Here is a 137,177-nt window from a genome sequence, read left to right as displayed (position 1 = left end):
GATTTGAAGTGTCCTGTCTCATTCTCAATAGTCAGTCCATGGGTTTGGGTGGGAGTTGCCTCCATTCCTCCTCCCAGCTGACAGCCCTGCTGCCTCCTTCTGCCTATTTCTCTGTCCATTCTCCACACGATGGAAAGCTGGAACGACTCCTGTACATGAAATCAGAGCATGCTCACCCTCCCTCCCTCCCACGCTTAAAATCTTTCAGTGGCTTACTTTGATCCTGAGGATAAAAGCCCATTCTGTTCCATGGCCTGCAAGTTTCTAAATGGCAGCTTCCCACTGGCAGCTGCCTCTTTCTGGGTCAGACCCAGGCTCATTCCGGTCTTGAGACCTTTTCACCTGCTGTTCTCTGCTGCCTGGAATGCATCTCCCCTAGATCTTCACGAGCCTGTGTCCTCAACAAACAGGCGTTTCCTGACCACCCCTCTGAGCAGCCTTGCCCTGTCCTCATTCACTCTCTCATACCATGTGCCTGGTACGATTCCAAGAACTTACATTTAATTCTCACCACAGCCCTGGGAGGTGGGTCCTATTCTCCCCATTTTACAGATGAAGATATGGAGGCACAGAGAGGTGTTGTAGGTTGCAAAGTGCATTGTAGAGCCGGGTTTCAAACTCCGGAAGCAGCCTGGTTCCTGTTTCTTCTGCATATCCCATTAGTGTTTTACCGGGTGACTAACACTTATCTCCATTAAAATGATCTTGTTTGTTTACTTATTTATTGTCCTCTCATTAGAATGTAAGCCTCGTGGGGGGTGGTCTCACATGTCTCTTTCACTGTTGTATCCCCAGGACCGAGAATGGGGCTTACCACATAGTCGGTGCTTGGGAAATGTTTGTTGGATGCATGAGTGACCTCTGAGGACAGGTTTCTCCTCCAGGTGTCCACAGCACCTAGCAGAGCCCCCCAGCGCTGCACTTACCACACCTCTGGTTCTGTTACCAGTGTCCCCACCGCTCCTCCCCCAGACTCTGGGTTCCTCCAGCATGGGGCTGCATTCCTGAAGTTTGATGGTGCAGCACAGGGCCTGGCCTACAGAGTGTGGCCGGGAAATAGTTAAGGAATCGAGGGCCTTCTCGTTCTGTTTTCAGAGACTGTAAAATAAACAACTTTCTTGCCAGCAAAGTGTAGGTTTGAGGGCAGGTGCCCTTTTCTCAAAAGGCAATGGAGCTTCCACAGTGTCTTTCCAGTCCGGAGAGACACAAACACTGTTTTGGGCAATCAGATGACTAACTTTTCATTATTGCGAGTCACAGTTAACAAATATTAGCACAGCAGTTTATAAGTGACGAGGTTCTTACTTTCGGTTGAGCCTCATGACTACAGTATTTTAATACCAATTTTAGGGTAAAACGAGGCTGAGAGAGGTGACCTCACTAGCACAAGGTCAGGCAACTAGTGAGAGGCAGAAGAAACCTGGATGTGGTTTTTTCACTCATTCAACAAACATTTATGGAGCACCTTCTGTGTGCCTGGTCTGGAGCTAGGTGTGGAGAGGTAACAGAGAGCAAAATGGGTGAAGGTCTTGCTCTCCAGGACGGTGCTTTGTAAGTGGGGGGAGGTAGACATGGGGCAAGTGTACAGAGATGTGAGAAGTGGGTGAAGATGCTGCCACAGGGCTGTGTGTTAGGGAGCGATTTGGGGTGCAGCGCTGCTAAGGTGGGAGTTCAGGAAGGCATCTGTGAGGATGTGACATTTGAGCGGAGACTGGAGGACAAGGGGAGCAGGTCGGGCGGATGGCGGGGGAGAGTTGTAGTTGCAGAGGGAAGGGGCCCGTTCTGTGCCCACGTGACCTTCCGAGGAGGGAAGGACAAGCCCTTGGATGCCGAGACTGGAAGGATCCTCTTAGTCATTCATCTGGTCCACGCTTCCCTCCAGGCAGGCATTTCCTTGTCACTGGCCGGCTGGTTGCTGTCCCCTCTGCTTACATGTGCCTAGTGCTGGGGAGCTCACCCCTCTCATGTTGCTACTTTGCCTTTCACGGACTTCCTTTTGGTAAACATTTCTAGTTCCTTTGTTTATTTCTTGGTGTCACCCCAAGTCCCACTCGGTCCCCATTTCCCCATGCCTTCCAGTTTGTCAATTCTAACAGAATGGCCACCTCCAGATTCACTCCTCTCTCCTCCAGGACGTGTCTGCTTCTTGCTTGGCTTCTACCATCTGTTTTGGGGCCCTTTTCAATCTCCTGCATGCCTCCCCTTCATACAAACAACGTCGCTCTCCTTAACCCTCTCTGACGCCCTTGTCCTCTCAGACGCTCTTCAACCAGGTTGACAAGCTACTTCTGAGCTGTTGGCCTGGGCGTCTTTCTTTAGCTGACTTGCCGACATTCTTTCCGACAATTTCCCCTGGATGTTGCCATTCCTTTCTCCTCAGGGTCTCCCAACCAGCTGTTTTCTGGGCTGTGAAGGTCCCTGTGTTCTTGGTCTAATGCCACTTCTAGGGTACGCCTTCCCTCCTGCCTGCACCGGGCTCCCTGTGCTTCCGCTCCCTAACACTCAGGACCGGTAATTAAATGATTGTTCGGGCCCCTATTTGATCCATGACTGTCTCCTTCATCACACAGAGTGCCTGAGGGGGTGCCCCACAAGTGTTTATCGACCAAGCCCACTACTAAAGGGATCACGATCGATATGAGATCACTCATTCTACCTGCACTACCCAGAGCCTCCTCTTCGCTGCAGGACCCTGTGTGTCTAATGACTGATGGTAAGATTCTGGTCTCCACAGGGCTTCCAGTCTAGCTGAGGGAGTGACTGCAAAAGCATTTTCTAAATCAGAAAAGGGAGACCCACAGGTGCCTGCCAAGCCCCAGGTACAGCCCTTCCTGTTGTGTCTAAAAGTGAGCGGCACCCGTATCGCTGTTCTCTAGTCAGGCTTCTGTGCTCTCGGGTCCTGTCTGCCCCTCCCAGACAAGACAAATGCATTTTCTAACAGGCGCCTCCAGTGCCTGAAAAAGGGAAGTGGCATCTATTGAGTGTTGACTGCGTGCCATACACTGTGCTGGTGCTTTCCGTAAACAATAGTCTCGGATTCTGTCTGAGTTCCCCGAGAGGGGCATCAGCCCTCCCGTCGAGGCCGCTGGGGAGAAGCAGGCTCACGTTATCTACCTATTGCTGTGCCACGCATCCCTTCCAAATGTGGCAGCTGAAAGCAACAACAATTCTTGTGTTATCTCTTGGTTCCCGTGAGTCAGGAATTTGGGAAGGGGCTTGGCTGGGTGGTTCTGGCCTGGGGTCTCGATGCCATTGTAGTTCGATGTGGCTGGCGCTGGAGCAGCTGGGGGCTGGCTATACCTTTCTCTCTGCATTTCGTCTTAGGGCCCGTCTCCTGGAGACTGGGCTTCCTCACAACATGGCGACCTCCGTGCAAACTGCTTCCATGGGAGCTGAAGCCTTCCAGGGCGTGTGTTGTGGCTAAGAAGAGGGAAGCTGCATGGCGTTCTACGATCTGGCCTCAGAAGGTACACAACATCACCCCGCCCCTTCTGTTGGTCACCAGTAGGTCACGGGCTTGCTCAGGGTCAAGGCCCAAGGCTCTAGAAGAGCATGTGGAGGGGGAGATGTGGTGTGGCCATCGTGGGACACCAAATCTGCCACAGATGTCAGCTGGCCTTTTCTAGGGGTCCCCCCCGTTGGTTGTCTGTGAATGTGTGACCCAGGGTTTAGGGCAATCGAATGCTAGACAGAATTTCTGAGGAAGTCTAATTGGGAGGAAGCCTAGAATATGACTGTGGTTTACTAAGGGAAACCTGATCAGAGGGAATGGAAATAGAGAAAGGGGCCAGTCACAGTGCCAGAGGCTGGCATTGTCCAGGGAGCGTGTTCTTGGCTGCACCGGCCAGAGCTTCAGCCCCATTTCTTGGGCAAGGCTGTCTCCTGAAGCTGCCTCTGCTGAGAAATGCTTTTTCCGGCTAATGCTGTCCCTTGTTCTGACTACCTCTCACCAAGCAGCATGCTCCCAGAGCTTTTACTGCAGGGAAGCATGTGCTGGTGAGGCTGAGAAGAAAGCCCCGTCCTGCTGGCGTTTGTGTCTTGTGCTCTCTGTTGATAGATGGATCTTCTGTTTATGCATCAGCCTAATAGGCTTGGTTAAAGGGAATGTGCCCCTGCCTTGTGTGCAGGTGTCTCTTGAACTGTGATGGAGTCCCCAAGGTCTCTACTCCTGGGCACCTGTCAGTGTGGCCAGCCCCTGTACCAGTGCAGCAACCTGCATCCCTTCATGCGCCTCCTAAGAACCACTAGGGGTCATCACCCCATTTTAGAGATGAGAAAACTGAGGCACAGAAAGGAGGAATGTCTTTCTCAAGGTCAGCCGGCTGGTAAAGGTGCAATTGGAATGGAAATCCAGCCTGGAACCAAAGCTGGCACTTCTCCACAATTCCAAGATCCCAAAAGGCTCTGAAAACTGAAAACTTTCTCATGAGCTTGGGGCAAGCACTTGATGGCAAACCTGATGTGATTTGAACGTGAGGTTACTTGGAGTCTTTATTTTATCCCCCACAGTATGACTGTTTATGTTTTGCTGTGGAAAAAGTAAAGGGTTTATGGAGTACTGCCCAGAGCTCTCTGGGCATACTGCGTTTCCCGGAAAAGAAGACCTAACCGGAAAATAAGCCCTAGCACGATTTTCCAGGATGACAGTCCCTGAACATAAGCCCTCATGCGACTTTTGGAGCACAACTTAATGTAAGACCTGGTCTTATTTTCGGGGAAACACGGTAATACATCCTATGTGGTAGGCCCACCGTAAAACCTTGTGAAACCCAAAGGCTTCAAAGTTACCAAACACACTCAGCCTCAAGGTTTCAGATAAGGAATTGTGGACCTGTACCAAACTTTTCTGTCTCGGCAATATGAAGCTCACTACCCCCATTTTACAGATGAGAAAGACTGAGAGTGAGGGACGGGGTGCCTCCGGCAGACACAGTGCTTTATCGTCTGGTTGGAGGTGTGCTGGTGGGAAGGGAAGGAGTTGAGTCACCAGCCCCCCCCTGCCCCCCCGAGCTCCCAAGAGCCTTGTCGCCCCAGTACATCTTTAAAAATAGAAAACCTGGAAGGATTAAAGCCCCAAAGGATGCTTCAAGTCCCACGGAAGAAAGGGAGCCTTGCTGTACAGTCCCCATGGTCGGCATTCAAATTTATTTTTTTTATCTCAGCTGGATGTACACTCACCCATCACAGGATCCGTTCTCAGAATAGAGAGGTACCTGTTGAATCATCCACCCCACTTCCTGCCTCCTGCGGGCATCTCTCCAAGTGCTGAGCCATCCGCTTCTCTCTGTGGCCTGAGATATATCAGGATTTGCAGCCCTGGTGACAGGAGACAAAATAGACTCCCATTTCCTTCGGAACCATTGAGCTAGTTTAGAGAGCGCTCGACTTTTCAATGGGATGAGCAGTAGCCAGGCCTCTCCTTGGCTTTTTCTTTCTGCGCTATTTAATTTATTCTGTTAGAAGCTGGGGTTTGGTGTCCTGAGGACAAAGGTAAACACTGATTTTGGCTTGCTCTGGCTGTGGAGTCATTGACTGGTCCACTTTCCTCAGCACATGTGTTTTTCTCTTCTCTGTGCCATGTGTCCTGGCTCCAGCATCCTTAGGACTGGAAACCATGCCTGGCAGGTGCCTGGAGAGCCTTGTTGGGGCCAAGTGACTGCAGGTGATATTTCAGGGGGGTTTCATGGGGCAGTATGGCACCATGGCAGGGCAAGCAGACATCCATGGAGACAGACATCCGTGGAGACATCCGTGAATCCTAGGTTACCCCTCGGACAGGTTGTGTGACTGTCTGAGCGTGGGCTTCCTCAACTGTAAAATGGACGAGATCATCTTATGGATGTAGTAAGAATTAAGTCAGGTAATATGTAAAGTGCTTAAAGCAATACACCCCTTAATCCATGCCCGTCAGAGTAGCATGGGCACCAGAAGCCTGTGGGGACCTTGACTGGGACGAGACCTTGCAACATTTCAGAAGCAATTGCTGATCACGTATGAAGATTCAGACCCTGAGCTGGCCATTCAGGGTACAGAGACAGACCCAGTCATGTTCTCAAGTAGCCTGAAGGTTAGTGGGAAAGGAGGTGTGGCTAATCCAGGGGCTGCAATACCTACAAAGTACTAAAATAAATATATATTAAATTTACATTTCAAAAGCAGATTTCACATAAAAATCCAGATTTTTGGCTTCTCTTAAGATCTAGCCACACTGCACTGGCTTTGTTGCTTGCTGATAAGAAGCTGGAGCTGAACAGGGGCTGCCCCCTAGGCCAGGGGCTCTCTACTTTGCCACAGTCCCCACTACTCCCAATTGTATCACATCTGACCTTCACGGTCATGTATGTTTGCAGCCAGGCCCTCTGGGAAATTGCAGATAAATTACGACGCAATGCTGTGAGTGCTGTGGGAGCACACGAGGGATAATAACTCAGCCTTGGGCGGTCAGGACAAGCTTCCCAAGGGAGGCAAAGTCACAGCTGCGTCACTATAAACCTGCGGATGCTGCCAAACACCCTTGTCTTTATGGCTCAAGGACTAGAGGACACGGAGTCAGAGCTGGCAGGGATCGCTTGACATAAAGCAACCAAGGCTCAGGGGCTTGACTGAGCTCACACAGCCAGCTGATGTGACAACTAGGGCCAGAACCAGGACTGTCAACCAGAAATAGGTGTGGGCCTCAGGAGTCAGGAGGATTTGTACTCTGGAATCTTGAACTTGAACATACTTGCGCGTGACCTTGGATAAGTTGTTTCGTATTTTTGAAACTCAGTTTCCTCATCTGTAGTGTAGGGCTAAGGATTCTGACCTCAGAGGAATGTTTTGAGGGCCAAATAACGAGAAAATGGATAGGGGGACACGCAGAAGCCCAAGAAGACTCTAGACACGTGAGGGTCATTACGATTGTTGATACTGGATATTGGCACCATCTGTTTGACAGAGACCCTGAAGGGGATCTGTCCCCCATCTGCCTCTGCCACTCACTGTGGGAGCATGCATGGCACTTTTCCAGGCTTGGACCCAGGAAGAAAATGTTTTGGGATTTTCTGACCTTGGCTGTGGTTGAGACACTGGGTGCAGAGCCCAAGGGCTTCCCTCCTCCAGGGGGCTCCAAGGTCAAAGGAGATACTGAGATAGAGATGGGAAGGAAGCAGAATTTCCTAGGAAAATGAGGAGAAATGTCAATAATGTTTTTGTTTTCTTCAAGACACCTCCACTGTGTATCAGGGACGAACTTTAAATCCTATTCAGTGACTGGAACTATTGAGATGATATAACACTGTGATCAATTACCCCCATTCGGAGGTCCCACTGTCCTGTGTTCAAATCTTGGCTTTCCTCCTTATTGACTGTGTCTTTGGGCAAAATTTCAAAATTCTTTAAACCTCAATGTTCTCATCTGCAAAATGGGCTTTTAAAAAATTTTTATTGGGGAATATTGGGAATGGTGTGTTTTTCCAGGGCCCATCAGCTCCAAGTCAAGTCATTGTCCTTCAATCTAGTTGTGGAGGGCGCAGCTCAGCTCCAAGTCCAGTTGCCATTTTCCATCTTAGTTGCAGGGGGCGCAGCCCACCATCCCATGTGGGAATCAAACTGGCAACCTTGTTATCAAGAGCTTGCGCTCCAACCAACTGGCTCCAACCAACTGAGCCATCCAGCCGCCCTCTGCAAAATGGGCTTCTTGAAAGTACAGTACCTATTTTATATAGTTTGCGGGAATTAAATGAGATTATATAGTAGATGGTTTAGCACAGTGAGAAGCTCAGTAAATGCCAGTTATTACTATTGGAAATACTGTATAATAATAACACCCGTCCATCACGTCTGTACAGCATTTTACCATTTATGAACTAGTTGTGCTTTTCTTATCCCATTTGATCTTCACTACAATTCTCCGAGGTGGCCAGCGCGAGGATTATGACTTCATTGCTCAGATGAGAAAACTCGAGCCCAGAGAGGGCAGCGGTCTGCTCAAGGTCACACAGCTTGTGAGTGGCCTAGTGAAGTTCAAGTCCTCTTAGAGGAAGGAGGAGCGGCTGTGTCCCGGGGGTCAGGCCAGACCACCTGAGTACCAGGTGGGGCTGCCCTTTGGGCAGTCTAGGTCTCCCAGAGACCCCTTTATAGAGAAATAATCTGGGGCGCTGCGTCAAACCCTCGTTGCACCTGTTTATACTCTGAGCTGGTACCATCCCTGGGAGCAAAGAAATTTCTCCTTGTCCTGTGGTGTCAGACTGACTTTCGCTGCATTTGTCCTAAAATGACCTCTAGGGGATTCTCAGCATCCCCACCGGGCCTGGTTCCTATTTACCAAAGGTCCATGTGTTCTGAGTTCTAGCCACAGGATGGCGCTGTTCCCCAAGGCATGAAAAGGCGCGACCGGCCCCGGGATCGTATTTCAATGCATCAAATATCAGTTTTACACCTACTACGTGCAAGTCAGTGTGGCTGTTGAGGAGAGGGCTTCAGTTAGTCATTACTGCTATATTAAGAGATATAAGTAATGGCAACAGCAATTACATTGGTACAGGTTTTCATAAGTGAGTAACTGAGTAATTCACATTGATTATCTAGTTCCATTTGCAAACAATCCTGATATATTAGATGAGGTGGGTCTTTCCACCCCTGTCTGAGGAGGAAACTGGGCCACAGAGAAGTGACAGGACTTATGTAAAGACACAGAACAGAGTCGCGCTTGGTAGGCCCTCAGTGAATCGGAGGTGGTGGGTTGGATGGTGTAGACCAGACATCTGTCTCCTCCATGCCGTTCTTTGTCTGTGAGGGCAGAGATTGTCTTACTTGTCTTCCCGGCCACACTCCTAGCACAGTGCCTGGTTGAGGGCTTCAGCAGACCTCTGCAGTAGGGAGAAGAGAGGCAGGGGGGCTCCCTGCAGGCCACTCAGCCTTCCCCGAAGCTGCAGTGCCGAGCGGCACGCCAGCTGCAGCTTCCAGGCCAGCCTGGAAGGCTCTCCGGGTGCACTCAGGCTGAGAGATGCAGCCTCTGGGTTGGAGCTGGTGGAAAGACTGCAAAGGCAGGTCACTGCTTTCACCATGAGGCATGGGCAGGGCAGGAGTGACTCACCATGATTTGGCTTCTGAGGGCTGCAGGTGGCTGAGTGGTCTGGAATGATTCATTTGTTCATTCATTCATTTATTCATCTCACAAATATTTCCTAAGTGCCTGCTACATACCAGATGCTAGGATAGCAGAGATGAAAAACACAGCCCCTGTCCTCCTGGAGCTTTCAGAGCAGTGGGAGAGACAGAGGGTAAATAGACAACAATATCAGGCTTGCTTGCTCAGAGGTCTGCACTAAGTGCTGGCGTGGGTGTGTGTGTGTGTGTGTGTGTGAGAGACAGTCTACCAGGGGTAGGGAGGTAGGTTACACAGAGGAAGGAACCTTTGCTCTTAAAGGATGAGACGAGTTTGCAGATTACCAGGCAAAGAAAGCAGTGTGAAGGCAGAGGAAAGGCGAGTCAGGGGCAGCGGTGTGTGCACAGAACAAGAGCTGTCACAGGTCCGCGTGCTTTGTGCATGGGTCAGACGTCCTGCAGAAAGACAGCGGGGCCGCCAGAGGGGGGCCTTGAAAGCTGTCCTGAGGACCAGGAATTGTGTCCCAGTCGTGAGGGAATTTCAGGACTTTGGATCAGCATTCCAGGAGCAGAGCTGAGCTCTGGGATCCAAAGGTGAACACAAGTTCCTGCCGTCAAGGAGAATGTGGACAGAGAAGCCCCGCCACTCACATTCATTGAGCCCTGACTATTTGCAGTGCGTGGTACTAAGTGCTTCCTGAGTTTTGGCTTCTTATCTAGTTTACAAGGCAGGGACTATATCACCCTCGTCTTAGAGCTGGGTAAACTGAGGCTTGGAGTGCTTAAGTAAGTTGTCCAAGTCGTAGAACTAGTAAGGTGGTGATGGGACTTCTTTGGGCTTTTTTTTTTTTTTTTTTTTTTTTTTGCGTTTGAATGGTCCCCTTTCCGAGAATAGATTCATTAATTTTCTATAGATTTTTGTCATGCTTATGATACAAAATTCAAAACGTGTCCAGTGAAGTTGCTCTTGCTTATATGCCTGCTTCTGGCCCTCCTCCTCAGAGGTGACCGCTCTTACTAGTTTCTTGTGTTTTCTTCTAAAGATCTTCGATCCAGACTCAAGCACAAAAGGTATGAAATGACAAGTGCATGTGAATCACAAGTGTGGGCTTCAGTGACAGCCTGCAGTGGACTGAATCCTGACGTGTGTGTGTGTGTGTGTGTGTGTGTGTGTGTGTGTGTGTGAGATGGTGTCAGGCTGGACTACTGTGGTGGCCGGATGGAGAAGAGGGACTGAGGACCAGTAGGGCCTGGAGAGAGACGGAGTGGGGGTGAGGAGGGGAGAGGCTGTGGCGGGTTTGCCACGACGGCAGGCATCTGGCGGGGCTGGTGGTGCACTGAGAGGGAGAGAGGCGGCCGTGGGGCTGGCCAGGCCCTGACGGAGGCCTCCTGCGGGTTCCTGGAGCCATTCCACGCCATCAGGCTGCATACGGGAACCGAGCTGCTAGCACTGGGCTGACGGGAGTCTGGGAGATGTGGCCCTAGTGGGGCATTGTGGGCAGGTCATGTCTGTCCAGCCTTAGTGCCAGGCAGCTGCACAGAAGTTCATGGCCCCAGGTGTTCTTCACTGTGGAGCGAAAGGCAGGGCGGTGGGGCTGGAAGGTTTGCGAGAGGCCTAGGCTGGAATGGGCTGGGGGCCCGGGGTCCTTCTCCGGAGGTTTCTAGGCTGCATCTGAACAAGGGTCCACCGTGTCAGAGCTCTCTTGGGCAAGGCGGGCCGCCTGTATGTAGACATACTATTATAACCTGTTGTACCTACTCTGTGTATAATACACATAATAATACGCAGTGTCTGTTACTTTGTTTGACGTTACCTCCCTGTTTCTGAAACCAGTTTCCAGGCTAATGGGTGGGTTTTCCGGCGTCCTCCCCGCCTTCCTGCTGCTCAGGTGGCCTCCTCCCCGTCCCTGGGAGCCCCTTCAGGTGGACTGAGCCTGGTGGCCTAGCTCGTAGGCTTTGCTCACTTCTGGCTTTTGGGAAGAACACAGTGTTCCACACTCACCTTGTACTTTCCCTTCCCAAGTCCTGGAAGCAGCCATTTCTCCAGGGAGCCCTGGTTCCCTTCCCTGAGAAACGCTGTTTGAAGTCCACGCTCCCTGGGTTGGGGAGATGGAGGGAAGCAGCCGGCTCCAGAGGAAGAACCTCCGACCCGGGCAGCCCCTTGGCTCTGGTCACCTTGAGCTCCTCCCTCCACCCCCCCAGGGGTTGAGAATTGCAGGGCTAGTGACGTCCCTTCCAGACTCGTCTGGGTTCAAGGACATGGCGTAGGAAATAGCCATGCTGTATGTCCAGGGCTGCAATGGCACAGTGGGAGCACACAGACCTGGAGTCAGGCCCAGCTCTGCCGCTGTGTGTCTGAGTGACTGGGCAGGGTCCTTAACCGCCCTGAGCCTCACGGTCCCCATCTGTGAGGTGGGGACAGCAGCACGCACCTCTCAGGATGTTCAGGCTACGTGAGACCATGGGTGGGTCTCTGACAACCTCACCCAGAGCAGCTGCTCAGTGGAGGTGAATTCCCTTCTCCGTCCTCAGTCATACGAGTTCAGGACCCCAAGAGCTGAGGACTGGATTAGTGGATGGTTTGGCGCGGGGAAGACAGATAGTTAAGAAAGAGGAAGACGTTGGAAAATGGAAGCTCGTGGACAAATAAAGGGGAGAGGAGATTAACTCAAAATAGGGAAGATGATTAAAACATTTTTAAAAAATTTATGTATATTTGGTAGTAATGTATTAATCTCAGGTGTACAATAGAATGACCTGACATTCATATACCTTATGATGTTATCAGCGCACTGTCTAGTGGTCAGCTGTCACCGAGCAAACTTATCACAATCTTACCGCGTATATTCCCCTTCACCTTTATCACCCGACTCTCCACCCCGTCCCCGCTGGCAACCATCAGTTTGATCTCTTTCTCTGAATCTGCTTTTGTTTTTGCTTTTTTTCAGATTTCACATATAAGTGAAACCAGACAGTATTTGTCTTTCTCTGTCTGACGTATTTCACTTAGCACGATGGGAAGACCATTTTCATTGGCACATCTGTCCAGTAAAGGAAGGCTCTGTTTGCTTGGGGGAGGTGGAGAGCCTCTTATTGCCGGGGGCACGCAAGTAGAGGCTGAGGACCATGTGCCATCGGGATATTTTGTGAGGATGCCCTAACTGGCCAGGAGGTTCACTCATTCACTCAGCAAACTTGGAGAGGGTTGTCCTTGCCTGGCCCTGTGATGGAACAGGGAATGCCAAGGTGACTGGGACGCCATCCCTGGCCCAGGGAGCTCCCGGTCCAGGGATTGACCTGATCTCAGAGGTGTCTTCTGCCCTGCGGTTCTGTGCCTCCACGCGCCCAAGCCTTGGAGCGAATTGGCTGAGGCTTTTCACTGTGTGCGCCTTGGTATTGATCCACTGGAGCTGAAGCTGGCCGGGGAACGGCAGCAGGAGGACGCCGCAGTGTTATTAGTACGGAGGACATGCTGTAATCTGTCAGTGTCACCCTGGTCACAGCTGGCCGAGGAGCCAGCCTACTGTTAACTCCTCCCTTCCCAGCAGCCGCCAAGCATGCAACTTGTCTAGCACCCTCCCCAGCACGTCCATCTGTCCCTATAGGAGGGGCGATGTGGCTCTTTCCTTTTTTCCTATTTCTCCCTGGTATGAACTCTCTGCCTCAGTCACACTGATATATTCAGTGTTTCCCAAGCACAACTTGGACATTCCTACCTCTGTACTTTGTTACCAGATTTTCCTACCAGCTATGGTCACCAAATCTACCCCCCTCCAGCCAGCCATCCATCCAGCATCGTGGCATCTAAAAATCCACTCATTTTCCCATTTTTTTCACCAACTATCCATCTGTCTATCCATCCAATCACCCACCCATCCATCCTGCCACCCTCCATCTAGTCAACCTTGCAATTCAGTGCCGTCCAACTCAGTTCAACTCAGCTCAGTTCATCTCTATTCAGCTCATGAGATTGCTGGGCTTTGCCACGTGCCAAGCAAATGACAACTGAGTTCTGTCTCTGTTGTCGAGGACCCCTGGGAAGAATCCCCCTCGTCCTGCCTGGCCAGGTCTGCCTCACACTCTGTGAACCCTTTGCCAGTCCCTCAGCAGAAGCATTGACTCCAAAGGGCTGTATTGTGGAAGAAAGTTTAGTGTGGTTTTTGCGAACGCTACAGGACAGAGCTAAGATAGGCAAAGCGTGGGAAGGAGGTGAGAGCAAGGGGAGCAAATGGGACAGGAATTTTGGCTCCGTGGCGGGAGGAGCTCCCCTTCCACTGTGAGCACTCTAGCAGACTGAGTGGGTGTATATTGGGGGATGAAAATAAAGAGAAAGGAACAAGGAGAACACCGGAGAAGTGGGTTATGTGGGGGTGAAGACGGGAACTCTGGAGCCAATAGAATGCCTAGAACGCTGCCCCAGCTCTACCATATTCTTGCTTGTGACCTTGAGCACGTCGTATCTCAATCTCTCTGAGTCTCATTGCTTCCTTTGTGTAATAGCAACATCGATCTCCTAATGTTGCTGTTAGCATTAAAATGTAAAGTGCTTAAATCGATGGCTGGCACAAAGGGAAAGCTCAGTAGATTCTGCTGTGATTATTCTTACTCTTCATTGAGCCCCAGCTACACCCAGGCACCGTGCTAGGAGCTTTCCCATTCTGTGTCTCCTCACACCATCCCAGCCCTAATCCTGCTGAACCCATTTTGCAGATGAGGAAGTGAAGGCTCAGGAGGGCTATCTGTTGCTCACGTTACACAGCTGGTGAAGGGTGAAACTGGGCTTCAGATACAGGCCTGTCTAATTTTACTGACCATTCTCTCCCGCCCGCCCTTTTCTGCTTCCTTTCAAGGCTGAGAGTGGTCTGGGGTGCAAGGATCCTACAACTTGCGTCTCCGTTTCTGTGTGGGGCGCCCTTTTGGCCTTCTCTCTATTTTTTAAAAAATTTTATTTGGGGAATATTGAGGAACAGTGTGTTTCTCCAGGGCCCGTCAGCTCCAAGTCGTTGTCCTTCAATCTAGTTGTGGAGGGCGCAGCTCAACTGCAAGTCCAGTTGCCGTTTTCAATGTAAGTTGCAGGGGGTGCAGCCCCTCACCCCATGCGGGAATTGAACGGGCAACCTTGTTGTTGAGAGCTCGCGCTCTACCAACTGAGCCATCGGCTGCCCTCGCCCCCCGCCCCAGCCTTCTCTACTTTTAGCTTTGAGTTGTTAATTATTGTTTCATGTATGTTTTCTCTCTTCTGAAGAGAGCGTAAGATCAAGAAAAAGTTTTTCTTTTCTGCAGCAACTGAAGTATTGGCTTTGACAATGAAAGCTACAGAATTTATGTTTCCCTTTTTGCTTTGCTTGCCAGGTAGCTTGCACTTTTAGTCATATTGCTTACTTCTCCTTTGCATGGCCTCGGTTTTCTACTTTTAATATTCTTTTTATTTATGTGTCCTTTACTGTAAGATGTTCCACACATAGAAGGAGCTGCACAAATAGAGGTTAATTACATAGAAAAGGGCAGATAGCAAATCACAGGTAAATCACATAAAACTATGAGCTTCAGGAAAGGGACTTGCCAACTTCTGTCTGTTTCCCACAGTGTCTAGCCCTGGCTCTGGCTTGGTGAATTTTGCATGGAAAGCTCAAGGGTGATTTTCCCCATCATGTCTGGGTGAGAGGCTCTCCTTGCACTTAGAATCAAATCCAAAGGGCTGCCTTGTGACGGCGGACCTCTGCCCACCTCTTTCACCTTATCCTGTGTCACGTGTCCCTTGCTCACCAGGGATAGCCATTTGAGTCATCTTTTAGATCTACTTACAGGCTGAATTCTTTCCTGACTCAGGAAAAGGGGCTTTGCATATGTCTAGAACCTTCCCTTCCCTTCCATTTCTTGTTTCTGTCGGGCTCACTCTCCTTATCCTTCAAATTTTACCTGAAAGTCAACATCACAGAGGGGCCGCCCCTACTGCTTTGTCTAAGGGAGTTGTGGTAGCAGGGCTTCACAGACGGCCCCTGGCATTGCCTCACCTCTCACATGCACGCTGCTACTCCCGTCAGGAGGTGGCCTTGATTTCTCCTCCCCCTGGAAGTGGCCTTGGGACTTGCTTTGACCAACAGAATATGACAGAGGTGACTCGCTGACACTCCCGAGGCTCAGCCTTCAGTTGACTGGCAGGTTCCAGTTTGGGCCACTTGGAACCCAGCTGCCATGGTGTTAGAGGCCCAAGATGCACCCAGAGGCCACGGGGGTTGACAGCCCCGGCCGAGCCCCCAGAAGACAGTCAGCATTGACTGCAGCCCAGTCAAGTCCCCGGATGGCTGCTGCCTCCGTCGTCAACGCATGTAGCAGAAGAACCGCCCAGCTGAGCCCACGGAATCGTGACGGACAGTAAAATGGTGCTTGTTGTTTTAAGCCGCTAAGTTTTAGATCCCCAAAACTTAGAGGTCTGTTATTTTTTTCAAAATCATCACCCCAATACATTTACTTCATAGCACTGATGACAATTTGTGATTATATAATTATTTGATTCTTCACTTGCTAATTTTCCCTCTTCCACTCTGAAACATGAGTTATAGGAGACTGATGCCATGTCTGTTTTGATTGGTGCTACCCCCATCACTGAGCACAGGGCACGAATGAATGAATGAATGAATGAATGGCATCAGAGTGGTCCTGCACCGTCCTGCTGTAGGCTGGGCAGCACCAGGAAGGAGCTGGATACAGCCCAGGCCTCTGCTCTCGAGGGCTTTCACCCTCAGAACTGTGAAGCCCCTGCTGGCACTGCCTTTGTACCCCATGCCCCCCGGCCCCTTCCCGTCTCCTTGCCCTCTGTGCCGCCTCCATTAGTGCACCTGTGACCCTGTGTATGTAGATGATGGAGGCAGGACAGAGGATAGTGGGTACGAATGAGGGCCCTGGATGCAGCTGTGCCGCACCCTAAATGTGTCTGGCGCCCTGGCCCATTTCTGGAATGTTCGCTCTTACAGGAAGTGCTATGTTCCTGTTACTCTGTGTCAGGTACGCTTCTGATGCTGTTACTTCATTTATGCCACACAGCAGCCTGATCAGGTACATGCTGTCGTTATCATCCCTCTTTTACAGGTGAGGAAACGGAGCCATTGGCACTTGCCCCAGGTTGTGCTGCTAGTAAGCACACCCAGAGCCGGGATCGAACCCTGGCAGTCCGACTCCAGAGCCCACGCTCTTACCCCCGTACCTTCCTGCCTCTCTGAGCCTCAGTTTCCATATCTGTAAAGGGAGGAATACGCCTTGCTTAGCAGGGCTGTGATAATATATGATTTGGCAGTGCCGGCATATTGTAGGCTCTCAGTAAATCCCGGTTTGCTGCGGTGAGACAGACAACCAGGGCTCCAAGGACGGCGACATTGTAGGGTTTACTGTGAGGGCCCCAGGGAGCCCCCGAGTGAGGGAGTGACATAAAGAAACAGTGGTATGGCTCACACCCTCCCTTCCCCTCCCCGGGCTCCCCCAAGCGTTGGTGGCTGTGCTTCACTTCCCTAGGTCTTATTTCCCTGTAAGATTTTGAATGGCTTATCCCAGACTTCCTGCCTTGAATGGAATGGGAAGGGATACGCTCCTTCTCCCGCTGGAGCCAAGCCGGATGCTCCCTCTGATGGCAGAGGGTTGTTTCAGAGAGCCCATCCGTGGCCTTCTTTCCCTCTCTGCCTCGAGCACTAGCAGATGAGAGAGGTGCCTGGGTTGGTCTCACCATTTACTTATTATTCCCCCGGGAATCCTTTGCACAGCTGTGTGGGTGAAGTGAGACCGAGACCGGTGGCTTGGTGGGAGAGGGAGAAGGGCGAGAAAACAAGGGAGAGCGTGGGGAAGGGAGCCAGAGCAAGAGAGAGAGGGAGGGGGGAGACTGAAAAGGCGAGACAGAGAGGTCATGACCGAGAGAGAGAGAGAGAGAGAGAGAGAGAGAGAGAGAGAGAGAGAGAGAGAGAGAGAGAGAGAGAGAGAGAGGGGCCTGGGCTCGTTGCTTCAGGGCTGGGTACGCCTGATGATAGAAACGGGCCGTCTGCCCTAGTTTTATGTTTCTTTGTTCCGACTGATGTGTTGGGACATATAGGTGCACACACATGCACATTTGGGACATGTGTCCACACAGAAGTGACACAGTGTTCACACCTCTGTGCTTACTTGTGCACGTAGCTCAGGTATGTAGAGAAATGTGTGCGGCGGGCGTGCACACATCTTGCTGAAACCGCCTCCTCTCCCTGCCTCTGTGCGGCTTTGTCATCTTTCCCAGCAGCCCCCTGTTTCCCTGGCCCTGTCTCTGCTGAGAGCTTCCTGCAGAAAGTCCATGTCCTTGTCATGTCTGCACACTGGGAACCAAGATCAAGGCCTGGTAGACGGGACGTGGTTATTAAATGCTGACAGATTGCATGAATCTGTTTGGATGAGTGGATCTAATTCCAGGGGTGTGTGTGTGTACGTGTATGCACGTGTGTGCACGTATATGTGTGCGTGGAAGGATATGTACATGGACATTCATACACCCATGCGCTGGGGACCTCTGGATGTGTCTCGTAGGTGTGCATAAGTGAACCTACATGCACACACCTACAGATGTATGCAGTAGTATGCTGGTAAATGTTTGACAATTCTTCATTAAAAAAAAATCCCTGATTCGTAGCCTTTGCCCATTCCTGTGGTGTAAACACCTCCAGCGTGGGCGATTTCATGGTGCCGGCGCGGCCTCACTGCACACGCAGTGGAGAAGAGATGCACGCAGTTGGCTTTGTGAGCCCGTGGGGGGCGGCCCCGCACACCGCCAGGTTTGTGTTTGTGACAGCCGTGGTGGGGAGGGCGGGCAGGGCCTGGGAGAAGTCTGCAAGCTGTCCCAGAGAGGTTCTTTGCAGAGCCTGGGCCCCAGGGAAGCAGGCGGCTGTTGGCTACCAGCCAGCTCTCTCAGCCATCAGCTTGGAAGCCAGTCCAAACTGATGCCCCTTGTTAGGCAGGTCTAGACACTCACTGAGACAGCCACCTTCCCTCACCTGCCGCAGACGCTCTCGGAGCTTCGGGGTTTGGTGAGGCAGTACTGCTGCGAGGGGCAACCTCTAAGCCTGGAACCTGAATGGAGGAGGCAGGAGGAGGAATGCTTCAAACCTCCATCAGAGAAAAAACAAAACAAAACAAAACAAAACAAAACAAAAACCTCCATCAGAAGGGGTGGCTGGGGACAGTGAGGGGTTGGCGGCTGGGGCCTGGAATCTGCGGGAGGCCAATTCACTGTGCAAGTCTGGACACATTGCTTGTCCTCTCTGGACTCCAGTCGTGCCTTTTCCCCATGAATGTGTAGGTCTTCTGAGCTCTATGGCCCCTTATCCAACCTTCTGGAAGTCAGAGCCCCTGGGTGTTGAACTCTGGAGTCAAAAGCCAGAGAGAGGCTGTCATGCTGTGCACATGTGCAAGAGGGGCCCCTGCCTCTGACCACACCCCTGCCCCTGGGGGGAGGCCGCATCCCTCTTCTAGACCTCTCTCTGATGTCTGCTACTTTAGAATGTCTGCCCAAAGCGTCCTGAGCCAGATTCCAGGGCTGGCTACCTCTGTCTTGAGGTTGGACTGGCCCAAGGGTGGCCAAGGAGTGGCTATTTCCAGCGACTGGCTGGAACCTGGATGGGCACCCCGTTTGTGGGAGGGACCCTGCACATGCTGAGTGAATCTGGAAGTGGGAGGAAAGAAGGGCTGGGCTGTGGGCTGGGAGCCAAGGTCAAGGGCCAGGGTGGGCGTGGCCCAGGCTGCCCTGTGGGGTGCAGAATTCAGAGGCAGTTAAGAATTCTAAATTCAAACCTACTCTTTCAGGTCATCGTGAAGATTTATCTGTCAGAATAGAAGGGCAGAGCATTATTGTAAAGTTCAGTAGTTTGATTTTTAGATGTGAAATATTTTGATTTATGGTCTGTGGGCCTCTACTTGTATTCTTGCCCGGGGACCTGTAAATGTTAGGGGTGAGGCAGGAGGAAGAGACGCTTGGGAACTTGGCCTGCACTGAGCAGAGTTCTGATTGTTGGCCAGTTCTAGAGCGGAGTTTTCTGGGGTCCCAGGATGCAGGGCTACCTCGTAGGTCCGTGTGGCTCAGGTCTCTGCATGCGTCTCCTTTCTCTTGAGCCCCAAGGAGAGCTGCACATGACAGAGCTTCCTCCCCTGAATGTTACACAGTCTCTTCCCTTCCAGAGACCCCACCTCCCTTCATGGAGCTCAAGAAGAAGCCCTGTCTGTGTCAGGACCAGGGTGTGACTTTTGGGTTTCTCCCTTATCCCCAGCGGTGTGTTTCTAAGGGGACTGCATGCGCCCCATAGATCACTCTTCTGGCTCTCCCAATGAAAATATTAAAATACCTCGGCCAGTGAATCCCAGTCACTATAATGAGTGGCACTTCCATGCTTTTCTCTGTCTGTGATGATAGATGTCAGAAGAACACGATGAAGCTTTCGCTTCTTCTAGAGCAATGTGTCATCATGTTTTCATTTCAAACAAGCATTGGTCCGCTTTCCTTTTTCCTGTTTGTCACGGCATCGGTTGTGAGTTTATACTGACCTTCTGAGTCAAGGATAATAAATTCAGTAAGGGGGTGACGGGACGGTGGGCACAGGAGAAGCAGCGTTTTACAGTTTACCAACAGATGAGTACTTTGCTGTTTGCTGTTGAAAGCTTGATTTGATTTTGAAATACTTCCCTTCCTCCCATCCTAGGCAGTATGACAGTTGTTTAAAGTTCAAATGGACTAAATGAAATGCACTTTAAATGCATTTTGGAAGGCACGTACAGCCCTCCTTCAAATAGCTGACCGTAGCAGTTTGACCCGACCAGCGCTGGACAATGAGGGGCTAGCTCGTTAGCGGCCTTCAAATGGGGCCTTTCTTCACTGTCAAGGGTCAGATCTTCCTGTTAGCGTCCTGTTAGGGGCTGAATGTTTGTGCCCTCCCCCCAGTATGTATGTTAAAGCCCTCACCCCCAATGTGATGGTATTTGGAGATGGGATCTTTGGGACGTAATTGAGTTAAATGAGGTCATGAGGGTGGGGCGCCCATGATGGGATTAGTGTCCTTGTAAGAAGAGAAAGAAAGACCAGGACTCTTTCTCTCTCTGCATTGTGAGGACCCAGACAGCAGGTGGGTATCTGCAAGCCAGGCAGAGAGTTGTCACCGGAAACCGAATCAGCTGGTACCTTGATTTTGGACTTCCCAGGTTCCAGAACTGTGAGATAAATGTCTGCTGTGTAAGCCCCCCAGTCTGTGGTATTTCGTGATAGCAGCCCAGGCAGACTAGAATACATCCCATCTTGCCTTTCCCATTTCTTCAAGTCAAGAGTCCCAGGGCCCTTTCCAGGACCATCCCCATTTGTTTCCCTGTCCACGGCCCCTCCCAAGGAGAACCCCTGACCAGGGAGTCCATTCCAGGCTGTGCACTTTCATGGGCTAACTTGAAACCCTGGCGTGTCATTGGGTTTTTGAGTAGGGCTGGTTTATTCTAAGACAGAAACCTCAAGGACAGCATTCTCATGGTCTTCAAATATCTAAGGGACTATTGTGCTGAAAAGGGAAGGGATCCATTCAGTGTTGCTGCTTCAAAGGAAGAGTGGATTGAAATTCATGGTAGAGGAGACTTTCACAACGAGCGCTGCCCAGCATGGGCTGGGGCTGCCCATGGAGGGGGTGAGCCCCCTGTCCCTGGAGGTGTGCAAGTATCAGGAATGTTTATAACAGGACTCACGACCTGAGGAGTGGGGCCACTCTAAAGGATGGCTTCTAAGCCTTCCCTCCCCCAACTCTGAGACTCTGTGGCTTTGCGATAGTTTAAAATGGGATGCCAGGAGTTGGGAAAGCAATTAAAGAAATCCACTGAAGTGAGGACCAAGCTATAAAAAAAAATCTTTATTTCATGTACCAGGATTTTTTTCTTTTTTTTTCTTTTTTTAGTTTTCTGCTTTTTAAAATTTTTTTCTGTTAACAGTCTGAAAAAAAAAAAAAGGACCCACCAAGAAAATAAAATGGAGTTTGGTTTCTTGAACTGGTTTGAGCTGGACATGAGCAATCATCCACCCTGGCAAGCAGTGCCCTTGCCGCCCTCATCCCAGCTCCTTCCCTCAGGGCCCCCAGCCCTTTCTCAGCCACTGCTTGGTTTTGCCCACACCCAGATGGGCTTCTTCAAGAGGCCCCGGCCCCAGGCCCCACGGCCTGGAAAGAAGCGCTGATTGCCATCCCAAACACTCTGCCAGAACTCAGACAATTGGCGTCAGTTCTCCTTCTCAGACAGCGCCTGCTTGTTTGCTGTTTTCTTGGGGCCTCCCCCTTCTCTCAGGTTTGGAATCTGGTGGGGTGACAGGCGAGGTTGGAGTCGGGGAGGGAGAGATGGTGCTTTTTGCCCAGACTGAGGAAGGTTGCCACTACCCCTGGCACTGGGCCCCCCTCTCCCACCCCGTGGCCTCCTGGGAATTTTTGGGCCCGCACAGATGTTCCACCTTGTGGCTCATGCTGACTTTGGGGTTCCAGCTGCTGCTGAGCTGAGTAAAGAGCTTCCCTTTTCCAGACAAAAGGTGGGAAGGGCAGCTGGGAGTGTGCAAACCCCCAAAGCTTTGCTGGCCACTTCCCCTACTCCCCAGAGCTCCAATGAAGAAACTTCAGGCCAGGCCAGTATCGAAAAGCGGCAAACCAAGACGTGCTGATGGGGGCAGGGGGCGGGGGGCCCACTTCAGTGGAGTGACTGGCAGGCTGGGCTAAAATTCAAGCTTCAGAAGGAAAGCTGTTGGGTCTCTCAGTCTGAACTGGCCCTTGTCCCTCTGAGGAGAAAGGGGAGCGAAGTGGATGTCCCAGACGTTAGTCTGGGGTGTAAGTTGAACTTTTGAGGCTGACCCTCACCCTGGGACCAAACTTTGTAAAGCTCTCCTCTCCATCCCCTCGGCCTTAACAGCCTTCAGCAAACCTTGGAGGGGCCTCTTGTTCTCTGACCTCCCCCAACAGCAGCCGGGAAACCTGGCGGCTGATATCTTCTCTCAAGGAAGCCACCTTCCCTCTCTGTACCTGGGTATGGCATTAAAGAAAGGGGACACAAAATGAAGAGTGGCTTTGGGGACCTCTGGTGCCTTTTCCCTCTCTGTCTGAATGGCAGGCTACGTTTGCTCACGTGTGTAATTTTTGCTTTGACATTGGATGTAGGGGCGGGGGGTTGGGAGCACAGTGAGGAGGCATATGGGCTGTGTGTGTGTGTGTCTGAACGGCTGACTGGCGATGATTTGGAAATGCTCTCAATGTCTGGGGGCTGGATGGCAGCTATTTTGGTCATCCCTGGCATCTTCGTCTGGGCAGGTGGCAGATCTTAAAAGTCATAGACGCCAAGAATAAGAATGGGCCTTTGGAGCTCATCGGGGTCAGTCCACATGCTTACACAGGGAGAAACTGAGGCCCACAGAGGCCACACAGTAAGGGATTCCAGAACTCAAAGCTGGATTCTAGACTGGTGCTCTTTCCATGCATGCAAGCATGGTGTGCGTGTGTGTGGAGGGAGGGCACGCGTGAGCAGAAAGGCCGATATGGAGCTGTTATTGTCCATGGCTTTGGAGGGCATGAGTCCGGCTTTTATGAACTCTGCCTCTGGCTGTGTATGGGGGTGGAAGGGCTTAGATGGCACGTGTATCCCTGTGAGTGACTGTGTGTGTGTGTGTGTGTGTGTGTGTGTGTGTGAGAGTGGGGTGTGCGATTTCCTTCGTGAAGACTGGATTCTCCACCCTGACTCTCTCTTCCACGGTAGCAGCACCTTCCCGGTATAAGGAAGAGATCTTTCGCCACAGAAACTCCCTGCAGCTCCCTAGGGCCTTTTCTTCTCTCCCTCCTGCTTTAAGCCCAGCTCTAATCTCTCACAACAGTATTTTTTTTTTTAATGGATTTGTATATTTGTGTTCTGTTTTCTCTTTACAAGTTCCCTGCTAAATTTTAAGTTCCCCACCCCACCCCATTTTTTGTTTTCACAGTTTAAAGCTGGAAAAGAATTAAAAGAAAAATACTATCTGATTTTCTTGCAAGTAAATCCGCTTATTATATATTTACATTTATTTATAGTCTGTGGTTTTTTTATTAAAAAAAAAAATCACCACTTGTTTTTCCTTTTTCTTTTGTAAAAAGAAACCTTTTTGCAATGTCATTGTTGGACCTGCTGAGCCCCAAGGGGGCTTCAGCAAGTCCAAGGACCCCCCCAAAGGGTCAGTGAGCCCCCTTCCCAGGGGGTTGGGGGCCTAAGAGTCTGGGGGTCCACCATCGCCCCAGGGTCACTGGGTGGCCCTGAGGTGAGGGGTGAGGAGGGAGAGCTGCTTTATATCCCCCGGGGGGTGGGATCTCCTGCCCCCAAGGACAGGAGCTTGGGGTGGTGTCCCCAAGAAGCTCACCCTGAGGATTCCGGGGTTTCTGGGCATCTCGGCAAGCCACCGGCAGCCATCCCCTCTCCTTCCTTTCCCTCAAGGCCTAGGAAGTCATCACAGTGGGTTAAGGACCATTAAGGACTGGGAACTGGGGGCTCGATGAGCCCCAAGTGCACCCCCTCCAGGCACCTTTCGGACAGGAGGGACCAAGAACTCTTGGGTCACCTGGAGGCCTACAGTAGCCCCATCGATACTGGGTGGAGCCGGCTCGCAAGCCAGGAGCTTGCCCAGCGTTCCTGGGGCACCTATCAGAGGCTCCAGGGACCTGGCAGTGACCGAGGCTCACCTGGCCCTGGGCCCTGAGTCTCCACCCCCCACTCAGCCAGGGAGGCAGAGCCCGCTTGGGGTGACAGGGAACAGAAAAGTAACTCTCCCGAGTTCAAAACAAAAGCAAGTAACATAAACCGCTGATCAATGCAAAGAACATCCCTCTTCCTTTCTGCTCCTTCTCATTTTTTTGCTTTAATGTTATCTTGGTTCCCTTTTATTTTTTCATTTAAATTGGTTTTTATTAAATGTTAAAATAATGGTACATGGGAAATCATGCATTTTCTTTTAGATTTATTTTCTATTTTTAATTTTTTATCCTCTCTTGCTTTTTTTAAAGTTTGTTTTTCCTTCCCTCGTTTATTTTTTTTTTTCCACATTTCCTGTTGTTTGGCTTCTTTGTTCCTCTTATATTTTGTTCTTTTTTTTTTTTTTTTTTTTTACTTATGTTTTTCTTTTTTTTTTTCTTTTTTTTTTTTTTTTTTTTGCTTTTGGAAGGATTTTCCCCCGTGGATGATTTGGTTTTCCCCACCCTCCCCCCACCCCCCGGCCCACCCCGCGCGCGGGCCGCACCCCCACTCCGGGCTCTGCCTGGGAGCCGGCAGGCGGCGCTGGCGAGGCCCCCACAGCTTCACACGGGGGTGGTCCGGCGGTTGGCTGTGTTGGAGTGGAGAGAGTCTTTGTTCTCCTTCTGGATACAGTTGTGAACTTGGAGAAAGCTGTTATCCCTGTCGGAGTTGTAGGTGGCGGTGGGCGTGGTGGCGGCCTTCAGGGGGTCCCTGCTGAGGGTGTACATGGAGATCTCCGTGGACGGCAGGGTGTTGAAGCCCTTGAGGCCCACGGGGGAGGCGTCCCTGGAGTGTGAGGGCTCAGTGGAGCGGGAGCTGGAACGGCTGCGGCGCTGGTAGCGGTAGCGGTAGCTGGGGATGCGGGTGATGGCGGAGGCCTGGAGGTAGTCCGTGGCGCGGGCCGTGGCCCGCAGCTGTTTGTGCCGGTCGATAAACATGTGCACGGCCAGCACCCCGACCATCTCGGCGATGATGAAGGACAGGGCCCCGAAGTAGAAGGACCAGCCGTACGAGTAACTATTCTTTTTGGAGTCGCTCTTGGAGGGGTCTCCGGCATTGGCAGATATATATACTATGATGCCAATGATGTTACTCAGACCTGCGGGGCACAGGGTGGGCACGGGGCAGAATCAGAGAGACGGGCGTTACTTCCCAAGCAGGATGCCGGGCACTGGGCAGGATTAAAGGACAGGGACAGCTGGACGGGACGTCCCTGGTCCAGTGGGTGCAGAGGGAAGTTGGCAAGCAGCACCTTATTATTTTATCACCCATTTGAAGAGAACCACAAAGGGAAGAGCTAATGGAAACATATGGAAGAGGGGAGAGAAGAGAGAGGCGTTCTACAACGTACTGAGTAATAATAATAATAATAATAATAATAATAATGATGGATATTGTTTATTGAGCATGTACCACCTGTCTTCACTGCTGAGTGCTTTTCAAGGGCTTTGCGATGGAGGAAGAAATGGATCACTGAGATCCCAATGGATCGCGCTGCTCAAGGCTGCATGGGGACTTGAAGCTGGGGGAGCAGGGGGTTAGGAGGGGCTCCTGGAGCCAGATTGCCCAGATTCAAAGCCTTTCTGGCAAGGTAACCTTAGTCTGAGTTTCCAGATCTGTGCAGTGGGATAATGATAGGACATGCTCCTGTAGGGCCATGGAAAGGCTTAACTGAGTTAATACCTGTGGAAACAGTTAGAGTCTGGGACGTGGTAAGTGCCACTTACACATCAGTCATTCTTATTAAATGGCCCTCGCTACAGCCCATGTTCTTTTCCTAGCATTGGAAGCAAGTGGGACTTGTCATATAACTGGGCTGAGAAATGTGGTTTTGGGTACCTGCCTGCTCCCACCTGAGAGCAGTGAGGATAGGCCCAGTACCCTGAGAGGGACCTGGGATTTGGGCCCTTTTCTATGAGGTGGGAGGAGGATGGGCCATTGAGCTAAGGAACGGGGTCTGGGATGTTTCTGGAGGACTCCGGGGGCCTCAGGTGGGAGCCCCAGGCCTCCCTGCAGCCTTCCCTGCAGTCCGTCCTGTCCCAAGGCCCGGAGATTCTTTTCCTCCCTCCCCTCCTCTCTCTGCCAGGTCCTCCCAGCCCCTGGGCACTCAAAACTCGGCCTTGTCCCCACTGGCAGGCCTGGGCTCTGGCCGGCACAGCGCTGTGGCCATTACCTGCGGACACGAAGAAGATGCCGGCACTCAGGATGATGTTGTGTCGAGTCTTGTAGAACTCGCTGGCTGCGATGCAGAGTCCACCCATGAAAAGCAGAATCACACTCAGGATCGGGAAGATGCTCGAGGCCCTCACGGCCCCTGCAGAACATGGAGGGTCAGGGAGAGAGAGAGAGAACAGGGCTGTGAGATGGCAGGATGCAGGAGGGAGGAAAAAGGGTAGCATCCAGGAGTGGGGGTTTTATGGACATAGGATCAGCGTCGAGGTTGCTTAGCAATACTAGGGCGGAGGGAGAGACAGTGAGCCACTGCCCAGCTCACAGCCCTTCAGGGGCTCATCTCAGCCTAAAGGACCAAATCCAGGGCCTCAGGAGGCCCACAGGGCCCTCCGTCCATCTCCAGCCTCAACGCCTGTGTTCCCTCTTGTCCAGCCACAGCCACCTTCCCATGTCATGTTATTGCACGCTTGTGCCTATGACATTCTGAGCTTTTTCACTACAATGTTTTTCCTGCTCTGTTTTACTCTGCAAACTTCTATTCATCCCTCAAAACCCAACTCAAAATCCCCTTGTCTGTGAAACCTTCAGTGACTTCCTTAGGCAAAGTTTTCAGCTTCTTCCTCTGCTCTTTGGGGTACTTGGGACACATTGAGAGGCAGTGTGTTATAGTGGTTAGAGACCCACTGGATTTGAATCTGGCTTTAGCATTTATTAGCTGTTTAAGTCTGGGTAAATTATCTCATCTCCCTGTGCCTCAATTTCCTCATCTGTAAAACGGGGATGGTACTGGTGCTTGCCTCCGAAGACTGTTGTAAGGATTAAGTAAATTGATTCTGATCGTGCACTTAGATATGTCTCTGAGCGCATGTGGCAAATATTTGATACATGACAGTATCCAGGGGAACATACGTGGGACAAACGCAAGCTGGGGTGAAAGGATGAAGGCATTGGTCGGAGACACCTGGGTTACTTGACATTCGTATCACCTTCTCCTCTGCAGGCAGGCACAGGCCTGCCTTCTCTCCACACCTGCGTGGATGTTCTCTCCCTGCCAGTCATTTCTAAGGTAAGGTGCTGTGTCCCAGGCTGACCCCCCAGGCCACACACACGCATACAGGCATGCCCAGACATGAACACTCAGAGCTACCTGAATTCTCATCTTCATAAGCACACAGGGATGGGGAGTTTATTGAAGATCTGGGAGAGAGATCATATTTGTTAAGCACCCACTCTGTGTCAGATCTTGAGTGGGTACTTAACATAAACATTACATAATTTAATCCTCAGAACAGCCCATTCAAGGTGTGTTTTAGCTCCAATTTACAGATGAGAAAACTGAAGTTCAGAGAGGTGAAGTAACTTGCCCAATGCCACCCAGCTTGTGAGTCAGAATGGGGATTTTGGAGTTAGTTCAAATCCTGGCTTTTTCACTTACTATCTGTGTGACCTTGGGCAAGAGGCTTTACTTCTCTGAGCCTCAGTTTCCCCACCCTATAAAGTGAGAAGAGCAGTAGTCATATCCAGCTTACAGGAATGTCGTAAGGCCCTGCTGCTGAAAGGGCAGTCTGAGCACAGGCATTACGTGTACCATGGGGGGAGCTTGACAGAAATGCAGATTCTCAGGCCCCACCCTGGATCTACCTACTGAATTGGAATGTGCATTTTAACGAGATCCTCATAATAAGATTTGTATGTGCACGAAAGTTTGAGAAGCGCTATTGTAAGGATTAGATAGTATAAAATCTGTATTGTTTCTGACGCTGGAAGGAATACAGTAAAAGATAGCAGTGTTTTAAAATTTCTGATGTCCCTTCCCCTTCTGTCCAGACACAACTTCCCCATGAATTGTCCTGACTTCCCACTGAGGCCGGTGTGGACTTATCACTAACATCTATCACAAGAAGCAGAAAATACCTGATTTATTCGATGGGCAGGTACTTACTGACCTATGAGTAAGCAGGTGGAACTGCACAATACCTACTAACTCACAGAGCTCTTCCTATGTGCTCGGCTCTGTGCTGACCGTTTTAAACCTCATACCAACCCCATGAAACCACAGGCCTCGGCTGTAAGGAGGTTACAAATACCTAAAGCAGGTGTTGGCAAACTTTTTCTGTAAAGGGACAGATAATAAGTATTTCTGGCTTTGCTGGCTACATGGTCTCTGTTGCAACTATTCAACTTTGCCATGGTAGCATGAAAACAGCCATAGACAATGTGTGAAGAAATGGGTATGGTTGTGTTTTAATAAAACTTTATTTATAGAAACAGTTGGTGGGCCGGATTTGGCCTGCTAGTGACATTTTGGCCACCCCTGGCTGAGAGCATAATACACTGCACTGGGAAAAGCCTGTCTGGTCTGGAGCATGGAGATACATTGTTCTTGACAACTGGGAGTCCTGTGAATAAATATAGACTGAGTGCCAATCACGGTGCCAGGTTCTAGGCTGGGCATGAAAGACAAGGAATGCACAAACAGTCCTGGCCCTTGACCTTATAGGGCCTCCTTTCTCATGAAGAAGGTATATGTCATGAGATAATAATGCAAATAAATGTATAATTATTAACCAGGATAGTGTGACGAAAGAAAGGTACCCATGGGACACTGTGAAGGTGTGTGACAGGCTGGTGTTCACTGAGTGCTTGGCGTGTGCTGGGACTATTCTAAGCACTGCGCAGATTAGTACTCGTTAGTTCCTACTACAACCCTATGAAGTAAGTACTTTCAGGACTCCCGTCATACACAGGTTAAAGCTGAGGCACAGAGAAGTGAAGCTATTTGTCTAAGGTCACCCAGCGAGGAAATGGAGGAGCTGGGTTTGTGAACCCATGTAGTCTGACTCTAGGCTCTGGGTGCCTAAGCAGTACACTCTTCTGCTTTCAGGGGGTATGCTCGTGGGGGTGGGGATGGTGGGAGGTTGACAGACCCAGGCCCAGTACCCACTCTCTGCCTGGCTTTCCATGGCACCCGAGCGTGTGCTTTCTCTTCTCTGAGTCCAGGTCTGCTCTCTGCTGGGGCTAGACTAGATGATCTCTAAGGTCCCGTCCGTCTCTGATGGTCCTGTGTCCCCCAAGCCCTCCCAGGGCCCACTCAGCCAGGCCAGGCCGCCGTCATCCATATTTCCTATGCCAGTGGTGGCCTTTAATCCAAATATTCGTCATAATCAGGTACAGGAGGGTGATTTGCTGGGCCTGGTGTTAAGCTCTTTATGCCTGTTATCCCATTTGGCATTTGATCCACTCTAACAGGATAGAATCACAGATGCGCTGGGGTGGGAGGGGCTTGTAAGCTCTTGGGCATCGCTTCCTCTCGCCTCCTTCCATGCTGTGCGGGATAGGGCAGCCGGCAACCGTGAAAGGGGATGAGCTGCAACAAATGCATGTGGAAGTGCACGTGTGTGGGAGAGTGTGCAAGAGTATGTGGGGAGAGAGGAGAGAGAAGGAAAGAGAGACAAAGAAGAGAGAAGGAGAGTAGCGGAGGGGGGCAAAGAAGGGAGGGAGAGAGAGAGTTATTGGAGAAGAAAGACCTCAGAGAGAAGAAGAGGGAAGAGAAGATGATGGATGAGGGGAAGGGAGAGAAGTCCAGAGTGGTGGCTGGGAGCATAGGCTCCAGAAGCGGACTGTCCGGGGTCCCATCCTGGCCCTCCCACCTCACCTTTCTCATCTGTGTAATGGGGACACCAACAGTACCTATCTTTTAGGGTTGTTGTGAAGATGGATGAAGATAATGTATAAGGCGTCAGACCTGACACAGACATGGTCAGGTGTCCAGCGCATGTCGGCTACATATAATGACACATGAAAGGAACTCGGAAGCCCAGTGAGCTTCCTTTGGGAGTGCCATTTGTGCAGGTGCCGGATGCTTTCCCAGTTCCTGTTGTCTCTGGGGTTGGTGATCAGCTGCAGAAGCTCAGGAGAGAGATGGCCTGAGCGTGTTCCACCTGCCGTGTTGCCCGCCCTCCCTGCCTCAGTTGCCTCCTCTGCTGCAGGGAGATGTTCAGACCCCAGCTCACAGGGCTGTGATGAGGAGTCACTAGTGAGCACATCTGAAGCAATCAGAACAGTGCCGGGTACCCGAGAAGCCCGGGAAATGTTAGTTCTCCCCATAGCAGCGTACGGTGTTGCTGTGTCTCCTGGGCCTGTGCTGATGTTTGTTAAGTGCAGGTTGTGACTCATGACTAGGTCGTGAAGTCAGCATGGCGGCTGCAACCGGCAGTTAAACAAACGAGCCAGGACAGAATAGAAACTGTCGGCATGTGCAGTGTGCGCGAAGGACAGGCACTGTTTTGTGAAATGTCCCAGGTCTCCTTCCCGGGAAGGACCTTCCTGACCACCCTACTGAAAACCATAGCCCTCTCTGCCTTCCCTGCTACGTCTCTCTCCTTTGCATTTTTCGCTGTGTGACATACGCAGCAATAATGGCTGATGCCAGCTGAATGCTTACTACGCGCAGCCTAATACTGAGTCACTTCAGCCTCATTACAACCCTGGGAAGGTACCAATGACCATTGTCCCCAGTGCGAGGAATCCGAGGCCCACGGAGTGGCAGAGCTGGATTTGAATCCAGGCAGCGTGTGCGAAAGCCTGCTGCTATGTTCTCCTGCCTCCTGTGGTGCCCACGTTCAGTGAATTGACCACCGAATAACCCTCATGCTGGTCCTCCCTGCCTTGGCTACTTTCCACCTCCCCTCCCTTCCAGGTGTCCAATCCTGATCTGTGGCTGCCCTGGGAACGTTCCTCCTGTTTGGGAGGCCAGTGACTCTCTGGGAAGGTGTCAACTCCTAGTTCAAGTGTGTCATGGTGGGGGTGGGGGGGTGGGGGACAGGTCCTACCTAGAGCCTCCCTCCCTCCCCTTTTGTTTACATCCGGCTTTGGAAAAGAGTGATTGACGTGCTAAGGCCGTGTCACTGCTGCTCTGGTGTGTGTGTGAACACACATACACCTGTGTATGTGCATGTGCACGTGTGACCTCTGGGCACCAGCCCTCCCCTCCCCCGGAATGGAGTGTGTCAGGGCAGGGCAGCAGCTGACCCTGGGCCCGTCACCCCCAGCCCATGCTCTGACTGTGGAGTGAGTGGGGAAGCCCCACCGCCCCCTGCAGCCTGGGACTACTGATGGCTGCAGTACCGTGGATTTTGGGGTCTAGCACACTGTAAGTGCTTGATAAATGACTGTGGAAGGGAATGAATTTCGTCTGATTTCCTTCCCCTGCTCTAAAGTGCATTGGGATACCTGGGAAATACCAGCTCCCATCTCCTGGACATCACACACACACACCCCCGCACACACAGAGACCCACATGCACACAAGCAGATGTGCAAACACACAGGCGAGTATAGATTCAGACAGACACTCAGATATATGGATATGCAGGCACTGAAAGACACAGAACACAGCACGGACTCGCCCTCGTACACAAAGACAGACACGCAGATACACTGACAGTCCCATGAAGTCACCCCAGGGTCACCACCGCCTTCGTTCTTTACCACGCTCCTCAAGCTTTGGTAAGGAGCAGAAAGGACAGGGAGGCACTGCAGCAGGTACATCCGATGGCCCCACAGAGCCGGGTGAGAAATACAGTTCCGGTCGTCAGTGGTTCCTGGGTAAGCCTGTGAAAGTGAGGGCCACACTAGCCACAGCTTCATGGGCCCAGATGTGGGGAGATCCAGGGTGATGACCAGGGCCTGTTAGACCTGCTCATCCCTGTCACTAGGGAGCTCCTGGACTCGTTCAGGAGAAGCTGTGGAAGTCCTTAAATATTCCTAGGGATTGGGGAGTAGGAGCATGTATCCATTCATCCATCCATCCATCCATCCACCCATCCATCCACTCATCCACCCATCCATTCATCCATCCATCCATCCATCCATCCATCCATCCATCCATCCATCCACCCACCCACCCACCCACCCACCCATCCATCCATCCATCCATCCATCCATCCACCCACCCATCCACCCATCCATCCATCCACTCCTCCATCCACCCATCCATCCCATCAGATGTTGACTGGGCACCTGCCCTCTGCCAGGCCCTCTAAGAGGTGCTGGACGGGCTGGAAGCTTGGCCTACTGACTTGAGAGCAAGTGAGCCCCACCTTTTTTGTCACCCCAGGACATGAGCTCTGCGCTTCTGTGCATCCAAGCCCATCAGGCATTCTCTGTCCTCTCTGTTCTAGATCCTCAGTCTAGCTGCTGTATCAAGGATGGCAGGAGTTAGCCAGGCCACCCCACTGCCCTCCCTCCGCAGCCTCCTTTCCTGGGGCCTCCTCATCTTCCTGGACTCTAAACCGTTAGTCCTTTCATTAGAGCAGAGATTTGGTCTGTTTTGTTCATGCTTCAATCTTCAGCCCCTAGAACAGTGCTTGGCACATAGTACAGGCCCTATAAATACATGTTGAAGGAATAAATACATGCATGTGGATTACCTGGGGTGGCGGTGGGTGGGAAGACATATATATATATATATATATATATATATATATATATATATATATATATATATATATATATATCTCCATATAGATATAGCCAAAAAATTTATACGCATTTTAAGAAAAAAAACTGTATTAAAATTGTAATACTCGATATATACTGATAACAAAAGATGACTACAAGTCACGTTTGACTTCTGCAGTTACAAGAGGTGCTCAGAGTGGTTCCCATCAGCGTCCAGACACTTCTGATTATGGCAAACTACTCCTTGAGCAATGCTGACCAAAGTGTCCACTTATATACATTTTTTTCTGGCACCCTGCACAAAAGTGGAGGAAGAGGGGAGGCCTGGGGCAGGAGCAAGGAAAAGTGGGTATTTCAGACCGTTGACTAACTAACTATATCTCCTTTGTTCTCACAATGCTACTATTTGGTAAGCGATTTTCATTCTTACAGAGGGGGAGACTCGGTTCTAAGAGGCGAAGGCACGAGGCAGATCGGGCGCTGAGCTGTCACTTGAACGCAGGTCTGCTGGATGCCAGAAAGGACCCACACTCCCTGGGCAGCTCAGATCTCTTCCTGCCTCCTGAGTACTAAGGGCCCCAAAGACCCAAGGAAAAGACACTCCAAGGGTTCCTTGGCAGCCGTGGCCCTGCCTGGCAAGGCCTGTGTGAACCTTTACACACGTTCAGGCCTCTGTCCATTCCAGAAGTGTGCCCTGGAAGTGTGGCCCTGTGCCAGGCTCTGTGCTGGGCACTGGGGAGTCAGAGTTGGTTCAGAATAGATCCTACCCTTATGGCGAGCAGAGTCTGGTGGACTGTTCTCCCTGACCGTGGTCTTTCTGGAGTCACGCCCCCTCTCACCAGCCGTCCCCCCTCCCGAGTCTGAGGCAGACTGAGTGTGAACAGTCAGAGCCAGAGATGCTTGGGCCGGGCACACAGGGTTCTGGTGTCTCCGTGCTGAACCCCTTTCTACCTTCCTGGCCCCCCGATCCCTGAGACCCTGCCCCTCCCCACCGTCTCTGGGGACCCAGCAGTCTCCTGTCCCACTGCCTCACTGCCCAGTCACCTGGCCACCCCTGGTCCTGTCAGCTTGGCCTCCAAGACAGCAGCGTGTCACCTTCACTTGCATAGGTACACCTGATCCCGCCACCGTCGCCTCTCCCTGGGACGACTGCAGCAGCCCCACCCGCCGCCCTGCCTTCAGTTATTATCCTTTTAGGATCCCCGCCTCCCCCACAGCAGTCAGAATTGACCTTCCAAATCAGTGTCCCTGCTCATGGTTCCCATCACACTTGGAATGAGTGCTGCTGTCTTCCCAGCAGGACAGGCTCCTCTGCTGTGTCTGCAGCCTCACGCTGGAGGACGCCCTCCATCTATGCGCTGGCATCTCACCCGCAAACATGCAGCCTGTTCCTGCCTTCATAAGGCCTTTGCTCTCGCCGTCCCCTCAGGTCCCTGCTTCCCCTAATTCCCTTTCTTCCTTTAGAGAAGCTGTCCTGACCACCTGTCTAGGGAACACCCCTCCCTGCCCTCTGCCCGCCCCCACCCTCTCCGCTCTTCACCCCTTCACAGCAGTCTGAAACCATCCAGGGAATGTTTGTGCGCTTGCTTGTTGCTTGCTTCCTCCACTGGAATGTAACCTTCACCAGGGCCCCAACTTTCTTTGGATCCCCCATACCGACAACAGTACGCTGCACATAGCGAGTGCTTAGTGAGTGTCTTATGAGTGAGTGAACGAATGAATGAATGAATGCTTCTAGAGTCCAAGTCGCAGCTTTGGTGCCACCTTCTAGAGAAGGTGGGGGGGCCACCTTCTGGAATGACCTCCTCCAGTCTGGGTTAGGGGCCAGGCTCCCTTGTACCTCACACTTCCTTCTATCCGTGCCTGTGTCATGGCATACACCTTCCGTTCAAAGGTCTCTCTCCAGACAGCCAGCCTCAGGGACAGGGGCTGCTTGCCTGCCTCTCGCAGCCTCCCCTGCGGCAGCAGCACCATGAGGCTGGAGAGACAGTTTAATAGACCTGAACTGGGAGCTGACACAGGCTCCACCCACTCCCCTGCAGCTCTGGCCAATCGTCTGGGCCCTAGTTTTGCCCGCCTGCAGGCAAGCCCCACCCACCTAACTAGGCAGAAGCCCCACTCACCTAACTGGGGCAGAAGGCCCTTCCAGAAGAATGATCCTTGTCTTCTAGCTTCTCTAGCTGACCAGCTTGAAGCTTAATAGAGAATGGTAGTAACTCACACCTTGCAGCTTTAAAAAATTGCTTTTATTGTCTAGCCCAAGATTAGCATATCGGGTCAGCAAACTATGCCGAATGTGGCCTGCTGCCTGTTTTTGTAAATAAGTTTCTTTGGAGCACAGCCACACTCATTTGCTTCCATACTGTCGATGCTGCTTTTGCGCTACAAGGTCAGAGCTGGGTGGTTGGGACAGACACTGTATGGCCTCAAGGCCTAAAACTTTTACTATCCGTCTCTTTACAGAAGTTTGCTGACGCCTATTATAGATGCTCAAAAAAATTGTTGGATTAAGTCAACTCAAATCAGCCCCTCGGATCCTGCACTGCTACTGTAATATATGTTCGAGTCTTTTGTCAGGGACACCAAAATGAACCTAACACTCTAAGCTCTTCTGTCTCTAAGAATAGGGAAGTGGAGGCCTAGAGTACATAGGAATAGCCACTGCCGAGTCCTGGATTCTTCCTTTGTTTGACAAACAGCATTGATTGAGCATTTACTATATCCCGGGAGCTCTTCTAAGCACAGTAAAGAATGAGAAAGTTCTTGTCCCTGGCGCTGGCGCGTAGCTGAGAAATGACGACACCCTCACTGTGCTCCAACGGCGTGGCTCTGGGTGTGGGGCTCAGCTTTGCTCCCCCACCCGCTCTCCATGTAGGCCGCGTCTCTGCCGTGCGGTGCCCCACGTCCAGCTGTTTCTGTGAGGGTCCTCCCCACTGGGCTGAGTGCCATGTGGTCTACCTGCGTCTCATTCATTCACCTGGACCTCCTCAGCTCTAAGCAGAGGCTCTAGCATACAGAAGCTGCTCGATTGCCTTTACGCCACTGCCAAGCTCCTTCGAGAGCCCCAGACAGGGTATCGGGGAACCAAACAGCCCTTTAGGAATTCCATTAAGAGCAGTGCCTTGCAGGAATTCAAAAAAGGAAATGATGAGCACTGTAAGATATTTTTTCCCCCTTTAAAAAGAAATCTATAAATTGCATCGAGTTGCCTTCCTTTCTCTTCCCAGCTGCCTGGCGGACTTCATGTTCCATGGGCTTTTCAATGAAACCCAGATTCTAGGCTGACCTAAGATGGGGTTTGATGTGGGGGGTAATTATCGAAAGAGGTGGGGGTGATCCATATAATAAGTACCTCCTACATTGTTTGTAAAAGTGATCGGAGGATAATGCTGAACCATTCTGCTGTGGGGGAGGGGTGGGGCAGAAGTGGGGGTGCTCCCGGGAGGAGAGCAGACCGCCTCAGGAAGAGCCAGCCGGAGGACCACTTCTGCGCAGGGCGGCTTTGCCGTCTCGGGTGTCAAGGACCCTTGGCCCTTCTCTCAGAAATCCCTTCCTCAGGGAACATTTTATCTTGTTAGTTTTTGCCGATTCTTGAGAAATTTTCTTTGGGACTCAAAATGCTTTCTCTTGATAATATGTCTCAGGTGGATTTAAGATTGCAGCTCTTACATCAGGATTTAACTTTGACTTGACTTGTGGGAGAAGGAAAATATGTCATGTATTGTTTCAGTAGACGTTCTAATCTGGCACTGCCTGACAAGTTTCTTCATTCAGTTATTCAGGAAATATTTACTGTTTGCATATTATGTGCAGGTCACTGGGCTGATTATAATGGTGAACAAGCTAGGAAGAGTCCCTGGCCTGGCAGCGTTGGTGGGACTGTGATGGAGATGGTTGCTTAAATGGACAAGGACCCCACAGCATAATAAAGGTGCTGTGCTCTGGGAATCTGTTCGGGGACATGGAGGACTTCCTGGAGGAGGTGATGTTTCAGCTGAGACCTGGAGGATGAGTAGGAGTTTGCCAGGCAAAGAAGGGAGGGAAAGGTGTTGCAGGCAGAGAAAAGAGCACGTATGAAGGTTTGGCCTCTGGACAGGAGTCCTGGAGGGAGACTCAGCTTTTTCCTGCCCTCTGCTGAGACAGGGATCTCTAGATAGCCCTGGTTCTTGGTGCTCTGAAAGTTGGAGGGCAGGACCCAGTACCAGGAAGGAGATAAGAAATTGCATGCATGCACTCACGGAGGAAATATTCTGCTGTGTCAGCTTCGTAATCTGCGTCCTCTGGGAAGTGATCGATTTGCTTGCAGAGACCTTTGAAGTTTCCTGGAAAACAGGGGAGAAAGGCCACATGAGACATCATTGTTCCCAGGGGCTCAGTGCTCACTGGTGGCTTCCTGACTTCTCCCTCTTCTGAAGCGGGCACGCCCTCTGCCTTGCCCCTGAAGGAAGGTTTCGCTTTGTCTGTTTGGACATCCCCGTGGTGAATCAACCGCCCACCCCCAGCCCCCAGCGTGGTATTGCGGAGAGGATCTAAGGCCTAAGACTTCAAAACCAGCCTTCTGTCCCAGCACTAAGGCTTCTGAGGATTAGCTGAAGCTTGGCAGGTAGTGGAGGTTTGATTTGGGGGCTGAGGAGGCCGATGAACCGTGTGGGTGCATCTGCCTCTGTGCCCCAGCTTGGCTGGGAGTCACCCCCCATTTTACATGAGAGAAAGCAGATGACTTTCCAAAGAAGGCAGGCCGCAGACTGGTGCTGACAGACATTCCGACAGCACTTGAGTTGAGCTTGCGAAGCACCTTCTGCAGTGGCATGGAATTCACCGCACCAGCCCCCAACAGCTCTGGGGGGTGAGCCCCCACTGCGGGTTGGGCCCTCTGCCAGGCTTTTGAACTAGGACCCATGTTGCCTCTACCACAGGTTTGTAAGGGGATATTATCATCCCCATTTTTCAGATGAAGATACGGAGGCTCAAGAGAGGTAAATGACTGACGAAGCACTGGCACCTAGGAAATGATGGACTCGGGGCTTTTGACTCTAAATACTTGCCTGGTGAGAAGGGGAGAGATGGCTCAGAGAATACCCCAGCCCAGGGCCACAGGTGGCCCTCACCAACGGCCAGTGAATGAGTGAACCATGCAATGCAATCTTCATAAAGACAGACAGATGTGCAGAAGAGAATTTACAATCATGTCCGCTGCAGGACAGCAGGGACTTTTGTCTGTGTCACCATCGTGTCCCCAGTGCCAGCACAGTTACGACAAACATTGGCTCACTGTCCCTGAGTGAATGAATAATTGGAGCTGTGCTGGGAGATACGGCGCAGGGGAGGAGGCAGGTTTGAGAGCTGACCTCTTGCGTCCAGCTCAGCCTCGCTGAGATGCCTCAGTTTCCTCATCTGGCAGTGTCCATCACGGGGATTCTGCCTTTGCTGAATGTCACGGGGGTTCAATGAGTTGACACATAGAAAGTGCTCAGAACAGTACCTGGCACAAGGGGGGGCGTGCTCGGGGGCGTTGCTGTGAGAGAATGGATTTTGACTCTGTTCCACCACTGACAGTGGGAATTTTCTGTGACAGTAGCTAATGTAACCTAATTCATACAGTCCTCAATACGTGTTAGCCATTTATTTTCCTATAGCGTCCTGAGCCTCCCTGTCCCGTAAAGCAGGTTTTAGTATGTACTCCAGATAAAATTCAGGAATTGTAAGGCATTATCATGTAGATATATTACATACACCTACATATGCAAGATACAAGTGCACTTACATAAAGATACGTATTTGAGGTGTTTCTAGCGATTGTTATATGCTACGTTACAGAGAAGATGGTTGACCACCCCCCGCCCCCCGTCCCCACTCAGTCTCTGTACCAAATTCACCTCCTCTCCTGATCTCTGCAAGATGATTCCCCAGAGCCTACTGGGACTTCTGGTAACCCCACGGAAGCTCTGTGGGGTCCCAAGAGCCCAGCGTTTCACCAAAATGTTCCCATGGGGCAGGTCTCTTCTGTGAGTGTTCCGGGCAATCCCTCTTCTTGCTCACCACCCCCCACCTGGTTGTCTCCCTGCTGCTCTGTCATCCCGAGCACATCTCCCCTCTGCCCTCATGTATCTTGGTCGAGTAAGAGGAGGCCTCAAACCTTCCCCTAATAGCTTATCCCCTTTCTGACCACACACCCCTCTCTCCTGAGAAGGGCCTTCATACCGGCTGCTAAGAGGATATAATACCCTCCCTATTGTCCAAGTTACAAATCAGTATGTTTGACAAACGCTTTGCAAAGCGCTTTCATTTTCTCTCAGTTCAATCGGACAAATATTCCATCAGCGCCAACTTGGTGCCAGGCATCTTTATAAGGAATCCTGCAGGAAGTGAGGTGTGGAGAGTGGTCCCCATGTGCCCCAGGGCTCCTCACAGGTCGGGGTCAGTGCTCAACCCCAACCAGGGCTCGCAGGTGGCGTCACCACACTGCCCTTCTAGGGGCCTCGCACCCTTGCAGCCTGGCCGCCCCTCTGCACAAGCCTTCGTCTCAGCTGTCCTTGGACTGACTGTTGGTTCCTAGCACAGTGTGTGGCACAGAGAGGCTGTGTGAAATAGTCAGCTGCCCAGACTCTCCTGTGAGGTCCAGACTTGGGTATTCAACATGCCTGGTGGATGTTTTCAAGGCACCGTACGTTCAGCAGGTCCAAACCTGAACTCATGATCTTGCCCTCAAGCCTGGTCTTCTGGACACACCAACTAGCTCAGCGAATGCCTCCCCACCACTCCCTGGGGCAAGTCTGAGCCCAGACCTCTTTGCCGACATCTCCTCACTGCAGCTTCCGTCCGTCATGACGTCCTGCTGTATTAGCGCCTCAGTCTCTCTCCAACGCATCGATTTCTCTCCACTGATAGCATCTCCCCCCGCCAAGCCCCCATCCTTGCTTCCCTGGAGGACTGCAGGAGCTCCCACGGGTCGTCTTCTACCCTCTCTTATCCCTGTCTATAGACTTATCATAGTGATCCTTGGAAAATGCAAATCTGATCAAGCCACCTCCAGCGTAAAACACTCCACAGCTTCTCTCTCAGTGCTTGGAGGGCAAAGTTCAGCACCTTTAACGTGGCCTGACCCTCTCCTCTGCCTGGTCTCACCTCCTACCCAGCCTCGCTGTGCACTTGCCATCTCGGCCTCCTGCATGCTCCTTCCTACCACGGGACCTTTGCACATGCTGGCCTGGCTGTCGGAGCCCCCACCACATCCTTTGTTGTCTCCTCCCTCTGCCTCCCTGCCCTGTGCCAGTGGGTGTCTACTACTGTGCCAGCTGTTCTGTGTAGGGGGAGATGGTAAGTCATGAGCTTTGCTGGTGGGAATGTTCCAGTAGACAGGGAAGAATTGATGACCCAGAGAGAGGAGGGAGCAAGGTAGGTGCATTGTGAGAGGGGAGGAGGTCCAGGACACAAATCCGAGGGCGGCCTTCGGTGGGGCGGATGGGGCATCCACTGCACCAGGAGGGAAGGAGACACCGATGGGTGCAGGTGCAGGGCCGAGTAGACATGGCGGGAGCCTGTGATACTTCTCTTCTGGTTGCTTCTGTTTTCTTGATGAAATGGGAGGTAGGATTATCACTGAGAATGAGGAAGGGGAGGCAGGGTTGGAGATTTGAGGAAGGAGGAAGGGAGTCAGATTTTTCTCCATGAGAGTCGGAGAGAGGATGGACCAGGTTCAAGACATGGAGTATGTGTGTCGGCCGCTTCAAGGACCCTCTTGAAATGTGGTGGTTTTCTCTGGCCGCCCAACCACGTGGGGTGTCGCTGCAGTTTACCTAGCTGGAAGGTGGCCTTGACCATGATGGGGTCTATGAGATGAGCGCCAGGAGAGAGGGTGGGAAGGGAGTGATAATGCAGATGGACCCGACTCTCAGCTGGGTGACGTGGGCAGTGGAAAGGTGGTACGTGAATGCACTGGAAGCCCAGGGTTGGAGTCAGGGAATTGTTGAAGCCAGGGGCTCACAGGAATGAGCTGGAAGGGTGGGGCATGGGAGTCAGAGAGTGGAGGCAAAAGACTGAGGTGGTGGAGTGTGGTTATTTGGTAATATCAGGGTCAAGGGTAAGCCCGTGCGCGGGGGGCACAGGCTGCAAGCAGGTAGGGATGACATTCAAAGTATTTGGCAACTGGAAAGCTCACGCCAATTAATACCTGGGCTGCCAAAAGCATGTATGCACGTGACTCGTGTTCATCTTTTGTTATCGGTATATATGGAGTATTACAATTTTAAAACAGTTTTTTCCTTTCTTAAAATGTGCATACATTTTTTTGGGCACTCTCTGTCTATAAGACAAAGCTAAACATTCACTTTTATTTTCTATATATATCAAGTATATATTATGAAACTGCTTACTAAGTTAAAAGTTGAAGTGAAAATGATTCATCAAATTATTCTAATAGGCCCAAATTATTGGTTGGTTTTTAGAAGTTCTTGTATGCTTTCGACGACGAGGCTCTTACAAGCTAAATGACGGCCCTTCTGGATCTCGATTTGACACAGAGAACCACACCAGATGCTTCCAGCCCTTCTCTGCTAGAGGAAGAGTCATTCCGTCTCCGTGAGTCCAGAATGTTCTCCTAAGCTTTCTGACACCCGTCTGTTGGAGGACTTCTCCACGAAAGTAGCCCTCCCTCCTCAGGCACCCAGGAGGTGGGGGTTGATGGTGCTCAGGGTGGTGGAGTGGGGTGGTGGCGGTGAGGGGGCGCGGAAACCTCAGAGACGGTGCTCTCACCGGCAGGGCTGTGAGCACAGCCTGGCCCGGCTGCTCGGGAAGGTTCTGTGCTTGGGCCCTTGCACGTCTCCCGCGGAGCCAGACTGTCTGGGCCGGGCCTCAGGGAGCCGGAGGGCCTGAGGCCCAGAGCTCACCCCTCCACCACCCTTGGGGAGGAGTCGGAGTCTCAGTCCCAGCACCCCTTCTCTGCCTGGCACGACCCAGGAGCCACCCCTGCCCAGCCCTCTTCTTCCTGTGTCACGGGGCTGATGGGTGCAGCAGGGTTTCAGTATTTAACAGCCAGCGGACGGGACTCGTATCTCCTGGCTGAGGCAGGGGCGAGGCCAGGTGCCAGAGGACTGTCTGTGTGACGGTGAAATCTCCAAGAGGACCTGCCTACAGGAGTAGCCTGGGAGGAGACTAACTGGTGGTGGGGGAGGGAAGGGCCGCCTAGGACTCAGGGAGAGAAGGCTGGGGACTTTCAGACAGGCAGGGAATTAAGTGGAGAGGCTGAGCCATGGTGGGGACACAACAGTGGGCAGCAGGGAGGGGCCTAGCACCTCCAGGCCCAGGGGTGTGGGGATGAAACACCCCCTGTGAGGGATTGCAGGGGAGAGCCAACGTTCCGTCCTGAGAACAGGGGGGATTTTGCTGACATGGGGACAAAATTCCAGAGAGCCCAGGGCAAGGATTGGGGGGGTTGGGGGAGTTAGAGATTGCGTCAGCTTAGGGGGTGATCAGAACCCTGAGGGGCAAATGATCAGTACTGAGCGATGACCAAGGTAAATTGGGTCCCAGGCCGTGACCGTCAGGGATTGGTCCTGACGGTCTCTGAAGCTCGTGGTGGCGATACAGCCGTGAAGGCTGGATGTGTGCGGGATCCCAGAGCACTTGGAGTTCTGCGCCCCTGGACTCAGTCTGCGCTGCGCTGAGGGAGCTCGGGTCCGGGAGGTGGTACCAGCAACATTCGATCTCCTCTGGGGGAATTTAAATTTGGTGGAACATCTGGGGCAGCAGACATCACTACAGTCAGTGAAGAATCGTGTGCTCTGGTTGTCTTGATGCCATTCTAGAGTTCTGCTCTATTTCTTTCTGGCTGGTGGTCATCAAGACTGGGGTTCTTATGCCTTCAGGCAAAGATGGATCCAGGTGCTCAACAATCCGGTGTCGGCTTTCATCTCAGTTGGCTTCGTTCTTAGGTAGGCTCTCTCCCCAAGGTAGAGATGAGGGCTGACTAAGTGCCTGGCCCTCGGGTGGTGGAGGGAAATCTAACCTGATCGCCGCCTTCCAGGGGCTCACAGTCTGGGTGGGGGGGGAGCCAGAAAGCACAGAATGCAATGTCTGATACACTATGTGTATATTGGAGGGATATACAAGCCCTATGGGAACAGAGTTGTTCAGCTCACATTTATGTAGCACCGACTGTATGCCGTGCTGCCTGTGCAACCTGCTGGAGACACAGGAGAACATGCACTTTGTGTCCCCACAGAACTTGCCGTCTATGGTGGGTGACAGAACACAATGCTGTGATGTAGCAGGATATGTGTTGTGACAGCAGAGCGTGTCTGGGTGCACTTAGTAGGTGCATGTGTGGGCGTGTGGGTGTGCGGGTATTCACATAGGCCTCCTGAGGAGGCGGCGGCTGAGCTGTGGTGTGTGTGTGTGTGTGTGTGTGTGTGTGATGAGGAAGCAGTGGAGGGTGAGAAGGGATTCTAGGAAGAGCAAAGTCAGGGACGGGCTGGGCACACAGGGGAACAAACGGTCCCAGGCAGTCAGAGAAAGTCCCCCAGGCAGAGCTGGGGTCGGACGAAGCCTGGAGGCCGTGGAGTGCTGGAGCCGCCTCGCGTGGCCCACGGCAGCCACTGCTGGTGTCTCTTCCTAATGCACACGAGAAGCTGAAATCAGCCACAGCAGGAGTCTTTGTTCCACAGCAATTGGCAAATAGTGCCACTCAAGGTCCCCTTCCCACCCAGAGAGCTGGTACCCCACGGGAAGAAGGGTCATCCCATGTGAGGGGTTGGCTGCTGCAAAGACATGACATCCTCGTGAGATTGGAGATTTCCAAACACGTTGTCCCGTTTAGAGGGTGGTATGGGTGAGAGTGAGGGCAGGAGATGGCTGGAGCGGGGCAGGGGGCAGACCCCACAGGGGTCTCAGCCCCACTGCCCCCATAGGCATTGGCTTTGAGCTTTTGGAGGATAAGGAGAAAGTGGAGGGGAGACTCGCCCACCAGAACTATAAGTGACTGTTCCACCAAGGGGCCCACCAACCAAAAAACTCTCTGCTGAGCCCCCCACCCCAAAGGGTAGCCGCGCCGTGCCAACCCCAGAGCTGAGTGACTTCAGGCCAAGCAAGACAGAAAGGCCAACGGCTGTGCCTAAGGCTGCCACAGCTCTGCCTCCAGGAATTCACTGTCTCCGACTAGAAATTTCAGCTCGCAGGTATTAAGTAGTTTAAAAGGAGGTTTCATCAGCTTTGTAAAAAGCACATTGATATCTCACAACACCAACTGCTGTCTCAGGTCTTTGAGATACAATAAGCTCTTCATAAACCTGGTCATTAGGGCTGCACAGACGCTGTTTTATTTTCCACATGCTCACGAGGAGCTGTGAGAGCGGCACGGGAGCCCGAGGGCGCACGGATGGCAAGGCTGAGACACGGGGAGGAGGCTGGCCAAGTCATTTTTTAAGTGAAGCAAATGAAGGGTTTGGTGGGAGCAGCTCTCTCTGTGTTTTAAACCTTTTTTGTTCCTGGCTCCTTGCTTTGCCAACAGTGCCCTCCCCGACGGCAGGGATTCAGGAGACCTCGGACAGGGGGGTGATGCCTGGGGTTCTCCTGGAACCCCAGCCCCCAGCGCAGCGTTGCCACCAGTCAGTGCTGGAGCCTGTGTGGTCTGCTCATTTGCGCGTTTGTTCATTTCGTGCACTCATTCATTCATTCATTCATCTGATGGTTTAGGACGCGTGCAGTGAGCTAGGTCCTGTGCCGTCACTGGGCGCGGTCGGAATGGAGTGAGAAATCTGCTGTGGCTGTCAGCCTTCCTGTCCCGAGTCTGCCTGCCCTTTCATTTGCCTGGACCGCTCCCCTCCCAGAAGTCCTGACCCCCAAATGAGCACCTGCTCACACAGTGTCCAGTAGTACTCTGTCCTCTTGCTTGCCATCCTTCTCTTCACAGCTACCTCTTTAGTTCCTCCCATGTGGTGTGGGGAAGAGATTGGATTCCAGGATCAGAACATTCCAGCATCTAAGCCTGGCCCTGCTAGCTATTAGCTGTGTGGCTGTGAACACATTATGTGACCTCTCTGTGCCTCAGTTTCCTTAGCTGTGAAAAAGGGATATTTATCCCTGCTCTGTGGGGGATTCTGAGGACCCAACAAGGTGGCGAAAGTGAAGGCCCCTAGTACAGTTACTGACCCAGAGCAGGCACTGCATAAATGTACTTCTTCCTTCTGTTTATTCTTCAAATGACACCTCTTTCTGGAGGCCTTTCTTGATTGCGCTCAGCTGGATTCACTCTTTCCCTCCCATGTCTCCATGCGGTGCTTCTAGATTTTAAAGCATACAAGAGTCCCCTGGGGGTCATGCTGTGCCAGATTCTGACTCAGTGAGGAATGGGTGGGGCCTGAGACTCTGCATTTCCCAGCGTGCCCAGGCAGTGCCGCCCTGCTGGGTGCCTGTGGAGTGTATTCTTGGCTGCACTTCGTATCTGCTTTGATCATATTCCGTGTGGTGGCATCATTGCTTGGGAACAAATAGCTGCAAGTCTAAGGTCCTTAGGGCAGAAGTTCTTCTAGAGAGTTCCCTGAATATACAGTGTTTCCCTTGGTTCTAAGACTCACACATGCACATTTCAGTATTTTTGAAATTGGGATGTGTCTTATAATTGACGGGTTCCTTTACTCTTTTCTCCTGAAAAATCATCATTACACTGACGGTGTGCCTTAAAATTAATGACGATGGCTAATTAATGTTTATTGAACAAATGAATGAGTCTGTGTGTACGTGTGTGTGTGTGTGTGTGTGTGTAGGGAATATACTACACATCCCATTCTCCTAAACAGATGAACATTATGTCGACTATTAAAATCCCCAAGACACCAGGATATTTTGTACCTCTCTTATTAAAAGTCTGTTTGACAGCATCAAAATATGTGTAAGCCCTACACCCCAGCCATTTCTCTTAGAAGTGTGCCTTGGAGGAACAATTACACGCACACACAAGAAGACGGGTATAAGATGATTGCAATAGCTCTGCTCGTCACAGCCCAACACTGGGACTACGCCACATTTCTGTTGTCAGAAGCATGGGAGTACCTTGGAGTATGTTAACACAGTGCAGTAGTATACAGCAGGGAATGCGAGTGGACGACAGCTACACCTGGCAGCACAGGTGAGCTCCACAAATGTAATACTGAACATAAAAATCAAGCCACAGGAAAATCCACATGATATGATTCCATTTTTAAAAAGTTACAAACTTGTACAAGTAGACTATAGATTGCTTAGGAATACCTATGTATGTGATGAAACTATAAAGTCAAGCAAGGTGATGATGATAAACACAAAATTCAAGATGGTGTTTGACCCGCCATGGAGGAAGGCAAGGGTGGTGGCAAGGAGGATACATGATGGCTTTAATGTCCTGGAAATTCTCCATTTCTTAATCTGATGGTGAGTTCATTTTATTATTATTTTATTGTGCTTGTTTTATTGTTATTCTCTATACCTTGCTATGGCAGAGCCTCTTGGCTGTTTTCTAGTATCCTGTTCTCTCCATCTTCCCATGTTTTGCCTGGACATACTGCTTCCCAGAATAGAGACTTTAGTTCCTAGCCTCTCTTGCAGCTAGAGGTGGCTATGTGACTAAGTTCTGACCAATGGGGTGGAAGTGGAAGTGGTGGTAGCAACTTCTGAGAAATGCCCTTCCTGGGATGTGCCTTTCTCAGCCCTTTCCTTTTGGCACATGGAGTGTGGAGCGCTGGTTGTCATCTTGGACCATGACACAACCTTGAGAACGGAGAGCTGCATGATGGTAGAATAAACTAAAGTCATCTGGGCCACGCCACCACGGGGTCCTACCAACACTGGACATCTTATCTCCAGAGTTGTGCAATGAGAGGGAAGTAAACAATCTGTTTTACGCACCACAGTGTGACTGAAAGCCTGTTCCTGCTGAGGTTAAGGGCCCTCGGCACAGGTAATAAGCCATCCGAAAACAATCCATGAAGTAGACCTGTAGTTTTGATAGTTATCATATACCATGAAGTAACCTTCCCAAAATACAGTTTAATGAATTCAACTCCTACTACTAGAGAGGCAGCAAAGGGTAGTGGTTAGCCTCAGAGTCTGGAGGCAGGCCATCTGGGTTCATATCCCAGTTATACCACAGAACTTCTCTGAACCTCAGGCTTCTTATCTGTAAAATGGGGAGACCGTAAGGCCCATCTCATAGGGTTTTGAGAATTGTACGAAGTACTGCATTGAGAGGGATTGGGATGGTTCTTGGCACCTGGTAGGGGCTTGATAAGTGGTAGGTGCTGTTTCCCATTGCTAGGCCCCATGCTGAGGGGTGCAGATGGGTCAGTCACACACAGATCCTGCCCTCAAGAAGCTCACAGACTAGCCAGAGAATGGCGATTACACTCTGATGTGTCAAGAGAGCTCCCTGGTGGAGACATGTCCAGGGAGTACAGGAACCCGATGCGCTCAGATCCTACGAAACAGGACTGTTCAAATGACTCTGTCAACCCCAGAGCCCCAGGAGTAGGCAGGTAATGAATAAATACTGTCGTCTGCCAACAGCTCTACATTCATCTTGAGAAGCCTTGTGGTAGAAGGGAAAGATGGCTGTGCCACTTAGTGAGACAGCTCCCTCGGAGCCCTCTTTCTGCAATTTATTAACCATGTGATCTTGAGCGAGTCATTCACTTTTCGACTCATTCAATATTTCAGCTAGTCCTCACACCGTTAGAGTGCCTACTGGGTATGGTGGTTGAACTAAGCACTGCTGTAGAGAGCAGATCAATGCCGCAGGGTTTCCGTCCCTAGGAACTATGAGTCTAGGAGACACCTGGACAAATAATTAAATTATATGACCCAGAATGAAAACAATGGCAAGGGTAGGGAGAGCGATGGCTGGCTCCTTGGAGGCTGCCACGAGCCAGGCATTGGGCTAGGCACTTTAGTTCAAACCTCATAAACCTTTAATTATTTTCTCCCCTTAAAGGTATAGAAATGGAGGCATAGAGAGGTGAAGAAATGCATCTAAGGATTCGCTGGCAGTGTGAGCAAAGGAGCTGGGATGTGACCCCAGGCAGGGTGGTCTGGGTGTCCCCTATGCTCTGGGATGACTGCAGGACACTGGAGAGCTGGCGGGAGGGTGCATGGCTCAGTCTGGTGGCGGAGGTTGGCCAGACGCCTTCCCAGAAGCCCCGTCTCAGATGAGCCACGAAGGATACGGAGAAATTGGCAGGTGAAGGGAGGCCAGGGAGGTGCTAGGGAGATGAGCAAGGGTTCATCAGGGAGGTAGGATGGGCCGAGAGTGTGGGTCTGTCTGCAGGACAGATGGTCGGTGTGGATGTGTGTGTGTATACGTGTGTGCGTGCGTGTGCATTGTGTATATGTATGTGTGTGTGCGCGTGTGCGTAGCCAGTCGGGAGAGACAGTAGCCACGCTCAGATTATTCAGGGCCTAATAAGCCCTTCACAGTATGAACTGAGGAGTCGTGGGGAGCCACCGAGGGCTTTTTAGCAGGAGGTAAACGTGACCGGACTTGTGCTTTAGGACGATGGCCCTGGTGGCTGAGTGAAGAGTGGACGGCAAGGGCAAGGCTGGAAGCCCATTCAGAGTGACCAGGGTCTCTTGCCTGGCCCACGGTGACAGGAGTCGTCCAGGCGAGAGATGGAGGTGGCATGGCAGGGTGGGGACAGTGAGGGTGGTGAGAAGTGGATGGATATGAAGTCAATTGAGATCATTTATCTGTAAAATGGGGCGATGGGCCCGCCCTGCTTCCCTGACGGTATAATTGAATAGACGAAACGAGAGGTAATAAACCCACTTGGTAAATTGTAAAACCCTGTGCAGAGGTGCAGGCTGATTAGTGCAGCCATCCTTTCGTTAATGAGACTGGGCCAGACGTACAACTCTCCCTCCACGTATGTACTTTCCACATCCTGGATAAATTGCTGCTCTGACACTTACTAGTGTGGGACCTGGGGCAGGTCGCTTTCCCTCTCTACACTTTGATCTTCTTAGTAAAATGGGAGTAAGGTTGTTGTAAAAATGAGCAAGATAGTGCACATGCCCAACACGTAATAAATGCTAGGGAAATAAACATGTCTACAGAGATAGCTTCTCTTCTGCTACTCCACGCACAAAGATCACGGGGCCTGGCTGCTAAGACGTGTCCTACAGACATTGTCACCCGAGGGACACTCATTCCTGCTAGCATGTCGTTAAGGTCTCCAATAGGGTGCCCAGATTCCACGATGGAATGAGAAAATGCCAGCAACCTTTCTGGCTTTGCAAAATCCACCTTAATTTTCTCCCCACTGATTTTCCCCTACCCCCTTTGGTTCATTTTCATCTGCTTAAGCACATTCCATTTCAGGGCAGAGATCCAGGCCAAAGTGGTCAAATGCCACCTACACCACGGACCCACAGGATGGAAACGTTTCAAGCGACGAGGACCCATCTAACCACACTCTTGTTTCCAAGCCAAACACATTCCCTTGCTCAGAAATCTTCAAGACTCTCATTGCCTGTAGCACAAAGAGCAGATGTCTCAAGAACTAGATATTTGCAGCTATGTCTGCTTGGGCCCAGAGCTTCCTACCTTATTTGCTCTGACTCTTCTCTCCCAGCTGCTCTGGTCCCCGAAAAGCATTTGCCCGTTGCCCATGCGTCATTTTTGCTTATACTTTCCCTCTTAGCCAAATCAAGCTCTCCCCTCTTTTCCACCGAAAACAATGCCCATTTTACTGTAGAGGGAGGGCTCAGAAGCACGGGTAGGAATCTACAGGCAGGGCCAGAGCGAGGGGGACGCTAGCATCCGGGGCCAAGGAGGCACGCACTCTCAGCGTTGCACAGGTGCGGGGAACTCCTCGCCCCCGGCCTGGCCCTCTGAAGGGGAGAGTGAGATGTCAGGTCGGTACCTGAGCGAGCATTGTGGTTTTCCAAGCTGCCGCTTAAGGTACTGAGCTCCCTGTTGCGGGAAGGGTTTGTGCAGATGGTGACCAGCTGCCTCTGAAGGATGCTGAAGAGGGAGTTTCTGTACTATTGGGAAGTGGACGAGGTGATGCTGAGGCACCTTTCATCCCTTAGAAGTCAGGATTGTAGGAGCCCTCCCCGATCCCTACAGCTCAGAGCAGCCTCTCCCTCCTTGCAACCCTGCTTTTACCTCCAAGACCATTCATCTGGCAGTTAACTACAGATTGCCTCCTGACAGCTCTTGTATTGCTGTCTTGTCCTATTATTTCAAATTTCACCAGCTTACGTGTCATTTTCTGAATAATATTCCACGTGCATCGAGGACAAGGGTTGAACTGTATACTTTCCATTCTCTCTCTCAGGGAATGTGGGAGACTCTAATATTTATTAGAAATCCTCTCTGTGCCAATACTCTCCATCACACCTGATTTACTTGTCACATCAACTCCTCGGGTGGGTTCTGTTAATGGCCCATTCTACAGATAAGGCACAAGAGGCTCATAGCGCTTGATAATATTAGCTACTCTTTTAACAGAAACTCAGGACTGATGCTATCAGAATACCTGGGTATAGCCTTGGGCAAATTGCTTAACCGCTCTGGGCCTCAGTTTCCTTACTGTAAAATGGGATAATAATATCACCTATTTTCCAGGTTCTTGGGAGGTTTAAATAAGTGTATAAAACTCTTATATGTGTATAAAGCTCTTATAACAGAGCGTGACATGAGCTCTCAGTAAATATTATCTATTATCTATTATTATTATTATTATTATTGTCATTGCTATCACCAGAGTGGCAGGCCTTGTCATATCTGGCAAAAAGGATGATCAGAATGAAAGTCTTAGTATTTCCAGGTGTTTAAAATGATCTGGACTGGTCATCTGTGTGGGAAGACAGGCCACTCACCGTCAGAGCTTGTGGTTTCCTCAGAATGGCCCCTCTCCCCAGGAAAGAGATTCCTCCTTCAGAAGCCTTTTGTAGAAATGGAAACGTGGGTCTCCAATGAATCTAATTGGCAGGAATCAGTCCCACCTTTCGGGAAAGTGCAGAGTTCTCAAAACCATAAAGCTGAGGGCAAGATTTGGTCTTTAATTATTGATTAATCAACTGATTAAAACACATTGGCAACCTTCTCTGTGCTAGGCATTCTTCTAGGGAAGCAGACGAAAAAGTCAGAATCTTTGCTGTGAAGTCTTCATATTCTGAGGGAGGTGGGGGGAGGATGGAGGAATGGACACAGTGAGCCCTGCCCCCCAAAAGCAGCCTGCACTCAGAGAGGAGCCGACAAGACAGCCAGGCTGCCTTCTGCCTCTCCACCACAATCCCCGGGAGGAAACGGGTTCTTGAGGGATGAGGAAAATTACTGAGAGAAGGTGCAACCAATCCAGACAGCTCAGAGAGGACAGAGACCAGGAGGGAGGTGCAGTTGGTTGCACCAGTCACAGGTGTGCATGGAAGAGATGGAGGCAAGCTCTCAGGGGCACTGAGCACCAGTGGGCGCTGGAGAGATCTGCCCCGCCAGAGCCTCGCCCACGGTTGGCTGCTAAGAGCAGCGCTTTGGTTACTTTTGGGAAATGCAAACACTGTTTGCATTTCTGTCACTTAAAACAATGTTGTGTTGTGACACTCTGGAATCTGAAGATAAATGTTTAATAAAAGGATTCAATTTGATATGATGTCAGAACTTAATTAGATCCACAATGCACAGAGGGCTTTGCAGGCCCTTCAATTAGGAGCTATTAGGGTCTTGTGTGTGAGTGTGTGTGTGTCTCCAGGGGAGGGGCTGCCTGGGCAGGGAGGGCACCTCCCAGCCTCGAGGCCTGCGGATTCTGACTCCCGGGCACTGCTCTGGGCAGCTCTAGTAGAGGTGATGGAGGGTCCCAGCCCACTCTGTGCTTGGAAACCTGCATTTTCTCAAACTAGGGCTTCAGCATGTGACTGTAAAACGGTGCAAGTGAACCTAACCTATCCGCGGCTCAAGGCCACGAGCCCAGGTCAAGTGAGAACTGCTCAGAGGAGGCCAGTCTTGGGTGGCAGAACTGCCTTTAAGCCCACGTGGCACGGCCCCCAGGGGTGTGGAAGGTCAGGGCTGCTGGAAACTGGGCTGACGTTCCACAGGTGTGTGCTGGTACAGCTACAGCAGTTGTCAAACATGGGTTGGTAAAATGACTGCTGTCCAAGTCCCCCTAAGTCCCTCTGCTCCCCGCTCCTCTGGCCTCTCTGGCCTCTCCCCTGGGATCTCCTTGCCCTCCATCCCAGCCACGAGAGGGTTGGAGCCTGACACTGGTGTCTGCAGGGTGCTGTTCCAGCACCATGGCCAGCGCCCACTCTGCCTGGTCAGGGTCTCGGCCTCAGCAGGAGTGAAAGGTGCTGTTGCCCCAATTCCAGTCTGTAAAAACAACGGCAGTCTGAGGGGCACAAGGTTATAGAACCAGAAGCATGTCAGATGCCCCTGAATTTAAGAGCCTCAGAGCTGCTTGTTACGAGCTGTTAATACTCTGAGCCTCCACTGCACACGGGGTTAGTGACACCCATGTCAGACGGCTGTTCTGAAGATCAAAGAACATGAAAAATGTGGGTGGTTCCAGGGCGTAATGGTTAGCACTTTAGATTCAGACTTCAGCAATCCAAGTTCAAGTATCAGTGGGACATTTTTAAAGGGGGTAGAATGGAGAGTTTAAGAGTATTATGTCTGGAGCAGACAGACTCTCTAGGCTCGAATCCCAGGGCCACCACCTAATAACCACAAGCAAGAAATGTCACCTCTCAGTATCTCAGTTTCCTTAGCTGGTGAATGAGATCATAACTAACTGCCGGGCTGTTGGAAGGACACATAAGCTAATAGACTTAGGAGAGAATTGGGTGCATAGCAGGAATTCGACCAAATTTAGCCGTTACTATATTATTATTACGTAAAGTATCTGGCATGTTAGACATGCTTCGTAAATGGTACAACTGCAGCCACTTTGAGAATGGTCCTCACCAGTATTCTTCATTACCCTTATCACCCAACATTTTCCATGCTGTTCTTAGTCCCCAAACCTCCTAATTGCTTGGTGGAGAGAAGGCGCATTTCATGATGTTTCATCTTCTCTGATTCCTCCCACTGGCCAGTATCTGCCTGGTTATTTGACTAGACATATCCTCCCTCAGGGGCATAAAACACACATCCAAACACTGTCTCCCCCCCTCCCCCCAGCCAGGTCTCCTTGATTCTCTTGTCCCAAATGTACCACGTCTGCCACCCTCCATTCTATGCCACCACTTGCTAGGCACCCAATACATTTTAAATCAATGAATAAATGAGGGCACCCAGACCAAGGAAGTCTTTTGTCTTGAGCTCGGGAGAGGGTGCCTTTACCAGTGTTTTGCCAGCTGCAGACATTTCATCAGTTAAACATCCCATTTCCATTAATACTGTGATTTCCACAGTGTGTTTTCCTGATGCCAGCTGGAGAGGTACTAGTAGGGGTACACCATCGTGGGGGTCCATTGCCAAATAAATTGGAGAAAATGCAGCGTTGAATGAGGTTAAACGGGTTTCCTTACTGTAGGGCTTTTCAGAGCCTTTACTGGGCTAATTGCATTGTGAAACTCTAATGTGGAAATGTAGTGCACGACCTTTCCAACAATTCATTTTACTACAGACTCTGTGTGTGTGTGTGTGTGTGTGTGTGTGTGTGTGTGTGTGTGTGTGTCTGTGATTCATCTCACTGGGCTACAGTCTTTGGATTATCCTTTGGGAAACACTGCAGTAAATGAATCTTGGATTTCACACCTGCATGTTTATGTAGAGCAGAGGGTAATGAAAAAGTAGGGTACAAAGGTTTCCAACACCTTTTTTTCCCCTGAGTGCTAGCAGGGGAGGCCTTTTTGCACATGTCGCTACTACATCTGCTGGCCTCTGCTGTGGCCCGTTGGCATGATGTGACCCAGCAGAGCACTCTGGTCTACTAAGGTGCTTGCCCTCTTCCCTGGGTGCCTGGGGCCCCTCCCATATCCCTGCGGCCTGGTTTCCGTCTTGCTCATGTTAAGACTCCTTTGAAAGCCCCTCCTCCTCTTATTGTCCTGTAAATTTGCTGTCCTGGGGGTTCTCCCCTTGGCCCTCTTTTCTTTTCACTCTATATAAATTCCTCCGAGAATCTTATCTCATATCTTTAATTTTCATCTACATACTGATGATCCATGAGTCTTTATCTCTAACCCAGACCTGTCTTTTTACACCCCATCCTGAATATCCCACAGATACCTGAAGCTCAATCTGAACTTATTGTCTATTTGCCCACATCTTCCCAGAGGCCCTCTCTTAATAAACCATGTCTTCCTCCAGCCACTTTCGCAAGCTGCAAACCTGGGTGTTAGCCTTGATTTTTTCCTCTCCGTCCCCACTCTTGTCTCATCGCCAGTGCTTTAACATATCTTGAACTACTCACGCCTTAGTCCAGACTACCACCGAATTTCCATGTGTTCCTAAAACACCATCCAACCTCCGACTGGCTTTCCTGTTTCCCTCTTACCACTTTAAATATACTGTCCACCTGCAGCCACTGTGATTCACAAAAGGTGAAACCTGGGTTGTCTCTTCTCGGCTTAAGGACCCTTGGTGCCTCCCATTGCGGAAGGATCCAGACTCTTTCGCAAGGTCTGCAGGATCCATCACATGTTGCTGCCTTGCTCCCCAGCCTCATGCTCTTGAGAAGGCACAGTCCAGCCATCCTGAGCGGCCCTGAATCCCACAATCCACCATGCTGGCTCCTCTCTCTCATTTTGTCATGTGCTTCCTGCCTGTACTTCCTCCCCCAATTCCCTGTAACCCCCCTGGCTGCCTCCCATTGGAGCTTCAGCTCTCAGTTTATGCATAATTTCCTCTAGGAAGGCTTCCTTGACGTCCGCTCCATCTCCCACATCACCCCAAAGAATGGGCTGGCCCCTCTTCTGTTTTCCACCACACTCCACGCTCACCCAGTTTGCAACACTTCCCTCACCCCATTGAGGTGGCCCATTGGCCTGTTTCCTTCACTGGAGTGTAAGCCTCCTGAAGAGCTGCTGTGTTTGCTGTCCTGTCCTTAGGTACAAGGTAGCCTGCCCACCTTCTCGCATCTCCAGACGTGCCCATGCACCATCTCAGCCCTTGCCAGAGAGTAGTGGGCAGGGTGCTGGGAACCGTCACACCACAGCTGTTTTTCTGGCTTAGTGTAGCTGGTGAAAGGCTTGTGGAGGACAGAGATTGCAGCTATTGCCTCAGATGAGGGTGGGGATTTGCTGTGGTTTGCAGTGATTCATTTGCCCACCACTGGCTGTGATGTGAGTTGGCAGTTCTGACATACGGCCTGGCCCTCCTGCACAGGAGGTGGTGAGCTTCGGAGCCTGGAGGCAGAACAGAGTTCTCTCCCGGCTTCTCTCATGCATTCGTTCACCTCCTGAGCAGTGACAGCCTGGCAGCAAGGGCCGTGGTCACCAGGCGCTGTGACTTTCTGTCTCGCTCACTAGAGGATTCTGGCCATTGGAGCAGGGGCTGGCTACGTGTGTTATTTGCAGTGTCCCCCCCACACCCGGCAAGGGCCTTGGCTTACCACCAGGTGTTCGGTGAATGTCCAGGGAATGAATGAATTGAATGAATACGTTCCCAGCCATAGCCCACTGCAGCACATAAGGAAGGCCCCATCGGATTGGTTAGAAGGGAAAGTGTGAGCACAAAGTTTGTGCTGATTGGCTGGGGTCCCACATAGAGAAGACCAGTTAGCAAACTGCATGAACTGCTGGCCACTGCACACCCTTCCTGTATCTCATAGTTACCACGCCGACAGGGCCCCAGCGGGTTTCGTCTGTAAAGACCACTACGCTTAGCTCCCCCTCTCTCCCATTTACTCTGCTCCAGCCGCACTAGTTTCCTAGCTTGTCCTTAGACACACCGAGAAGGCTTCCCCTTCAGCGCTCCCTGCCTGAAGTGCTCTTGCCGTTCATCCACACACTGCACCTCTCACTTCATTCAGGTCTCTGATCACAAATCACCTGACTGTCATGCTCTGTTCCCGTAGCTGGATTTATTTTTCTTGTTTCCTCGCTAGCAGATGTCCGATTATGTTTTTATTGGCTTATGTGTTTACTCGTCTTCTCCCTCGTTAGAAAGGTAGATCCACAGCAGAGCTTTGCTCTATTCCCTGTTGCAGCCTCTGTGTCTAAAACAGTGCCGGGCACATAGCAGGCACTCAGTAAATACTTGTGAGTTATGTTAATACAGCTTTGCGTGCTCTGATTTAGCCTTCTGCTTTCTAAAGAAATAATGTCACAATAGGTATCAGTTAAAAAAAAAAGCTTTCTGGCCTACTGCATTTAAAGGTCAGAATGTATATTTATGTTCACCCCCCATTTATTTCTTTCCACTACCAGGGTGGTGGGCAGAACTTTTTTTTCCCCATTTTTTTAAACCCAGAGCTCAGAAACATAAAGTTATTTGCCCCAAAGACCCCAAATCTGGTATTCCCTGAATGACAATGTCCTTGAGTTTCTTAACCTCTTGTTGCCTTGGTTTCCTCATCTGTAATACGAGATAAGAAAAGGATATGCCTCATAGAGTCGCTGTGAAGGAGTTAATTTGGTTAAGTGCTTAGAGAAGTGCCTGGCATATTGAAAACTCTAAATGCTAGTTATTATCGTTGAGTCATTTTAATATTGAATTTTTATTGAAATTCTCCCTTATTAGAATTCCATCCTTGAAGTTCTGATGTATTTTTCATGCTGTTGCATTGTAGGTAAGATTTATATTACATAATATCTTTCACTATTGAGCTTTATCCTGGTAGAGCTGCATCATGTAGAGTACAGCCTTATGAGTCACTGGATTTTATTGTCTCCGATGGTTCATGCCGCTCTGTGCTTCCAATGAGAATGAAAGTCCCTGAAGATTAGAGAGTACAATGAGGTGTGATCAAAAAATACGGTGAATCTTTAAAAAATTTATTATAGTAAAAGACACATTGCCATTAATCCCTCTCAAAATACGCCCCCTCACTTCGAACACACTTATCCCATCGTTCCTGCCACTTTCTGAAGCAGTTCTGGAAGTCCTCTTTTGTGAGTATTTTTAGTTGCGCTGTTGTGGCTGCCTCGATGTCCCGAATCATGTTGACTTTGGGGAAGAGCCAGAAGTCTCATGGTGCCAGATCTGGTGAATAAGGTGGATGAGGACACACCGTAATGTTTTTATTTGGTAGAAATTGCTGTACCAGTAGCAATGTGCGACACGGAGTGTTGTCATGATGGAGAATGACTTACAGCACACTTTAAAACACACCTCTCAACCGTAGCTCACACCCGATTGACTGCACCGAAAAAGTTGAAACTTGTCACACACTGTTACTAAGGTTCCACATGCCACTTCCCGTATTGAATATCCCTGTCTTTCCATTGGACGGCACTGGGCAGCAGCGTTCACCATATTTTTTTATCACAACAGAAAGGCTCCGTGTCACACATCTCTTCTGGCATACGGCAATTTCTGTCAAATAAAAACATCACGGTGTGTCCTCATCCACCTTATTCACCTGATCTGGCACTGTGCAACTTCTGGCTCTTCCCCAAAGTCAAAATGACCATGAAAAGTAAACATTTTGAATCAATTCAGGACGTCAAGGCAGCCACAACAGGGCAACTAAAGACACTCACAAAACAGCACTTCCAGAACTGCTTCAGAAAGTGACAAGAACGTTGGGATAAATGTGTTTGAAGCGAGGGGGAGTGTTTGAGGGGGATTAATGGCAATATGTCTTTTACTCTAATGCATTTTTTAAAAATTTAAACATTTACCATATTGTTTGATCACACCTCGCGTTGATAGTAGCGGTCTGGACAAAGCTTTGTGTTTTTCCCCTTTCTCATTTAGATGTGCAGTCCATCAGGAATTGATTTTTTTCTGTATGGTGTGAAATAGGGGTTAAGATACATTTGTCCCCATGTGGATATCCAATTGGCACAGCTCTGTTTTGTCCCACTTGTTTGGCTCATAAGGACTCCCTGCTTGGACTGTCATCTCCCCATTCATGACCTTTGTGAGTCTTCCATTTTCTTCAAGGCATAGCTACAATCCCTCATCCTTTGTGATATCGCTCCTGACTAATTTATTCATTGATCGCATCATGATTTATGGATTTTCTACTCTGCGTGTGGTGTTGTGTGAAGCATTGGGATGCTAGGCCCTGGGGAGAGAGTGAGTGAATCAGGGACCATCAAGACACGTACAGGCTAGTGGGGCCGACGGACATTGACTAAGTATGGCGCATGTGGAGGGCCTTGGGAGGAGAAGTTCTGAGGATGCTGGAGACCTAACTAGGATATAACCCAGCCTGCGTGTTCAGTGACGTCCTCCCTGCGGAAACTGTGTTGAGCAGAGACCTGAAGGGTGACTACGGACTAGCTAGGCAGAGGGCGAGGAAGTGGGGAGATAGTTCCTATCGTCCATTCTTTTAGAGCACTGGTATATTTAGTAGTCCATGTTTCGTGTCTTAGCTACCTATCTGGATGCATGTTCCTTGGGGACTAGGAGCAGAAATTATTAAAAAAATTTATTACGGAGCCTAGCATAGGGCTGAAAGCAAAGTAGGTACTCAGTGTAAGTGAGCTGGTGTTAGGTAGAATGATTATGTCTAGTCATGTTGAAAAGGCTGTAGTCTGGACGGTTGCTCAGAGGTGAGACCCGAGGGAGGGGATGTGCGTGGACTTTTAGAAGCAGACAGACCTGGTACGAACCTTGGCTTTGTCACTTACCAGCCAGTTCATGTTGAGCCACTTACCCAATCCATTTGAGTTTATTTCCTCATTCAAAAAGGGTGCGTAATCATATCTACCTCATAGGCTTCTTATGAAGATAAAAGGGTGAAATCTATGAATATCCCTACCCCTGGCACCTAGTAGGTGTTCAATAAAACATCAATCTCTTTTCTCCTCTTAAATTCAAAAGGCAGCATGGTGTGGTGGGATGCATGTGGGCTTGGGAATCCGTCCAAGGATGGAATTCTGTCTCCATCAGTGCTCTTTTGAACATCTCCGAGCTGTTTATTTACCTGTAGAATGGGACAATAGATCCTGCTTTTGATGATTTCTGAGATTAGTTGAGATAATTGACGTCTGCCCCATTCTGGGGTCTGGTCACTCTGTTAGCCATCAAACTAAGACTGAGAAGCCCTACATGTTTCAGCGCTTGCCGAGAGTATAAGCATGTCTACCTGGCCAGAGTGGCTGGTCAATAAACATATGCTGAATGACCGCCTCTGCTTCTAAACGCCACCCTCGGCGGAGGTTGAGGGCAGAAGGGCAGGGGTAGCTAGTGAATTCTGAGTTGTGTGCTGGTACTACCTGGAGGCTTTTGGATGGTTCCAAGACTCTGGGTCTGGGACACTGCCAGCCTCTCCTCTGTAACTTTGCTCCCTTGGGTCTTGGAAGGACCTACCTCCCCTTTCTTCCCAAAGAGGATCCTGCTGCCATATGGCTGTATCTTCAGCTGGGCTGGAACCTGGGTGGAACCCAGAGGAAAGCAGCCAAGTGTGCCTGCAGGGGCCCCTTGGAGGCAGCTGCTCTTCTGTCACATCCCAGGTTGCAGAGGCTGCCCCAATTTGCTGCCAGGTCTGCTCACTGCTCTCCCACGAGGGACTGGCTCTCCCCTTCCTGGGGAGACAGGTGGCAGCTAGATGTGCGCGGTCCCCTTCCACTTCTCTGCCTTCCCACTGCCCACCAGGATTTGCCTGCCCCTGGTTCCAACCAACCAGACACGATTAAGCAAGAGTTGTCCCTGACGGTGAATGTGGCTGCTATCCCTGCCTATCCTCCGTTTGTGAGAGAACGAGGGAAACAACCGAATAGTATGCACATGGGGACAAAACATAGAGAAAAGGGCAAGAAATTCACTTCTAGTGAGTGCCTACTACATGCCTGGCACTTTCCACAAAAGTTCTTTGAACATTCTCACAGCCAGTTTGTGAGGCCAACGTTGTTGTTCCCATTCAGATGAGGAAACTGAGGCCCAGAAAGGTTCAGAAGAGATCACCCAAGGTCGTGCAGTGGCGATGTGGCAGAGCCAGGATTTACAGTGAGTTCTGTCAGGCCCTGGATTCTAGAGTTTCTCCAACTTGAGAAGTGAGGGGGTGTATTGAAAGTAGGTAATTCAATGCAGCCCTGCAGGGTGACAGATTAAAAAGGACTCTGATGTTTAAAAGGCAAAGACATATCACCATGTACAGATTTCTTATGCTCACAGAATCAGAGCATATAGCTCTTCTATGACTGTAAAATATAAACAAAATCACCAAGGAAATAGCGAGTTGCCATCCTAATCGAATTCAAATGATCGGCATTGATTCCCTGCGATGGCTGTTTTTCTGCTGGAACTCTCTCTGGAGTTCATTGTGCCTTGGCCAGCATGTGTGTGCCGGGGGATTACTCTGTTTGTCTACGCGTACTTTCACTTTGAATTATCTCAAGACCTTCAGATACATGAAGACCGCCACCATGTCATTTGACCTCAGTTCACAGGAGCCTGTCATCCATGTTTGCTTCTGTTCTTCTCTTTAGTCTGTGACAAAATTAAGGCAGTAAATTTCCTGCCCAATGATATTATGTTTATGGTGTCAAATCAAAGTCTCAATTTATCAATGAGTTTACGAAGTGAAAGTAATATTCTGTGAGTCTGACTTTCCATTGCCGCAGACTGCGAGACGGAAATTTCGTCTTTCTAATGTGAAAGATTTCAAACCGAGGGCTGATCATTGTCACTTGAAAGTTGGAGAGACCAAAAAAAAAAAAAAAAAAAGTTGGACACACCTGCCACTCTAGTGGCAGCTGGATACGTTTGTCAACCTGTTAAAAGTTCAGTGCTGTCACTTGGGGTCATTGCTTTGTATAAACACAAAGGCAAGTTCCTAGGGGTCTCTACAGATCTGCAGAAGCCAGTTATGCGTAAGTGGATTTAAAAAGGCAATCATCAACCAGAAAACACATGTAAGTGTGTGCACACACTCACAGTGTCGGACTGTCAGGCTAGGAAGGACCCACTCTGGGAATCCTCCCGCCTTCCGTGACTTCGCTCAGAGCAGACCAGCGAAGACGTCATTGCCACTCACCTCTCAGCACAAATCTTCCCAATCTGTTTGCAGAGGGCAAGAGGCTCAGAGAAGTGTTTCCTTACTGGCATGAGAACTTAAGGCAGCTGGTCCTCTGGGAGGTAATTGAATGACTCTCAGCCAAGTGATAGCAAAACCCGCACTCCAGAGTGAAGCTTTCAGTGTGGGGGGAGAAACGTAACCACCCAGATGCACTTGGAGAAAAAGGATCCTGCAAGTGGTCCTCCAAATGGTTTTCTCCCCCTTTCCTTCAAATAAACAGTCACCACCTAGAAAATCTCCTCTGGTCCCTTCTGCCAGTTCATCTGTTCTATGATATGGTGGAATGTTTACGAGCATAAACTTAAGAGTGAAACTCCCCAGATTTCAATGCCAGCAAGACCAATTACTGGCTGTGTGACCTTGGGCAGGTTATTTACCTCTCTGTGCCTCTTTCTGTTCACCTGTAAAATGGTGCTGGTGGTAGTGTGTGGCCACCTACTGGGTTTGTTAAGGAGCTCTCAGGAGGCGTGGGGTCTTGCATCATTGAGTCCAAGAAGCAATACAAGGTTACATGTGCAGTGTTCACTAGCTTCTCGGTTACATCTGGCCAGAGGCCAGTAGGAGCTCCACAGGAAGGAATATTTACGATTCAAGTCTTTTTCTTTCAAGAAGGCCTACTTGGGTTACACCTCCTCTGGAAAGCCTCCCCCATTTCCGGAAGCCCACAGTGAGAGCTGCCTGAATTCACCAAGCCTCCTGGACTTGCCACTTCATCCAAGCCTGTCTCTTCCAGTCACACATTTTTGTCTTTAAGAATCTTATGTCTTATGCGATAGGAGCAATCTGAGGGCAAAGATGACTCTAGTTTGTGGATTAAGCTTCGTGCCTGGATGAGTGACTAATAATAATATCGTGTAGATATTGAGCTCGTTCTTGAACCTGATAAAAGAGAAGTCAGGAGAACAGAACGAATTCCATTCCTAATGCCCATAGGTGCATTTATTTAAAAAAATCAAAGATTAAGTAGTCTGTGTGTGTGCGTGTGTGTGTGTGTGTGCACGTACACACACACACTCCGGGAGCCTTCCCTTTCTACCCCCTGCACCCACGGGCACTGTGACACATGCCTGCTCTTCTCTCCCTGCAGTGCAGTTGCATTTGTCTCATGGGACAGTGTCTTATTCATTCTGGCATCACAGAATTGAAAAGGCACTGGCAAATAATAGATGCTTAGTAACTACTTCTTGAATAGAGCTGAATTAAAAAGACCACTGGAACCTCAGCCATTTAAGACAAACTTGAATGTTTGCAAGGCAAGCCACACTGTTTTCCATCACGTTAAGTATGCACGGTGGTTCACATATTTGCCAGTGACAACAACCGTTAAACAGCAGGTGACATTTACCGAGTACTTGCTATCTGCTGCTCATCCTACTCGATGCTTTAGATCTTTGATCTCATTTAACCCCCTAAACATGATGACGAAGCAGGCACTGCTATCACTCCCTGTTTACAGATAGAGTTTAGGTAACTTGTGCAAGGTTGCTTAGCTGGTTGGTGGAGGAGCAGGATTCAGACCCTGCCAGTTGGCTCAACCGACATTTCCTGAGTTCCCACTATGCACTGGGCACAGATCAGGTGTGACACAAATCACTACATCAGTAGTTTGCAATTGTCAGTGTGCCCCTAGAATGTCCTGGAGGGCTTGTTGAAACACAGACAGCTGGCCCCCAGCCCCAGAGTTTCTGATTGAGTTTGGGGTGAAGCCAGAGACTCTCTCTTTCTAATAAGTCCCCCTGACAGACTGAGGATGCGCTCTGAGAGCCATTGCTCTAAATCTTAGACCAGGACAAGCGAGTCCTGCAATGTGTGTAGACACAAACAACCTATGGGTGTGGCGGAGGGCCAAACAATGCCCAGTGAAAGCAGAAATTCAGCTCTGGAACTCCAGGGGGAAGAATGAACAATTTTTAGGCCCCTGCTATATGCCATCCTGCTCTGACACTAAATTACTTAAAAGACAAACTAAGACATCTTTCTCACTCATCTTCAGGATTTGGGAAGTAACAGAGGCATAACTTGGGAGGTTTGAAGTGTTAAGAATATGCATTCCTATGCTGGGGCCAGACGACCTGAGTAAAAATCGCAGCTCTGCCCCTTCCTGGTGTGTCATCTCAGGTATGTGACTTAATTGTTTCGTGCTCAGTTTCCCTATCTGCGAAATGGGGTAATGGGAGTACCTATCTTATAATGTTCACTGTGAGTGTCAAGTGAGTTAGAACAGCAGTGCCTGGCCCAGAGTTTGTCAAGGACTTTGTTCTCTGTTAGTTAACACAGAAAGACTAAGCCTAAGAGAATGAGGTTTAAGCCGCTGAAAGGGAGCTGGACTGAGAGTCTGGGGAATTACTTAAAAGCTGATGGTACTGATAATATTGACGACGATGATGTAGTAATAACAATTTGAATTGCTGTTAGTGTCATTCATTGAGACGTGTGTGGGCCAAGCATTGTGCCGAGTGCGCTACGGCAAAGTTCCACTGAGTCCTCTCCAATCCCAGTTATTACCTCTGCTGTTGGGAGGAATAGACTGACGCTCTACCTGGTTGGCCCCGTGAACACTCCATGACCCTGAGCAAGTTGCCTGACCTCTCTGGACCTCCGGGATGGGATTGGCCTCAGTGCTCTCAAAGGGCTGTGCTGCGTCTGCCTGGCGACTCCTGATGAAGACACGTCGTCATGAAGACATGCCAGTTCTTAAAGCCGTGGCGGTCACCAGAGTGGGAAGCTCCCTCCCCTCAAGCTTTAGGTGTGTGAGGACCAGGCTCCCTGGAATTCGTGATTTGGAATTCTAGACACCTCCTGGATCATTCCCAAACTATGCAGCACCTTTGAACTCTGGGCGTCGGTGTGGGAGGCAGTGAGGATGGCCCGAGGTGAAGCCGGGAAGCAGGCAGAGGTTTTCTGGCACCTTCTCAGCCCACCCTGGTGATGGGAGCAGCAGCTCTCCTTTATGTAGCACTGACTGCATTCCGGGTACCACCTACCATCCTCTGAGCTCCCTGAACCCCTGTAGCAAGCCTTTGAGGTAGGGAGACAAAAGTTTCCTTTGTACAGAGGAGGAAACAGGCCCAGGTAGGCCAGCTGCTCACTCAAAACCACGCAGCTTGAGGGTCACAGCCAGGATTTGAACCCAGGCCCGTCTGCCTCCCAAACCCATGCCAGTGCCCACCAGCCTAAACTGTTTCCCTGTGTCTCTTTCCTCCTCTTTCCTCTGATTCCCGGTCGTCTCTCCTCCTATGACCCTGCTCCTATTGTCCTGGGAAGGTCTGATTGGTGTTTTCAAGGTACTAAGGAGTGGTGAAGACACTGACCTCTAGACTCTGATTTGGTAGCTCTGGGGTGATGTGTCCTCTTGACTATGAACCCCAGAGCCCCTCTGGATCTAACATTCTTTGAGGCGAGGGTCCTCAAATGTGTTAAAAAGGGATCTCTGCAGCTCCACTAACCTGTGCACAATCCCAGATGTAGGACTGCAGCACCTGTTAAAAGTTACACTAAAATCTATTTTTTATACAGAGGAAAGTACACTGGATATGGAGTCTGAAAACTCCCTCTGGCTCTCCCAATAACTTGCTGTGTGACCTTGGGCAAGTCCCTTCCCCTCCTCTGTGCCTCATTGTCATCCATCCATCCATCCATCCATTCATTCTCTGTGGCTCATTTTAAATGAGGGTTGGATGAGACGATCCTTCTTGGCTATACAATTTGGAGATCATATTCTGCCTTCAAATTGCTTGTGTACCTTCCCACCCCCTTGCTGAAGGGAAGGGCCCTGGTACCCCTCATTTGCCTTGGTTGGTGTCCCTGGGGTCTAGACAGCACCTCTCACAAACTCTGTGCTGAGTAAACATAGTAGAAGGAATGAACAATGCTTCAAAATATCTAGTAGGCTGCTCTATTCTGCAAACTGTAACATATTACATTTAGATAATCACCAATGATAGTAGCTAATCTGAGTCCTTAAAAAGAAACTGTATTATGCTTTGTCTGATTTGATAAAATAGCACAGCTTTGGAGAAATCGGTGTTTATCTTTAACTACAGTGTAAAAGAATAATTTTTAGTAAAACCTTCTGAAAGTAATTTGACTATATGGGTTTTTCTACCTCTAGTCATTTTCTTGGAGAAAAGCAAAAAAAAAAAAAAAAAAAAAAAAAGGCTAAAAGCAAAAAAGAAAACAATTGCTATTCAGTCACAGGCAATGCTGCTTTGGAATTTAAAGGCACAGACCTGAAAAATTTAGCAGAATGAGTTAGCTGCCTGAAAACCTGGTTATAAATTTGCATTGACGTCTTTAAAATTAGTGTCAGTTGCAGACCAACTAAGAGCTCCAAATTCTAATCCTATTTCTGATCCTGACTTGTTTTAGCCTCTGAACGAGTCACTTCAATGCTTGGCCCGAGCTTGCTCCTCTGGCAAAGGATGACAGCGTCGACCTACTTCAGTCTTGCCTGTTGTTTCTTTCTTTTCATGTCTTTTTAAAGAATCTAATCTGTATCACTCTTTCCCATTTTTATCCTCTTCTTCCTTCCTCCTTCTGCACCTCCCCTTTCTTCTTATTTTTTAATTGGGTGAAATGTGGGATAAGAGAATAGAAACTATCAGGGTTTTGTGGGTCTGTTTCCTTCTTTATCAACGAAGACAATACTGACGGAAGATTTTTGTGCATTTCACTGCAAAGGCAACCTGAGAACCTCAGCTCACCAGGAAGAGAGCTTTCTAAGAGTTGAGTAATATTTTGGTTCTCGTCTCCTCATTGTTTTGGTTTTGAAACCAGATTCTCAGCTCTCAGTGAGGGTTCCTGGCTCCAACATTAAAAGATATCCCTTTATTCAAGCAGAAAAGTCCTGGTTGATTATAAGAGACTGTAGCTCGAGCTGAGGAGTTCGTGGCCTCAGCCGTGGCCAGAGGAAGGACGGACAGCTTTAGAGTAAAACTTAGGCCGCAGAGATGCTCAGTGAGCATATGGTGAAGGCATTTGTTTGGTGCCAGCTTTTGTTACAGATTATTTCATTTAATCATGGTACAATCCTGCAAGCTGGTGTCCTTAGCCTCACTTTACAGATGAAACTGAGGTTCAGAGAGGTGAAGTGACTTGGCCAGGGTCATGCATTTAGGAAGTGACAGAGCCCTTCTGATATCAGAAGCCTGTTTCCATCAAAATTGGTCTCCTTTCTGCTGAGCAAGGCTGCTTCCTGGCACCGGCTTTGAGATGGGTGGATTGGAGCCAGACAGGAAGAGACTCAGGAATCAGGTAAAACCCCCTACTCCCACCCTGCCTGCCCAGGACCAGGGGTGGAGGCTGGGCACCTGGAAAAATGGGAGGTGGGAATGGGACTGCTGAGTGTGTGTGTGTGTGTGTGTGTGTGTGTGTGTGTGCATACGGAGAGAATGGGGATGAGAGAACCAGGGTAAATATGTAATTAGGTGTTGTTTGCTTCCAAATGAAAATAGCATTATGGTTTATTTCCAATTTTAAAAGCAAGGCATGCCCGTGGCAACAAATTTAGTCTCTACAGAAAGGGATAATAAAGGAAGTGAAAACAGCCCATAATCCCACAATCTAGAGTTAATGGTAACCCCTGGCTGGTCTCTGAGCTTTACCTTCTCAGGTTTGCTACCTCAAATTCACCTTGGTCTGGCCTGTTGGTGAGTTGCCATGGAGACCACCAGGAAGCAATTGACATGAATAACTCTCATTTTTGAATTTTGGACTCACTTGTCGCTTTGGGGTAGCTGGGTAGCTGATGACTTCTTTGGGTTTATTTGATCTAAGATGGATGTTAAAGCTAGCAAAATACTGGGGGTGCCAAAAAACGTACACATTTTAAGAGATGTTCTCTATGTATTACTTTTTGAAGTTGAATTGAATTACAGTAGCAATGTGTAGTATGACGTTCGCTCAAACGATGCCATTAATCAAATGAATGCTAGCGTCATTCATTGTATTACAATTTTAGTACAGTTTTTTTCCTTTCTTAAAATGTGTATACATTTTTTTGAGCCCCCTCTGTATGATTAGCTCCTTCAAAGTCATGTTTTCAAAGACTGGGAATATGGGGAAAAATTTAATACGATGTTTAGACAAAAGAGAACATAAAATTGTGTATCCAGTATGATCTGAGTCTTGATTAAGATATATATCTACACAGGAAAAAAAGACAAAGAACTTCCAGTATTTCTCCTAAAATGCTTTTTTCTGGGTGAATTACTTTGTCTTCTTTATATTTTTCTGTATTTCCTAAACTTTTTATAATGAGCATGTTTTGCTTATACAGTCAAAGGATAATATATGCTATTTTAAAAAAAGGATAGATCTTTGGGGATGAGATGGTTTGGAACTACTCCGTGCTGAGCTAGTCTACGCAGAGCCAAAGTGAAGCAGAGTACTAAGCGATTTCCCATGGACCTTCATCAACACTGTAGCCTGGATGGGGGTGGGAGTGCCTGGCTGGCTGAGGGGATGCTCCTTTGAGTTCCTGAAATGCTCATTTCCTGCAAATGCCTCAACGTGGCACCATCTCTCAGGAGCAGAAACACCGGTTAAAATGAGCAAGAGAAAGTTTGTCTCTGAAGGAGCCCCAGAAGTCCTCATTTATAGTTAGGCCTTTGCTTTCCCAGTGGAAATGGGTGGTTTTTTTACCCATGGACATCTGCCAGAAATCAAACAGAAGAGACAGGTAGGAGGAAATGGCCTGTAATTTCAGCGCGATGGCTGTGTTTCGTATAGTCAATGTCCTTGGCTTGGTGGGTGTTACGGGTATGAAACTGTCAAGAACTCCCTTGAAAGCTCCCACTGTGTGGGTTCATGGGCAGGAGAGTGCGAGCCCAGTGGTCCCTCTTGGGTGGAGCTAATAAGCCTTTCCAGCCTCCTACTGCTCTGTGGGAAAGACAACAATAAAACCCGAGAATTCTTAAATCTCAGGGGAGACTGGAGAGGTGAAAGAAGGTCTGTTTTATGGTGCATCTTCAATAAAAGAGATTTACAGGTAAATCATTTTCTCTTCTTTCTAGGTGTTAGATTGAGAGGATCCAGTAAACTAAACCCCAGAGAGAGACCTTGGTATAAATAAAAAAATGTGACAACTGTTGAAACGAATAGCAACCAGTCAGAAATACAATGTTGAGGGAGGCTCCAGTTCCTAAATAATTCAGAGAATTGTTAGCTGGTTACAGCAAGAGTGAAGGCTTAACGGGATATGGGGAGGGTATTTAGGATGCCCCCCAAATCTCAAACTTGGAGGCTGATTGAGAAAAATGGGTAATGTAGGTCCAATTTTATCTCTTAAAGAACAGCGAAAGCCCTACGATCCGGGAAGAATACATTCCTTCCTTTATTCAATAGGTAGTCACTGAGTGCCTTCTCTGGGCAGGCAGTGAGCTGGGTGATGGAGATGCAGTGTGGAAGGACCAAGACCCATCCCCGGGGAGCCTGGGTCAGGGTGCGAGGAGCCATAGCTATAATGCAGGAGGTTATATGCAGGGATAAAGGTAAATGCTGGTGGTTATTGTGTGAGATAGAGGAGAGGCAACTGTGTGTGTGTGTGTGTGCACTGATGATTGACAGAGCTGAGTTGGAAGAACACAAAAGCGTTAGGCAGATAAAGGGGGCCAGGTGATGAGAAGCATATAAACCAGACAGGTAAAATAGTCATTTGTTCATTAATTCATACAACATGTATACTGAACTCCTACTGCGTTCCAGGCACTGTCCCAAGGACTGAGAGAACAAGATAGACCATGTCCCTGCCTTCAGAGCTTCTATTCTAGGGGAACAGACAAGGAACAAGTAAGGAAACAAACCAACAAAGCACCGGCTTTCAAACAGTGATGTGTTATAGAGAGTATAAGACGGCATAATGTGCTCTGAGGCTGTGGTGGGCATGAAGGTGCCAGGGAGGCCATCTGAGAGAGAGGATCGTCCATGCCATGCCCTGAGTCGGCAATGCAGAGGCCTGGGGAAGAACATTCCAGGTGGCGGGAACAGCAAGCGGAAGGGCTTTTAGATGGGACCAAGCTTGGTATCTTCCAGGGTCAAAAGGCAGGGCAGCGAAGGGGGAACAGTGGGAGGCAGTGGGGGGTCAGAGGGGTGAGCAGGGGCCAGATCACGTACGCCTGTGGGCCCTGGAGAGGACTCTAAGAATTGTCTGTAAGGGGCAAGAGTGGTAGGTAGACCAGTTGGCCGGCCATTGTGCTAGACCTGGTGGGAAGCCGGTGGCCTGGGTTGAGGTGATAGTTGTGGACCTGGATAGAAGATGATGGTTGGGGATTATGTTCTGGAGGTAGAATCAACATTATCCATGGAAGGATTAGATGTGAGAGTAGAAAGAAAGAGGAACGAGGATAACTCCTGGGATACTTTGCCTGAGAAGTAGGTAGATGGTGGCCATTTATAGAGGTGAGGAAGAGGAGTTTCGCTTTGTTTTGTTTGAGGTGGGGGATAGCAAGCACTGGGGTCCTATGGATGGTTCCGTATGGGATAAACCCACGTTTATGGAAAGGGGTGAGAGGTGGTAGCAGGAGGTAGGCGGAAGTCTTGAAGCATCTTGTTGGCCCCTTGAGAGAGCCAGACACACGTGGAAGCCTCAGGTACCCAACGCAGGCCTTTGCAAAGGGGAGCAACACTGTCAGTTTCCATCTTCTGAGAGAGGAGCTTCCAGTGTTGATGTTTGTGTGCAAGGACGTGGCAGGAAGCAGGGCCAATTCGGATGCTGTTGTGATCGTCCAGACAGAGTTGGTTACAACCTGAAGGTGGAATGGACAGAAGTGGGCAGATGTGTGGGCTATTTAGTGGGTAGAAGGTGCAGGACATGGTGACTCATTACGAATGTGAGATGAGGGAGATGGTGAATTCTTATTTTCTGGGTTCCATTCGCTAAAATGCAGTAGAGAGCATCGGGAGGACCGAGGAGGAGAGAAGGTCGGTTATGGCCTCCGGTGTGGTGGCACAGTGTGTGGCTCTTCCTCCTTCCTCACTGAACACTGATTTGTTCCTTTTTGCCTCCCTCCCCGTTTCTCCATGCTATCCATGTTCTTCAGGGGAAGCTAACCCATCCCCTACTCCAGAGGTGGTCCTCTCGTCTAGTCAGGTAACCCACTCCTGGCCAATGATGAGTATGAGAAAAGTCTTGTGACCAATTTGGGCCAACGTGACAGGAGGAGTGGTTTTCTGGGGGCTTCTGGGAAAGCAACTTCCTTGCTTTGACCCGAGAGCACATGGAGATGGCACTTTCTGGGCATCTGGGTGTTGTCTTTTGAGGATGTGTCGCCCTAAGTCACTGTAGCTGTCTCGCTACCACCCCGAGGGTGATGAGGAGCCCAGCAAACAGGCTGGAGCTGCTCAGTTATGTGAGCACCCCTTTCCATATTGTGGAGCCAGTTGGATTGAATTTTCTCCTACTTGCAGTTCAACACATGTAAACAGAGACAAGGGCCAGTGGGACATCCGGGTGGAGATTTCCAGCAGGCACATGGGCTTTCTATCTAGGCTTGGAGCCCATGCTAGGGTCTGAGATGGAGAAAAACAAACAAACAAACAAACAAACAAACAAACAACTCTAACGCTTACAGTCTTCTGAGAGTTGTTATTAATAGGATTGTTTTCCTACTCAAATAAGACTTTTTTTTTTTAATGAAGAAGGAAGTGGGGTAATAAAAGGAAGAACTTCCTTGAGTAACACACTCTGTATATGGGATGGATTACGGAACCTCTTTAATTAAGAATCTAAAAGAGATAGGCATCGTTAGAATGACTCAGGCACTGTTCGAAGAGAAGCTGAATGACCTATTTTCTGAGATTTTTTAAAAGTGGAAACTCATTTTGTGTTTGTTGCCCCGGACGACCTCTAAGAGACACGGACCAGCCCAGAGGAAAGAAGATGAGAGCTTTGGGCTCTGGCACAGAGGAAGGCCAAGTCCAGCTTTCACACTGAGGAGCTGCGTTATCTCCCTGAGTCTCATTTGTAACATGGAGAAAACAACTGCCGCCCTTCCCCCCGCCAAGGTGGTCTTGTTAATTAAGTTGGGAAACTCATATAAAGAGCGAGGAGGGGGAGAGAAGAAGGGGGGGAGAGAGAGAGAGAGAGAGAGAGAGAGAGAGAGAGAGAGAGAGACAGACAGAAAAAGAGAGCGAGGCGTTCATGTCTGGCATCCTCTGCTTGTAATATGGTGATCAGTGACCTCTGCTTGTCAGATCTGATAGTTAGTTCTCTGTCCTCATCTCGCTTGACCAATCAGTGGTGCTCGATCTGGTCAATCCCTCTTCGCTTGCCCGCAGGCACCCTCTCTTGGTTCTCTTCCTACCTCTCTGGCTTCAGCTTCTCAGTCTCTTTGCTGGCTCTTCCATGTCTGCCCGACCCCTGAATGGTGCAATGCCCCAGCACTCGATCCTCAAACCTCCTTCCTCCTTTCTCTAGCTGTCCTCACCCTTCAAGGCTCCTTTGCTCAGTCCAAGTGAAAAGCCCAATATCCTTATCATGGGCTACAAGCCTCTACCCAAATCTGTCCCCCTTCCCAACCTTCTCTGCCACCCCTCCTACCGCTCTCCCCGGGCTCAACTGATCTCCTTGCTGTTTCTGGAAAATGCCAAGCATACTGTCCCTTCAAGCCTCTTCACTTACTGTTCCCTCTATCTAGAGGCTCACTGCCTCACTTCTTTCAGGTCTTTGTTCAAATGTCACCATTTCCGAGCAACCCTCCCTGGCACCCTGCATAACCTAGCAACCTCACACCTCATCTATCTGCATCCTCTGCTCTGCATCTGTCTTCATAGCGCTCGCACCACTCAATACGTTGTGTATTTATCTGTGCATTAGCTCTTTCTCCCTTTAGAATGTCAGCCCCATGAGGTCAGGGATCTAATTTTATGCACCGTTTGATCGCCAGCTTTCATAACAGTGTGTGGCAAAAAGTGAGCGCCCAATCTCCATACGTATTTTGATGAATGCATTCATCGAGGCTTACTGCTATTGTTATTACTAATATCGTTATTTTTTCCAACTTTGAGATTCCATGGTTTATGCTCGCAAAGAAGGAGGCAGAGCCAATGACCTCCCCAGATGCCTCTCAGTTTTGCAAGCCCCGGATCCATAGCACAGCGCTCTGTAAATTGCTTACATGGGAACAGATCCAAACAGAATTCAGATCACCACGCTCCTGGACGTCCTCGACTTCCTAAAAAGCTGTCCGGAGCGATATGGTTTGCCATCTAGACATGTCTGTTTGGGAGGCAGTTTGACCTATGGTGAGAATGTCAAATGCAACAAAAATATTCTGACATTTTAAAAGCTTTAATTGACTCGCGATAAAAGCCATAGCATCTGAATATGTCAAGTTTATACGGCAGAGACTTTAGAACAGGAATATGTGCCTACCTAACGTGAGGGCATGTCAGCAAGTTGATTGCCTTGTTGAAGGAGGACACCGGTCACATGTTTAGAAGAAATGTGTCTGCGAAAAACATCTGAACCTTGGTTTGAGGGTGAATCTGTCACTTGCACTGCAGTTTGAAGTTGGGGTATTGTGAAATTAAACAGTTGCCAAGGCAATTCAAACAGATGCATGTCAGAGGCCCCAGAAGGACAGCACTCCAGTGACTGCTGGTGATCAGTAGGGTATGGTGCAGAAAGGATGGACTTTGGGGTTACGCAGTCTGGGGTGTCAATTCTAGCTCTGCTGTGCATAGCCGGAATATCCTCAGGAAAGTGACTTAACGTCTCTGGGTTTTGGTGTCTGCTGTCACCTGGCAGAGACATCTGTGACTCACACAGACCTGTTTTCCCTGTTGTCTAGCACTCAGCCCGACTGCATTTCCCAGCCCACCTTGCAGTTGGGTGTGATAATATGACTGCGTTCTGGCCAGTGGAATGCGATGGACATGATATATGCCACTTCTGAGCGTAGCCCTAAGACCCTTTTGCGGGCCGTTGGTCATGATCTTCCCCTTCTGGTTTGAGGTGGAGGAGACTGGTGTCTTCAGAAGCTGTGTGCTGAAGATGGTGGAGCCACGAGATCAAAAGGCATATATCTTTTGAGCCAGTGGCTGCAGTAGAGCTGCCTGTTTTGAACTTCCAGTGAGTGAGAAACAAATGTGAGTGAGAAACAAACTTCCGTGTGTTAAGCCCCTGGGATTTGGGGGTTTAGTTGTTATATCAGATACTGTCACCCTAATATCTTGGTAAAATGGGGATAAAACTTTTTTTGGAGGGTTGAAAGATATGTGTTGAGTTTAAAGCTCCCAGAACAGGTCTTGCTATATGGTAGGGGTTTAATAGATATAGTTCTTATCATCCTCTTGCCTGGTTAGTTTATCTACAGTAGTTATTACACATCGACCTGTGTAGGGTTTTGCTAGGCCCTGAGGGAATATCAAGGCATATAAAACATGGTCCCAGCTCTAGTTCTAGGTACTTACAATGGGGAAGACAATTATCCTTTATGTGTACACAGACCCTAAACTATCTAGCCTCTGGACAAGATAGAGTAAGTGTCTCTGGGATTAGCCATTAGAGTTCAGAGGGAGAAGGCTCCTTTGGTCAGGCCAGTGAGGGAAGACAACAAATCACCAGCTATCGGAAGACAGCAGTTACACAGGCCACCACAAACAACGGTCAATCAAAAAAGCATTTCTGTTTTATTTTGGACACATGATATCTTCATTCTCTTAGCAGTTAAGCATTGCTAACCATGTCAGAAAGATAGGGTATTTAGAAAATTAAACTAGAATATGGGTCAAGCTCTAATTTTGGACCAAGATATTTATTAGTGAAACATTGATAATGTCAGAAGGTCAGAAACAACTGGAACATCTAATAGCAGGAGAATGCTTACGTAAGTATGGCACATCCCTTTGGGTAATCTGTCCCTAGGAAATTCCATCGATGTCCACAGCTTAAAATGCCCCCGGACATCAGTGACTCCTACATTTATGTCTCGGGCCTTGACTTCTCCAAACTGTACTCCCGTATCTCCAACTGTCAACAGCATGTCTCCATTTGGGTGTCTCAAAGACATCTCAAACTCAGAGTTCCCCACCTGCACTTATGATTCACACCCCTTCCTTATCCCTCTAACACATCCCTCTTTCAGCATCTCCTGCCTCACCAGCTCCAGTTGTGAGTCAGGATTCTGGGCATCCCCCTTGATATCCACCTCTCTCTCATCCCCATGCCCAGTCCATTAGGTCCTCAATCTCTTTTAAAATCCACCCCCTTCTCTTCATCTCTGCTGCTCCCTCCTTGCTCGAGGCTGCCATCTTCTTTCACCTGGACTGTGGCTTAGCTTCCCACCAGGCCTTCCTGCATGGCACCTTGGCTCCTCTCCAATCTAAGGTCACGTCTGATCACTTCACTCCTGCGTTTCCCAGAACTCTTCAATGACTTCCCACTGCTTTTAGCATAAAGACCAAAGTTCTTAACATGGCCATTGAGTACCGCACAGTCTGAACCTTGTTTCTCTCTCTCCACCTCATCTCCTTCTATTCTTTTCTACCTCCTTCTCTGCAATCCAGCCACAGGACATTGCACAGCTCTTCTCTCTGCTCACAATACACTTTCCAACCCCTCCTTCCCGTTCTAAATGTACCATTGCCAGGTTCCCACCTACATGTGGCCCAGATCTGAGACTCAATCGCCCCAAGGAGCCCCTGCGTGGTCCTGCATCTGGTAGGTTCCTCTGGGACCTGCTTTCAGGGCTTACGCACAGACTGGACAAAGGAAAAGGTGGCTCAGGGGCATTCTGGAGGGTAAGGAGCCAGGTATTAAAAAAAACAAAACAAAACCCAAAACATTTGTCATTGCTAATGCAGAGTGGGTAGTCTACCTTTATACCACCAAGTGTCAAACCATAGAGCTCAGTTCTGATGCTGGCTTTCAATCAGGGCTAGTCACTCATGCCAAAAATATTTACTCTGTGCCAGACACTGTGCTATGTCCTCTCCTGTCATGGAGAGGACCGTTCATTTGACACATTTCGAAGAGCTGGGTATCAGGAAAGCAAATTTGTATTCAGGGAGCTCCCGCGAATGTGTTTTATTTCCTTGAGTAAGACATTTAATTTTCTGGGTCTCAGTTGTAATAACAACCCTTGCTGACTGGCCTGTGGTGACGAGCTGGCATTCACGCTACTGAAATACTTGGAAATCTTCAGTCCTTGAATGCGATGCAGAGGAGATGTCGGGCTTTGACTCTGAGCAGTTGAAAGAAGTGTGGCTTTCCCAAGCCCCTTCCTGGATCCCCCAGAGGACTTGTGTTATTAAACCAGAGAGCAGAGCAGATCTGGGCTGGCAAGGACCCAGGGATTAATGTCCAGGCGTTAACATCATAATTGGGCCGGCACTGAAGGCAGCGTCACCCGCCTGGAGGCGCTAATGCTGAGAGCCCACGTTGCCCCTCCCGGCTGCTGGCCAGGACCACGGTCTTGGGAGGCAGCCTGGGCGGCCGTAAGGCTGTACTTAGCACATGCTCAACAGCTACTGTCAGGTGTTGAAAAGCTCTTATGAGGGCCAAGAAATTGACTTGTGTCCTGGGTTCCTCAGGAAAACAATGGGGACCCATGAAGAAGCTTTGTGCCTGAAGGTGCCCAGGGACTGGGCATTGAGTTACGGCGAAAGCAATGAGAGACTGTGGTCTATGACAAGTAGTAGTGGCATGAGGTTGGCAGGCTATTGTAAGGCCACTCGGCATTTTCTTTTTAGCCTGAAGTAGATGGGGATGAATTCTTTCTTAAGAAAATGTTTACTGGGGCATAGAGCCCAGTGATCAGGAGGACAGTCCACCAGTGAGACGTGTGGTGTCCGGAGGTGGCAAAGGGATGTTCCCTCGTCAGGGGAAGGTCACTGTGCGCCAGTGACACACGCATTGTCTCACTCAATGACAAGATTCCCGGGAAGCTGGTTCTCTCATCCTCATTTTCCAGATGAGGAAACTGAGGCTCCAATAGACTTGAAGACCTGCCTAAAGACACATGGTCATAAATGATGGATTGTGGGTTAGACTCTTGTCTGTTTCCTTTAGCACATTGTGAGTCCACTTGTGGACGTGGCCGAGTTACATCAACACTGTCTTCTGTGCTCAGTATCCAGCTCCTAGAAACGATCTCAGATCCATCCGTTTCTCTTCACCGCCCCTGGCCCGAGAGGCTCTTATCTGCGTGACAGGAGCCTCCTAACCAGTCTCTCTGCTTCCTTCTCTGCATCCCTTTGCCCACATAGCAGCTGTAAGGATGGCATTTCCTTGCTTCACACCCCCCACAGGGTTCCCATCGCCATTAGGCTAGAATCCAAAATATTTAACGAGGCCCGTGAAGCCCTGCTTGTGTCTTTTGCTCTCTCTCCTTCCATCTCCCCGACTCTTGGCTCTGTCCACACTCGTCTTCCTGTACTTTCTGGAAGGCTGTAAGCTCTCGTCCTGCCTTGGGGCCTTCACATATGCCATTCCTTCTGCCTGAAACACTTTCTCCCCATTTTTTTTCTGAATGACTTCTAATCAACCTTAAATACACGTATTTCTCACTCTCCTTAGTATCCTGCACTCTCTCCCCTCATTGCTCTTTAATAATTTGCAAATAGTTTTTCCTTTGTGACCTTGCTGGTTGTTTGCTTGGTTTTCATCTTTCTCCCCCTCTATTCTATGAGCTCCTAAATTTTTAGGGACCAGGACAGTTCTGTTCCCTGCAATTTCCCCAGAATCCAACACACTGTCCAGTACGCAGTAGATTTCCAATAAGTACTTTAAAAAAATTTGTCAAATGAATAAACAATTCTCAAAAACAGCTGGTATCAGCTCTGACCATGTGAGTACATGGGAGTATATTTATAGAAGCCAGTTCATTATAACTCCATTTTCATTCATTTATTCGTCCGTGTGTCATCTCCATCAATATTTACTAAGTACCAACTGGGTGCTGGGGATGCAACAGTGAATGAAAAAAAAGGGCCAACCCTCCAGTAACTGAGTGGGAGGTGGGGGTGGGACGATGTGGGGACATGTAGGGGCAAAGGTCTGCGTTTCCGAGCTGGGTTGCTTCAGGTTTGAATCACTGATCCTCCAGTTACCCAACTGTGTGACTTTGGGCAAGTCACTGCACTTCTCTGAGCTCTGGGTGCCTCCTCTGTAAAATGGAAATAACCATGTGCATCTTATAGGGCTGTTTTGATGCTAAATTGAACAAGATACAGTACGTAAAAGCAAAGCTCAATACAGAGAAGATGTGTGTTGTTGTTGTTATTATTGTTGTTTATTTTTATTACTATATGAGTGGGGCATAAAGTGGAGTTAAGTGAGTTCTGCCTAAGAGCGGGAGATTCGGGAAGGTCTTGTAAATTAGCAAGTGCCTTTGAAGTGGGTGGATAGAGAGGGGAGGGCTCTTTGGATGAGAGCAAAGAGGGACTTCTGGGAAGATCTGGGCTTACGGTATTTCGAGAACCAGCATTCCCCCATTTCTCTCTGTCCCCGAGGGGCACATAGCACGCTCTTCTTCCCAGAATAGTTCAGCCTGTGTTTTGGGAATCTGCACCCACCCTGTGCACTCCTCCCCTGCTCTTATCCCTGAGCCCATCCTTGGTCCTACCCGTATAAGCCTGTACCTCTAGTTCCCCCTTTCCTCTTAAAAGTAGGAAGAAGGAAGGATTGGAAACATCTCTGTCATCCATCAAATACAATTGGGAGTTGGCAGGCATGGTTTTCTTAATGACTACTCTACTCTGCTCTCCCAACATCTGGAAGACTTGTGCCTCAGGATGGACAAGCCAGTGATCACAGGGAGAGACTTGTCAACAACTTGGAGATGGATGGGGACCCTGAGGCCATCTCGTCTGGCTTCTGTCCTGGGCAGGCAGCCCCTGGCAGCACCCTTGAGGATGGGCCGTTCAGCCCCTGCCTGGCCACTCTCAATGGGAGTCAGTTTTAATACATGTTAGTAGTGTTCATTTCAGGCTCCAAACCCAAATTTCAGCACAAAAGTACTGAAAAGGAAATATCTCTTCAAGGAAGGAATAGTATCAGGTTCAAGAGTCGGGGCTCTGGGAACCAGACTGCCAGAGTTCACATCCCAGTTCTGTAGCCTTGGACCAGTGAATGTAGCTAAGCTTCAGTTTCCTCATCTGTAAAATGGGAATGATAATTGGAGTTCCTTCATGGTAGTTGTGAGGAATAGTTGCGATAACGAGTGAGAAACACTAAGATTGCTGCGTCCATAGGAATAGCTTGTAAAGTGTTGACTATTATTGATTCTTGGTGGAACGTTTTCAAAGCAAGGGCTGGAGTGAGACTACAAGGGCTCAGAAAAATCTCCAGGCTCTCCAAATCCTTTTCTTCGTGCTCTCTGAGGAGTAAAATTCCTTCACCAGGCAGCAGTACCTTTCACTGTGTGATAACAGAGAAGCTTGTGGCAGAGTAGAGAGAGCCAGGCCTCTGCAGGTGGGCAGCCGTATGTAGCACTTGGTTTGGCTGCTTACTAACCCGCTGACCTTAGGTAGTTACCTCTGTTTCCTCGCCTGCAGAATGGGGACTGTAACCCCCACATCAGACTGTTCAGCGTCACCTCCCCTGGTCCACTCCTTTTCCAAGCCACCTTCATTCCTTGCCTTGCTTATTGCATTTGACTCCAATGGGCCTCTTTGTTTCCACACTCCATTTCCACCAACAGCCAGAACAAGCTTCCGACACCCAGGTCAGCGCAGGGTGCCCTTTGCTTACACCCTCCAGCGGCTTCTGACAGCCCTCAGAGAAAGTTCCTCATCCTAACCAATAAGCACTCCTACGTCTGGCCCCACTTTCCTCTCTGTTCGTCCTGCCACTGTTTCTCCCCCTCATTCACTCTGCGCTCTCCCACTGGCCTCCTTCTCGAACCACTGAGCACTCTCAGGGCCTTTGCACTGGCTGTTCCCTCAGATACCAACACGGCCTGTCCATTCTGTTCAGCTGTCACTTCCTCTGAGAAGCTTTCCATGGCCACCCTCTCTTACACAGCACTCCCTTTCTGTTACTCCCTATCCCCTTGCCCTGCTTTTTTTCCTTGTTTCCCTGCATAGCACTTATCGGTGCCTGACAGATGTTTAAACATTTGTTAGTTTATTGCTTCTTTCTTCCCATTAGGCTGTCGAGCCTAGGACGGGAGGATCTGACTGATCTCTGCTGGCTCTCTAGTACCCAGCCAGTGCCTGGCTCCGTGTAGATAGTCAATAAATATTTTTTGAATGAACAAGTGTACGGTACGCAACAAAGATGAACATTTGTGAAGATGTGCCTGGTCCATTGTAGGTGTTTGATAAATGTGAGTTTTTAATCCCCTCATTATCAAACTAGAAAGAACATTTAAAAAGCAAATACCCTTGGGAGGGGCAGCATGTTGATTGAAATTCACACGGGATTCCTGTAAAAGGGAAGAGGGAGCTGCGCGGGCAAAGGAAGCCAGGGGCCCTGTAGACAAACTTCACTCGCTAAGCAGTTTGCCTCTGGCCAGCTCTGCTTGTGTCTGTGTACGACGATTCTCCAGGCGATTGAATTGCATTACCCTTTTCATGCTGGTAATATGAACACGAGTCAGATGTGGTATTTGATGGTGTCTTATCTATTGAATGCCTTCAGGACTGCCTGGCACACTGTAGCAAATGACTGTCAACTTGAGGGCTGCCATGCCTCCACCACGGTGCCAACAGTTCCGTGGAAAATCCCAGGTATTTACAGTGTATGTCTCAAAACTGAATTTGTATTTCCTTGGTTTCATCTTTAGAGTTATCAGAAACATGTGTTTATTCCCAGGGAGACTTCAAATGCAAGATTCTTATAACAAGACCAGAGCTGGAAGATTTCCTGAAGGGAGAGAAAGAAAAGTGTTCCCTGCCTGGTTGGAATTGCTGTGTGTGTGCTACCTGCTGAGAGAGAGAAGAGGGTAGACTGGATTCCTTCCAAAAATCAGAAGGAAAGCTGATTCTGACTTGGGAGGGTGTGAGACTCTTAAGACCAAGGCCAACCGAGTGACTGAAAGAAGTGTTGTCTTAAAACCAAATACCTGGAAATCTGCAGCATCCAGCAGTTCCCTGGCTGTGGCACATAGTAAGCACTCAAGAAACATAAGTTGAATTGGAATTGAATTTAGCCGGTGCGGGTTTGGAGGCTGTGTTAGCCGCTGTGATCTGGATGGGGATTCGACTGCGCCTCCCCCCTCCCCGCCCCCCAGGGCATTCCTATTGCCTGATAATCTGTCACAAGTAGCAGCAGTGTGGCTGTGTCCCCGGATCCAGCCCTTCCCGGGGAATCTCCCCGTCGCAGACACGGCACAGCTTCACCCACACACTGGTCTCTGAGTCACACGGGCATGTCGATGCTGCACCTAACTTTACTACTGTGTTTTCTATACGACTGGAAAAAACCCATTCGCTTTTTAGGGAAGGGGCCTGCACCACGTGAGATCTCGAGATTAGTTATCTTGATAAAGAAGAATTTTCCTAACCAGCCTCCTACCCGGCTTCCTCGTTTTCTGTCCTTTGACAACAGAGGAAAGACAGACCAGGGTCGTCACGGAAACTTCTGCAGCTCGTCTGCCTGGCAAGGGCTGGTGGAATCATGGGTAATTCGTGAAGTCGTAGCAGCCAGCTAACGCAGCACCAGTGCAAAGCGATTGGGTTAGTGACCGTATTCAATCCTAGCGAAGGGATTATTCTGAACATCGTTATGGGAAGATGGTGTTGCCGTCGACCGGCCCGGGCTTTTGGGGGTGTTGCAACCCACAAAACCAGCAAAACTCTCTTCACTTGGAGCTTCTATTTTAACGATCCCCAGGTACCTAGGCATCTTATACAGTGACCGGAAATGACACAGACAGACACATCACAAAAAGAATCAGCCTCAAAGAATATGTCAATAAGAAGGGAAGCTGAGCACCAGAGAAGCAAAGAAATAACCAGTGAGCTGATCGTAGGGCCCTACGGCGTTGACAGGGCTCCGTGGGAGCTTTGGCTCAACGATCCGTGACAGCCAAAGGCAGAGAGGGAGAGTATGTCAGTCACAAGAATCTCCAATAGGACCTTATTACTCTCCCTGTGTCTTCTCACAACCAAATCTGTTATTTAATCGCATTACCTTACCTAAGCCTTCGAACAATCTCACCATCCTGCTGTTCATTATCTTGTGATCCCTATTAGCCCCATTTTACAGACGGTAAAATGGGCTTAAAAAAAAGTGAAGTACCTTGCCCAAGGTCACATCTGGGAAGTGGCAGAGCTGAGAGGAATCCTCAGGCAGTCTGAAGTCAAAGCCCATGCTCTTAAACATAAACCCCACTGCCTCTCCCGCAGGGCAAACTGAAAAAGTACACCCATGGTCCTTGGGCAAAAAGCCTAATTGCCAGGGATCGGGGAGGAAAAAAAAAAAGAGAGGCACATATCTATGTAATGAGGAAAATGGATATTAAATATGACACTCATCAGCTTTTAGGCCCAAGACGTCCCAATAGCCCGAGAATGGGAAAACCAGAGCTGTTAGATCCCACGTTTGAGATGACCTGCATAAAACTGACCTGACAATTTACACCCATTTTTCTATTGTCATAAAAGTATGACCTTAGTATGACCTTAGTAAGAGTAAGGAGTGAAGAAAATTCCCTTTAACATGGCTCTGCCTGTCCCCAGGCTCGGCCCGTTATCATGGAACCTCATTAGGGCTCCGAGAGCGGATGTATTGCCAGGAGAAGCGGTTGGAAGGCGCTCTCCAAGGTGCTGAAGCAAGAGGCGCTTCCTTTTCTTCTTTTCAGATTGTCTTCTTACCTCTGAGCCACTACTCCTGGTAACTACAGGCATGAAAAGGAAACAAAACGCTCCTTGAAAAAGGAGACAACGAGGACCAAGTTGAGAAAATATGCCAATTTGTAAGAGTTCAAGTTTATTTACAGTTGATGCCAACCCTGAAAACGTAGCATAGGGTAAGGGATATAGCATGGACTCTGAAACTAGGCTACTCACTAACTGAGAGACCTTGGGCAAATTTCTTAAACCTTCTATGCTTTCAGCTTCCTCACCTATAAAGCACTGGTAGTAATAACAATAATACTAATAGTAGTAGTACTGACCCCCAAAAAGAGTTGCTGTGAGGATCAAATGAGTTACAAGTTACTAAATGCTTAAAACAATACCCGGCAAATAGTAAGTCCTATATATGTGTTTGTCAAGAAAGTTAGTTACATTCCTTAAGGCAAAATTGCTTGGTAATGGGGTCATCTCTGGAATGATGAATCTGGCAGAGTCACATCATGCCATGGGGTGGATCTAGCCTCAGGGGATGCAGTGATGGCAGATGACACAGAAAACGGTCTCTCACTGCCATCCCTCTCTCTCACATTTACACAACAAGACAAAAGGCCTGCACCAAATCCAATTTTCGGTTGCATCTTGGAATACTAAGTCCAATCATTTTCTAAAATGTGGAATTCTGTATGCTATACAGTTTTTAAACAACAGCTGTTCACTCACCCCAGAGGTGAGAGCGAGACAGTGTTGGAGGTTATTCAGCGCGTACCCGCGTCTCCTGGTTCCCACACGGGATGTTAAGGGCTCTCATTAATTACTGTTTGCAAAGCACTGAGAAATCCTCCAGTGAAAGTTACGATAGACATGCAAGTTGCTGTATAATTTTTACATGCGCCTGTCATTGTTTTCAAAGTTTACTTATTGGACAGGGAAAAAGGGAGAATATTTGTTTTTCTTGATGGCCATGGATAATGCCTTGTAAATTGCATTTATAGATGTTAAATCACTTTATGGAGACATTGTATCTCCAGAGCTATAGGAATCTCATATGAGAAATGTACATAAAGCATTTCTTCTTTTCCTTTTGCATGCTCCCCCCTCCTTCAACTCTTATTTCCACAGTGAAACAAATGTGAAAAGAAACATTATAAGAAGCAAATGTGTATATCCAAACTTTCAAAGCTCAAATACATATTTCTACTCGTATATAAAATTTCCTTCATGGAGTCAGTTTTCTTCCACAGAACACTCCTCCCATTAATTTATGCTAAAGTTTGAGCATCATGAAATAAAATTTTGAAGTAGAAACAAAGGAAGTTAGGGATAAACATAAATCCCCCAAATTAAAATCATGTGTTGGGCTCCTTCACCTAAAAAGCTATCAAAAATCTTGGCTTGGCTTGATTTTACAGTAAAAAAATTGTGTGAAATGACCAATAGCAAGCTCAAATCTCAGAAATTTCTTCCCATGGTAATATATGCATTTCTTTTTTCTTCTCTATTTCCCCCTTTTTATAAGGAAATACCTGTTTTACAGGTATAAATGACCAATATTAGATGAAGTTTCCACACTTCTCTTTAATATATCTGTTTTCTAACTCAAATTTAAGATAATGACATCAACCCTGGCATACTGAGAAGAAAAACCAAGTTCACTGCAATTAAAATTTAGCACAACACAGAGGAAGAACACAGGACCTTGGCTGCAAGCTGTTCACGTGGTGATGAAATCTGAATCAGATAAGGAAGCCACATTTGCTGCTATTAGCTGCTCCTCAGCCAGGTTTCATTACGGCCTCACTAAAATTGATTTGAAATCAGTCATGTTGGTTTTTGAAAAAAATCTCATAAAATCTAAGAAGTCTATTTTAGTCTGTAAACAAGAGCACACAATTTCCTCTTTTCTATGAATAAAACGTAACACCCATCCTGAAATAATGGTCATTTTCTTACTCCTCAAACGGCATTCTGAGCTCCAGTCACATCACACACCTCCTAGATTTTCTAGTGTTGTGCTATTATATTCAGTTTGGGATTCTCATCGGCTCTCCCTGCCTTTTGCTTCCCCAGGCCCCACACTGCCCGGCTGCAGGCGTTGATCTCCTTTGGGCTCCCGTAGCTTGTATGTTGTGACAGTTCTCACGTAGTAATCAGAAAAGGAAAGAATGAATGACTGAGCTGGGTCTTACTTTACAAGGGTAAGGACCCTTATTTTATATCTTCTTGTAGCCTTTGCTGTGTATGGTGGTCTGCTCACAGGGCAGGCAATGATACCGTTTATTCAAACCATCCCGTCCCTGTCAGCTCACAGCAGTTCTGGATGGTTTTTGATCCTGGTGGATTAACTATATTGCAAGTGATCAATAAGTCAAATGATGCGAGCATATCTTGATTTTAAATTCTTAGGGATGCTGTCTCTTACTTAATTACATGCAGTCCTATTGATTTACCTATCAAGTCCTTCCACTTTTCTCCCTCTCCACTCCCGTCCTGTTCCAGGCCACCATCGCCTTTCATTTGGACAGCTGAGTGGTCTCCTCACAGGTCTGCCCTCAGTCACTCTTGCTCATTCTTATCTCTTCATCTGCACTGTAGCCAAAGGGGTAATTTAAAATGCAAATCTTACCACATCAATTCTTCCTTTCTTAAGACCTGTCAGTGGCTCCCATTGCTTTAAGGAGAAAAATAAACATCTGCCTTGGTTTCACCTCCCAAAAGTCTAGCTGCACTTTCTTTGCTCTATAGCTCTGTCTTCCTTCCTGGTGCCTAATCATCTCAATTTGCTCTCCTGCCTCAGGACCTTTGCACATGCCGTTACTGCTGCCTGGAACACTCCTTTCTTCCTCACCTTCCACCTAATTACCATGTCACCCCTTAAAGCCCAGCATCCCCCAGGCTAGCTAAACCTGTGGTGACACACTCTCTTAACTGCGCTTCAAACACTTGGCACTGTTTGTAAGTGTGCATGTGGGGTGTGTGTCTAAGCTCCATGACAGCAGGAACTGGGTCTGTTGTTTGCTCCCCACTTGATCCCCAAAGCTTAGGCTCCCCTGGAACAAAGTAAGGATTTGAAAAATTTTGTTGAATAAATGAATGAATAACTCTGGGATAAATTTAAGATCTTTGTCTAACAAATCAGGAGCCAGAGGAGACATCTATATGCTCAATCCATTTTCCAAATCCAGAGAGGGTCTGCATCAGCCAGCGAACAACACTGCTCCGCTCTACACTCAGCAAGTCCTTGGTGTCGACCTGGGGAATGATGCAATTTTTTCCCCAGTGGAAGTTCAGCCCTTTATGAAATGATTCCATCAAGTCATGGCAAGGGGCCAAGAGGCCCATAATGCAATGCAAAGGGAAAATGTCAAAAGAGCACAGGATTTCCCGATCAAGTACCATACAACTGTAAAATGAAATAAATGAGTAACCCAGAATCCATTGATGTGGAATATTCTAGACACTCATCGCTCTTGGTAACATGAAATAAATGACCCTCCCTGCTGGCATTTCTGTATGTCTTGTCATTCACTGTTGGTATCGCATATTCCAGCACAACCTTAGGCAGAGTGCCCCAAACAAGTCCACACTGGGAACATGTGCTTCTCTTTGTCTCAAACCGTCTACCCTTTACCCACCTCCCTCTTCAGCTTTTCATTTCCAGGACCCCTGGGTCAACATCCATTAGCATTTCCCTGCCCTTATTCAACAGCATTTCCTAAAACAATTGTAGTTTTAATTTTCCGTTTTGCCATCTCAGTAAATGTCCCCCCACCCCCCCCACAAAGCCTCCATTTCCTTAAGACAGAATTCTGGGAATCCTCTCTGCTTCTGTCTTCTCTCTCCTATACCAGTCATATCCCACTCATCGGCAAGTCTTGTCCCAAATTGGAGACTGTTCTCCAACTCCATCATCCTGATCTTCACCACCGTCCTCCCTGCAAATGTTTCCCTGTGGGTCTTCTCCCCTCCCCACCCCTCCATTCTTCCCTCGGTGGTCAGCATAATCTTCTGAAAGTTAATTAGATCATATTTAAATCGCTTCTATGATTTCCCTTTTTATCAGAAAAATACTCAGGCTCCCTTCCGTGACCTACAAAGCCCTATGAGAGTTGGTTCTTGCCTTTCTCGTTTTCATGCTGAACCCACCTTGCTGTCTCCCCCACTCGACATCTTCACTTTGACCTCTCAAACTTGACATGTCTTCAGCTGAGCTCCTGACCTCCTTCCGCCCCTGCTCTGTTCCTCCCCCCGCCTCTGCCTCGCAGGACACTCCATCTTTCTCAGGGGTCAAAACTCAGAGTCACCCTTGACGCCTCTCTAACTCACACCCTGTTTCCAGTCGGTCAGCACATCTTGTCAGCTCTACTTTCCGAATGTGCCCCAAATAGGGCCACTTCTCACAACTTCTATGACCCCCCCTGGTCCAAGCCATCATCATCTCCTGCCTGGACCATCGCAAGAACCTCCTAACTTGTCATTCTGTGTCTCTCCTCTCCCCCATTGCCTCCCATCTCCCTTCATTAAATTCTCAACTCAGCATCTGGAGTCATGATGCGAAAACACACGAGTAGGTCAGCTTAAACCCTCCACTGGCACCCGCCTCACTCAGAGTCAAAGCTGACATCTTCACAGCGGCCTGTAAGGCCCCATGTGATCCGCCCCCATTCACCCCGGTACCCCTTTCGTCTCATCATCTACTCCTTTCTGCTTTGCCTGCTTCCTTCCAGCCACACAGATCTTGCTGTTCCTCAACAGCAGGCACACGCCTGCCTCAGGGCCTTTGCACTGGCTGTTTCCTCTACTGAGGACACCTTTCCTTAGATATCCATTATTTCCTAGGTGTTATTTGATCCCTTATCTCCTTCAGGTATTTTTTAAGCCTTATCTTCTCACTAAGGCCTTCCCTGTCCACTCTATATAGAATTACAACTTCTTTTGCCCAGAACCATACTAGCCCACTTCCTTGATTTAATTTTCTCCTTAACGCTTGTTTCTATGCAGTATTGAGGGCTGGCTTCACGGGTGTACAATCTGCGCAATCACACAGACCCTGCCCTAGAAGGAGCTTGGTTTAATGCTCTGTGTTGCTGTCTTGAATTCTTAATATATATTTTTGACAAGGGACTCTGCACGTTCATGTTTGCTCTTGGTCCCGCCAATTATGTAGCTGGTCCTAGATGTAGATTATGTAGACAGTCTATATTTGACTTATTTTGATACGTGTGTGTCTCTCCCTGTTAGAAAGTGAGCTCCATGAGAGAAAGGATATTCATCTTTCTGTCCATCACTGTAACGCCAGTGCCTAGAACAGAGCCTGGGATATTGTAGACACTCAAGAAGTATTTGTGAATAAATGAGTCCTCCAAATATCTGAGTGTCATCCTTGACACTTATCAACTTCTCTGGCCCCCCGATTCAAGTTCCATCCATTTCGTTTCTTAAATATATTTTGAATCTGTCCACACCTGTCCATTTTCTCTGCACCACTGTTGGCCACGCTTCCTGGATGCCTCCTTGTAAGGCACTTCCGACTGACCTCCAGCATCCCTGTGTGTCCCCAACCCCTTCCACAGAGCCCAGGATGAAGGTCAAGGTCCCGAACATGACCCCAGGCCCGGCCTGAGCTGGCCTGCCCACCTCTTCTGCCCCATCCTGCCCTCCCTCTCTGCAGTGCAGCCCCCCTGGTCTTCTTTGGACCCTGCAAGCATGTTTTCGTTTCTTATGTGCAAACCCATCTGTTCCTTGCTTCCAGAACACTCTTCACTCCCTCGAACTCTCGCTCACCCTCAGCCCTCAGCCCTTTTCCTGAACCCCTGAACTAAATCTCCCCATTATTCATCCATGGCACCCTCCATGTGCCTCTTCTCTGTGAAACTTATCACAGCAGCGACTGGACAGTAATCAGTGCTTTCTGATGGATGTCTCTTTTTGCCCACGGGGCTATAAGGTCAGAAGTGAGGGGACCAACCTCTCAGATCTTTGTATCCCATCGCCCTGCCTGCTGCCAGAAAGCCTATAGCGGGTGCTCAGTAATGTTGCTGTTGGGTGAACATGGGGCAGGATACCCTGCTGAATAATTAAGGTAGGTTGGGTCCTCACTAGGTAGTTAGTTTTCACACCACATCCCAAGGACGCAGACAAGCCTCTGGGGGCATAGTCATGGCATTGGGCTATAGGGACAAGATGCAATGTGCCCCCATGCTGGAAGGCCTGCGCTGTGTACGGAGATTCTTTGGCAAGCACAGTTGGCTCACATGATTTTTTTTGTTTTAATTTGGATGAGTTGCTAACATTGAAAACTTTGGAGGTTTCACATAAAAATTTAAATATTTGGCTTCTTTTGAAAAATTGCAAGGTCCAGCACCTTGGGCCTGCAGTGTGTCAGTTGGCTGGAGCTGACCTGGGCTGCCTTGGTGTGTTGCAGTTGCCCACGGTCCCTCCTGGAATGCTTCCTCCCTTAGGCGACCTGCCTGGCTTCTGTGTGCCCTGGAAGCGATGGCGTTCGCCTTGGCTCGCGGAGACAACAGAGCTGGATTATCTAAAATGAGAAAGGCTCCAAGGATTGTGAGAGGTCAAGGAGAGCCCACCTGGAGAGGCCAGAGGTGTCTGCAGACTCTAAAGGCTTTGGGCTCTCTGGGGGACCCTGGCACGAAGCTCCCAGCCTAGTGTCCAAGCTTGTGGAGGCAATGGAGCTGCGCCCTGCAGGACTAGGGCGGCCTGAAGGCTACAGGCCCTTTCTTAGAGATTCCTAATGGTTGGTATAAGGCTCCAAGGATCCTTGTGTTATCATGGGCAGAGAAAGAGACCTCTCAAAACCGTGATAGACGTCACATGTATATTCATTTCTTGGCTACTCCGAGAACAGTGTGTGTGTGTGTGTGTGTGTGTGTGTGTGTGTGTGTGTGTTGGGAAGTACTTTTAGAGTTCGATTTGTTTTAAAACAAATAAAGTAATACAGCTTTTTTTTTACCTGCAGCAGCTATAGATCAAACTCATATCTGCCTCATATAAATGATGTTTCCTATATTTTCAACGGAGAGTTAACCTTTCTCTTTGAGAAACTTTATTCCTTCTTCAATCTTGTACTATAAGTGAATTTGAGCACGCTTGCCTCCACATGTGCCCCTTTTTTCCTGTAGTTTTAAAACCCTTACTTATAAGAAGCCCGTTATGACACTGCTCGTTGATATATCTCCATCGCTCTCTCTATTTCTGTCTGTCTGTCTATCTATCTATCTATCTATCTATCATCTATCTATCATCTATCATCTATCTACATTTGGAGATACTGTGGAAAAAGCCCTGATCTTCAAAAATCAAAAGCCAAAAACCAGACATATGAATCCATTAAGAAGTGCTGTCTTAACTTGAGCCTTACAAAACTGTTCCGGTGTAATTCAGACGTGGTTATGGTGTCAGAGTGACCTTCATCCACAAGGACTGCAGAAGGATCTCTTAGCACTTCAGAGGCTTGAGGTTTTTTCTCCATGTCGGCAATCTAGTTCTCCAGAGCAGGAGCTCGCATTTCTTACACCACACGTGGGACATTCTCCTGCAGTTCATCCCAACTTAGCTTTTGCCTCCTGTCCAGTGTCTGGACCTTCTTCGTGTCCATAACCACGTCTGAATTACACCGGAACAGTTTCGTAAGGCTCGGGTTAAGACAGCACTTCTTAATGGAGTCTGTCTGGTTTTTGGCTTTTGATTTTTGAAGATCAGGGCTTTTTCCACAGTATCTCCAAATATAGATAGATGATAGATGATAGATAGATAGATAGATAGATAGATAGATAGATAGATAGATAGATAGACAGATAGACAGAGAGAGATAGAGCAATGGAGATATAACAACGAGCAGTGTCATAGCAGGCTTCTTATAAGTAAGGGTTTTAAAACTACAGGAAAAAAGGGGCACATGTGGAGGCAAGCGTGCTCAAATTCACTTATAGTACAAGATTGAAGAAGGAATAAAAAGTGTTTCTCAAAGAGAAAGGTTAACTCTCCGTTGAAAATATAGGAAATATCATTTATATGAGGCAGGTATGAGTTTGATCTATAGCTGTTGCAGGTAAAAAAAAGTGCAGAAGCAGGAAAAGTGTTGTGAGCAGCAGAGAGGCAGACAGAAAGGGGACAGGATTAGTGAGGAAACCCAATTCATCCTGACGAAAGGCGGCTGGGATCGGGGAGGGGCGAGGACAGAACAGAAGTCTTCGGCCCTGGAGAATTTTAGCATTGGCGTAGGAGGCTCTAGAAGTGAGAGATGTGTCTGTGGGTTATGAGTTGAGTTCTCTCTAATGTTCTTTAGGGATCATGAGCAGCGATTGGAGTGGAACTCCTTTTTAATTACTCTGTGACCAGCTTCTTCATATGTGACTCTTTGCAGAGCTGAGCCATTTGGAGCTCTATTATTTGTTAGGGTCACACAAGTTTAGGCTACTGGACTTACAGAAAAATTGTTCCTATAAGGAAAATATTAGCTCTTCTACCTGAGGAATTGGTTAAGTCATTAAAGTCTGGATCCAGTGAGCCTTTCTCTTCTCCTCCACCAAGCAGCTGGCTTCTTGACGTCCCCACACCCGTCTGTTCGTGGTTCTATTCCAGTACTCACCCCCCTGTATGGCAGTTTGTCAGTTTATCTGTTTGTCTCCCTTCCTTGGTCATAGGCTCTGGAGAATAGGGACCAACTATGTTTTATTGGTCTTTATAGATTCAGCCCATAGCGAAGACCACCATTGCTGGCACATACTAGGTGCTCAGTAAATGTTTTGTTGAACAAATGAGTGAGGGTGCAATTTACTTGAGTCTTTCAAATCTCTTTAGTAGTTTCACACCAAGGGCTACTAAAGACATTTAGGCAGTATAAGACGGAGAGTTCTAATAAATAGACTCTATTACTTCTGGGAGCTGATTTAAGTCAGGGAATGAATGTTGCCAAGAAATGGTGTGGGGCCCTTGTAGTTATCTTTCTTATAAATGATTCAGGGAATGGAAAGACTATGCATTGGAGAGTTTGCAGATGATATCACGCTGGCCCCCAAACTTAGACTCGTCCTTGACTCCTTTCTTTTCCTTGTCACCCACGTTCAGGCCAAGCAAATCCAGCTGGCCTTCCCTTCAACACACAGCCCGAATCCAACCACTTCTCATCCCCTCCTCCACTCCCCGCTGGCCCAGCCACTTTGTCCCCCACTGGGACTGTTGTCATGGCTTGCTGACTGCTCTCCCTCCTTCCACTCTGGACGCTGTGTTCTGTTCCCCACTCCCCACCAGATCCCGACCCTCCTCCACTCCAAGCCCGCCATTGGCTTCCATCACATTCAGAGCAAAAGCCAAGGAAAGCCCTCTCCATGGGCCCCTGCTGCCTTCCTGAGCTCCCCTAGCTCCAGGGCCCCCGGCCACATGCATGGGGCACATTCCTATTTCTCCTGCCGCCAGGCTCTGCCCCAGATGTCCTTGTGGGTCTTTTCCTCACTTCCTTTCGGGTCTTCCCTCTGCAGCCTTCCTTCCCCGGCCTGCCCAGGTCACACTGCCGCTCCTCTGCCTGCCCCTTCTTGGTCCCCTCCCCTGTTGAAGACTTTTCCATAGCGCTTACCTCCATCTGACCCCACACTTTCCTTATTTACTTATTTATTACCTGTCTAACTTCAGTAGAACATGGGCCCTTCATGGGGTGAGGACTTTTGTTTGCTCTGTCTACTGTGGCATCCCCCTGCCTGGCATGGCAGCTGGCACACAGAAGTGCTCCACAGTGAGAGTGGGATACGTATGGAGAGCTCTAACGGGCGGTGGGTGGGGCGTTTCCATGTGACACGTGCTGTGCGTCGGTTTCTGACGCTTACTGCAATGATGCTGAGATGGTTGCGTATATGTGTGAAATATCTGTGGCTTCAGTCGTGAAGGATGAATGGTGAATTCTTGCCTTCTTTAAGAGAGATCAAGCGGGCATGGGAGGCCAACTGAGCAGAAGAAAACCTAGGTGTCCGTCCGTGCCTTCAGGGCAGCAGTGGATGGAAACCAGGGGAGATGATGTTTTGTGGTTGGATTTGGGGGTGTACAGGGCCCAGCCTCAAAGGAAAAGGGCCACTGGGCCCGGAAGACTCATGTAGCTCAATGTTGAGGACAGAGGAGCTTGGCCTGGGCTCAGGAGGCTGTGCCCGGGAGGAGAAGGGGTGTGAAGTCTGCTCTGGAGGCCGCTGGGGGCCACTGGGCTGGGATTGCTTCATGTGGATGGATGTTCCCTGGATCAAGGAGCGCATCTTCCTAAGACGTTGATTCCTAAATGAGATGGGGCTGCACGCTGAGTCTATGCTCTGCGCCTACGATTTTCATTTACCTGTACAGAGTTTTCATTTCTATACAGCGTAAAACTTTTTTTTTTTGACTGGACACAATCCGATTGGCCTGTGAAAGGGCAGTGCTGTGACGAGAGGACATCCTGAGGTTTGTGTGTTTCCTCTGCCACGACCCAGGGAGGGGAAGCTTCTCGTTCCAGAATACTGAGCAGGCATAGAGGGCTCTGGGCCCTAGTGACCAGGCAGGTAGTAAAATACTGGGTTCTGGAGCCCCGAGGGCACAAAGCAAGTCTCAAGTGCTCGTCCACTTTCAACTGCTCTGAGTACCAAGGCCCTGAGTACCACCTGCTCTGAGTACCAAGGCCCTGAGTACCAACTGCTCTGAGTACCAAGGCCCTGAGTACCGACTGCTCTGAGTACCAAGGCCCTGAGTACCGACTGCTCTGAGTACCAAGGCCCTGAGTACCGACTGCTCTGAGTACCAAGGCCCTAGAGAGGCTGAGTGACCGTGGGCTGGCAGGGACTTTGTGTTTTGGGGGCTGAGCCTATAGACTTGTCCTTTCTAGGGGCCCGCCCAGCACATCCCACTGGGTTGCCATATCTAAGTGTATTATAACAGAGCATTACAGCACATACGGGTTTGTAGTAGGGAGGGCTGCCAGCAAGGTCCGGGGGAATCCTTACGGAACCAATACAGGGGCAATAAATATGAGCAAAGACCTCACAAAGCCACACGAATGAACGAAAACATGGCCCATGAACTTGAGTTCGGGCAGGTATAAAGGGAAAAGACTCTCATCTCCATTGGGAGGAAGATGGGCCCTGGACGGTGACTCTCAAAGCAGGACAAGCACCAAGGTCAGGGCAGATTCCTCCCTTTACATGAGGGAATGTGCTGCCCTCGCCAAAATGGGCAAGGGAGTGGCAGGCAGCCCTGGACAGACTGCTGGAGCCCGTATGGGATGTGGGGGAGGGCAGAGCAGCAGAAAGGAACTGTCACTGCATACTGGGCATTTCACATGTGACAGCCCCTTAACACATCCTGCAATTGTTACTGTGATTCCCACTTCACATATGAGGACAGTGGAGTTCGGAATCTAGAGAATTTCTTAGCTCATGGCTTCTAAGTGTTGGGCTGGGATTCAGCCGTACGCCCGCTGTCCTCTTTCATCTCCTCTTTTGTTCCTTCCTTCCTTCAACACATTCTTACCCGTGCCCCCCGCATGCCAGGCTCTGCCCAAGGACTGGGTGTCCGCAGTGACCAAAGCAGGAATGGTCCTGCCTTCTTGGAGTTTCCAACCCACAGGTCGAGCTGGGCAGTGAATAAAATGACAAACCAGCAAAACAAGCACAGATCGCGATGGTTCCGAGAAGGAAATAACTAGGCTGAAGAGCTGGGGAAACAATGTGAGTGGCACCTCCTCAGGCTGGTGTCTTCCAACAGACTTAAAGGGCGAGGAGGAGGACTGCGTCTGCACTGGGGGAGCAGCCGGGGAGGGAAGGGGTTTGTGTGTCACAGGGGCTGAATGAAGACCTGCCAGGCTGCAGAGGAGCGAGCAGAGGGGAGCATGAGTCTAGGTGTTTCTCCAAAGGGTACCCCCGTTTCTCTCTGGCATATGGCTTCGCAAGAGGCATTCCAGTCAGAAGCAGAAACACCACTTTACACAGTGGGGAGGAAACTTACAGCCTTTGGAAGTCTAAGAGACAGTGGGGGTGGAACGTACCCACTCCTTCCCAGAAGTGTAGACAGTCCCGCTGCGAGGTTCCTAGCGCATTGTTAAGGCAAAGCGGAAGGCGGGGCTCCATCCCTTTGAGGACCAAGTCCTGGCCGGCAGCACGAGCTCTGAGCCCAAACCAGAAAGGAGGCTAGGTTGGAGCCATGTGGGAGTGGGTAGTGGCGTGGGGGCCGCGTGTGCGTGGAAGCTGCTCCACCGTGGAGCTCCTGATGGTGTTTCCCATCGAGAAAAGGAGCGGAGGAAGGGAGTTCACATGGTCAGATACCTGTTCTGTTGTAAGCCCTGTGTTAACTGTTTCACATGCTTCACTTCCTAGAGGCCAACCTGTCTCCGTCTTATAAATGGGGAAACTGAGGCTCAGGGAGGTGAAGCCACTTGCCTATGGTCATTCAGCTAGTAAGGCTGTGCTGTGTCTTCGTGATTCCAAAACCTGTGTTCTTTCCTATGAATCAGACTGAATGGCAGTAGATCAACTGGGAGAGAGCAAAGCAGCAGGAGTTGGGGGTGATTCTGGGGGACGGGGTGACCGCAGGAGTGGGTGGGTGAGGGGACATAGGGGTACAGGTGGAACTCTAGTATACTGGGGTGAGTTTTGCTTTCGGGAGGAGACAGACCTGGATTCAAATCCCAGCTGTGCCAACTACTGGAACCTGGCAGGTAGAGGGAACATCTGGAACGTCCCAGCTCCCCATGCAACCCCTCCCCCAGCCTGCCGCCTGCCCGAGAGGAGGCCCTCACAGCTCCTCTTGCCTCTGGCTGCCTGAGTAAGCAGTCCCCCAGAAGAGCCTGACTCATTCGCCTTGGCTCCCTGCCACCGAAGCTGCAGGGAGGACAGTGGCCCAATGGCCCCGTCCCTCCCAGCTTGGTCTGACTGCTTGGCCTTCTCTGGGGGAAGAGACTGGGACATTCCCTCACTACTCTGCTGGTCCCTGCAGAAGCCTCCGCCTCCCAGATCAGCTGAGCACAGACCTGTGTGTGCTGCCTTACTGATGTCGTCGTAATGTGTCACTGTCCCTCTCTAGTCTGTGAGCTCTTGCAGAGCAGGGATGCGCCTGAGTCATCTCTGGTGCCCAGTGCCCTCCACAGGCCCTGGCACAGCAGTGGGGCTGCTCAGCAAATATTTGTCGAATTCCCTTCGGAATCAAACAGGACATCCCCCCACCCTTTCCTAGGGACGAGCTCCCATGGAGACAGAGCCCTGACCCAGGCTTCCATGAGCCGCGCTCTCCCCACTGCAGGCACACACAGGCATCTGCCACGTTTCCACATTGTTTTCCTTCTGATGCTTTCGATTGCTGGTTTTATTCCAGCCCATTCTCACTTTCTGTCTTGGAAAATCACAAGGAAACTCCACGCTGCTCTTGGAATTCTTGCCAACGTGATTCCAGCAGAATTGAGCACATGGCACTGAGTTTCCACACAAACAAAGACATTGCCACTTTCAGTGCCGTGGCCTCCTTCCTTCTGCCAGCCTGGGCTCCCCACCTTGCCCAGGTGAGAGGGGGCAGTGTGCGTGCCTGGCTGGCCACGCACGAGAGCCCAGGACTGGCTGGCTCCCCCAGTTCTCACCCACAAGGGGCGCCGGGGTGGCGTGGCACGGTTTGTGAAATAAGCATGGAGGTGAGGTTGCCCAGTGGGAATAACCCAGATACTCACTCACCGCATTGTAATCTTACTCACCCAGAGTTTTTCACGTCTGCCCTCGTTTCCGTGTCTTACTAGCTGTGTGACTTGGGGTAAGTTACTTGCTCTCTTTGTGCCTCAGTTTCCTCCTCTGGGAAATGGAGATGGTCACAGGGCGAGATGGCGATGAGGATTAAACGAGATACAGTGAAAGCCTGCGCAGCGTGTGGTGTGTGGCGCACGTTCAGTTTCCGCCGGCGGTGACGCTGGCGTTTGTGCAGTGTTAGTGCACGGTCCTACCTCAGGCCTGCACAGGGCAGTGTGTCCTGGGCCACAAGCCCGTGACCGTGAAGTCACCTTTGTGCTCAGGCCCTCCCAGCTGCGCTGTTCCAGAGCAGACCTGGATTCAGTGTCCAGAGTCAAGCAGTGGTGCGAGGAGCTGGGCCGCCGTGTCAGCTGGACACACTACGGGCCTAAGTGTGGTTCTGTCCAGTCCCTCCGTGCAGGGCGGTGAGCACAAGTTAAATGCCGGGTCCCTGAGAACACAGTTTGGACTGAAACGTGTTGCCTCGAGCTGGAGGTTACATGATGAAGAGGGAAAAGGGTCACATTGGCACCTGCTTCTGCCCCTTTGAGCAGAGGGACCTGGGACCGGTCACTCAGCTCTTCTCGTGCCTGTGTCCTCGTCTGCGGATGGCGTTGGTAATTGTGTCTCCTCAGAGGGGTGTCAGGGCAATTCTGTGGGGTCTTGAGTTTAAGGGGCTTAGCATGGGGGCCTGGGGTGTGAAATTTAAACCCGTTCTGTCCCTAAGAGGAGCTCCCTTAACCAGGGACGCTGTCATCCTGAAGTCTCTGACATTTAGTAGGAGTGCCCCTTTGGGGAGGGCTGTGGCACCCCTGGGGAAGGCAGATTTAGTTTTGGAACTAGCTTCACTGCATGTCAGCAAATGACAGGGACACCAAATCTGATGTTCCCGTAGGTAAGGGGACCTGGCCCAGAACTGCTCACAGGATGAAACCTCAGGGCCCAAATGGCCCAATGGGCTTGGGACTCAAACTGACTGGATTTGAACAGTGTTTCCACCCTTACTCCTTGTGGGAACTTTCGCAAGTTTCTTAACTGTTCTGAGCCTCAGTTTCTTTACCTGGAAAATGGGGACAACAGTGTCCCTCTTGCAGGTGCCTTTGTGAGACGAGAGCATTACGAGAGCTTCCACGTCCTGTGGACCAGGCACTATTCTAAGCCACCCCGTGTCATAATTACAACTATTATATCTTCACTTGACAGGTGGGAAAACTGAGGCATAGAGCGGTCAGTAACTTGCCAGGGTCACTCATTCATCCCATTTCCTGAGGTGGTCCCTGCCCCCGTCTCTGCTCTCATCACCCACCCACCTGCAGGTTGGAATCATGACTGAATTGTGTGACACCCATTTCCGCAAACTCCAGGCTAATCCACACCTCCCTGCCTTGATGTTCCCTCTGCCTGGAACGTGCCTCCTCATTGCCTGACTCAGCTGTGTGTGCCTTTCAAGGCTCAGCTCAGGTGTGTCCTCCTCCAGGAAGCCTTCCTTGCTGCCTAGGCACTCACGGTAGGTGCCCCTTTAGCCTAGGCATGCACCCCTGCACAGTGATAGTGGATTCAGTTTACTCAGCATTGCCATCTCTGGTACGTGTGTCAGGCCCTTTACAAACACGCTCTCTAGTGCCCTTGTGTCCAATTCAAGGTTGAAGAGCCAGGATTTGAACTCAGGTTAGTTCGCCAAGAGGCACCTGGTTATTCATTCCTTTTTACTTGTCTCTTTTACTGGACCTTGGCTTATTCATCTCTGTATCTCAGGCCTTATGCCACTTATGAATTCAATCAGTAGTTGTTGAATGAATCCTAAGCACTCATAATGTGTTTCTAGAACAATAATTTTAAAAAGGGGAGACCTCCCTCAAGCATCCCGGGTTCCCATCCTCCTCCCTAGTTTAGGACAGATTCTCATGAGGAGTGTAAGCCCTGTGACAGCAGACCCTTCCTGAATCTCTTCTGGTGCCTGGCACAGAGCAAGGGCTCAGAAATTACGGAGTTGACAGGTAGTTGCCTTTCCCCCTCGTGTGTGAAATCTTAGACAGCTCTGCTCTCTGTGAACTGTCTACTCTGGGGCCCCTGAGTCCAGTCTTCGGTTAATGCCAACGGTACTTAGAGGAAAGAGCCGTGCCTCCTGCCCCCCCCAAATCAGGGAAATCAGATGTCTGATGACTGCTACACCCATAAGCAAGAAATGCAGTGACAAAGCGACATGGAAGTTACAGCTCGCAGAATATCCGTCATCTGCAGGCATCCTGAGATTTTCTTTTTAGAGCAAAACCCTATAATATTAATAAATGACAGAGAGGAAGATGGAAACATGACTCCTTCCCTTTGACATGGCGAAGATCACAGAGACGAGAGAGACCTTTGATCTTGATTAATGCATCGTGAGGGGGCCTCTCCCGCCAGCTGTGGGAAGCAGACATCCAAAGAGTTTGCATGGCTTGCAGTCCTCAGAATCCCTGGGCGCCTCAGATGACTGCCTGATACTGTTCAGAGTCTATCAGAGCCACGTCATGGGGACCCGCTGTGTCCTGGGCAAGAACAAGGCAGCCCTAACCCAGCTCCTATCTGTAGGGGGCGGGCAGACAAGGAAAATTCAGGACACAGGCCTCGGTCACATGGGCCCACTTCTAACCAAGGGCACCGGTGCCCTGAAGAGGCTCAGAAGGAACCAGGCTGTCGGTTGCAGGGACCGGCACACATCATGCCTCGAAGGGGTCACACCTGAGATCGTTGGGGAGCACATCCAATGAGTAGCACCCTCGTTTCCATGCATCGCAGCTCTCCCCGCCACTGCGTGGCTAACGGCTTCTCCCACTCCTTCCTTATGGTGGGGCGTTGCATGAGGGTGGCCAAAAGAATCTGTCACTTGGTATCATGCAGACCTAATTCCTCTGGGTTAGCGCGTCAGGAATTGCAAGGTAGGTTCAGGAGAGTGCAACAGAATTGACAAGTTTTATAGTAAGGATTTAAGAGCCTAGAAAGTTCCAGGGTCAGACACACACACACACACACGCACATAGAAACGGAGAGGCATATTTTGACATTCATTCATTCATTCAAAAATACTTATCGGACACCCACTCGGTACTAAGCACTGTTCTACGTGCTGGGGGTCCAGTAGACCACCAAGGTTCTTATTCCCCTAGAGCTTACACATTCCAGTGTTCTTGTTGGGAGAGTTCCTCCAGGAGCCAGGATGTCACAGAGTTTTTCTCACTAACGCCACTTTATAATGCAAAGGGGGTGGGCACCCCCCGCACCCTCACTCTCGGGGAACTCAGCCTGTCCAAGGCCGCACACCAGATCGTGGTCCTGGGACCTGATCCTGGATTCTGGACCCCTTCTCTTTCTACTCATTGCTCAAAGCTGGCTCAGAAACCTGGGCTGACAGGCGTGGTGCAACCCAGGGAAGAATGAGCTGAAGTGTGCTGAAATAATGCATCACCTAATTCGATTATGTCTGCTAGACTGCGATGTAATAAAACGGAGTTCTCTCCTCAGCATCATCTCTAATGTTTATAGAACAAGAAAGCAAAATTCAGATAGGAACTTCCAGAGAGAAAAGCATATGTTTTAGGCTGACGTGTAAAGAGAATAGACATAGAAGAATTCGATTCCTGATTTTACGACTCAGCTCCGATGAGGGGAAAGCCTGGTGTGGGGAGCCCAGCACCCCCTGAAAGGCCAGGCTGGTGCCCGGAGGGAGCTGCTGGTGTGGGAGGTCCCCCTAGAAGGACACCAGGATGGGGCAGGGAGGCCGATGGGAAGAGACTTGTTAGAAGGAAGCAGAGTAGTGAAGGCAAGAGAGAGTGACCTGTTAGCCTTACTTCAAACACCTCCTCGCTTTTTTCCAAGCCTCTGGCTTGTCCTCCCAAAGTCCACCCTCACGTACAGTGATTTGTCTAGTCATGGCCAAGCCTGGTGACCAGTGTGTGGGGCCTGGAGCCGAGCTGCCTAGGTTCGAAGCCTGGTGTGCCCCTCCCTATGTTGCGTGACCCAGGGCAGATCACTTGCCCAATTCTGGATGACCATTTTCTCATCTCTAAGTGAGGGTTGACTCAGAGCCAGACTCATGGTTGTCCTGAAGATCGAATGAGCCAATGTGCATGAAGCACTCAAACAGTGCCTGGCACATAGTAAATTCTCAATTAACGCGAGATTTCATCACTATTTTAAACCCTCGTCTACCACAACCTGTTTGTAAAACCCACGAGTGGAAGTTCTCTGTTGCCCTCAGAAGAAAGCCAGACCTCCTAGCTGGCATTCGTGGCTTTTACAATCCAGCCTTTGCTACTTCTACTAGTTTTCTGGATCACGGCTCCCTCTGTCCCTGCCTGCATTCCCGCTGGACCCAATGACCAGCAGCCCCTGCCGGCACCTTGCTCTTTCATCCCTCTGAGCCGTGCCGGTCCTTCTTCCTCTTCAGGACCCCCACCCCGCCCATATGCAAGATGGAATCGGCTTCAAGACTCAGCTCCCACCTTGGATGGAACTTTCTGACCCCTTTCCCACCCTGGAATTCACCACTCCCTCTTCTGTGCCTCTACATTTGGCCCCGTCCCCTCATGATTTCATTGTTCTGAGCTGTTCACGTGACGGTTCCCCCTATTTGACAGTCCGGGCCTATGCCCTATCATTTCCGAAGCCCGGGTCCTGCCCAGTGCTTAGCTCCATGCCTCAGTAGTGGCTGCTGAATGGATCTGGCCATTAAGAAAGGAGAAAGTGCAGGCCAGAAGGGGCATTCGTGACCTGGTATTATGATACAGTAAGCACACGCCTAGCGATGGGGAAATGTTAAGAACTTTGAAAGGCTGCGTAGTTTATTTCTTTGGTTAAAAACCCTTCGAGACAGCGAGCTGGGAGGGAGTGCTGCATTTTGCCATCATATCGCCTCTGGAACGGGGAGGAATAAAGTGAGGGTTCGTGTCTCTTCTTTGAGAAATTAGGTCACTGGGTGTTGTTAAGTGTGCCTTACAGAGCTATGCTGGCCTAAATATCTGGTAATTATCTTGGTTTTCTGCTTTGCCAGACTTGGCTTCCTAAAACAGTTCATCCACGCCATTACTTCTCAAAGCTACAAGCATAACGGTAACCGCAGCCACCTAACGGCAAGCAGCCCCAGCTCCTGCCCTGTGCCAGGCGCTGTGCTAAGCGTTTTAGGCACAGAGTCCTCAGGTCTTTGCACCGTCTAGGAGGCAGGTGGCAATATTATCCCCAGTTTACAGGGGAGGGGACCGAGGCTCACTGTTTCGGGGCCACTGCCACTGCTGCTGGGCTCTCGGCTCCCGTCTTCCTCCTAACCCTTGTTCCCCACTCCCCACTCTCACTCCTCATCCAGGTCAGGCAGAGCACGTGGCTTCCCAGGCACAAGTCAGAGCTCCAGGGTGATCCAGGCTCACGCCCCCCTTGCCCCCTCACCCAGGATGCCCGCCTGCCTCCGGTCTGTATCCCTCATGCATCCTCCAAGGCATGACGTGGTCTAGACTCTTCCAGAAAGTTCTCTCTGAACGCCTGTTGCAAGCGGAGTCCAAACCACCTGCTTTAATGTTTGGCGGTCCAGTTGTTGTATGTGCATGTATGAGCACACGAGTGTGCATGTATGTGTGTGCATGAGTGTGTGAGTGTGTGCTTGTGTGATTGCTTCCTTTCCATATTTAGATTATAACTATTTGAATGAAGCCATCAAGTCTCTTTCTCTGTCTCTCAGCTTCCACAGAACACTGATCAAACTATAAGATTCTCCTTACAAACTTCATTCAAAAAAACAACAGCAAATGCTTATTAAACACCTACTGTATACCAGCTACGGTGACCAAGCACTGGGCTGCTGGACTAGAGCCTGACTGACTGTTGTGGGAGGGCAAAGGTGAAAAGAGAATTCAGGAAAAAACCAATAGACGAGGGCCAGTTCGTCTTTGAACGCCAAAGCTCCACAATCCCACCTTGTGACCTAACACACCACATTATGCTGTCAATCAACAATAAAACTCAATATAAAATATAAATGGAGAAGACATAGCTTAGCATCTTCTGACTAGTTGGCTTGTTTGGAGGGATCTATTTTTAAATTTGTATCTTTATACCCTGACAATCTTGCTGGGCTCTTATGAAAAGAATGATTCTCATCACAGCCAAGGCACTGAGTTTTTGTACGAGGCTTTACTTATAATGTGTTTAGTGTCCAGACCACCCTCTCAGAGAAAGCCTCCTCATACCTGTTTCTCCGAGGGGGAGACAGGCTCAGCGAATAGAAGTCATTTGCCCAAAAGGGCAGATGGAACTGACGGCCAGGTCAAGGTCTATATTCTTTGCTTTACTGTGTATATCTCTCTGCTTCTGAAGTTCTAAAATCATTGAGAAACAGGGAGATGTTTCGACCTTGTGGGAATACATTTTCTATAAGGTCAGAAATAAATAAGTGGAAATTAATCTGACAAACTCCAAGCAGGCTGCAAAATACCACACTGCGTTCCCCTTGGATTTGACCCTCCAAGTGTTCCGCTCATTGACAGCTGATTGGCTTAAATAATTCATACCCTTTCCTGAGGCCTATGGCTCGGAATTGGCATTTGCTTGATGAGGGTTGTGACTGATGGGCGATTACAAGCTGACATGTTTCAGGGAGAGGCTCAAAACTGTCCCCTCCCCCAGCGTGTTAAGGTGAACTGTGTGTTAGGATCTCAGTCTTCTGTAAAGCGCTGAATGGTCAACACACAACTTTTTGGATATTCTGAACATGGGTGTGTTCCCAGCCTTCCTGTGGCCCCACGGGTGAGGGTTGACGGTGCTTCCTGGGACACCTGAGGCCCCTGTGCTCTGAGCCACAGGCCTGGCTGGAGTTGCGTGCTCCACGCATCTGCATGGGGACCCTGCCTTCTCATCCTCCACGGCGGAACTTCCGTCATGTTTCTAGGCCCATCGGGGACCCAGATCTCCTGCAATTAAGGGGGAACTCCAGTTTCTCCCGGCCCCTTGCCCAGGAAAGAAACTTCCACTAGCTGAAGAGGAGAGAAAAGGGTTATATTCTTGGGGATAAGAGGCTAGGGATGGGGAAAGGGGTTAGGAGCGAGTGAGACAGAGGTAACCTCAACAAAAGGCAATAAAGAAAGGCGGTAAGGAGCGAGGGCAAGAAAGAAACAGATCTACTTCTCAGAAAGGATGAAAACATCTCCTCAGACCCGGGTAAGGGAGAGAAGGCGAGCACAGACCTCGAAGCTACATCTGTGGGGAAAGTGGGAAGGTACACGAGGAAGGGCCCAGGGTGGGGCTACCTTCTGATTAGGAGGTGGGTGGGCAGGCGGGGGTGGGGGCTGGAGGAGATGGAGGAACCACAAGCCACAAGGTGTCCTCCACCAGGCTGGCTTGGGTGGAGCGGCAGCTACTCTAACTAGCCGGGTCTTAGGCTGTCAGATTCCCCCCGCTTGTTGGGGTGACCTTGAACGTGGAAGCAGTTTCAGTTCCCTTTTGGTTCTCAGTTCACGTGTTCCATCCTCCCTCATGCTCCCTGCGAACGCTTTACTTCCCACGTCATCACTGTCATACTTCGCTGGACTCCTTCTCAGACATGGCTTCTCCACAGCAGTGCCCCACCCCAGACCTCCAGAATCTGACTCTGTGTGCTGACCAGGTTTGTACGTGCTGCAGGCTGAACAGCCAACCCAAGGATGGCGGGCTTCGTGGGCTAAGGATGGCGCCTGCCCTGCTGAGTGCTTTGATCCCTAAGCACCGGGCTGGACACACACGGGACATTAATAGATACGTGTTGAAGGAGTAAACGGATGACTCTACAGAAGCACAGACAGTGGGGTCCAGTGAGAGGAAGGAAGGGGGTCAATCAATCTGAGGTGGCAGCAGAGACGAGGAGAAGCTAGAAAAGCCCAGAAGTCGAATTCTCTGAAGTCAAATAATGTCAGAATTAGTGGTGGAAGTCACGTGGGCAGTAGCCTGCCTGAAACACCCTGCAGAACACACACTGATGTACGAATTCTTAAATGCTGTGAAAGAGGCTTCCCCAGAGAGGGACCATTCCAGGGGAAGAAATTTCCTGAGACATGCAGGCAGATGGAGAGGCAGGAGAAGAGAAGAGAGGGAGGGGCAGGCTTGGGCCCTGTGAGCTGGGAGAACGCAGGGCGCTGCTGGCAACTCTTCTGCCCGCCTTTGTGAAATAGCTGAGTCAGGGGGTGCAGGGCAGGAAGAAGGGCTCCGGACTCTGCAGGGTTCCCGCCTCCTACGGAGCCCTCATAGGAGCAGCACCCCTTACAGTTTACAAAGCACTGGAGTTTTCACATAGATCGTCTCTACTCGTCATTTCACTGCTCTTACTGGAAGTGAAAACCCTCAGCAGGGCAGAGGAGGTGGTGGCCGCGTGCATCTGGAGGGGCAAGTGCCCATCCGCGAGGGGACAGCGAGACCTGATAATGAGGCTGCATGTGATTCTCTCGCAATGGCACTTGGTTGCTGATGGGCTCTGGGGCTTGGGCCAGCTGGTGGCCATCCCTCCTTCATGACCAAGTAAGAAAGAGGCCTGGTGGTGCCACGTTTGTCCAAGTCACCCTGAGAGATTGCCTGGTTGGGCCCCCGGCCTATGGCTGACACCTTCAGGCTGATGCGGGTCCTGGCTGGTGACGCCATATGGTAGGCTCCAACCAGGATGCCATCTTGGCTCGACTCTCAGGGGCGCAATGGACCATGGGAAAACGACTTCACCTCTTCCTCGGCATGGACCCATTTCATTCAGGATAAACTCATTTCATTCTCATTTGACCTTGAAGCACACCTGTGATAGGGACCCTTTTCATCCCCATTTTGCAGATGAGGAAACCAAGGCCTAGTGCAAGCCATGAGAGAGCTGGATTGAACACAGGCAGTTCTGGTCCTGGACCGTGGGGTGCTGCAGGGGGGAGGGGCAGAGAGGCTCAAAGTGGCACCCCGGAGCCAGACTTGGATCCTGACCCTCTGCTAACTGGCTGTGTGCCCTTGAGCAAGTCACTCAGTCTCCTTGAGACTCAGTTTTCTCATTTGTAGGACAAGTTTGATTATAATAATGGTCTCAAAGAGTTGTGAGGATTAAAATGAGATACTATAAGTAAATCCTTTACAACAGTGCCTGGCATGTAGTAAGCGCGCAATAACCTCTCACTCTTATTCATAGGGTTGGTGGGAGGATTAAATAAGGAAATTTACGAGATGAGTGATCAAACAATATTAGTTCTTTCCCCCATATCCCTCTCGAACGCAACAGGTTAGCTCTGATGGTTTCTAAAGGCAGATGGGAGTGAATTCTATCTTTCGACACACACACTCCACTTTTTTATGTTGACCTTTTCCAAAGAGTTGGGAGTACTTCCAAGATGGCAAGCCTTGTTGTATGGATAGTGGTCCTAGGAATTATGTCCCATGGGCCCTGCGGAGGATGTTAAACTCCTGGTGTCACCTCGCCATTTGAAGGCATGGCTGTCGTAGTAGAGCTGGGCTGTGTAGTGCCCAGCTCACAGCTCCCTCACTGCCATGCCTGTCTCCTGCCTCCAACCTGGTCCCTTCTGATCATAGCATCCTGCCCCATCTCTTCACTCTCCATAGGGAGATATTTGAGAAAGGGGGAGAGGGAGGGAGAGAAAGTCTTGTTTTAATATTCCGTGACTACCAGTACCAACAGCGGCTATCAAAAATATTGGGTTGGTGCCAAAGCAATTGCGGTTTTTGCAATTATTTTTAACCTTTAAAACCACAATGACTTTTGCACAAACCTAATAACAAGACGATAGTAGCAGGCACTGTTCTTATGTACATGAGCTTATCTGCACTACTGAGCCAAATCTTCACAATGACCCAAGGAGGTCGAGGTGGCCGCCACCCCTAAGTTTAGGAGGCACAGAGAGGTGACGTTGATTTGTGTCCATGTGGCTGGGAAGTGGGGGATGCTTACCAGTCACACCTGGCCTGTGGGATACAAAGGCCCACTGTGGGGTCCCACCCCGACCCTCGTGGGAAGGCCAGACACAGAATAGTTACTGTCCCACAGGAATTTACACAGACACAGTTGACCTTGCCCTCCCTGTGGCTGTGACCTCACACCCACAGTCTGCACTTTGACCTTTCTTTAATGTCTTGGAAGTCTCTCCAAACTTGACTCATGTTGGCAACAGTAGATCCTTCTCTGGTTGGGACCATGGCCTGCTCTTTAGGACAATAGTATCTGTCACCTGTAACTAATGCGGATTGCTGTCATTTCTGGTGCACCTACTATATGTCACACATAGATCTCAGTTCAGGATCTCAAGGAAACAATAACACCACTCGTCTCGCAAATGAGAAATGTGAGGCTCAGGAAGGCTAAGGTCACCAGCTGACTCTCTCCTATTTTAAGTCATTCGATTCTTAGATCCCAGGTCCCTGTGAAGCCCAGGCCATAGAGTGTTGAAAGCCGTTTCTCATAGGGCAGCTATGAGGCTTGACGCGAGGTGCTTCGTAAGCTGCGGCTTGCTACCGAAATGTTAGGCATTATCTGCTCCCCCTGTTCTACTGAGGAGGAAGTTGGGGCTTGGCAAAGTGAAGAGCCTTGATCAAGGTCACAGTGCTCAGAAGTGGAAGACGCACACGGCCTCTAGCCCAGATTCTCTGCCTCCAAATCCGGTACCATTTCCTCTACCCCACTCCCTGGGAACAGCTGCTGGGCCAGCCTCAGTGAGTGCCCTGGAAAAATGGCAGAGACCTCATTTCCCTCAGCTGCCTGTCGAAGACTTGTCTGTCTTTCTGCTTCTTGTAACTTCAGTGTGTGTGTGCGTGCGCGTGCACACGGGTGTGTATTTTACAAATCTTTTGCCAGCACCAAATTCATCTGAAATTGCAGCAGGAATAATACTTAAGTGTCCTCTTTACTCTCTTTGGTTCTAACAATCTTACAGTATCAAACAGCCTCCGCTTCAGAGGAAAAATCATAATGAATGACTTAAAATAACTCTGCGGAAGAAAATAAGGTTTGATTTGAATTGCAGAGGGAATGACTCTTTCAATCCCTCTCTCTCTCTTCATTTCCTGGCGAAGGCTTTCAGAATCTGCCAAATCCTTCGACATTCAAAGATTCCAAGAGTCAAGACAAACCAGTCCTTTTGATCTAAAAGTATATCTGTCAGGTGTCTGTCCCATAATTCCAAAATTCCACCAAACATCACCCTAAGAGTGGGAGGCATTGATGGTTTGGTCTCTCCTTTCTTAAGCACCCTCCAGTCCACAGGGAATGATATGGTTTCCCCACTACGGTGCTGCCTACACAAGCATCTCCCTCTGGGTGGCTCGCAGTGGTCCATATGCAGAGCCTAGTACCAGCTGATCCCATGAATCACCGTGATCCATATGAACAGAACGGACTTCTCAGAAGAAGCCAAAATGCAGATTTAACCAATGTGGCCCGGTCTGAGCAGGGTCATCATAATTCAACACAGGTCCCAAGAGGACATGGCAGGTCAAGAGCATACTGTATGCTTCGTTAGAAATCCTCCTTAACCCACATGGGCATAAATGAAGCTGAAATTACCAGAGAAATACACACTGGCATGTGCTGACCCCATGGTTCTGTCCAACCGTAATCAAGTTCTGTGCATTGAATACATTTTCTCGGTAGTGTCACTGCAAACAGAGTTGTGAATTGCACATTCTGTGTCTGCCTTGAGAATAGTTGTATTCAGCCAAGTAGCCAATAGGAGCTCAGTTAATTAATAAAAGTACATCCCTTCCAAATACAATTCCAAGTATTGTTGTGGCTTGACAGCCCCATGATTGCCTGGATTTGAACAAAGCCAGTTTGGGGGCTGCTAAAATGAACTTATTACTCAGCTTTTATGTACAAAATGTGTTTTGAGGCTCCAGGTCAGGCGGCAGTCATGTCCTGACGCCAGTGGCTGGCAAAGGAGAGAGAATTGTGTTGAATTGTTTGATATGCTGCAACCCAAAGGGAGGCCAGCTGCTCCCCAGGCTTACGTTCTGGGTAAAATGAGGCCACATCAACTTACGGAGTTGTTACCTCCCCAAATGCCAATTTGGGTTGGCTTGCAAAGTGCTGAAGAATGAATTACATCCTGTCCTGGTGGAGATTTATGACACACAATTTGGGGTAGGAAAAGGAAAGCCTTATTTGTTTAAAGCCACATGAGGGGAGCCAGCAAGTCAATGGGATTGAGAGGAAGTGACTGTCGCTCAGCTCAGTTTTTAACCCCCGTGTAGATCAAAGCAGCTTCCTCATTCCCTTCCCCTCTGATCTTAAGAGAATCAGCCCACTCTATCACCTTCTACTACCCTCTTTCCACAAACATTCACATTTGACCCAATTCCCCCTTCTATCCAAAGACTCGACCCAATTCTCGAGCCTTCTCCCCCACAGTTCTGACCCAATTCTCTCATCATTTCCACAAAGACGTGACCCAATTTACCTCCATCCTTCCCCATGCACATGCGATAACATTCCCCCTACACCTCCTCACACTACAGATCTGACCTAATTTCCACCTCCATGCTAGTCATTCACACCTGTTCCCTCTCCCCCACCCCGTGGAGCGGAGCCAGGACAAGTTCCCTTCCCTTCCTGCAGCCATGACACCAGCCCCTTCTCTAAAAATACTGAACACACAGCTTCACTTCTGCACAGCAACCTCTTCTCCTCCCAGGTACATTCACAGGGATCTGACCTGATTCTCGCATCCCTCAAACCCTACTGGGGTCATCGATCTCATTGCAACCGTTCTTCCCAAGGACACGCAGGTCGAGTCGTGGCTGGGATGTCCAGCCCTCCGACACAGCCAACATTCCCCATTAAAGTGCATAGCATACCTCAGAGCAGGTAATTACTGCAGCACCTGGCATGGCCAGAGGAAACTGCTCAGCTACCTGTGCCTGGATCTGATATGCAGTTCTTAGGTTATTTTTAAAGAAATCACTTTGTTGGCAGCATATCTGTCAGCGTTTTGAATTTTCTTTAAAAAAAATGATGTGTGATAGTTCCGGTGAAGTGTGGTAGACTGACAGTCAGGGGATAAAGTCCTTGATAAAAAAGTTCATGGAAAAGAGCAAATGCACCAGCCACTGAACACCCCCTCGCTATGTCAGTTGGTCTCCTTACGAGGTTCCAGGAGAGTGTCCTCCACGGAGGACTCATTCTGGGCTGCTACCTAATTACAAAGTAAATATGTTTCCATTATCACAAATGATTTTTATTTATCCACTAGGAACCAGGCCACAATCACTTACGCATGTTATAAAAGCTGCTAATCAGCGATCAGGTGGCAAGGCCATTATACACTGTCAATTTTGGGGACTGATTTGGGTGAGTAACCTTGGGGTGGGGGCGGATGGTTGAGGGAAGACTGGAGAAGGCTTGTGTAGCACTGCCCTAGTTTCCATCAGTGTCCATTCATCCCTGTCTAACTGCTCACTTACGTTTGATGGAGAAAGAACCCACGACAGTCCTCCCTTGACTCTGAACTTGGCTGAGCTGGGGTGACAATAGAGGGGGAAGGGGAACTAGGATTAGAAATAGTTGTTGTTTTGAAAAATCCAGGATATTGTTGTGAACAGAGTTTTTCTCCTAAAAATGGAGTAACACAAGTTAAAAGTGTTTGGATACTGTGAAGAATGTCACAAATGTTAGTCATTATGATTACAGGCCCTGTTGTCACCACCGTGTCCACCATCACGTCACTACCTTGTCCTCACCATCACCATCCTCACTGCCAGCTTCATCAGGCATAATCACCTTCGTTACCACGACCACCACTGCCACCGTCACCATCACCACCACATCTGAACAGCTCTGATCCTGACCTTTACCTGTTCAAATCTTTTCTCATCGTGTCAACCTCTTTATTTATAATGTAGCCTTTATAAAGAATAAGAATGAAAAATAGAAAAATCATTCTCCATTTTTTATTATTTTATCTGTTTTTTTCATGAGTCAGTTAGAAGCTCAAGATATTTTTATTGATCTCTGTTACCTCTATGTCTGTCTATCTATCTATCTACCTACCATCCATCCATGCATCCATCCATCCATCCATCCATCCACCCATCCTATCTATCATTTTCTCTCTATTTTTGGTTATGTCTCTGTGACTCTTCCCTTTTTCTTTTTCTTCACCCTCTACCCTCCCTTCCAGTGGGTTTAGAGCTTAGAGCTTAAAGGTAATTGGCACCTTAGAATATAGAGAACACTTCCAAATGCCCTAGGAGAGAGGCCAGACCTTTCCTATTTGGAAACGTTATAGTGAAGAGCAACTAAATTATTTGATCTTTTTGTGGGAAAGAGTGCATCTCTTTATTCTGAGTCAAACGTTTCTGAAACGGAAGGAGGCAGTAAATCAGAACCCTTGGCCAGCACCTGGCACTTTGGCACCGTGACGTGCACTCTGTTGGTACCCAGTAAATGCTTGTTGAACTTGAGTGTCAGCTTGGGGGCAGGAAAGGAATTAAATCCATAGCCCCTTGGGTAGCCACTTTTATTCTTAATCTCTTTTTGGGTCACATCCCTAATCTCTTCCACTCCTTCCTTTTATCTTTTATCAACATTTATGACCCTGATGTAAAATTGACCATGAATGTCTGGAGTCCATTGGGTGGACTAGGGTTTAAATTCCAACTCCACCAGTGACTAACCTGAAAAAATCATTTAACTTCCTTTGACCTTAGTTCTTGCAGGTGTGCAATGGGGATCACTGCCATCCAGGAAATGCTGTGGAAATTGAATAAAATGAAGGGTGTACGGTGGCTGCTCCCAGAGTGTCCAGCCATGGCAGGCGTGGGCCCAGTGCATGTGTTTCCTGTTGCGTATCACTTCCTCCTCTCTCTACCACGTCCATTTCTGGTGCAGCCAAAGGATGCTGGACTGCATGCTCTTGAGATCAACTCTCCTGCTCTCATCAGCTTATATTTACAATGCTCAGCCAGTAGGAAATCTGATCAGTGAAGTAGGCAAGTGTGACGTAGCAGACCAGGAGGCAGAATTCCCGTGTGAATTTGCTGACCCTTATTCACAGCAGGAATGCTCTGAGATAGCCCATCTCCACGGATGGAGATGGTGCCCACACGTGCAGGGCTGGAAGCCCTAGGCTGGAGTGAAGAGGGAGTCCTGAACCTGACTCCTCCCTCTGTACCTGTTAGCTGCGTGACCTCGGGCAACTTACTTATCCTCTCAGCTCCTCAAGTTTCCTCACCTGCAACACAGCGATCCCAAAACAGACTGCATGTTGTTCTGAGGATACAATAAAAATGACGGGCACACAGGAAGGTGTGCAAGAGATAGTGTTTTTCTTCTCTTCCTGCCCTCTCTATCCTCTTTCTTTTTGAAGATCTCCTTTGCTTTGTACTTCCCCTTCTTCTCAGGTTTTGTGGTACAGATTTTGAGAAATGCTGGTGGTTCATGGTTGGCTGGTATGGAATCTGCATTTGTTAGAAGGATGGCCATTAAAAAATCCAATAAGTGATAAATGTTTCATGACATAAATAAGAACACCACCACAATTATTTGGGATCATTATTAAATTGTGGACTCAAATGAAGCCAAAACAATAATAATTGCATTGAAAGTCAGTGGACAGCTACACCCTCTAATTTGTTTGAAAATACTACCCTAGTTTATTATTGATGCTTAATCACGCAATTATTAAAAAGAAGACCTCCAAACTGACAATACTAATAATGGTGATAAATCTTCCCTACACGGAGGGTTCTTTCTCACTTTGTTTTAATTGAAGGGAAGCTATGGAAGTGTTTTCCCTCATTTGAAAAAAAATCTTCCTTTTTTCTCAGGCCATCTGTCTGGCTATTAAAATCCCATCAGCTTCATTGCGAGATCGCTTACTTCCCCCATGCCTGCCATCCCAAAGGGGGCTCTTAGAGCCAACTAGTTCACGACAGCTCAGGCCCCTCCAAAGAGGAAGCACGCCGCTCTCTACCTTTAGGTATCCTGTTTTGCTCTCCTGGCCTCTCTGTTCATGGCTGTGATTTATTTCCAGGCTCCCACATTAATGCCCAGAAATTAGTTTATATCTTTAATAATGTGTTGATTTGTTCAACTGTTTAAGAAATAACTGTCTCTTCTCAGTGGTGTAGGCTCTAAGGAGACAGTGCTGGATATTCAGGATAGTCACGCTCTGCGTGAAGTTCAACAGTTCCAGTTCAGTGTCTGCTTCACAGACAAGGGAGTGAGGCCCATGAAACCACGTGCCTGAGTCGGGACCAAAGATCGGGAACCAGATCCCTGTTACTCTCTCTGACCCAACGCCCGGATTCCTAACCCTTGCCAGTCTTGGGCTTGTGAGTCACATTGTTCCAAACCCTTCCTATAGTCCCCCAAATCCTTGTTGTCCTGACCGTCATGGGAGACAGTTATTACTATTTTCACGAGGCTGGCTTTCCGTCCCGTCCCTCACCCCCACCCCTCAGCACAATCGTTATTGAGACGTCTCATAGCTTCTTCCAACTAGTAATTCTTTATACTAGGGGCGAATCCCTCTATGTTTGAAAGATTCTAGGGGGGAGAAAGAAAGACCTTCACCTCTGGTAGATGCAGAGGGAAGAGCTAATTCCTCTCATTTTGGTGGTCCTGGGAGGGGGCATTTGAAGACCCTGCAGGAAAACAAAGGGAAAATCCTCCAGCTCAAGCCAGTGTGTCAGCAAGGGAGGGAGGCTCAGGACCGTTCTCTCCCTGGGCTGTGGTCCCCAGCATCGTCCTTTCTAGATGGAAGAATGGGCCAAATTGTAACTCCTAGGAGCCTAGCACTCCTGATACCGCAGAAAGGCTCAGAGTCCGAGTGATTTCTGTGGGTTGGCCTGACCTTCTCTTCACTTTCATTCCCCTTTATCACCTAAAGAAAAAGGCTGGTGGGTATTGGGGATGGAGGGACACCAGTCTCTCCATCTCTTTTGATCCTGCTGGACGGTTTATTAGTCAGAATGGTGCTTTTGCAAAGTGAGTGGTGGACCATTATGGTGTCTGAGATGAAGTCGGTTAGTCTAGAGATGACCTTTTACACAGATTTCAGCTGAGAATTTGTAATGTGTGTTAAAAATTTAACTAGTGTACTAAACCAGTGATTCCTTGGAGGTTATTGCTTAGGATGGGGTTAAAAGAGCATCAGTGTAAAGATATGAGTTTGAGTATTAATAATAACAATATAGGTGGTGCCTGGATGTGGCAAAAATAATGAAGGTGGTGCCCAAATGGCTGAGGGTGGGAAATACCGATTGCAAACACCACCAACCATCTTTGAGCCTCTACTCTGTTACAAATCCTTTAAACAGATTATTTTAATTGTGATAACACACTGCTTAGTCAGCATTATTATTCCTGTTTTCTGTGGCGACACGAAACGGCAGTGCAATGAGATTAAGGCCCTGCCTGATGCGGCGGAGCTCGTTGGGATTCGAACCCAGGCCTGTCTGATGCCCACACAGGGCTCTGCCTGCCGGATGGCCAATCAACCGGGGGAGAAGCTAGGCCAGCAAGTGGTTGGGTTCCAGGGAAACTCCATGCGCCCAGATACCGTGGCGTGGGGTCCCGTGGTCGGGCCTGTGATTTTAGCCTGCGTCCTGGCCACAGGCTTTGTGGCTTCATTGCTCAGCCTGCAATATTTACTTCCCTGCTTGGTCGTTCTCTGCGCGCTCTGGGTCTCAGCGAGTTCTCCTTCCGCAGTGTTTCCAGGGCTGGGAGGGGGTGTCTGTCCCTGCCTGGGGGGAGGCAGGCCCCTCTCCACATTGTGCTGCCGCTTCTCTTTGCTCTGACCAACTGTCACGGGCTCTCTGGCTGCAGTGTTCCATCTGCTCCGAGAGGGGATGGCCCCTCTGCCCAGGCATCTCCCCTCTCTCCTGGCAGCCTCTGCCCGTCCTTTCTGTGCTCTCGTCCCTCCCCCCCCCCCCCAGTCTCCTTATGCTGAGCTTCTGTCCTCCTGTTATCCTTCTCCCCTGTGTCCTGCTTTCCCGCGGCTTGAAAAGCCACTGACTTAGACAGGTATTGCTCTTTCTCTTATATCAGCCACGCCACCCATTCCGCCTCTGGTCACGTCCTTGTAACCCTGGCAGTGGGTACTGGGTACTGTGGCCGTTGAGGCCCATTGGGAAGCCAGAAAGGTCCCGTGTTCCCTAGCTGGAGGGGAGGCCCTTTGAAACAGGCTTTCCAGGCCAGGCTGTCATGTTTCCCCGGGAACTTGGTTGTTGGGGGAGAGCTTCTGTCCAGGACCCGGCTGGGGTTGCTGCCTATGCTCTGAGCCGACTCAATTCAGTTCATTCTTCCCTTCCTCCATCTGCCCTTCCATCTTTTCTTCCTTCTTTCACGAAAAGGTTTTGCTGAGAGCCTACTATGTGCCAGACAATGCCTTAGCTATTTCATTCCGACAAATTGGCCAATCCCCCATTTATTTACCAAGTGTCCACTGTGTGCCAGGCACCGTGCCAGGTGGCAGGGCGGAGAGGCAGATCTGACACTATGCTATCTCAAGGGCCTCACTGTCTGGTTGAGGAGACAAAGACTTGAAAACCGAGAAGTGCACGAAAGTACACAGATCTTCACACGTGTCTGAACCAGCAGGGGCAGCTGAGGGCGGAGCTCATTGGTTTTTGCAGTCCGTGGGAAAAAGAAGAGAGTTGCCACGTGACTCCTGGCTTTGCTCAGCCCCCAACCCGCCCTTCCCTGTGTCCAAACGAACACTGAATTCCTTGACAATAGACACCATTTCCTGCCACAGATATGAAGCCCCATCTCTCAGTAGCTGTCCCCCGGTCACAGAGCAAATCTGAAGCACAGAGACCTCCGTTTCTCAGTGCTATTTAAGGGTTCCCTTTCGCCAAATCCTACTGGCCTTTCATGTGACTTTGTGGGATAGAGAAACGTGGAGCTCACCCGGGGCACCAGCAGAGATGTAAGCTGGGAGGGAGGGGACAGGGAGGCCCAGGAGAGCAGTTGGCTCTGCCCAAAGGTGGGATTTCATCGCCCTAAAGAGGCAGCGGCAGAGCGTGCAGTCCAGAGGGAAATGCTTGGTGTGGGGGGACAGCAAAGCTCTCTCAGTTCCACAAACATTACTGAACTCCTACTATGTGCCAGGCACCGTGCTAGGGGCTGGACTGGGGCACAGGCGCTGGGCGCTAGTCCAGCACTGTTGCCAGCTGGCTCCATTGTACTTGCTGAGTCCCTTCCCTCTCTGGTCTCAAGTTCTTCAGTCATGGGGGGGAGGGGTCTGGACTAGCTGAGCTTGAGTCCTCACTTCATGTTGTTGACGGGGTCTGGGAAACTGCAACTTGAAGTGAAATGGCGCATAACGAAACCAGTTAACCACAGACTAACTGATAGAAACAAGAGTTATGTTACTATTGTATATCTCTGGTCACAAAACCATCACCAAAATTCTAAAGACCCCAAACACTTCCAATATTAAACATCGAACTAAATGTGAGCTATACGTCCACTTGAGAAAGATTAATAAAAGCAAGTGAGAGAATTATTTTCTAAGCCGCCTTTCCACTTCAGGGTCGCGGGGTGGCTGGAGCCTCTCCCAGCAGCTCAGGGTGGAAGGCGGGATCCACCCTGGACAGGACACCCTTCCATCACAGGGCCACTCACACTCACTCAGATTGGGACAACGCAGACATACCAATCACCTCACGTGCACGTCTTTGGGATGTGGGAGGACCCATGCAGACATGGGAGAACATGCAACCTCATGGGTTTCTGTGAGTTCTCCCCACAGACAGTGGCCCCTGTTGAGAATCAGTGTTTTTCCTCATCATATTATAATGAAACAACGTTATTCAAGGACCCTGCAGTACACCCCGAGTTGCCTTCCCTCTTTCCTTTTCCAATAGCCACAGAACCTCTTAATTTTTCAATGGGCATGTGGCCACTGTCATGCAGAGACTCTGGTCCCGCTCCCCGCACATAAGAACACAGGATATGGTGAGGCCAAAAAGGAGCACCCACGGAGCCATAGATAGGGGAGTCATACCACTATAGTGTCGCTGGCGGCTGGGTTGGAGACACAGGAAGCTGGAGCCACACAACCCGCAATCCGCCATCCACTTCTCTGCCAACCAACCATCCCCACTTGCTAGCTGCCATTCGTTATCCACTTCTCTGCCTGCCAACCAACCAACCAACCAACCAACCAACCAACCAACCAACCAACCAACCTACCCCCTAGCGTAGCCACGGCAGTTATATTAGTGGCTAATGGCTAACCAGTAACAGCTGCTGGCCACCCAGCCACAGCGGATGGCCATCTGATTACAGCTGATGGCCATCTAATAACCGAGCCAGCACCTTTCCATGTGAGGCCGAGAGCCTGGAAACTGCTCTCTGGGATTCTGTCCCCACAGCCACCTGAGTAAAGATTATACGAGTCCTTTTCAGATTTTCTTATGACTAACATGTGGTCACATTGTGAAGTTCTGGTCAATGAGACCAAAGCAAAAATGTGTGCTATCTTTCAGGAAACCTCCTTAAGAGCCAGGTGACAGGTGCACTTTGCCTTTGTCTCTTTGTGCTGTCCCACTTTGTGCCTGGAATGTGAAGGCAGTGGCTGGAGCTCTGGCAGCCACACTGGACTGTGAGGTGGAAGGCCCTACTGTAGGGGTGGCAGGGCAGGGAGCTGGGAGGAGCCTGTGCTGCTAACTAACTAGTGCTCCAGACCACACTGTACTTCATGTCTTCAGATTGGTTTGCTTGCAAGAGAATAAACTTTTTGTCTCACTTAAGCCACTTTTAATTTTCTCTTTTGTTCTTTGTAAGCAAATCTAATCCTTCCTGATACAAGCTCTAAAATTCCTTCCAGGTGAACCGTTGTGAGGTTGGGACTGAAGGGGAGTTCTTAAAGCACTCACTTCCTAGGCCAGGCAGGATAATGCCTGCCAGAGGTGCCCACAGCCCAGTTCCTGTAACCTGCAAATATGTTACATTGTGTGGCAGAGGGCAGTTAAAACTGCAGGTGAATTAAGGCTGCTAGTCAGCTGACCCTGAGATGGGAGACTAGCCTGGATTATCCAGGTGGGCCCAATATCATCACAAGGGTCCTTAAAATATGGAGGAAGGAGGCAGAAGAGTGCAATCAGAGTCAGATGATTGCAGCCTGAGAAGGACTGTCTGATGCTGCTCGCGGTGAAGATGGAGGAAGAGACCACTGGCCAAGGAATGTGGGCAGTCGCTAGAAGCTGGCAAAGGCAAGGAAACACATTCTCCCCTAGAGTCTCCAGGAAGAACTCAGCCCTGCCAACCCCTTGACTTTCGCCCAGTGAAACCGTTGCCCACTTCTGACCTACAGAAGTATAAGACAATAAGTTGTGTTGTTTTAAGCTATTGAGTTTGTGATTTGTTACATAGGAAACCAATGCCCTTCCTGTGTTTCCTGAGCATCAGGATAACACCCACGTTACAGAGTGCTACGTAGCTTAAGGAAGGGGACACACGTGTGGTCTCAACACGCAGGAGACCCTCACACAACATTAGCTCTCAGGGAAAGTCACCCTTTCCTCTCACACCTCTAGTCACTACCTTGAGCCATAAATAGCAATATTAGCCGAAACACACTGCGATGAAGCGCTGAGGACGGAACTAATAGCTTTACCAAATTCATGCACTCTGAACTTATTCAGTGCCCGGGAGGAAGGTCGTCGTCCTCATCTCAGAGTCAAAGAAATAGGCTCAGTCTGCCGGTGGCGGACATGGGACTTAGATCGGCGTCCACCACAGCCCACTGGCCATGCCCCAAAGCCTTGCTTCTCAAAGTGTGGCCCCCAGACCTGTGGCATGAGCCTCACCTGAGAGCTAGAAACAGTCTCAGCCCCCACCTGGACCACACCATCAGCGTCTGCCATTCTGTAAGATCCCCAGGTGATGCGTGTGTACATGAACATCTGAGACGTGCTCTGCTCTCCCCTTGACCTCAGTCTTTTGAGGGCAGCCTCAGGTGATTCCATTTCCTTCATCTGTTTTGGGCCTTTCTCCTCTCTGCTACTTGGCAAACTCCTATTCATCCTCCAAAACCCACTGCAGAGGACACTTTCTTAGGACCTCATTCCTGATCTTCCCAAATTGAGTTGCTCTTTCATCTGGCCCTGACACATGGCTTTGTCAGTGCCTGAGTTCATGGGTCACGGTCTCAGTTTGTGCCTGTCTCTCCTTCTAAGCCTTGATCTCCTTCAGAGCATGAGCGTGTCTTTTGTCATCCAACAAACATTTACTGAGCATGTACCATGTGTTGAGTGCTTATCTCAGGCCTGGGACTATGGCAGTAAATAGGACACATAGGGACTCTGGCCTCACAGAGCTCATATTCTGGAGGGGAGAGAACTTACAACACTGTAGACAGACAGACAAATCCAGAGAGCATGAAGTGTGACAAAGAAAATAAACTAGGCAAGAGAGGCTGAGAAAGGATGGGTGGTACCGCTGGGGGCTCAGGGCACACCACCCCTCCCGAGCTGGCTTGTTTCTGTGCCCAGATTAGCTCGGAACCTGACACATCAAACATTCAAAAATTGTCAGATTGGATCAGATCCAACTATTCTTCCTGGTCAAACTGCATGACTGTGAGTTCATATCTTTTCTGAGCAATTGCTGGGCAATTCTTTTCCTACCAAGAAAACTGAAATTTGCTTCTTCTCTATGAAGTCTTCCGAGGGAAAAATTCAAAGTAGAGAATCTCCCATTTCCCAGCAATACCCCCGCCCCTCTCTCTTCAGCCAGCAGTGACAACGTGGACTGTGTCCCTGGCGCCTGCCATTTCCTTATTGAATAAAGCACCCCACGTGGTCTGCACGACAGGGTGCAACCTCCCGAACTGGGGTCAAGGTCAGAAAATGTCAGCCTCTGAAAGAGAAGCTGTGAGGGTGGCATCAAACGGGAGAGAGGCTCTCTTTTTAACAGCAGCAACTTATCCTAGAGGTGCTCAGGAAAGGTTGTGGATGCAGCCAGGCTTGCACCTGAATCTTACCAGCAAGCATTGCTTGGGAAGGCGGTGTATTTGCACATTTATTTACAGACTCACAGCTTTATTCACTCTTAGCCGCTACACCCTGCCTGGGCCGGTGGTGTTTTGCTTACCTTCCCTTGGAAGACAAAGACACCGCCTGTCATTTGCTGTTGGCAGCAAGGAGTGTTTGCAAACCCAGATGCCTACAGAAGCCAGAGGAAGGCAGCCACAAAAGACGCTCGGGATGGTGGGCTCTTTGGGGAACAGCTGAGCCCCTGCCACCTGAAGAGACCTTTGCTCCCCAGCTCCTACTGATGGCTACCAAGCCCAAATGGGGCCCAGGGTGACCAACATCTGATTTGTTTTCAAGGAAAGGCCACAGTTGGGATGTTTATAGGACAGTTCTCAACGTGTAGGACATTTGAGGGCCAAACACAACTCGTGCAGGTGACCATTTGCAGCTGGTTGTATCATCGATCATGAACACACTGCTGGTTGTAACAGCACCTGGCACTGACGGAATGTTTGCTCTGTACTGGCACCTTGCTAAGCTTTTGGCATGTAGCATCTCTCTGCAACTTCACAACCAACTCACGAGTGAGATACACTTTTCCCCATTTCCATACAAGAAAATCGACTTGGGTGACATTCCTGGTCCAAGGTCACAGAGCTGGTAAATGATAAGGATGGGATTTGAACCCAGGCTGTCGGATACTAAAGCTGATCCGAACTCCAGGCCTGGCTCGACCATAATGCACACTTTTATTATGATGGTGCTGGGAAAAATCTGTGATGAACTGTGCATCATAACCTCAAATGCAAAGCTTTTTTCTTCATTCATTCATTCATTCATTCATTCAACAAACACTGACTGAGCATCTACTACCTGCCAGGCACTGGACTAGGCCCTGGGGACACAGGTGTGGATCCACACTTTCCATGATTAAAGGTACCATCTTCTCCCTGCAAACTTCTCCTGTTTGCCCTGTCTCAGTGAAGTTCACGCGCTGTCACACCTTACCTAAGCGACAGTTCCACTTCCTTAAGTGGATCCTCTGGTTCATTTCCCTGCCCTGGGTCAGCGGCCTTATCGCTCGCAGGGCGGTGCAGTCATCTGTTTACTGGCCGCTCCTCTCTGTCCTCCTCTCCCTGCCATCTCTACTTCACATGGCGTCCTGAGCCATCTTCCTAAAATGCAAATCTCATCATATCCTTTCCTTCTCTATATTCTTCTCTCTGGCCTCTGTACAAAGTATAACCGTCCCTTCATGGAGTGGTCTCTGTCCAATCTCGTCCTGCAGTACAAATGCCTTCCCTCACCTCCTCTCCCACACCTGGTCCTCCAGCAACACTAGAAACCGTGTGTGGTCCCCTAAATGCCTCACGCTCTCTCACACCTCTTCCTGGAACAATCTCTCCTATGCTTGCTGTGTCCCTGTTTTCCCCACTAGCGCATAAGCCGGGTCTTTTCACCTTCATAAGCCCAGAGCCTAGGACAGAAACTGGCACTTAGCAGTAACTGAATAAATTTTGTTGAAGAAATAGACAAGGGAACTCATGGTCTAGAGGTGGAGACAGAGATAGAAACGAGCAACAGAGAAGATGGAAGAGACTGTAGGGGGCATGAGTGGCTGCTGGGGAAGGAAAGAGGAAGGGAGCATAACCCAGAGAAGAGCAGGGTGGGAGGTGGCAGAGGTGCAGGGGGAAGTGACAGCTTAGCTGAGTCCTGAAGACAAGTAGAATGTGGTTGGAACAAACGCTCTAGGCAGAGGGCAGGGGAGAGGGCGTATGTGCACGCACCCTCCCTCTCCATGAACTGCAGGGAGAGGGATGCCCATGCATTTGCAGCATCCTCGTGTTTCCAAAGCAATGAGAAAAACCTGGCAGCCCCTCCACCTCTCCCCACCCTGCCCTGGGTAAGGAGCATATCCTAAGTAAAGCTTCAAACTTTTGAAGACTTCATCACGCATGGAGTACAAGTAGCAATTTCTGCTTAGCCTTCCTTCAACTTCTCCAAGAAATTTATTGATGGATTTGGGGAGAATGGGGGGAATTGTAAATATAATTAGTATAACAGAAGGCTGTGCACAAGTTTTTGGGTTGGACAGACTTGGATTGGAATCTCAGTTCTGCCACTTGCTGTGTGACCTTGGGCAAGTGACTTAACTTCTCTGAGCCTCATAAGATGGAGATCATGGGTATTATGGCACATATCTCCAGAATTGTGAAGATTAAATAAGAGCTGACCTCTGGAAAGCATCTAAAAAGTGTTTAGCACAAAGGAAGCCCTCAATGAATGATTAGTTATTATCGTCATTACTACTATAGTTCATTTTAGTGTTGAAGTGATGCCAAAATAGTCCTTTTTTGAGGTTGCCTTCTTTGCAAAATATGTCAGAGGAAAATTGGGGAGGAAAGTTCTCAACTTTAGGGAAAATTCAAGAAGGATAAAAAATATGTGCCGACAGAGATCCAGGTGGAGGGAAAATGTGACAGAAAAGAATGAATGTTCCTTTATACAGAGAAAGTGAGAGAGGGGAGCAATGGGGCACAATTGGGAGAGAAGTCTTGGGGTCAGCAACAGAGGTCTTGGGGTCACCAGTAAAGAGAGAGAGATGGAAGGGAAGGGAAGGGAAGGGAAAGGAAAGGAAGGGAAAGGAAAGGAAGAAGAGAAGGGAGAAGCTGGCACTGGGGTACTTGCATGCTGCTGATCTTCCATACCATGAGGCCACAGCAGAGAAGCACCTGGAATCTTGTACCTATTCCTTGGCATTCTCATTAGGTCAAGGTCAGGGAAGTTCAGGGAGGAGTGAATAAATCTAGTGTCAATCAGGAACAGGCGCGGCAGCTCCTCAGAGGCAGGCCCTCCGCTCAGTCAGTACCTCGGGCCAGGCGATGGAGAAGTAACAAGGATTTGAATGGAGAGGAAAGGTGACTGCTGCCCATGGGGGAGCAGGCTTGTCAGCTTCCCAGAGCTTTCTGGCAAAGCTACGGCCTGGGAGGCACCCCAGAGAGCCTCCCAGGGTGTGGGTGCCAGGGAACCCCCTGCCTATTCTCAAGGGTATTTCAGAATGTTGGCCCAGCCAAGCCAAGCAGAGAAGACTGGCCCATCAGCTACTGCCCTTCTCCTTGTCAAGAAAGGTGCTGATCAGACCACAGTCTTCTGTCGTCTGCTGCTTCCCGAGTCACCAGACAGGTACCAGCATCCTTGGAGTTTTTGTTTAAAAGCCCATCTCCCTCCCTAGATAGGAGCTCCTTGACAGCAGTCACCATTTAAAAAATAATTTTTTTTAGTCATCCATGCAACATGTGGCCTCTATCCTCCCTTCCTGTGCCAAGGCAGACACAGTCCCTGCCCTCGTGGGGCTTGCATGGGGACACAGGTCGTAAACAAGCACATGCTAAAAAGAAAAAAAGTCAATGTTGAAATGCTAAAGAAGGAAATAAAACAGGGTAACAGGACTGGGGTCCACATTAGGTAGGGCCATCGAGAAGACCCAACGAGAAGGTGATGTTTGAGCCGAGACAGTGCACCTTGGGAAACCCAGGGGTTAGCACACAGTATGTGTTCAACAGAGGCTTGTCCTACTGGGAAGCAAGAACGCAAGGGGCCCTTGCCGCTTCTCTATTGTACCACGGGTAGAGGCTCACCCTTCTCCCCTTTACTCTCCATTTACGACAGCTAACTGCGTACCAGTCGTCTGGTGGCTGCATCCTCCTCTGTTCTGTGCAGTAAATCTCACCAGCTCAGACTGAGCCCCCATTGGCACCTCAGCATCAGTGACCTCAGGGCAAAGCCAGCTGTGAGCCTCCCTTGTTTACCACCTTTTCTTCCACGCTGACACACACTGCTCTGTCAGCCACGTCTGTCCCTTTGGGGTCCTATCTCGCCCCGCCGGCCTCACCTCTCCCAGCTTCTGCCTTCCAGCCACATGGGACTGCGAGGGCATGTCTCTGTGGCACATGCTGTTCCTTCTGCCCGAAGTACTGTTCCTCTCCGTAGCTTGCTCACTCCTATGCATCCCTCAGAACCCCCTCCCTGCCCAGGCTCTGTGCTCCCAGAACACCCCGAGCTTATATTGCACACTGTGGTTCTGTCATCATCGTCTGTTCGCTGGTGTGTCTTCTCTGCTAGACTAAGGGTTCCTCCCGTGCATGAGATTGCGCCTGTGACTCTGTACCTGGCAAGTGCTCAGGGAACAGCTGTTGAACAAAAATCAACTATTGCCCTTTCCTTGTCAAGAAAGGTGCTGGTCAGACCACATTCTTCTGTCGTCTGCTGCTTCCTGAGTCACCAGACAGGTACCAGCTGCCCGCTAAAGAAATCCCTTGGGCTCTGTCAGCACCGGGCCTGCATTTCTGTCTGCCAGCAGGGCAGTTTACCATCTTCCTTTGATTCTAAGGCATGTACTCGTAAGTTTCAACGTTTCTGAAATTAGAGCGTGTTTTACAATTGATGTGTAAATTAGATTTGCTTTCCCTTTCCCCAAAAGCTGTTTCAGTAGATAGTTCGTTTTATAATTGATGGTGTCCTAGAACTGAGGGAAGATGGAACTGGAAGAATAAAGTCCTCTATCCACCCGGGAGAAGGGGCTGGGATGCCGACTGGGCCATAGTAGCTCACCAACAATCCTCCAACGGTCAATACGCGTTTCTGGGCATTGGGGAACAGTTACCACCTCTTTACTCTCATGCTTATTTTCAAAAAGTCTGGTGGTATAACTGAGCCTCATTCAAAGTCCAGCCCGAATCCCCGACGATCCTAAGTGACTGTAAGAGACGCCAGTTATCTCTCTGACTTGGTGGGAGGATGAGAAGGAGAGGTGGCAACAGGCTATGTCAAATGTCTGGTACGAAGAGGAGCTGTTTGGGGACAGGCCTGTTCTTTAGGATTCCCTGCTGCGACTCTCCAGGAGGGGGCTTGTTCACAACTGCCTCCCTGGGTTTAGCACGGGGTGGGCACCCGCCATCAACTCCACTGAGGATATTTTGAATTTTGACTGGAGTTGAATCAATCTGTTTCCTCCCTTCTCTGTGCTGTCGTGGGAAGTTTTGAGGCCGGAGAGAGCACCTTAATCAGGCCAGAGAGGAAGTGGGAATAGCATGACAAAGAAGAGAAGGGAATAAGCCTCACAGCAACCTCAGGGGCAGGCATTATCGTCTTCATTAAGTAGATGGCGCAAATGAGGTGCAGAGGTACCGTTAACTAGCTCAAGGTCACGCAGCTGAGAAGCAAGAGGCCAGAAGCCAAAGATCTAAACTCCTTAACAAGACTAACAAGGACCCACCTTTGGGTCCTAACTACTTCCGCACCCCCCTTCCCACACCATCCAACACCGTGCCACTATGTCCCCCTCCACCTCGGTTCTGCAGCCACCTTGGCCTTCTTCTTCCCGTACTTGTCTCATTCTCTTCCTCACCGATCTCTGCACCAGCTGCCCTCCAACCTGCAATGTTCTTTCTGGTCTCTTCACCCAGTTAACTCCTACCCACCCTTCGGGTATCCATTCGCATGCAGATACCCAGGGGAGCCTTGTCTGATTACATACGATCTTAATATTACAAACTTACAATCCCATGTAACTCCCCTTGACAGCACCTATCGTAGTTGTAATTTACTGATACATGGGGACATTTACTGAAAGTAGGATCTCTCTCTCCCTGTCGGTTCTAAGGACTCTGCAGGCGGTGACCTGGAAGGGTGCTACTTCCCATTATGACCCCAAGCTCTGGCCCAGAACCTGGCACTTTGCAGGGACTCATCAAAAGATTTAACAAATACAATAGATGAGTGAAGAAATGGCTTGATCGGTGCCCATAAACTAACTTGGAAACTTAAAGGGTTTATTTCATTTGACTATTACGGGTTTTTGGCCAAAATACTTACAATCACAAGGCTAAAAGGAGCCATTGAATTTTGAAAAAATTGAAAAAGCTCTTGGACGATCAGTGTGGATGTACATCCTCTCCTCCCCCACTGACCTGAAAGAGAACCCTCATGGGAAGCTGTCCCCGAGGATTTCTGTGACAGACGCTGTAGATGATGTGGAGGCAGAAAAACATGGCCGGGATCTATTTAGAGGATGTTCACCCTCCCAGCCCTTCCTTCTCAGGCATTTCTTTTCTCTCCAAACATTTTCTCTTTCTTGATTCTCTTTCTTTATTATCGTCCCTGTGTGTTGAGCCCCTCTCCCTCTCCCTCTCCCTCCTTCTTCTCTCTCCCTCCCTCCTCTGTGTTGAGTTCCGTTATTTTTTAGAATGTCACAAGCATTTGTGACATTGTCAGCCTTTGTCACCACTGATGACTGTGTATAATTTAAAGAGCAGAGCAGTCCTTGGACACTGTGACGGGACCACCATCCTGTAGCAGGCAGTGGTCGTTTGTTCATTCACCAACCAAGGGGAACTGACATCTTGCCCTGTCCTAGTGGCTGTAGTTACAGCAATGAGCAGAGTAGACAAAAATCCCTGCCCTCACGGGGCTGACAGTCTAGTGCTGGGGACAGACAACAATATCATGAGTAAATGCCGTAGTGTGCTAGAAGGTGATAAGTACTCTGTAAAAAATAAAACAGAGTAAGGAGGACGTGTGTGGGGGAAGGGGCCCGGGGTTGTTGATTGCAATTTCCAACAAGGTCGTCAGGGGAAAGGGGGTGGCAGACATCCATTCATTTAGTTCCTAAACCACCAACCCCCCCTGTGAGAAGGCGATTTATTATACTTCACTTTTACAGAAAGGGAAACTGAGGCTCGGGGAGGTGAAATGACTTGCCCCAAATCACACAGCTCCTGAGGCTGTAGCGTTCGAGATGAGCCCAGGTCTGTGTGGCTGCAAAATTCTTTCAACTGCACCACACATCACAAAGCTTCATCTGAAAACTTCCATGAGTTACAGGGGACGTACATTTGCCATTTTCAGAAACACGCTTGCAAACATAAAACCATGGATCGTTTACAATGAGGACACTTCCAAAAGGAAAGGGCAAAACCAAAGAGGCACATGGTGGGTGTGGCCTGCAGGTCAGTGCTGCCTTCCCTCAGCCTCCTGGGAGTGAGGGGAGGGGGACAGAACTGTCACCCTGCAAGGCGCAGGGCGGCAGAATGGTCAGAACGCAGGCTTCCTGACATGCTCAGGCTGGCGCCCAGTGGGGGCACTCAATGGGATGCAGACAGAATTGAGTCCAATGCTAGTCGTGACTATAAGTCCCAGGCCACAGTTGGCCCAGGGCCGTGCACAGCGCCCGCCGGAGGCTTACAGGGGGGAAACTAAAGGCCCGGATTCAAGTTCCCACTCTGCCACTCTCTGCCCACGTGCCTTGGTGTGTGGTGTCACACAATGTGCCTCATTCTGATCGCCTGTCATGGGAGGCAGGGGCGAGGAGGGCAGTGCAAACAGGCTGGGACTGTTCCAAGGTGAGAATGGCTGGGAACGCGGGGCCTGATTCTGTGGAAAACTGCTGAGCAGAGCCCGAGACCCTGGGGAGCCTTCTCAGGGTCCTGGGAATTGCGTGGTGGGGAGTGGGGAGGCTGACAAAGGATAGAGGATTCTGGGGAAGCCAAATAGGGAGGGTCCAGAATGCCTGCTCTCTGCCCAAAGTATCTATTCCGGTGAGTGTTAAGATCAAACTGGCCTTTGATATGCTTTAAAAGCAGAAAGGGGAAGAAAATCAATTGGTTATTTTTTCCTTCCCTGCAGAGGCTCAGTGTACTGACCAGTTTTCTTTAGCAAATTAGGAGCTATGCAACCCCAATGACTGACTCCTTTTGAATTCTCTCATTTTATAATAATGAATTCATGACTCATTATTATTCTTAAAAAAAAAAAGAAGTTCCAGGAAGAACAAACAAATCAGCCTGATTTCCTCATCCCCTTCTCTCTCTCCTCTCTCTCTCTTTCTCTCTCACTTGATTGTCACAGTCACATGTCCTTATGATGCTTGAATTATTTCAATAATTTTAAGAACTTCTGAGTCAATCTACTGATAAATATTTCGATGCACCTTCTCTGTGCAAAGCACCTAAAGAGAGTCAAATTATCATGGGAATTACGCAGCGATATGTACACAGTGTGAAGGCCCGTTGGTAACTTCCATATTCAGCTCATCCACCCTTAGAAGCAAGAGCGTCTGGGAAGGCAGACGGCTCTCCGAAAATGCAAGACATATACTTTCCTTCTGCAGAACAAGAGAGCTATAACTGAACCCAGCATGGAGCACTCGCCACCTCACAGGGCTAGCAAAGGCTATGCAGGCAGTTTTGAACTTGGATAAGAAGATTCAGAAAATCACGACACTTCTTGCCCAAAGACAGCAGAGAAGTAGAATGGACGGCAGAGCCACCGTGAGCAAGCAGCATGTGGAAGGGAAGACAGGAGAGGCCGTGGATGGAAGAGGGAAATTCAGAAATTCAGCAAAGGGAATTTAACAGTCTGAATAGAGAGAAAGATTTCTGCTCTGCCTCCCAGTGACGAAAGGGGCCAAAGAGGGAGAGAGAAAGGAGGGTGTTTTTGTGCTACAGACCAGGTGAAACCACCAGGCCTCCTCCTCGGTGGGTGCTGAAAATCCTCTGGGGGAGACATGGAGCTGGGACAGAGGGGACGAAGGTGCAGGAGAGAATAAACACAAGGAGTGAATTTCTTGCTGCCCCTGGAGACAACAATTCCTTTTGGTGACAACAGAGGTTAATATCTAGAGTGGCAAGCCACTGCACGGCTCACAGACAACTTGCCTGGAATAAGCGTTTTTTGTGTCCTGTTGTGGATTTTATTGTACTCTTCCCTGAAAGGGCCAATCCATCTCTCTGTTAGGAGGCTCTTAATGCAGCTTTCGTGCAAAGTTCAAGAACTTCTCCAATCACTCTCCTGTATCCATGTGCAGAATGTTCCCTTCCCCTCCATCCCACTAAAGACACCAGCCTGCTAGGGGGTTCAAGTTCACACAGAGACACTGCAGCTAGCAACGCTGCAGAGGGGACAAAAAATAGAAGTTGTCGTTTCTTCTGGATCCCTCCCCCTCCCGCGGTGTCTACCCCTAACAGGTGGTCCTGTCCTGTCTCATTCCTCAGCAGGCCAATTCATTTCAAAAGTAGCAAGAGAGGCAAGGAAACCCTTTGCGATCCTTATTTCCATCAAGAAGTGAACAACAAAACAAAATCATCTCGGGCGACAAAAAGCCCCAGTGAAAGCCAGAGAGCAGAAGCGACAAGCAGACAGAATCGTTTCGTCTGGAGTCATTAGCAGCGTCTTGGGGAGGAGACTTGAAATCTGCTAGCAACTTCTCAGGGGTGGGCAGGAAACACAGTGGGGGTATGTTTTGAAAGTCCAGTTTCTCACGAAGAAACCTGGGTTTGGGAATCTGAAGCGCTGATAACTAGATTTCCAGGAAGGACAACCCTATTTCGAAGGCTCAAAAAAGGAAGACCATGAACGCCCCCACAACAACCGACGGGGCCAACCTTCAGCAATAAGCGGGCATGCAATCTTTGGGAATCAGCACAGTCTTTGAAAATAAGTGGAGTAACATCTTCCCATCATTTCCTAAGTGGCCAAGGCCCAACTTCCTAAGGGGGTCCCGTGCCTGCAAAGCCCCCTATGGACAGAGGCTTTGGAAACTCCAGGCCAAGTTGAATGGGGACCCTGGACACCCACCATGTGCCTGGGCCTTGGCTACAAGTGAAAACTGAAACCGGGTCCTGAAGGGAGCCTGGCCCAGCCCTCCCCTCACTGCCCGAGGGCCCCAGGCCTGGGGCGAGGGGCCCAGCCCACAGCTCCTCTGTGCATCACACAGGCCTTGGGAAGCGTTGCAATTGGAATCTTTTTAGGGAGGATTCAGGGAGAGCAGGGGTGGGGGGGTATGTCTCGGAGAGAAAGTTAAAAGGGGTGAGCAGCATGTTTGGGGATGTGGACCCCAAACAGATGGGCTTTTAATGAAAATACTTAAGCTTTTTAATGCACAAGTGATCCAAAGCCCCTCCCAGTCCCCTTGTCTTCTGGGAATTAGTAAATGTTTAAAAGATCATAGTATTAGGGATTTGCAAAACTCTCCTAAGAAAGTATACATATACCAAGGCACCAGTTCTTGGGTATATTTCTCCGAAAAGAATGTCCTGTCTTGACTCTCACGGCCGCGTAGTTCCATCCATCGAACTAAAATCTAAGGAAAGCAAATTGCTACTATATCATTTCCCTAAAGCAGCCCTCATTCACTTTGCTTTTTTTTCTCTTTTGGAATAAAAGTCTGCCATAAATGTTTAATTAAATGGAAGTCTTTCCACTCTTAATGACTAGCTGCATGAAAGGCTCTTCATTTTTCAAAGGAGGGGGTGTGTTTAAAACAGTCCCTATTAATTTCCTGATATTGATTCTCTGGCTGGGGAAGAGCATATAGCATTCAGCATAGAGCTGCTCTGCAGACTATGTTCGAGGCAGCGGTTTGGATTGAGAAAGGGCACCAAATGCAGTATGCGTCAAATAGACCATCGCTCAATGAAGTCACTTAGCTATTCAAAACATGTTCAGCCATCACTCAACCGTTTGCACCAAGAATGTTGGGAGGGGGCGCGGAATTGTTGTTCTTGCCCAGATACAACCGTTTCCCAAAGAGTGGCTTTTGCTCAGTTTGGGTTAGACCCTGGGGCCACATCAGTTTCTCCCTCTCCTGTCCATTTCCCTCTTTTCTCCCCCATCTCCTGGCTTCAACTCCCTGCATCACCATCCCATGTTGAGCTTAACAAACAAGCCTGCAGTCCCTGCTTCCCGACGCTGCCTCCAATGGCCTCCGGTATTGGTCCAGATCAGAAGCAAAGCGCATAAGCCTTCTCTCCACATGGAAACATGCATCTCCTGTGCACACCTATGGGTGGCTGTAGCTTGTACACACAGATATAGGTAACCGTTCGAAGACAGGCCCTCCTATTCAAGTCTGTTGCGAAACGCAGGTTGTATGACCTGCAGGAGTTTTATTCGGTGCTAATAAGTGTGTCTCAGAAGCACATGCCTTCATCCATACCCTGATCTCTCAGCCTTTACCCTGTGGGGACCCCTTTGCCCACAGCACATGCACTGGCACACGTGTCCCAATGACCCTGCAAGATCAAGGCAAACAGCTGACACCCCCACCCCACTGCGCCCCCGTTCCCCCCTCAACCTCTCCATGCCCTCGCCTCCCTCCCGGCCTCCCTGCACAATGTCTGATTCTTGAGCTGGCTGCAGTGCTGACTCTATTTGCTTCTGGATAACAGACATGTCACTCTGCGTGGAAGTCAGTTGGTTCCCAGTCTAACCTGCAAGTGAATGGCTGTCTATTAGAACTTGGGCTTGTTTCCTGTGAGAGACGTATGTATTTTTAGACTTTCTAAATGTTAAAACACACACATACACACAGCCAGTCACCTCCAACAATATGTGTGGCTCATAGACATTACGAAATGCTCTTGAACTCAGCTTGAGCTCCTGGAATAATTAGGATTTACCAAATGAGGATTCTTAGAAACAACAGATTTTTTTTTTTTTTTTTTTTTAAAAAGGAGATTTGCAGATGATGATGTGTCTGGGACTTTTAGGGAGTAAAGGGGGGGAGAAGGGGGCAAGGAAGAACATTTTCGAATTCTTCATTATGAAGAGAGGAGCAGTGTTGAGAGACACAATTATTTCCCCATCATAGATGGCCAGGGTACATCAAATGGCAAATCCTAATGATTCTGAAGCAGGCAGAGCACGTTTGACTCTGAAAGACAATCTCTTGTTGTTTTCATCATATCACAGATTATTCCAATGAAGAGGGGAAGGAGGGTGGTGGAGGCTTGAGAGTTGAGTATGGTTTTTGCTTATTGATTTCCTTTCCTCTGAAACTAACCCAAGCAACCTTGATCTGTGGTGGAAGGAGTGAAGTGAGAAAATGGTGGAATGTAATGGGGACTTATCTGGAGGCGGGTGGGGAGGGGGAGCGCGAAGGGGAGGGGTGGGGTGGCGAGGGGGAGGAGATGGGAAATCAAATACCTTCCAGGCAGCAGGTTCTCCATAATCCAGAATGGGTCATAACTTCCTCGTTCTTTTTGCTGGTTTCATTCTCACTGACACTTTTGGTCTTGCAAACCCCTCTGGAGTAGAGCCAATAGTCGGTTCCCACAGCTATGGTCATCAGACTGAAGGCAGCGAAAGCACCAACGGTGGTTAAAAGCATTTGAACACCTCGATCAAACAGCCCCATAATTCTTCATTATATAAACACCCAACCGACTTCTGGTTCTCGGGAGAGTGTGTGTGAGGGTGCAATTACTAAAGCAAAAAAAATAATTCCACTACTAATATAATGGATACATGTGTGAATAGAGAATATGGAGAGATATAAAAAAAGGGAGGTAAGAAAGCTCACGGAAAAGTGTAAATTATAAACATCACACGGGAAGCGAGGCTTGCCTTTGGAGATCAGAAACTGTTCCAGTTGCAGTGATTTTTTTTTTTTTAAAAAAGGAAAAAATAAAAAGACTCCCCCCACCCCCCCAAGTGAGATGCCTTAATCTCTTTTCCTAAAATTCTGGTCTCCAGTTTCCATATGTGATAGCTAATTTGGAGATGGCTTCCACAGTGAACCAGGGAACAGCCGCATTCTCAACACAATCTCTCATGGTCGGGACCTAGACAGTTAGAGATTGTAAAAGCCGAGATGCAACCTTCCGTCTTCGTTCTCGGCTCTGCGGCCTGCGCCATGAAAATCCTTTGCTTCGCCAGTTCTCTTCCTTGGGGGGTCTCGGGCGCTTTCGTTTCAGACCAGACTTCTCAGTATTCTGTAAGCCCTTGATCTCAGCTGAACAGGTGCGGGGGTCTCGCCTTCCATGGTTTTGCCCCGGCAGCGGCAGCGGCAGCGGCGGCAGCAGCAGGGCGGGCAGGCGCAGCGGCGGCGGCAGGACGAGCAGCGGCGGCGGTTATTGTTGTTGGTGGCGGGGAGAGTGTTGGCGAAGTGGGGGAGGGAAGGGGTTTCTCCCGGAGAATCGAGGCGGGTTTCCCTCCCCCTATCTGCAAAGCTCCTGGAAACAAGGGAGCCGGCGTCTTGCTGCAGGATGGGCCGCCCGCCTGCCCCCCCACTCCCTGCCGGCCCGGCCCCCGGCGGAGGCGCTCCCACCTACTGCATTACCGGGTGGTGCTGAACTGGACAGCTCCCTGCGCCGCCGGCTCCGCGCGCGCCCGGGCTCGCCGGGCGGCCCGCCAGGAGGAGGGCGCGAGCCAGAGTCCTCCCTCCCCGCGCGGGGGCTGCCTTTCCTCTTTTCACCCCTCTCCCAAATCCGAAAATGAGCGCTCTGCTGGGCTCCCAGCGCTTAGCGGAAGGCGTAGCTAGATAGGTCGCTCCTTTCTCTCTCTCTCTCTCTCTCTCTCTCTCTCTCTCTCTCTCTCTCTCTCTCTCTCTCTCTCTCTCTCTCTCCCTCTCTCCCTCTCTCCCTCTCTCTTTCTCTCTCACTCTCTTCCCCCTTCCCTCCCCCCTTGGTGTTTCTTCCAGCTCAGCCTCCTTCTCATTCCATCTCTACGTGCCCAGAGCTTCAAACACAATCCTCTCATCACAATCAGAGGGGCACCAAACTTCAACCAGGCTGGAAGTGGTGAAAACAGAACCTGGATGGGTAATTACCAACACGGTCTCTATGTGTTTTTGAAATCATCGTTTTCACTTTGCTGTTCGGGGATTTGTTTTATTTTATTGGCAAGTTAGCTGCCTCTCCTTCTGGCGGTTCCTCTCTCGTCTCTTTTGTCTCTTTGGCTAGGGGGTGAGCGGTGCACTGTGTGTGTCTCTCTGTAGTTTTCCGTGAAATTCCAAATTTTGGTCCTACAAGCAGACATTTTGGAAAAATTATGCATGGAAAAGGGTGCAGAAGGGTGATTGGTGGCTGGGGCTTGGGGCATGATTTTCAGCTGAAGGATAAACATGTTTGCACGGGAAGTGGGTGAAATGTGAATCCTTCTTAAGTTTCCCATGTCATTCATAAACTGGATAGGAATAGAGAGAAATCTCCCTGCTGTGAACCCTGAAACACATCACAGCACATCTCTTCCTCAGCAGAATCGTTATCCTGAGTTAATTACAGTGTCACCTCTTGTTTCTATACGTGCAACTTTTCCTTCATGTGAACCCTGGAAAAAGAAGCACATCGAACTCCTGCTGCTACTGATTCCATTTTTCTCTGATCAGCTTCGTAGTTAAGTGACTGAGAGAACATGAGGCATGATGGGGGGTGCACAGTCTTTAATATTTGGAGGGAGGAGCCTCGAGAGAGCTGTGAGTCTGATGGGTCAGTTGAGGGTTAGGGATGTTGCAATTTCAGAGCTCAATTATTCTGTACTTTCTTCTCCCTCCATTTTTGTCTTAAGATGGTTTGCTCAACAATTTCTCAATGATCTGGTGATATTCAAAGAGTGTATAAAAGATGACTGGATTAAAAATGAGACTTTCTTTGGTGTTGCCTAACTTCTTTCACTTAGCTCAGAGTTGGTCTGCAAGCTTGGCCAGTGCATTCTTTTTGGGGTAGAAAAATGACGTGTGTCTTCACCCTGCATAAAACTTGCTTCTCTCACTCTCTGTTTCCTTCTCCAAAGGGGTGATTGCTGTGCTCCTGGCACCTGGACAAGATCCTGGTGTCTGGAGAGCAGAACCAAGATTTCAGCAACCTCTGCTAAAGTACCTTTAAGGTAGAGAAAGAGCTACATGTGCAGACTGAGGGTTTGTCCAGTTTTGTTTCTTGTCTTGTGAGGATGATTATGGAAATGTGGATGAGGAAGGTGGGGGGCAGGTCTGTGGATCCCACTCAGCAGGGAAACTGCAAGTTCAGCCGGTGGTTCAGGTGGGTGATTTTCTTGGCTCCTGTCCTTGAGGAAACAGTGAGAGGCAAGCAGGAAGCCCTTTCAGATGGGCTGGGCCTTTGTGGGACCATGGAGAGAAGCTGGGATGTGGCCACACACCTCTGAGAAGCTTGGCTTCACTTCCTTTTCTCATTTTGGTTGCCTTTGACCTGTCTTAGAAGTCCCTTCAGATTGAGGATAGAGGTCTCCTTCTCATCTCCCCACCCCTTTCACACCAACCCCTGAATCTTTTGCTCAAACAAAATCCGTAACAGAGGCTCAGAAGCTTCTCTTTGTCCACAAAAGCTGTTAACATCTTAGTCACTGACAGTGGCCACAGCTTTAGCAGCATTTGATTAATTTTCTGGCCAGATAATCATTGAGAAAAGGAAAAGAAGTTGGGGATGAAGGTAAAAGCTTTTAGGCTGCCAGCACAGAGAGAGAGGGACTGCTGGAGACAGAACAGACCTGAGGGCATAGCTTGACTCTGCTACTTGGTAACTGCATGACTCTAAAAAATCAACTTCCTTGAGCCTCAGTTTCACAATATGCAAAATGGGCACATTAGTACCTGCCTCCATTTTTTTCCCTGAAGTTATTCCCAGCTACTCCTTGCTTTTCATTGCTGCCACCCTGCTCAGGCCTCTACCATCCCATTTGTAGCACTTTAGTGTGCATGTGTCATCTCTCACATTGACTTTCTGAGCCCTTTGAAGTCAATAGCTGTATTATATTTTTGGGACCCAGTGCAGGGCTTGATACATAGCAGACGCTTGATAAAAAATGGCTGAGTGATTATAGTGAAAATTAAATGGTTTAAGATGGGTGAAGTGACTGGCACTCAATAAATGTGGATTTCCTCTCATATCTCCTTTCCCCATTTACATCCAGATTGGTCTCCAGATTCTTCCATCTCATATACCACTCTCCTCCCTCCTTGCCTACCTAGCTCTATTCTTTAGGTTCCTTCTGCAGACCAGGCAAAGCCACCTGGGACGAGCTGGCTTGGTGCAAGCCCCGTTAGATGGTCTGGACCCATCAGGCACACATATTTAGCAGCTGCTGAATGGACGCTCTTAGGGGAGCAGCTTTGTGTGCCGGCGGTTGGTTACGTGGTAAGGGCTTAGAGGAAATTAGCTGAAATGCCACAGGCCTATTTTGAGCTCCTTCTTTGATGGAGTGGAAATAACATGGGATTTGGGAGCAGCAGACGTGGCCTTGAAGCACAAGACTGACCTGTCCTCATTGCTTGACCTTGCACGGTCACTTAACTGCTCTGGAAGTCTCTCTTCATCTGTCAGGGAGGACCACGGGTAGGAGGCTTACCTGTGTGGTTGTCAGTGTTATATGTTAGGAGCAATGACAATGGCTAATGTGCCAGGCACTGATCTAAGCTGAATCCCATCATTATTCCCATTTGACAGATGAGGAAACTGAGCCACCTCATGGTTTTTAAGTATCTGGCCTAAGGTTGCCCAGTGAGTGAGTGGCGGAGCTGGGAGTCCAATCCAGCTATCCAGCGTAAGAGCTTACTGTGCCTTGACTCAAGATACGAGCTTTCTGAATAAGAGTATTCCACCAAGGCTATTTATGTCTCATCCACACATGTGGTAAGCGTTTAGGGAGTAAATTCTAGGTGCCAGGCATTTTCACACAGATTCTCACACTTACCTTTCCAAGAACCCTGCAAATGTATATTACTATCTTATCCTATAGGTGAGTGAACAGAGGCTCAGAGAGGTCCTATATCAAGTCTCAAGGTCATATATCAAGTTGAGCGGAATGGCAGAGATTTGAACGTTTTGTATTGCTTCAAGTTCTATTTGCTCCAAGTCCCATAGTTTATTCATTTGCTCATTATTTTGTTCAACAAATTGAGCACCTACTATGTGTCAGGTACCATGTGAAATCCTGGGGATGAGGAGGAGGGCAGACAAGGTCCCATCCTTCATGGAGCTGAAGAGAAGCAGGAGGAGGGGTAAGGAATACCCCTCACAGTGAGGTTTGGGGATTGTTAGGTGAGGGACGCTGTGCGGCCACGGAGCAGGGAGAGTAAGCCCAGCCAAGGCGGACATCGTTCCGGGGAACAGGACATTTACGCTGAGATGCAGGAATGAGAAAGAGTCAGTTAGGCCAAGATGGGGTGACTGAGTGGGGGGAACCGAGAAGAGGAAGGGCATTCAGCCAGAGGGAACAGCATGTACGAAGGTTCAGAAGTGTGCACACGTGGGAAAGATGATTGGCCAGTTTTAGGGAAAAGAAATGCTACGTACGGCTCATCTAACTAAAGACAATGATGGGAAATGTGTTTAGGCTGAGAGCTGGAGGCCATGGAAAGGAGCAACCTGGAGGAGACTGGTGGAATATGGAATGTGAGAAGCAAACCTGGAGGCAGGGAGACAGTAAGGCAACTGTTGCTGGGCTCCAAGCATGAGACAGTGGTGGCCTGGACCAGTGTGTGACAATGAGGATGGAAAGAAGCGGAGGTATTTGGGGGTATTGGGGAGGTAATAGCTGAATATTGGTGTCAATTACTGAGATGGGCCACTCTGAGGAAGAAGCAGGTTGGAGTGTGTCGGAGGTGCGGGGACTGGAGGAAACTGAGAATTCTGCTTTGGTCACGTACCGAGTTTTGCTATATTCTACTACCATTTCACTCCTTGTTCCCATTCTGGCTCTTCTCAGCATGTTCATTAATAAGCTAGGGATGTAAATCATTCCCTCAATGACATTCTAGCCCCACTAGAATGTAAGCCTCAGGAAGGCAGGGGTTTTGGTCTGCTTCGTTCACATTGTATTTCCTGCACTTAGAACAGTACCTAGCACATAGCACGTGCTCTATAAGAATGAATTACTTTCTTGATATAAAAATCCAAATGCTTGTCTGCTGCATGCCAGGCAATGTGCCGAGGTGTTAGGGGTGCAGATGAAATTAAAATACCCAAGTCAGGGAGGTTGGCCAGTAGACAGCCAATCCAGGCAGTGAGACCCAGCCCAGGGAAGATCTGGGGTGTCTGGCATTCTCCACTGTGTGCTCCCACAGCCCCCACCCTCCTGTTTTTGTGGCACTTCTCCCCATGTTTTAGAATTGCTGTGTAATGTTTGGCACATGTATGTCCACAATCCATATTTGATGAATGAGTGAATACATGAATGAATGAAATGAAGGCATGTGCTGTAAAAGTCCAGGAGGCATTTATTTCTGTCGTGGAGGGTTTCAGAAGGCTTTGCTCTGATGACAAGGTCAGCCTCAAAGGTCGCAATTGGCCAAGGAAGAGAGGAGGGCATTGCAAGCAGAGGAACAGCACGTGTAAACGTAAAGGGGTCTGAAGCAGCATGAGGAACCTCAAGGAGGGGGTGTGACTGGTGGGGACAGACAGGAAGGCTGGGGTGAATCCAGGGAGGCTGCTGTGCCCAGGATGATGGGCCACCCACTGGCATCACTGTCCTGGTGGCCCTTGCCAGGCAGAAGCAATGAAGTGGGAAGAGAACAGGCCATGGAGTCAGATGGGTCTGGATTTGAACCCCTGCTCTGCTGCTGCCTCTCTGTGTGACTTTAGACTGCGATTTAACTCCTCTGAGCCTCAGCTTCCTCATCTGTAAAGGGGGTAGTTTGTTCCTACGTACCTTAAGTTTTTTGCACTGACTGTTCCCTCTGCTGGAATGCTTTCCTCCCTGAATGCTGGTCCCCTAGCTCATCATTCAGGTCTTAGCTGAAATACCACCTCCAGTAAGGCATTGCTGGTCACACAATTTCCAATGTCACTCTACGTGACATTGGACTGTTCTGTTTCATCACAGTGCTTGTTGCAACTTGACGCTCTCTTGTTTATTCTCAGAAACCTCTCCCCACACGTCTCCCGTCTGCCTCTCCCAGGATGTCAGACCACATGTGACTTGTTCATTGCAGTGTCTCCAATACCTAGAAAGTGCCTGGAATGTTGTAGGTGCTCAGTGAATGTTTCTTGAGTGAATGAAAAAGGATATGGTTGTGGGGATTATTAAGCAAGGGGAACCAGACATAAGCATTTGGAAAAGAGTAGGAGTAGCTCACTAGGAGTCCCTGACGCTTGGCAGGTGGAGAACTGGGGCGAGGAGGGTGAAGGTGGTCCTGAGACACTGCGGGAGACCTGGGAGTGAGCCGGTGCTGGTGCTGGCCTGGCTTCCTACACGACTTCTCCCAAGTGTGCTCTGCTCTCTCTACCCCAGACCTGGTCCATCGTGGATGACCAAGGGCTTCCAGCCTCCATGACTCTTCAGCCCCACGCGGGAGTATCCCCTACCGAGAGGCAGAGGCTCTGGGGCTGGGAGATATGGCAGGTTTTACTGCTTGCTGAGAGCTGCTGAGGAAGCCTCAGGGAGCTCCACGT

General features: G+C 49.4%; 1 protein-coding gene across 1 annotated transcript; it reads right to left on the bottom strand.

Moving 5' to 3' along the window:
- Positions 1-22,242: 22,242 nt before the first annotated feature.
- Positions 22,243-131,315, bottom strand: CACNG2 (calcium voltage-gated channel auxiliary subunit gamma 2). Its single transcript, XM_033118488.1, has 4 exons — positions 129,979-131,315; positions 36,716-36,799; positions 26,018-26,158; positions 22,243-24,943 (listed from the first exon to the last, which is right to left on the bottom strand). The coding sequence occupies exons 1-4, from the start codon at positions 130,187-130,189 to the stop codon at positions 24,408-24,410; spliced, it is 972 nt and encodes a 323-aa protein (XP_032974379.1). The 5' UTR covers positions 130,190-131,315; the 3' UTR covers positions 22,243-24,407.
- Between the last annotated feature and the right edge of the window lie 5,862 nt (positions 131,316-137,177).

The sequence above is a fragment of the Rhinolophus ferrumequinum genome, chromosome 10, assembly GCF_004115265.2.
Source record: "Rhinolophus ferrumequinum isolate MPI-CBG mRhiFer1 chromosome 10, mRhiFer1_v1.p, whole genome shotgun sequence".
NCBI lineage: Eukaryota > Metazoa > Chordata > Mammalia > Chiroptera > Rhinolophidae > Rhinolophus > Rhinolophus ferrumequinum.
The sequence above is the reverse complement of the archived record's forward strand: the minus strand, read 5'-3'. Positions and strand labels throughout refer to the sequence as shown.

Excerpts from the sequence above, each read along its gene's own strand:
- CACNG2 (XM_033118488.1), bottom strand. The coding sequence starts at position 130,189 with ATGGGGCTGTTTGATCGAGGTGTTCAAATGCTTTTAACCACCGTTGGT. Across the intron at positions 26,159-36,715 it reads CACAGCAGAATATTTCCTCC|GGGCCGTGAGGGCCTCGAGC; the intron begins GTGAGTGCATGC and ends CATGTTCTGCAG. Across the intron at positions 24,944-26,017 it reads CATCTTCTTCGTGTCCGCAG|GTCTGAGTAACATCATTGGC; the intron begins GTAATGGCCACA and ends TGTGCCCCGCAG.